Source organism: Dipteris shenzhenensis, chromosome 1, assembly GCF_047967505.1.
Source record: "Dipteris shenzhenensis isolate YYH24624 ecotype China chromosome 1, Dip_SZ_1.0, whole genome shotgun sequence".
NCBI classification, from domain to species: Eukaryota; Viridiplantae; Streptophyta; class Polypodiopsida; order Gleicheniales; family Dipteridaceae; genus Dipteris; species Dipteris shenzhenensis.
The window spans coordinates 14,622,348-14,766,526 of NC_141596.1; the positions used below are offsets into that span (position 1 = coordinate 14,622,348).

The 144,179-nt window shown below is 44.7% G+C and overlaps 1 protein-coding gene and 1 pseudogene across 2 annotated transcripts; both read right to left on the reverse strand.

The window, feature by feature from the left end:
* Window positions 1-5,357: 5,357 nt before the first annotated feature.
* On the reverse strand, window positions 5,358-118,775 carry UVH6 (RAD3-like DNA-binding helicase protein). 2 transcript variants are annotated; one of them, XM_087379927.1, is made up of 11 exons: window positions 117,967-118,775; window positions 107,499-107,581; window positions 96,875-97,278; window positions 78,477-78,670; window positions 37,768-37,948; window positions 25,074-25,198; window positions 9,903-9,992; window positions 8,057-8,135; window positions 7,799-7,875; window positions 6,039-6,147; window positions 5,358-5,866 (listed from the first exon to the last, which is right to left on the reverse strand). In XM_087379927.1, the coding sequence occupies exons 1-11, from the start codon at window positions 118,773-118,775 to the stop codon at window positions 5,753-5,755; spliced, it is 2,265 nt and encodes a 754-aa protein (XP_087236053.1). In that variant the 3' UTR covers window positions 5,358-5,752. The 2 variants fall into 2 exon arrangements, with proteins under 2 accessions (XP_087236053.1, XP_087236056.1); XM_087379930.1 differs by lacking the exon at window positions 78,477-78,670 and adding an exon at window positions 95,029-95,108.
* On the reverse strand, window positions 27,902-29,196 carry LOC147905434 (uncharacterized; annotated as a pseudogene).
* Window positions 118,776-144,179: the final 25,404 nt, after the last annotated feature.

Below are 144,179 nucleotides of genomic sequence, written 5' to 3' on the forward strand. Positions count from 1 at the left end.
TCATATTATGGTAGGAAGGAGTTCAGTAGAGACCACATTTCCTTAAAAGTACTTAGGTTTGGAGAATTGGGAATATTTTGAAAATTCGTTCCTTGCCTTCCCATATTTGATAATGTATTAGAGATTAATTTATGATCGATTATAATGGCCTCAAGTATGAGGTTTCCAATATCTTTTTCCTACTCATCCAAGGAATATGGTATGCATTGTTATATGAGAGCTTCAAATATGGGATTGCTAAAGATTAGGGAAACTCTTTTAAATTGATTTAATTACCATAATCCTCAAAAGAGAGTATGGTAGGGAGGTATTTATAGGAGTTTCTAAAGTGTTCACTATTTGTTCATATATAGATGATGTTCCCTAAAAGGAGGGTTATAATGAAAAATAAGTAAGTATGTGCTTCCATAAATGAGAAATTAAGAAAGAATTGTATATTCCTTTGAGAAATATACAAGCATGGTTGGTGTCAAAAATTATTGCTCGGACTTTTCTACTCGTAGGTTTTTGCTCGAAAAGTGTGCACATCCCACATTTATTCATCAAGCATATCTTTGTTCATCAGGGCTTGCCAAAGATTATAGTGTTTGATCAAGATTCGAAGTTTTGCAATAATTTTTTGTCTACATTATTTCATAATCTAGGCACTAAGTTAGATTTCTCATCAGCTTTTCATCAGAATTGAATGAACAAACTGAAGTCACAAATAGTACTATTTTGGACATGTTAAGAGCTTATGTGGGAAGTCAACCAAAGACGGGACGAATATCTTCACCTCTTACAGTTTGCTTATAATAATACTCCTCATTCTGCAACTGGAAGAGCACCCTTTGAGATCATCTATGGGAAGATTTTACCTATTCCTATCACACAATTGACCCATAGAGTGGAGGTAGCAGATGCATTTACCCATGACTATCAAAATTTTCTCAAAGAGGTTCAAGAAGCCATTGCAATCGCTCAAGAGAAGTGCACAAAAAAAGCTAATAAGAAATGGAAACACATTCTTTTTAAAGAAGGTGATTATGTACTTCTTTGGATTGAGAAAAGAAGATTGAAGAGCATTGAGAAATGGCCAGAGTAATCAAGATGTCCCCTTGTTTTTATGGACCTTTCAAGGTGATTCAGTAGGTCAATGATCTAGCTTATAGGCTTGAATTACCTAATAATTGGAAAATACATAATGCTTTTCATATTAGGCTCCTAAAGCCCTTCAAAGGACCTTTACCTATTCATCCTATTTATGAAGAGGCTCCATTGATTGTTGATGAAGAAGAAATACTAGAACCTGAATGCATTATTGATCATCAACGGACCTCAACCTGAAAAGGAAATGTCTATACTAAATATTTGCTCAAATTTAAGAATCATCCAAGAGATGATGCTCAGTGGATGCATGAGCGGTTCTTTCAAACTTTTCCAAACCTCATTAGTTCCTATAATCAAATTATTATTTTAGTCAAGTGTGACTATGGCAAAGTACTCCTTAGGAGCACACCAGATGCGGCGGGGGTCCTAGTGGATACTTTGTGTGGTTAGTTGGGGACGCTTGACTAGCTTGTGTTTTGCCATGCTAGATGGTTAGTATTGTGGGTGATTCCATGTTAACACTGATGTCGCTAGTGTTATTGGTGTGTGCTTGATTATTGTGCTTTGATCGCAGTTATGTTGGGATCGGTTGATTCAGTGATTCATTCAATCGATTGTTAATAACTAATATAATCGGTGGCTTGAGTACAAGTGATGAAATTCATAGTGAGGATTGGAGTTAGTGCAAGGGTACTGATTGAGGTGTCGCACAATGGATCATTTATGGCCATGGGCCAATTTTGTATTTCTTTATTATTGCAAGTTTGAGCAATATTTTTGGAGTGGACATAATTCAATTTTAGGTCCAAAAAGGCTATGTAAAGCAAATTCTTCATTTTGGAAGAGAGGGACAATTTTGGCTCTTGGTGCTTTTATGAAATATCATAAATACTCTAGATGAGGAAGGGTGAGCCACTCATCTAGAGGGGGGAGATTGTACCCAATCTGCTATCGTTTTTCGTGGTGTGGATTTGTGTTCTTCTTCTCCAATTGATTAAGTGGTGTATTTTGTGTGGAAGAGTCGATTTTTTGGTTTCACGCTAAGAGAGAGAGAGAGAGAGAGAGAGAATTTATGTGATTGTTTATTTGTTTTCATACCCTCCCTACATTTATAGCAAAAACTTTGTCTACTCAAACTTTGTGTGGCAACATTTCAAAATTGGCTATCTATATTCCTTAAATTTGAAGATTATGATCTAGGTTTATTTAATAAACCTTGCGAGACTTTAAAAAAGTTTCAAGAACTAGAAAATTTACAACATGAGGTAAGACATCCACAAAATATTCTATCATAGGAAAGAACTTTATGATACAACCATACAATGAGCTATGCAATGGCTCATAGCATGAGCTACTTGTATTCTTATTTTCTAATTCAAAGCACTGTGACATCTTATGTGCTATTTTCACATGCTTTAAGCTTTAAAGAACATTTATTGCTTATTAATGTGCTTTAAAGCATAGTCATGGACCTTTGCCCATAGAAGGTACTATTTTCATGTGCTTTTTCTCTATGCTTATGCTTTGATAAATTTTTGTGCTTTAAAGCATATTCGTGGACTTTGGCTCATAGCTATTTTTATTTGCTTGCATGTACTTCACGTGTCCTTTTTTGCTTATTAATGTGCTTTAAAGCACAATTATGGACTTGGCTCATAGCAATGTGCTATTTTCATGTGCTATTCTTTTGTGCTTGAAAACATTGTAATAACTTATGTGCTTTAATATTAAAACACAATCATGGGATGTGACTCATAGTCTAACATTATGTTTGGATGGATTATGCTTTGTAGGCTTGTGAAGTGTGTGATATCACTCATTAAAATGTGTTTTGAAGTATAGCAATGTGCTTTATATCATGCTATAAAGCATATTCATTTATTGTTGCAAGCTAAACCATTGCTTTTAAGTTTATACTATGCTATAAAGCACATTCATTTGCTATTGCTTTATATCATGCTACAAAGCACATTCATTTTCTTTAAAGATCAAGGCTTGTGCTTTGGAATATGATATAAATCAATTCATGTGCCTATAACATGTGTTGTGCATCACTTTTCATGTGCTTCAAAGTAGTGGAGTAGGCCTTATGGAATATTTTGCACCTTCAATCGGGAGTGAGAAGGCTCTTTGAATCACTAAACTATTGAGTATTTGACTCTGATTTACAATGATGGTGCCGTACTTGCCAACCTGTGCATTGCTAGAGTAATAACAATGAAGAAATTCCTTGCTCGACCAATGACTCACGACCAACGACTACTTTCTCACTGGCCTTGCTTTTTGTCATGCTATGTGGGCCTTTTTTATTCCATTATTTTTAGCTTCTTGTGTTTGATCTCTTTTGTTATTTTTATTTTTGTCCTTTTCTGCACTATACTAATTGGTTTCTTATGTCCATTCTCAACTCACTTTCCTTGTTGCAAGTTCTTTCACTTCTTCTTGCTCGAGTGTTTACTTTTAAGCATATGATATAGAGGCTTTTCCTCCTTCAATTTGTATACTTTTATTCTAATCAGCCCTTTGTCTTAGCGATTTGCTTAGCCTATCTTTATTCTTATCCTTGCACTTGCTTAGGGCCATTCGTTTCACTCGTCCTTATTCATTTGTTTTGCTAGGACCAAGGTCATGCATTCATCTTCGATGGCATCAAGCATGTGATATCTTGTTAAGTTATAATTTGATTCTCGCTTAATTATGTGTTAATCTATTGGCCACATACCTATCAAACACTTTACAAACATGCAAAGCATTATGCATCAACACACAAATGTTATAGTCTTGAGTCAAAGGCTAGGACTATGGTTTAAAACACATTAATAAGCAAATAAATATGCTTTAAAGCATAAAGCACAGTAAAAAGACACATAAATGCTTTGAATCACAAAAGAATATAATAGGTAGGTATATGAAAATAGCACTTGTCTATCTTATAAAACCCATGAATATGATCTATATTAGGTTCCAAAGTACAAAAATTGGCCTTTAAAGCTAAGGAATGTTCTTGATAGCATATAAAAAAGCACATTTTGAAGTGAGCAGTGTTTCTGAAGTTGTCGTGTATCCTTGGAAGGGATTACTTTGATGGTAATACTCTTCCCAACAGGGAAATTTTATGGACAATAATTTTCAGAATTCATGGGTCATTTCATTGGAGTTTATGCCTCAAATGCTTCAAGAAAGTTAATGATTGGTAGTTTGAAGTCTTGTATTCTTGCAATAAGGCATCTTTCTACTTGGGAATCCTAGGCTCCAGAGTCAATTCTACAAGCTAAGAAGATCAAACCTATGAGTCCATTGCGCAAGAGATGCCAAGACATATCCAATAATAAGATGTTGAGGCCAAGGAACTAAATTTGGAACAGATGCAACAAACAAGATGGAAGAAATCCAAATTTGGAAAAGGGCTACAAAAAGAATGATTCGAAGCAACTAAAATCGTAATGCCTACAATAAGCACGTTAAGGCATGACAACAAAGAATGATGAGTGCAAAAGGTATAATTGGGATAAACACCTTTACTACCCTTCTTTGAAAATCCTTGGGAATGAAGGGCTCAATGAGCCCTTCAATTGCAACGTATCGGTGCAACATTTGCAACATATTGGTGCAAAAATCTGAAGTTATTATATTTGTTTCTGATTAATGGTAGGTACGATTGGCCAACCTTGATAAGTATCACTTTCAACCTGAGTAGCTTAAGAGCAATGAAGGTATGACAACTAGGATCCCCTCCTTCCCCCTGTTGTTCTTCCAATTCGAGAGAGCAGCCAACTCAGCATAATCATCAGTTTTGTTTCCATCCTAGGGCTTGATCATCAAAGTGATTTGGACCATTGATTGTTGATCCATTCGGCCATGGTATGCATTGGTGCAATTTTTGTTCAGCTCTATTCTTAATGGGAAGCGAATGCGAAGCCAAAGATGACTAAAGAAATGTGTGCATATAGTAGGCCCAAAGGCACGTCCAAGAACCTTTATTTATGAAAGAGGTTAAGATAAAAGAGCAGTAGAACAAGAGAGATGTATCACAAACCAAACATCGAGCTGTGAGAAAGACAAAGCACAAATTTGTAGAATGCAAGTTCATGGGGACAAGAACTAGGCGGCTTATATCCGATGAATAATTATAAGTGGCACACAATGTTGTTAAGATGGCGCAGGAAACAAACATGCTTATTTCTCGCCTTTGTAGACAAATTTCTTCATATTCTTCCTGCCAAAGAAGAGAGGAAATTTCTTCATATTTAAAAAGTTCAGGGCTCTATGAAAACGATTTATTGACACTTAAAAGAGTTATCCATGGCAGTCCCTCATTGATTTGCACCGATGCAATGTTGCTGCAGTAGTAATATAACTTCAACAAAATATATTACGAGCTTTTCTGTGTAGACTTCTTAGCAAAAAGAATGATATCACTCGACGAAGCGATCGGTAGGGTGAAACATAGTCTGAACTGCCTTCACAATCCTGTCTTTCCAAAAGATACAAATTATCTTACAATCTTGGACCCATACAAGGGATTCAGTGAACGTTCAAAAACGTCAAAAACCACTTTATGTACACGTGTGAGGGCATGTCAAAATGCTCAAGTGACCTTATTTTACATTCCCGAAGATCTGCTAAACCATATTTCACTATGAAATTATTGCTGACATAACTTTTAGAAGCCAGCATTTGACTGAGCCTCCATACTTTCCAAATCAGCCTGTGATAGCAAAGTCTTTCTGTTTCCTGTACCTGCCTTATCGTATGGTTGGGCCATGCGTCTGAGAAACTGAAGCAAATAACAGCATAGATGCAAGTATAAATTATAATGAAACAGTTTCTGTAGAAAATTTATATATAAAAAGGTCTTGTATCTAAAATAGAACGCCATAAACATACATGCTTCTATCAATCTTCTTGGTTGTATCCACTTACAATAAGGTAAAAAATGTATCGCATACCTCACGTACTATATGAAGAGACATGTCGGTGCTCAAATTGAGGTGTGCATCTTTCAAATGTGCCAGTATCCAACCTGGCAGCTTTGAGCGCTTATCATGTCTATTATATCTGTAAGAAAATATCCCAGAGCCATAGTCCACAGTGAGCAATCCAGTCCCTCTTCAAACACAACTGTCGATACAATTTGGCTAACTTCAGTCTAGCCCTTAAAGAGCTTTAAGAACTTTTTAGTGGCGAATTTGAGACCACAAAGACAGAAAGCACAATATGAAGACTAGGTTTTGTTCAAACTAAGCATCTTATACTCCTAATTGAGTGGATTCAGGCCAAACCTCCTTAAATAAAGCGCTGTCACATGACTGTTCATGTCCATCTCACATCTACAAAATCTAGCTTAAAAGTTACTCTTGTAGAAGGCACACATATATGAAAGCCTCATCTGATATCTTAGTTCTTACAGGCAAATTTGCACTAATGAGGATAGATTGGAAACCTTCATTCAAGCAGTGTGGGCCATCACAACAACACATTTTCCCGGGACGCTTTTTGGCACAAAGAATGTCATTAATAATGGCACTGAGCTCCCTGCTAAACTTGCTCCTCCCTTCTCTCCACCCTCACCTTTGCCTTTGAGCCCGCCATCCTCCCTAACCTCCCTTGCCCTTTTCCAAGTTCCCCTTCTGCCTTATCCGCTCATCCTGCCCCTCTCCACCCTTTGATGGCGGAAAGGGGCTTCTGCCTACTTTGACATTTTGAGCAGAGGTCTTCTTTCCCGCTTTTTTCATAGGACCCTTTTCTTTTTTTCCACCCCCTATTTCCTCTCTGCTCTTCCTTTTTTCGCCTTCCTCTCCCTTTTCAAGGGCAGATTTAGAGTTCTTCAAACTCAAGGCATCGATTTCAGATGGTCACCTCCAAGCCTAACCAGAGGACCTCAAATGACAGCTTCCTTGACTCCCTTTGCCTAAGGATAAAAAGCTAGTCGAGCACACCGACCAAGTACTCATGGACAAGGCTATGGTAGGGCTTATTGTGGGTCTCACACCCACTCGATGACAAATTCGTGATTGATTACACGCAAGTCTTGCACAGGAGGGTGACCACATCTAGCCTGCAACTATGTTGAGCGTGGAATATTTTAAGGGTGCGGAGTATTCTTACCCCATCTTACCACCATAGGGACATCTCCCACCTTCCGGTAATTTAGTCCACCTCACCTTTCAAGATATTTTCAGCTCAAGAATAATGGCCCCCTCCCTTTCATCAGGCCGATCACCTCCAAGACCTTGGACAAGGTCTTGGGTCTGCATGTGGAGATAGAGACAGCTGTTCCTAGACAGGACAGTTCTCCTATATTGAAGTCCCTCTCATGACCAGTACTGATGGGGAGAGGATGGGACACTGCAGTATAAGCCATCATCTGTGCTCTTTATACAAGTGCCAGTGAGGCCCTCTAGCTAAGTACTTTTTCCTTTTCAGCTTCAGTAACACGCAAAGCATAGTGCCCTTTTCATGATGATCTGGTGCTGCAAGGCTTGTGCTTTTTGCTGGCATTTCCTTATTCTTGAATTGACTGACTCACACAAGCATGATTATTTAGATTTGTCTACCCTGTTGTTTGCCTAGGAACTAATGAAATGCACTGCCTGATGGATTTGGTCCTGTAAAGATCAAGAAAGCTTGCTGGCCTTCAATTAGTTGACAAGGATATTCCATTATAGAATGCCACTACTGTAGAATCTATTTAGCAGTTAGAGCCAACCTCTTATCAGCAAAGATCATCATTCCATAGTCTGCCTTGGATCGAATGACACGGCCAACACATTGAGCAGCCTGTCTCTACAACCACATGAATGAGCTGTCATAAAGCACTCCCAGCAGCAAACATTCAAGAATTTCCTGTACGTTGCTGTCAACCACTGTAAGATCTACTTCAAAATTTAAGACCAATCCAAGCTAAAAAGTTCTCAGAAAAGAAGAACTGAAAGCAGGAAACAGCAATAGTAAAATCTGCACATACCACTGCATCAAATGTAAGGAAATCACCCTCCTTAATTTGAAAAGTCTCCCTTAAATACTCCAATCGAGCTATAAGAATTCTGCATCCAATGTATGGGAATGATGTGAGTCTCACTTCTAACAGTGTCATATACAAGAAAGGAAACAGGTTAAACGAAATTCTGCATCCACATTATCAAAATGCATACCGTACAAGAACAGAATATAGGCTTAGATGGTAAGCAGCTCTACCTAGCAGAATAGAGATTGGAAGTTACAATTCCAAAGCATTTTGAAAGGAAGATCTGTGTTGTTAACTAGAAAACTGTGCAATTACAGCACAAAATGTCTGTTATCTGCGCCCTGGCCTTGCAAATCAAGCGGTCATTGTTCTTGCTTCCTTTTAAGTTTTATGTAGAGGAGAAATTGATTTTATACAGAGATGCATCTATTCACTTTGGTGGCATGGCACAAAGCCCCCTGATGTGAAGCATCAAGTTGCCTGAGCAAAATTCTGCTAGCTTTAGTTCGTCTATTGGCTTAAAAATGGGGGTCAATTTAACACCTTCTCATATCAATTTTTCCCCATGCCTCTACCACTGTCAGGATGCAAAGGCGAAGCAGGAGATCTTCTACCAATTGGGTAACACACCACTCCTACATGTTAGAGGTGTCAAATCCTTGAAGGAAGCTTGGGAAATGCTTGAAACGCTTTATCAAACCAAATCGATGGCAAACAAGACTTACCTGAGGCGCCAACTGCCCAATCTCAAGATGAACGAAGACGGCTCAATTACTGGACACATATTGCGGTTCAAGACCTTCACCGAACAATTGCTGTTAAATGGAACGACAATTGAGGAGGACCAGGAGTGCATTCTGTTTCTGAATTGATTGCCAGATCCTACGATCACTTGAATGTAATGCTGAGCGCCTTTACAGAAGAAATGAAGTTTAAAGAGCTGGCCATTATAATATTGCAAGAAGAGATTCGTCAGGAGCAGAATCATAGAGCAAAAAGCCAAGACACAGGCGCGATGACAGCTTTCTATGCAAGTTCGAGACAATTCAAGAAGAGAAGCAATCGCAAAGCAAATTCCAATTCTTGGAATGCAAGCAGCTCTTCCCAGGTCAATATGAGCAAGCGAGAGCGTTTCTACTGCGGCAAGCTGGGAAAAACTGCAGAAAGAAGATGGAGGACTTGAAGACCAGGAGGGCGGAAGCAAATGCAACGACAAGGGAGAAATATTGAGCTTTTAACTTCTTCTAAAGCTGGTTACTGAGCTGATTGAGAGATAGACTGTTAGATGGATAGTTTAATAGTTGGATGGTGATGATGCATGATTTACGGGAGGACGTTAGAACATTGGTAAATCAAGCATCGAAGAAGAGTGTTTGTAATCAGTGTAAGGTACTGGCCTCATTATCCCCGCCAGCCCTCCCTATACCAGCTATTTCCTCTCAGAGAGAAGAGTCTGCTATTGCTAACAGAACTGCAGTTTCTTCTCGAGCGGCCGTAAGACGGGCTATGGGTACCGGCAGATTGCGGCCAATCTCTCATTGTTAGCGACTAAATAAAAGCAATGTTAATAGAATTGGGTAATCTGCGTTGAGAGATGTGAATCATTGGGAAGGAAGCATGCAGTGTAAATGCATTACATGCAATCAGTTGTAACCAGTCAACCTGCCGAAGGGCTATTCGTGAGGACGATTTCCTGAATACAATGCACCGATTTGCACCATCTCCGGTCTCCTTCTTGGTTTAATCACAGTTGTAAGAGTTTGCTTGTATTTCAAACAGTTTAATCAGGCCAAGACATAATTTTGACAATTTTAAACGAATAAACATAAAACTTGAAAGTTTATACCTGCTCAGCGTGTACTGAAAAGGTACTCCATACATAATGACCAAGCGCCCATAGTGACGATCAAAATCAATACCTTCTGCAACTTTGCCCCTGCAATAAATGCCCAAGAACAGCTTTAACACCTCAGAAAATGGAGTTAGGGTTTGACCCATGAAATCCAAACATGCATACTGTGCTCTATGCACTTAGCATTGCTACTTACAACAGCAACCCAAACAGGCAGGGCCAGATCATCTGTTTACATATATTCCGAGGTTCACACACATCGATATGCTGAATTTTTATCACTTCTCCTTTTGAATATAAATGTCAGCATTGTTAAGAATGGTTATTTGAGTGCCTTCTTGCAAAACTGTAAAAGGTAAGATATGGGCACATTAGCTAGTCTGTTAGGAACTTGTGGGTTCTACATATGTTACCCTACATTTCATTGGACTCAATTTAAACCATTGTCGAATACACAACTCATCTCCCCATCACTCGTTTCCCTTCACATTATCACTTCCCACTACTCTCTCCTCACCCCCTTCCCACTCTTTCCATGAATCTTCCTCCTCTTCTTTTCCCTCTCCAAGTTGAAACTCTCCCCTTTATTCATTGTATCAGAGCCCCTTCTTGGCTACAACTTCAAAGATGAGCTCTCCCTCTCTTTCTGCTTCATTCCCTTCAGCTCAGATCTCCTTCACAATCGGACTATTAGATGTTCACGTCTTTCATGGGGAAAGCTTCTAGGTATGTCTTGAGTGAAACAATATTTCTACTCTTTAAGAAATTGTCTCCTCTCTTGCCCCGCAAAATGCCCGATAAGTGATTGAATACTTCAGTAGCACTTGTACCTTGGTCAATGAAAGCACCAAGCAACTGTAGCTAGATTGATACGCATTGCCTCAAAGATTGTGGAGGATACAAGAAAGTGGATAAGCAAGTAGGTAGTGACCAATGTAATAATGGGTTAGGGACACTTTTTGACTTTACGAGATTCTTCCCTCTAACCTCAATTAGAGGTCGAGTTAGTCACCACACATGTGACCCTAGTTAGGGTACATCCTAGGGTTTTGTCTTTATGACTAATTTAGTGTTCTCTTTCAGCTTCCATTTGGTATCAGAGTAGGCTTCCCGTGCTCCCCACAGCACCTCCCCTACACCTGTGGAGCATTTCTATCACAAAAACCTTGTGTTTCATCCTGAAGAAAGCCTGCAAAAGTTTTGTGTTTGATCAGCGGCCTTCATTTTTCATCTCTGGCGAGCTCCAAGAGCTGCTCCTAAGGTAGGCGACTGATTTTGGAGCAGTCTTGCATTTGCTGAAGCCATTCTCTCTGCTAGTCGGATGTCTTTTGCCTTTGTTTGAAACGGCTTTGTTGTCTAGAGCAAGCACCTTTAGGCGACTTGCTTCCCAGCCCTGTTCCAACCTTCTCCATAGTTGCTAGTCAAAACGGAAGAAATAGAAAAACCAGGGAAATTGAGTTTCTGGCCCCCGCCGAAACGGAAACGGAAGAAACGGCAATATGGCACAATTTATGTATAAAAAGTTAATTTTTATACATAATAAAATTATCAATAGAGTGCAAATTATACATAATACAATTATCTATACTTGAAGCATCATGCATGCTTCTATGATTCTAAATTCCTATGATGATTGATCTATCTATTATTGTCTATTATCCATAAATGATGCTTCAATCAACATGCATCATGAACTAAGTTCTAGCTTCTAACTTCTAACAAGTTTGAAGTTACAACAATTTGAAGTTTGAGAGGGAGGGTGGAGAGGTAGGAGTCGAAGGAGGATGCGAGGTAAGAGAGGAGAGGATGGAGGGATGGAGAGCTGAAAGCAGGCTGAAAATGGAGAGCAGCTACAAGCCTACAAGATGGAGAGGATGGAGAGCAGGCTGCGGGTGCCAGGGCTCAGGAATCAAAGATGGAGAGGCTGGAGAGCAGCAGCATGAGAGGCGGCGGAAATGACGACAAGAGGCGACGAATCAGCGAAAAATGGTTTAATCAAAAGAGGGCCATCCAAAAAAAAAAAAAAAAGATTGCGAAACGTATCTGTGTTTCCGTTTCCAGGCCAGAAACGGCTGTTTTTGGTAACTATGGCCCTCTCGAACAGATTTCTTGGCAAGCGACTGGTTTTTTGGCACTTTTTGAGCTCTCTGTCTATCTTGGACTGTTTCTCACCTCCTACAAGACTCCTACAACAGGGCAACTTTAACAAGAGCAATTTTGGTGCATTTCGAAGGAGTTTTTCAGAGAAAACAGCTGCTGATTGTCAGTTCCAGACTGTTTTGATACATTTGCTGCCAATTGCCTCTTTTTAAGAGCTTTTAGAGGTGCTACAGCATAAGGCAACCACTTTTCTTCTGTTTTTCTTGCTGCAGCACACATTTCTAAGGAAGCTGCGCCTGTTTTTCACATGCAACACGTTTTTTGAGGTGAAATTTGGGATTGTTTTCCGGTTTACCAGCTGGTCAACTCATTTGGAGACTGTTTTTGAGTTTCTAGAGCTGCCTACTAGCTGTTTTGAGCCTGGTTCAAGCAGTCTTGTGAAGGAACAGCTTGTTTTTTGCACCCCGAATGCATTAAGAGCCCACTGCCATTTGCTATTTTGGTCAAAACAGAGGTGATTTCAGTGGGATATATGCATTATTAATGCCAAGCATTGGCTAGTTTGGGCAAAGATTCAGAGTGTGCGATACACTTCCAAGTGTTGGAACATTGAAAGGAAAGAGTAGAGTGGACACAAAATCAGAATACTTGCTTATAGAATGAAGAAAAGAGAGGTCCTTAAGTAGGCACCTCATACAAGGTCACTGACATCACTGATGACCTCAAAGCTCCACAATCATCTCCTCAATCTGCTCCTAGATTCACTCAATCATCCTATGTGGCTTTTCCACCACCTAACTGTGCTTGTGGGCACCTAACTGTGCCTCTAGCACTCACACATAGAAACATAAGGTGTGCCTGAGGCATACACCTTGAGATATCCCAACAAACCCCCCCTCAAGGAAATGCCTCAGGCTATGTCAAGGATACATCTAGTCTCATAGTTTCTCATGCCATCTCATGGTGGTCAAGGATAAATCTATGGCTAGGTTCTCATGCTAGCAAGGGTTCCCTTGGGTGTAAGGTAAACAAAAAGGGATACAAAAAGACCTTCCAATGGTTATCTCCCCTGCATGTACATGCACACAATGTCTGCAGGAGGTACCATGGAACAAAACATAAACATGGCCTACATCATAAGGTGACCAGAGGTGTTTACAAAACACACAAAACACAATAGTTTATTTTCATTCATTTTGGAGGACTATCCAGGCTGAGTACCTTGACATAAAAAGAGAGATCTGGAGCATACATAGAGATGATTTAAAATGCATAATCTTCATGGGATGCCTCATCTTGTGGAGGCTCATTCACTGTAAGTAGATTTGCATTTTCTGTCTTTGCTTTGGCTCTGCAAAACTTCTCACTATGGTTGTTTTTGCCACAGTGCTTGCATGGATTAACTTTGACGCAGTCCTTTGAAAAGTGATTTGTCTTTCCACAGTGATTGCAAGGAGTATACTTGCCCTTCTGGAATTTCATAACATAAGCAGTGTCATTGCCTTTCCTTAGCTCCATATGCCTTTCTTCTTCTTGGAGAGCTGAGATAATACCTTCAAGGTTAGGATTGGGAAGATTTTTCAAAGTGCTAACAATGTGATCAAAACTTTCAGGCATACTCTTAAGTAACACTGCCATAGCATCATCAGGGGTGATAGGAGAGTTGATAGAAGCTAATTGAGTCATAAGACTCCGCATATAGTTGACATGAGCAGCTAAAGTAGTATCACTTGCCATCTTTAATTCAAAGAAAGAGATTTTAAGTGATAGTTTAGAGATGTGAGAGCTTGCACCAAAAATCATGTCTAGCTTCTGCCAAGCTTCCGAAGGAGACTCCAAGTCAGAGATATGATGTATGTAATCATCACCCAAAGCTAAAGCAATTATACCATATGCTTTTTCTTCTGCCGGTCGTGTCGGAGTTGAAGATTGTCCAGCATTTGAGGCCGTAGAAGAAGCGGTAGGAGTAGGTTTGACAAGTCCCCATAAGTTCTCCCGCATCAATGCAAATTTCACCTTCATTTGCCATGTATGGAAGCCCTTTCCATTGAACTTCTCAAGATTATATAAGGTAGCCATGAGAGGGTCTAACCCAGATATTGGGCAATGTCTATCTCTCTTACAAGGCAAAAATAACTGAAATACTTCCAAAGTATGAGCACTTGATGTAGCAAATAGTAGTGACTAGATTTCAAGCAGTGATGCTTCCTTTTACATGCTTCATAGAAGTGGATGAAATAAACACTTTCCAATCAAAACCAGGTCTAGCAAGTCAAAACAAAACTGAAGCAACACTTGTAGTGAAGTTATTGAAAACTTCAAAAGACCAGAAATGCTAGAGTAGCATTTTATGTAGCATCATTTTCAAAAGCATGTCAAAACTGTCAAAACTAGAGAGCTGAACTTGGAGGGCTCATAGCTCACTCTTCAAAGCAAAAGAAAGGGGGCTTTCTGAGGCAAAAGAAAGCTGGTATACCACAGTAGATCCTCTGGGAAGAAGAGGCGAAAATATGCGTCAGGTCGCCTTCTCCTTCTTCAACAAAGTCGACTGGTTTTTCTCTGTTTTCTCCTTCAATATGCAGCCATTGCTGCTCAGATTTCAGCACAAGGTAGCTCTAGGTATGGAGAAGCTTACCCTGAAAGGAATTAGACAAAGACGGAGCAGGCGCAGAGAAAACGCAGGAAGAAGAATCGACGACTTTCGTACATTGGCGACCGGTAGAGCGTGTAGTTCTTCAATTGCTTGCAGCCCGAAATTCGCCCCAACAAGAGGGATCTCCAATTGGAAGGGCGTGGGAAATGGGTGAGAATTGGAGGAGAACAAGCTCAAGCAAATTTTTGGAAGAAGAGGGAGAGATGGTGAAGAAGAAGAAGAGGAAGAACATGATGATGTGGCAGAAATGGGCTCAAGGGGGATCAAATGGCTCTGATACCATGTTGGAACACTGAAAGGAAAGAGTAGAGTGGACACAAAATCAGAATACTTGCTTATAGAATGAAGAAAAGAGAGGTCCTTAAGTAGGCACCTCATACAAGGTCACTGACATCACTGATGACCTCAAAGCTCCACAATCATCTCCTCAATCTGCTCCTAGATTCACTCAATCATCCTATGTGGCTTTTCCACCACCTAATTGTGCTTGTGGGCACCTAACTGTGCCTCTAGCACTCACACATAGAAACATAAGGTGTGCCTGAGGCATACACCTTGAGATATCCCAACACCGAGCAAGGGAGGCTTGTGGACAATCTTAAGGTGCAAGTGTTGGCTTTTGCCACAGCACGTGAACTTCGAGTTTGTTGCCTTCCTACAGGTACTTGGAATGCCTCAAAACAACCCCAATGATATTTTCGATATCCTTGCCTAGGAGGATAAGTTGGATGGCACCAACTATTCCCTTTAGAGTTTTATGTTAATCTTTTGGTTGCCAAAGGGCTTTGGGACTATCACATGCAATGAAGCCCATCCCGCTCCTGTTGCGCTAGGAACAACTCCGCAGCAAGGGAGGGTCGTGGCGGTGGTGCAAGGTATGGGCAACAAGGACAAGCGCAAGCAGCTGCAAGTAATACTACTAAGCAGAGGAGATGGAATACTCGTGATGCACAAGACTTATCCTTGATCTCACCTTAAGTGAAGAGGTCTCTTATTCCTCATATTCAGTCTTGCCGAACTTCAAAGCATGCTTAGGATATTTTGGAAGCTATGTATCAAGCTCATAATGAGGCTAGAGTCTCATTCTTGTGGCGGTGCACATGGATGAAGGGGATTCTATGGCAAACCATAGCACTAAAATTCAAGATATGCATAAGCAATTGTTGAATATAGATTAAGTCATTCCAGATTCGCAGCTTGTTTCTACTACATTGAACTCCTTATCAGAGTCTTATCTTTCCTTCCATGTGCCACTCAATTTATCTATGAGGTAAAATCAAAAGCCTCTCACTTTTCAAGAGGTGGTAGGAGACTCGAAGGAATATGTCAGCAAGTGCGCATAGTGGAAGCACACTTATGCTGCGAAAGATAATGGTCAAAGGAAGATATCAGCCCAGATATAATACAAGTCATAGTTCTAGACATACTTGTAGACATGTTTGTGGTAAGGATAAATAGAATGCCGGTATGTCTCATTAGAAAGCAAAAATGCCATTATTGCAAAAAGTTGGGTAATCACATCAGTGAGTGTCTGAAGAGGCTAGCAAAGGAGAAGAGAAAAGAGTCAAGAGTCAAGAGTCAAGTATGGCTATTTCAGGTTCAGCCACTAATGTAGAAAATGATGATGCTTCAGCTCATCTTGTGAAGCTTGTTCACTTGCAATTATGACCCCTCTTGGGAGTCACGCACTTTCAGCGTGAATGAAATGGTGGACACTTGGTATTTTGATAGTGGGGCCTCTTGACACATGATGTCTAGAAGAGACTTGTTTGACATCTTGTCACGTGCACCGTTCGCAAGAAAATCTCACGTGCCAACAATTCTTCTTATCTGGTTAAAGGGATTGGAGAGATTTTGCTCACAATCCTGGATGGCTCCAATCTCCACATCCAGGATGCCTTGTTTGTCCCTCATATTAAAAAGAATTTACTTTCCGTATCCTCTTTAACTTGAAGAAGTTTAAGTCATTTTTTAGGATGACCGATATGGTCCGTGACAGAGAGAGTGATTATTCTTTGGTTTTGACAAGCACACTTTGTCACAGTTTATTTCTGCTTGATGCCTGTGATAAGAGAGCACATTCAGCATATGAAGCTTCTACATCTACATCTCCCATGCGAGATGTAGAGTTATGGCATGCTCAATTTGGGCATGTGAACTCTGGCCGTCTTATGTTATTGCAGAAATTTAAAATGGTGGATGCCTTACCTCATTTGGAAGCCCCTCGTAAGCACGTATGTGAGGACTGTATTTTGGGCAAAATGCATATATTTTCATTTCCTAACAGTCTGCTAAAAAATTGCCACTTGTACAAGTGACATTTGCGGTCCGATGCGCATTGCGGACCCAATCCCTTGGGAGCCATTTCTATTTCGTTACTTTTATACATGACTTCATGAGATTTACTTGGGTCTAGCTCTCAAGCAAAAATAGAAGTATGCACTGTGTTTAAGCAGTTATTATTTTGGTAGAGAATCGTATGCACTGTGTTTAAGCAGTTGTTATTTTGGTAGAGAATCAATCTTGTTGTGTAGGGATGAAGACCACGTTGATCTCTCTTGCATGTAGGCGCTCTCAAACATAGCAACAATGTATCTCTACGGGTTTCGTTCGTGCATAAAACACAGGATTCCGCATCACAGCAATGGCACTTTGACTGTCCGTGAGAATTGGAGTAGACTCCTCCAATGATGCATGTAATAAGCCAGCCAACACCTCAACCAAACACAATCGATTGTGGTTCTAAAAGCTGCCACGTACTCAGCCTCATAGGATGAGGTAGCAACCATAGACCATTCCTTGGTCAACCAAGAAATGGATGAGTGTCCAAGAAAGAAACAATGATCATTGGTTGACTGCTTAGTATCAAGGTCACCAGCCCAATCAATTTTATGAAACATGAGATCTTGCTTTTGGTGATGGGTACCTCAGGTACATTTATGATATGGGACAACAGCAAGATGCAAAGACAAGAGGTGAAGATGAGGACTTTGGACGGATGTACATTTCAAAGACTCAGGATAGTATCTCAGTATTAGAGGACGTGGTGCATTGATCCAGATCCATACACAACAAAGGAGGAGGCTTGGAGGTTTTGGGTTTGAGATAGGAGACCCTTGCAAAAGCTTCAATGGGACCCATGAGAGTGAGTTTGGAGAGAGTCGAGACCCTTTCATTCAAGATGCCTTTTATCACTTATTCAATGAGATTATGCAACCAAATATTCCCCTTTTCAGCTATTCAGTTAGATTAGGCAGCAGGGATGGCCCGCTAATAGCAGAAATGTACCAGCACAGGCAGGGACTCTCTCAGCGGTCTCTTGAGGATGTTTGGTGCACACTCTAGAGGACAATTAATGGCCAAGGGCAATCTCCCACTTCCTTTGACTTTTGGCACATAGAACCCTCCCGTCGGTAGTCTCAAGGCACTTCATTTGGAATCGCCCATTGGCACAAAAGCTTCGGAGGAGAGCTTTGAGGATGGTCTTCACTGTGATTCACGATGAGATGCTGGTGGCCTAGGGCAGTGGCCTGGGTTACAAAAAGAGGACTTGTGGATATGAGGATATTCAGGGGATTTTGTCCTTCAAATTAGTGGGCATGAGTTGACCTTCATCCATACTCCCACCTCCACAAAGAAGGTGGACACTCGGACATAGATGGTAGTTGATAGCGAGCATCATTGCCGGGTACATATGGACAACTAGATGTAGGCATGCTATAGAGCAATAGACCACATCAGCCTCAGAGACAACACTAGCCAGCATTTGGCTACATATCATTCATACTCTCAGAGGTAAATAGGATAGATTCCAAGGAGACTCAGATCGGGATAGGCACTAATTGGAGCAGCTCCTTCTTGTGACTAGCCCGTGCTCAATTACTCAACTCGAGCTCCAAAGTCACACCCTTGACCAGCCCAAGAGCATGTACGTACAGCTTATGCTCCAACATATCAAACAGCTACAGCCCCTTGAATGCACGCATGAACCTGCCTTGCAGCTTCAGCCAGCCCGTGATCACATGTACAGACCAATCCCATCAGCAAGTTCGCCCCTTCATCTCGTGCATGCTCCTTTCTCCGAACCATAGATATGAGTGGTCTCAAGTGTGACTTGAAAAGGACAGCCACTCCCCAGAGAGTCGTACTCCGCTATCTCTCCTCAACTCCATCCTATGAGCTGACTCCCATGTGTATCTTGTTACTGTGGGCAGCCCTCTCTCTGGGCTCTCATGTGTCTCAGTGTAGAAGATCATATCTCTATTATTGTATGTCTTCGAGAGACCTCCCAAGTAGACCATAGTGTGCCATTACAATTCCATACTGCTATTTTCAGTCTGGTGGGTACACACATCCTATGAGCTCGACACTAATTCCCCCTCTTCCTTCTTTTCCTTTTCTTCCTTATCCTCCTTGTCTCCTCTTTCTCAGATGATCACCCTACCATCCCTATATACAGCCCATTTCCATACTTCTCTTGCTGCCATTACTCGTACCATACCTTCCCATCGGTGTTCTTGTTGTATAAGTGTGAGGTCATCATCCACGTAGATCATGGTTCCCTTCAAAGTCGCTCTCGTGCTCATAAGGGTCTTCCTATCCATGGCTGTCAAAAACTTGGCTTAGTCAGTGACTCAGGTTTACCCACCCTCCAAGCTGTCTCACAAGTGAGATTAACCCCCGTTTTTATGAACAGTATCTTGGTATCTCCCATTAGAGTGTCTCCCATTGGTAGACCCCTCACAAAGACATTTAGCGCTTTGTTGGTCCTCTTTTCCTCCTCAAGTGCCTCTGAGATGAATTCTTTCTTTGGGGCTGTTGTGCCCTTTTTTACCACATCTTTCAATTCCATCATCTTGGCTTCCCCGTTGCTGATTTGTTGTTTAAGCTCAGCATGTGTGCCTTGCATTGTTTCCTGCATGGTTGCAATCTCCTTCTTGATAGTGGCATTTTCTGTTTTTAGCTTTTCATTGCTTTGTAATTCCCTTCCGGAAACACTTTAATGTCCTTATTTGCTGCACTTCAATTTCAAGGGCATGCATCCTGTCCTGAGCTTGTTTTTTTCACATATCCATTCAGCCCTTTCTTTCTTCCATTCCTCCTTTTTGCCTCTTTTTTTTTTTCATTCCTCTTGCATTTCCCCCCCGTGTTTTTTCACTTCAGCAAGTGTCTTGTCTACATGTGCTTTCTCCGCAAGGAGGGCCATGTTTATAGATTCCAAAATGTCCATTTTTTCTATCAATGCAAGACATATCTTTTGAAGCCTTTTGAGACATTGGATGTAGTGTTTGGAGTTGTCCCTACTGTGTAGGCTGTCATGGCATTGTCAAGTGCTTGTTTCCCCCAAATATCCTCTACACATGCTCGTGTAGGCGTTGTGCAATTTCACTATTTTGCCACTGTTTTGCAGAGATGTAAAAGTGCAGAAATAAATGGATTCCTCACATATTTATTGTCCTGACTGATCTTCAGGTATGCTGATTGCTATTTCCTGTCCTTCCTGACCTTTTTTCAGGGCTGCATTGCGTGAGTTTGATGTTGAGGTCCTTCCTTCTGCACTCTTGAATCTGAAACTGTCTTTCTTCCTGCCTGTTTGCAGCTAGCGCATGTCCCGTGTGACTTGCGCGGCTATTTGTGAATGGCGCAGCAGAGAGCCCCTTTGCGGGGGCCTATGGAGGTGACCTAGCGGCCAGCAGCCCACGTGGGGGGCTGCGGGGGGGTGTACGGCGGCAGAGGATCCGGCATAGGGGCTAGAAGAGATCCACGTAAGGGCTAGAGGAGGCGCGCGAGCAGACCAGCCACAAGGGCCACGAAGGGCTGGTGGGGAGGGAGGGAGGGGCTAGAGGAGGGGTGGGAGCAAACCGACCACAAGGGCCACGAAGGGCTGGCAGGGAGGGAGGGAGGGGCTGAGATAGGATGAGAGAAAGAAAGAAAGAAAGAAAGATGTATTAACATCCGCAGGAGGCCTCACGAGCCTATGGGACAAAAGTGTGGAAACAAAGTAAACTCATACAAGCCATAGTGGCGAAGGGCTCGCTACGGCCCTCGCTAAGTATTAGAAAACACATAAACTGAAATACTAATGTAGTACATCATATCAAGTCAGGCCAGAAAAGCCAAATAGTATGTAACATGAGTGGGGCATGTCAGGCGCTCAGGGCTAATGCTCCAAGAACATGATCTGGCTCCATGTATCCAGGCTCCGTGATAGTTCTCTGGTGTGACACAAAGAGCTCACGTATCTGCATCTGTCGAGCTGTCTGGCACTGTGGTGGGGGGCGTGGTCGCCTCGAATCTCTGGATCCGATGGGCTATGTCAAGTGTAATGCCACGTCCGTGTTCGGAGTATCCTATCGCGGTGTCTGAGCATCTCATGAATGAAACCAGCCAAGCATCGCTGGTCTGGGTAGGAGAGGACGTGTGCCAAAATCCCGTAACTATCACACAGTATGCATATGTGCCTCTCCCTAGGTAACTGCTCTGCTCGGCCGCTCTCGGTACGAAGTCTGTGTGAAGAGACCCGGAACTGCCCAAGGGAGATCCTCAGCGAGTGGGGTGGGTGAATCTGCGTGTATCCTGGTGGATCAATGAAACCTTCCATTGTGATATGTAGGAAGTGATCTCTGTAGAAGCTCATCTTCACTGGAAGATCACTCGGGCCCAACCAAGTCCGGAATGTGTGTAGCTGTAGTAGATCCTCACGGATAACCTGGTTGACCTTGTCACAATACAAGTGTCTCCCTTCTTTTATGGAAGAGAGAGAGAGAGAGAGAGAGAGAGAGAGAGAGAGAGAGAGAGAGGACTACTGTTCACGATCCTTCCGCTACCCACACGACTAGGCGGCCCAAACCGCCTGCCAAAAGAAACGCCGGGTAAGAGAGTATATAGATAAAACTCCAGTCTAGGAAGAAAATCTATGGCATGTAGGCAGGTCCAAAGTAGATGTAGAATCGTCTCCCTGGGATGGGAACAAGTGTCAAGAAGGGCAAGCCAATGATGCTACACACTTCGCAGCCAAGAAAAAGCCCACCTGTAATGCGCCTATCAAACAACGCCATAAGAAAAGCCACTGTCGGAGAGGAATTTTACTGTTCCAAATGCGGCAAAGAGAGGTCTTCCACTAGGGTAGAGGTTTGTCAAGATGCCACATGTGAAGCCTGCTTCCAAATCCATGGTTGTGGGAGTGAGAGAAGATAAAATTATTGGCAGTAAGGTCTGCAAATGAAAAGGTAGAATAAACTGCAATGCCTCGATCAAACTTCCAATCCATCAAGGAAAGCATAGCAAACAGCCAGGGGACAGGCGGAAAAGATAGTAACCAATAGAGTCAAATAGGCCTATGATGCATTCCCAAGAAAAATTGTCTCCTAGCTTGAGGAAAAGACAACATGAAGCCTCGATCATCCACCACATCAGCCACAATAGAGATACCCAATCTATGCAGAAAATAAGCCTTTCTTGGCTGAAAACGAGCCAACAGAGGATCCAAAAACACGGCTTCAATGAATCATGCACTGTAGGCGGAGAGTATTGCCAAGATCTGGAGGACGGCTAGACCCATGTAGATGTTCTAGAAGAAGTTGCCAATCATAGAGCAATTTGGTAGAAAAGGGACAAACAGGTATGCGACCACGAAGATGCCCAAAGTCACATCAGATACGGAGACACATGCACACGTGCACACACTTTTTTATTTTGTGTGAAAATGTTGATACTTTATATTACAGTATGGCTATCCCAAAAAACGAGATATGCCAAATTACACTAACAGAAAATCTCACTATATGACAAGTATATATCATGTTCTATATAATGAATTTGCAAACAATCAAAGAGAGATTGCTGCAAAGAGTGCCTAAAAAAAGAGAAAGTGGAAAATGTAGGATCACCAAAGACTCCATGATTCCTATCCTTCCATAGAGTCCATAGTGCCCAATAACGAACCCAAGTTAAAAACAAATCAAACTCCTGTATGGGTGGATGAATCCCAAAAAGCCAGAAAAACTTCCCAAAGGTAGCATTAGGAAAGCGAATTCTCAAACGCTGCCCAAGGAAGCTCAAGAAATCACCAGTATGGGGGCAATGCCAAAGAAGATGAGGCACAAATTCCCACGGAACCAAAAATCTACGGCAAACAGCTGGAGCAATATTTCTACGTGCCAAAAGTTGCCTAGATGGAAGAACCCCAAGCAAAACTTGCCACAAAAAAACCTATTGTCGGAGGGGAATTTTTGAATTCCAAATCTGTTCAATCTCTTCCACCACCACTTTGCAAGACGAATCATTTGCCAAAACTGATTGGCCTTTTGAGAAACCCATGGCGGAGGTAGAAGTAATTTATATAAAGAAGAGATAGTAATGTGTGATAGCCTCAAAGGGTGGCAAGATGACCCTGGTGAAGAAAGAGTCAAATCCTGAAGATGGTCCTTAAGCTCTAATAGGGGAACCGGTTAAAAAGACTGGAGTGTACCAGTAATAGTTTGCCACATGGAACAGTAATGCATTCCAAGACCAAATTTTGCAGCAGCCAGAGGAAAAGAAAGGATAGTTCCATCATCATGAATAACATCCGCAACTAAATGGATTCCTTTCAAACTGAGGAAATATGACCGTCCGGCGTCTAGGCTCTTGCAATGCCAACGTAAGAGCAACAGCCTTTGACCAATGTATGCTCTTAACTCTTAGATAATTTCTTGCAATGAATCCCGACCATTCCATTTAAAATGAGAGAGGACATGCTTCCAATCCAATAACATATTTGAGACCAGAGGACAACCTTTGATCTTGCCATCAACACAACCCAAAAGAAAATCCCATTGTGTAGGCTGCCAGTTCCAAAAGCGTGCGTGTGCACGCACACGCACACACACACACACACACCCCTTTTTGGGGGTGAAAATTATCTTGCTTTTATTACAAAAATAAGTCTCAAAAAGGGGATATTCAGCTAAAACTTAAGAAAATCTCAATATATGACAAGAAAGCAGGATAATCAATATCCCAAGCCTACAGACAAGCAAAGAACGATTGCTGTAAGGAGGCCCGAAAAAAGAGTACTTCGCAAAGAGACGGATCACCAAAGGCCCTATAGTTTCCATCCTGTCATAGAGTCCATAGTGCCCAATAGCGAACCCAAGGGAAGAAAAGATCATATTCCTACCTAATAGGATGAACCCCAAACAACCAGAAGACCTTGCCAAAGCAAGCACTTAGAAATTGTACTTGTAAACGTTGCTGCAGAACTAACAAGAAATCACGAGTTTCTGGGCAATGCCAAAATAGGTGAGGCATAGTCTCCCATGGGGACAGACATCGTCATTGGTCAACAAAGAGCAAGCGCAACATGACGAAGTGCCAAGATCTGTCCAAAGGGAAGAACCCCAAGCAGAACTCGCCAAAGGAAAACGTGTTGCCAAACACACACATATTATATATATATATATGCTAGGATTACTTCAAGAGGAATTTTGAATTTGTCGATAACTCCCTTGTCCAAAGGCCATCTCCTTTGTCGTTTCCTTAATTGTGTTCAGCTCGCAGCCCACTATCATCCTATATAAAAGTCATTTGCATCCTTTCATTTTCCCATATAAAAGGTGCTACTCTTTCTCAACCTCTAAAATGAAATCGCAGGTCATCTAATTATTGTCCTAAGCCCCCTTGAACACGATTTCACTTTTTGGAGACACTGTTTCTCAATCTCTCTAAGCCATTGTGTTCCTCCTAGTGACACAACATACCGTGTAAACAAGGACTACCCCCTGTCAAGACGTGAAGTCGTGGTATATTTCTTGTGGCTCTAAATTTCATTTTTCAGTTGTGGGCTTTGGGAGTAAAAGCTGCTTTTCATAGCCACAACTCCCGTAGGTGCATAGATGTGCAGGTCTGGTACAAGAGTACTCTGCGTATATTTTTATAAGCCAGGTTTTGCTATATGAGGCATCAAATCCTACGTAAGAGGATTATGCCCTAATATCTCGCATTTCCTAAATAGCCCCACTATTTCATATCAAGCCCTCCCTAAAGGGATCTAGACCTCTTATAGTGCATCCACCTTGAGTTGTTGCCAATCCCATGTAGACTATGCTTGAATCCCTAGATCAATAGGATCCATGGACTCATTTGGCCTCAACCTTGAGCCTTGCACATTCGATGCCGCTCTTTCTTCCATAGGTTGGAAATAGGACTTTCAAATATATAATACAAACAAGAAAAAGCCCTGATCTTTAGTAGAAGACATAGGCCAACATGCTCAGACTCTTGTGCATAACTTTTCATATATCAAGCACAAATAGGGAATATCAGGAACATTAACAAGCAGCATTCAAATTCAAAAAAGGCATAGCACTACCACAGAAGAAATAGCAAATGAATTCCAAGTACATAAGGGAACCTGGCAACAGAGAAGGAACCTGGCAACAGAGAAAAATACTGCTCCACGCCCACAATCACAAGCCCTACGGTAATTATCAAGAGCCAAGGTTGTCTCAACTACATCCTGTGTCTCTATGAAAACAAGCTTGTGCTGCATGACTTCCTGTTGAAAACAGTTTTGACATTAGGATGATTGATATGCAACAAACAAATGATAAGAAGAATTTTATTAGACCACCCAACCAACTATGTCCACCAACAAGTAAGAGGCACCAAAAGTTGGCATATTGGTCTATATTTTAAAAAACAATCACCTATTTCAAGAACAAGACAGCTTTTTGAGAATAAGGGCCTCCAAATCGCTCCAAATCCACTCACATCTATTACAAACGACCTCACTAAGCCATGTTTTCTGATCTTATGGTTAGCATGCCACATTAATACACTCTTATGTTTAAATTTAATTCATGTAAAAAATGTGTACTTGTAAGAGCAATATCGACTATAATCCTAGCCTACAAGGCCATTGCATTGCAATGCTTCCAGTGAAGCTGAGTTTCTACAAAGATTACTGTCTTTGTATTTCAGAGGAGGGATTCATCACACCACCGGGGTACACTAAGCTTCATATGCCTCACTCACTACGGATCTCCATTGGACAGTTTTGGGTATCATCACACCGCCTCCGCATAGAGAGCGGCAGAGCAGAGGGGATTCCTAGGGAGCATCGTTTATGCATATTGTGCGACTGTCAGGAGGTTGAGTTGGAGGAGCATTTTATTTTTAGGTGCCCAGTGTACTACGAGATCCGAGGTCGCTACCACTGCCTCTTCAGAGATGGCTCCGGGCTCCTTTTCAGATTCCTTGCCTACCCAGATCAGAGATGCCTCGCGGCCTTCATTCACGAGGGAGTCCGACATAGAGAGTACTTACTCAGGCGACGGGGCTTGGCCACATCATCAGACACCTCTCAGAGCAAGATCACAGAGTTCTTCCCATCGAGTGACATTGATCGTCCAATCTCTAGCCACCGACGTGACAGAGACCCCGAGCCGACGATCGCAGCATGACACACGAGACATCGAGGGGACACACAGATCACTCTAGGGGACCTCCTGTCATTGTTTAGACCCGGGATACGTCCCACGGGAGTCACGGTGGCTCTGGTCTTGCGTCGAGCCTCGTCTAGGAGACCGAGATGCACGGCACCCCTTGATGGGCACCAGCGTCCCATCACCGGCTATGCACCAGCCAAGGGGACATGACATATGGAGGATTCCGCTCCGCTCCAGTCCTTTTCTTTTCATTGTTACATCCAGATGTATTTGATTATGTATGATCGGACTTAGGATTCAGCATGGGTGATGATGCTCGTTTCAGTAGCTCCACCCTTACTGTGATTTGTATCAGGTTTTCTTTCAGTCTCATAGACCCATCGGTCTTCCGAAGACTCTAATAAAATTTCTTTCTTTCTTTTCTCACCATCTTCAGTATGGTCATATACCACCTTTAGTATATGGATAGCTCTTCAGCTAGCCTTTGCTAACACCTAAGGTAGTGTTTAGCCAATCACTTGTAGTGACATGACGTTGGATGCTAATGCATGAGACGGACTTTACATGAGTAGAGTCTATTGACCATTGATTTACCGGATCACCCTCCACTTGATCATAGATTATCAACATGCCATACGAGAATGAGGCGCTTCGCACACCCATGCGGAATTTCAATACTTAGATTTTAACCACAAGATGGATGCGACAAGTATCCTACTTAATAGTGTAACACCTCCATCACTGAGTTTGAGATTAAACCGAGTTTCCTAGCTGAAGTTATGAGCTTAGCTCGCCTAGGTTAGTCTTGCTTTTCTCGGCCTAACATCTAATTAATTGTGTACAATAGTGGCAAAAGTTTAATAAGAAACCTTAATTTATAATTTATTTATGTATTATCATTTATTACTTTTTTTAAAGCCTTTCTTAAGCTGCCTTTGTCACCCGCTCCCCCTGCCTGCCAGGTAGTAGCTTTTTGTATTTCTAACCTCTTGTTCAATCTCTCTTTTCTCATTCAATATCATCCTTCTACATCTACAATTTGCTCTATAGGTCAACAAAGTTCCGCTTGCTCTTTTGGGATAGTGCAGAGGATGGCACGGCTACGGGGTAGGAAGTGGGACCCCTGCACACGACGTCTCCCTTCCAACACGTTGCATGTTTTGGCACTCTTTTCTACAATGGTGTCAAAGCTGGTTTTTCACAACTGACACGCGGCTTCGTTTGCAATGACCTGGCTTTGGACTTGTGCATTGCTCTAGAGACTTTGACCTGTACATCATGTGGCTCCTTTGAGTCTACCATGGTCCAGTTGATTCAGTCCTGCACTCTTGGATGATACGCATTTATTAACGAAGCCTACTTTGTAGCTAGCTCACAATCACCTTGTCTGATGTGGCTTGTTGCAAACAGCTCTGTTCTTCAGTTTTGCTCACGGGGGGTGTTGGGAATGAGCTCCCCTCATCTGCATGCTCCCATGTGTACAATTGGGAACTTAATACCCCATGGAAAGGTGCGTTTTGATATGCCTTGAATGTGTTCAAGGTTCAAGACCCTCCTCAATATCCCACTGGCTCTTTTGGGATAGTGGGTAGGATGCCGTAACTCTGGGGCGGTGAGTGGGGGCCCCTCACCTGGCATTTCCCATCGGACACATGGCGTGTTCTAGTTAGTATAATGATCATAAGGTTTATAGGATTCATGATACTGAAGCAAGAAACATTCAAGAAAAAATGTAAGACATGGTATACTTCACATGAGATGGATCGTTCTTAATTCTCACGTTGGTGAAGAACTTAAGTCCGATAATTTGCCTAGATGCTACTATGAAAAACTCTCAGGACAGCACACATAAAAGCTCTTGCCTTAGGGCTCTCTCCCTCATCCTACTGCATCCACTCATCTGAGTACACCGTGCGTACCAACTCCCTGCAAACTCGCAAGAGTCTCTCAAGCACAATAAACATATATGCAAATCTAGTGGTTGCAGGCTGCAGTAGCTCAAGATTGCTATAGGCCCGAAACATGCTCCAAACTTTTGGCCTCTTCTTCACAAATTTTACCATGCTTCGTGCAGTGCGAAAGATGGAATCAACCCATTGTATTTCACCTATGTTCTCGATCAATAAGTCAAGGCAATGTGATGCACAAGGGGTCCACACAATACCTGGAAACTCGTCCTCTAGCATAGAGCCCATAGACTTTCAATTGCTCCCATTTTCTGTTACTACCTACACAACATTCTCAGGCCCTATTTGCATGATTGCCTCCTGTATATGACCCCAAATAAATAAATAGGTAACTGTGAGACCTGGGAGGGAGGCATCAATGGCTTTCAAAAACATAGTGCCTTTGCAGCAAGACACTAAAATATTGTACATGTTTCGCCTACGTACATCTGACCATCCATCACACAATATAGTGCAGCCATACTTCTTCCATGTTTCCTTCAAGGGCTCTAGCTGCACTTCTATGCATGCTCTTTCCCGCTTGAGCTCATGTACTCGCAGAGCTTCAGATAAAGGGCCTTCCCACTCGCATCCAATGCGGCTGATGGCTCTCATGGTCTTCCTCCTTTGGTTCGTCTTGGCCACATGAAAGGGAATTGCACACCGTATGAGCAATCGGGTGAGCTCCCTAGTTGCCTCCTTTTGAAACCCAAATTGGGTGCTAGCTCTTTGTACATAATTTCTAGGTAGTGGAGTGGCTCGTGATACATCCTCTGGCAAAGGAGTCCTCTTTACATGCATAGCCAACATAGAGGAATGGCCACTCTGTGACTATGTATCTCTTCTCCTCTTTGCTACCCCAGTGCTTGACTTGAACTACCTTCCTCCTCGTTCGCTGGCTCCATAGAACTTGAATCTTTGGGAACACCCAAACGCTTTCGCCTCCATTCTTCAGGGCTCTCCTTAACATCCTGAGGAACATAGGGGCATGGCCCTACGTCTTTGCTTGGCACATGGGCAAGATGGTCCTTCACACGGGTGACACTCCCCGTTTTCTCCATTCCACAGAATTTGCATTTCCACTTCTTAGAACCACCAGACCCCTCATATCTCCCCAATTTCTCTACACGTTTCCAAAATGCATCTGGAGTCCGAGCCATGCTGAGGACTCAAGTTCGAGCCATGCTGAGGACTCAAGAGAGCAAGGAGAAGAGGGAAAGGGCTGAGGACAGCAAGGAGGAGAGGAGAGGCTGAAAGGGATGAGAGGAGAGGCTAAGAGGGTGAGAGGGCTGAGAGGGTGAGAACTTAGAAGGTGAGAGGGGGAGGAGACTGAGAGTCTGTTGGTTTTGATTAAACTCGTTAATGAGTGCTATTCCTTCAAGATAAACTGCCCATTTACCATCCTTCCTGGCAGCCTTAACCTTGGCTAATTATGTTCTCGTATCCTTAAGTTGAGCTCTTGTGCAATAGGATTCTTATTGGATGTACTTAAATGATTATTGTGTTTGCTTGTGGAGGTTGCTACTCTTGATTTAGCGGTCTCTATCTTTGAGCATTGTTACCATATTGACCATGAGTCTAATTTTAAGGCAACTAGTTTTGTGCTAGGCAACCTTTCTGTCATTGAGCATGTAACTACTAACTCGAAATTGAACTTAAATCCTAACATTTTATCAATTTTTTTAAAAAAAAACTAATGAGTAATAATACTGACATGAGACGCAACACAAGGTCTGTTAGGACCCGATCCTCCCTACAAATGTCAGGGGAAGTGTTTTATTACTGACTTGGTGATGTCCATATTTTGAAAGCTGAAGCTCAACAAATACATGAATAAGGTGATACAATAACTGATACTCGTTGTAGTCTATACAATATTGTCACATGGACTCACTGCATCCAATCAATCCTTACTGTACCATCAAAGCAATAGACACCAAACACCTTATGTCACTCATCAAAATTGGACTCCTTAAAATCATTATGCAAAAGGCCTATCCCAAATATCAATGCATGTTAGCATGGATTGCCATAGAGAATAAAGGAATACATCCAATTTGTAAAGAGACTAGATTGGCCAACAAAGCACTTTTCCCAATCCTAGTTGCTCAAATCTCGACCATGCAATAAAGTTTTACATGATTTCAAAAGCGTTTTCCCTTGACATAAACTAAAGAAGATATTTCCATGCTCTCTCTCCTTACCGAGAGGGTTAGCTTCACCATCATCATCAAGATCATCAAGATTGTCATCTGCGTCAGCTGTCCAGCCCATAGTAGGCATGGCGGCTTTGACATTTGCAAAGGTATTTTTGACTGAGTACTCTTCTTTATACCATCCATCTAGAAGCCCCCCAATTCTGGATTTCATAGCATTATCCTTTCTAGCTACATGTTCTTTAATCTCTTCCTCCGTATTAGCTTTGTTTCCCTTTGTATCAAACTCCATAATCACTTCTTACTTGGCTGTCTGCACTTCAGTTTGGACTAGATTCTTGACTTCAGAGTTGGGGGGCAGGGGGAGAAGCATTGCAAGTCTTTACAACCTCTTCAATGACTTCCTTCTTACCAGGTCCTTCCAAAACTTGGATTTGAGCTACGGCATCTACCAATTGTATTCGTACCTGTAGGGAGCAAATCTATTCGTGATCAAAGACCACTTCGTTCATATTGTGCGCATATGGGGAAAGTGTCTTGGCTATGACTGAGGCATATTGGGCTTTGCTCTTGCAGGTTGCTGGAGTGGAGGGGGTTTTTGACGAAGAGGGTAAGCTGGGCCATTCTTTGCTGGCCATATCTACTATACCCCCTGGCTAAGCTAACACCCTAGTTGAGATGGGGGTTTGGCTCGGCTAGGGATTCCTAAATTGCACGCCTGCCTACAACTCGAACTGTTAGATCTGCAACGAGTATTCCCGCGAACTGCTGAGGGACTGCTAACGAGATGCTGGCGGGTTGCTGATGGCCGCTGACGGACTGCTGACGCGATAGATGGAAGGTTGAGGTGACGAGCGACAGATGATCAGACACGCTACTGATAAGCACTGATAGACGATCAGACGAGCGACAGACGATGAGAGAGAGAGAGACAGAGCGACTAACGATCAGAGAGCGACGGACGATGAGAAAGAAAGAAAGAAATTTTATTAGAGTCCTCGGAAGACCGATGCGTCTATGAGACTGAAAGAAAACCTGATACAAATCACAGCAAGGGTGGAGCTACTAAACGAGCATCATCACCCGTGCTGAGTCCTAAGTCTGATCATACATAATCAAATACATCTGAGTGTGACAATGAAAAGAAAAAAGACTAGAGCAGGAGCGAAATCCTCCGTATGTCATGTCGCCCTGACTGGTGCATAGCTGGTGATGGGATGCTGGCGTCTGTCAAGGGGTGCCGTGCGTCTCGGTCTCCTGGAGGAGGCTCGACGCAAGACCAGAGCCACCATGACTCCCATGGGACGTGCCCTGGGTCTAAACAATGACGGGAGGTCCCCTAGATGATCTATGTCCCCTCGATGCCTCGTGTGTCGAGCTACGATCATCGGATCGGAATCTCTGTCACGTTTGCATCTAGAGACTGGATGATCAATATCACTCGATGGGAAGAACTCTGTGATCCTGCTCTGAGAAGTGTCTCGTGGTATGCCAAGTCCCGTCGCCTGAGTAAGTACTCTCTGTGTCAGACCCCCTCGTGAATGAAGGCCACTAGGCATCTCTGATCTAGGTAGGTGAGGAATATGGGAAGGAGCCCGAAGCCGTCTCTGAAGAGACAGTGGTAGCGACCTCGGATCTCGTAGTCCACTGGGCAACTGAAAATAAAATGCTCCTCCGACTCAACCTCCTGGCAGTCGCACAATGTACATATGCGATGCTCCCTAGGAATCCCCTCTGCTCTGCCACTCTCTATGCGGAGGTGGTGTGACGATACCCGAAACTATCCGATGGAGATCCGTAGTGAGTGAGGCATGTGAAGCTCAGTGTACCCCGGTGGTGTGATGAATCCCTTCTCCGAAATAGGAAGACAGTGATCTCTGTAGAAGCTCAGCTTCACTGGAAGCTCCCTCTGCTCCAACCAGGTCCTAAAGGTGTGTAGCTACAGGAGATCTTCTCGAATGACCTGGTTGGTGTGTGGCCCGATCGGGATGGTGGGTGGGAGTACCGGAGAGACATCCAAACTGTACTGGAAAGGAGGTATCCTATCGATGTGAAACCCCAGTCTCAGAAACCATCTGTGAGTCCGTGCATACCAGCCTGGCTCGTCTGCCTCTGCTGCCAACCTCATGGAGGAATCAAGAGCCAACCATGGCAACCTCTGTATCCCTGATGTGCAGTTCCCATATGATCTAACCTGGTGTAGATATGTGGTGATGGTCTGAAAGACTGCATCTAGCTGGAGTGGAGAAGCACCAAACTCGGCCTGAATGATATGATGTGGTACAGATGGTTTCCCCCAGTTCATGCGTGAGAGCATGAGGATCTGCAGGCGCTCCACCCGTGTCCACTCTATATCTGACATGTCAGGTCCGCAACAAGGGCTGCCATACATATCGGCTGGTCGGACCAAGGAGTCGAAGAGAAGAGCCTTGGTCCGAGGGCCCTAGAAGTGGGAGTGGCAGCACTGTCTCTCTAGCCGAGCCAGTGAGGCATATCCCCTGCTCAGTCTGGCTTGCATCACTGGTCTCATCGTGAAAATCGGGCCGGAGAAGATGACCCCCAAGTAAGTGTATGAGGATATGATCTCAACTGGTGATACACCGAAAGTGAACTGCTTTTGGTGCATGTTTGCTCGAGAGGTGTTAAAGATCATGACCTTGGTCTTGCCAAGGTTGCCCTCCAAATCATGGGATGATAAGAGGGCCACATCATCAGCATAAGGAAGAATCGTGATAATGATCCCGGCAAGTGAGCAACCGGTCCCTCCGGAAGCCCCCATGAAAGTCTCAAGCTCATCGATGTAGAGGCCAAACAGGGTTGATGATAAGGGACAACCCTTTTTGACCCCTATGGTGCTCAAGATCTCATCTATCCAACATGCGCCTGTCCAAACTCTGCCTGAGACTCTCATAAAGTGCCATGACTGCCCAAATGATCTCCTGGTCAAATCCCAGTGCCTGTAGGCGTGTGATGAGTCGAGTTCGAGGTACTGTGTCAAAGGCTTTGCGAAAATCCACAAAGCAGAAATATACCCTCTTGTTCTGTGATCTGGCCTCCTCTATGACACTCCTGAGTGTGAGTATGTGATCCATAGTCCCATGGTCTCGCCTGAAAACAGCCTGACCATCTGCTCTGAGCCCTCTCAACTCTGCGAACAGGTTGACGGATGCATCCAATACTGCTGCATAGATCTTGGACATCACATGTCCAATCATGATAGTCCTGTAGCTACTCGGGTCCATGGGATCCCCTTCCTTGTGCATGGGGGTGATGGTGATGGTGTTGAGTGTCCAAGTGCAAGGGAAGCCAAGGCAAACAACGTCATTGAATAGCTTTGCTAGAATCGGGGCTAACGTGTCGATCCCATATGCGATAAACTCAGTGCATAGCCCCTCGTGGTCCTTAGCTCGGCCATTGTGCAGTTTCAATGTCGCGTCCTTGACTCCCCCTCTGGTGAACAACGTGCAAGTGGTGGGGCGAGGTATGTATGAGATCTGGAGTAGGCTGGTGTGGGACATCATAAAGATGGCGTGCATACGTGTGCCAAACTCTCGTGTCGGTGAGGGGTGATGGAGACCTACGCTCAAGGAATCTCCGCCAAAATTCCTTAGAGTTGTTGCTGTACAAGATGTTCAGCAACTCCTCCTCATTTCGACGAAGAAATGCCTGCTTCTTCTACTTGCCATTTTCCATCGCCTCTTGAAGAACAATGTTGCCATCTTGCAGCCCAAAGAATTCTCTAACGTGTAATAGCAAAAAATCACAAACAAGAGAGTCGTATCTGATTTGCAACTCCTACACCCCATGTTTGATTATAAAGAAGGAAGCCATTAGTACCAGAGGAATTGAGGGACAAACACTTGGGAAGAAAATGCAAAAACAAAAGAGCAAAGCTAGGGTGAAATTGTGAGGACAATTGATCTTTGAACAGAGTCAAGGAGTCCAAAGAAGACAGAGGAATTCTGCTTACCAAAGCTTTGTATAGCAGCATGCTAGGGCATGCAATGACAGATTCTTGCACGTACGAGACGTCGGTACTTGCGTATCGTGTCTGGTGTATTCGGGAGGTGACACCTGGTGTTAAGTCGGAGTTGTCGGCGAAAAGCCTTGCACTCCACATCATACCAGTTGTTGCAGGATACAGAACCAAGAGGTGGTGGTCTAGTGGACCATGTGGTGTGGGGAAAGACTTGGAGGGCAGCCTCGTGGAGTGTGTGACTAATCAGGGCAGCACAGTCCTCTATGAGTGGTATGTGATCGATGTAGGTTAGGAGTCTATTTAGGCGTCCAGAGTAGGCAAGGGAGAGGCTGTGATCAAAGTGTGTCGTGGTAGGTGTCATGTGTCATATGTGGTGTGTGGTGTGGCTAAGCGGGAGGTGGCGATAGTGAAGAATACATATGTGTGATCAGCTCCTGGAGGGAGTGGTGCTACGGTGAAGTCGGTGATACGTGAGATGAAGGTAGGGGATCCCATGATGTAATCTAGTACACTAGTGTCCCCCCCATGTGGGAAACAAGTAAAACCACCTGAGGAGAGCCATAGATCAAGCCCGTTGTAGATGATGAGATCATGCATCTTGCACCCTTACATCAGGATATCGTGGACGCTCTGGGCTCTGGTGTGTCTCAATGTAAAAGACTATGTCTCGTCTTGTGTAACAGGCCCGTGTTGGTCCGATGAGATCCTGGTCATACCTGCTCCATCTAGGTCCATGTCTGGTAGCATGATAGAGTCGTCTCGGAAGTCCAGGAGTGGTGCCTAGCGCGTGCTCGTCCTGGCGTTGAAGTCCCCAACAAGGAGAACTTCCCCGCGAGCTAAAAGGTCCACGATATCCGGATGTAAGGGTGCATATGGCGATGTCTCACCCTCCTCTCGCGCAACTCTGGCTAAGTGGATGTGTCTGGCGGGAAGTAGCATATTGCTATGAAAAGGTCACGAGTGGCCGTGCGTCGGATCCGGATCCACATGAATTGGGAGCGTGCGTCCTTCCTCTCAACGGAGATGGCTCCAGCGAGGGAAGACCTGTACAATACTGCGACCCCACCTAATCCTCGAACTCCTCCTGTATCCCTCGTCTCATCCCTGAAGGCTGACTCCCATGTGTAGCCACTGACTATTGGTAGTGGACGCTTTGGGCTCTGGTGTGTCTCAGTGTAAAAGACTATGTCTCATCCTGTGTAAGATTCTGAGAAGTTCCCTGGGTCTGACCATAAGGTACCATTACAGTTCCAAATGGTGGAAGCTAGGGTCTCAGAAACCTGAGTCTAGAGGAAGGAGGTGGGGGGGGGGGGGAGAGAGAGAGAGAGAGAGAGAGAGAGAGAGAGAGAGAGAGAGAAAGAAAGATATATTAACGACTGCAGGAGGCCTTGCAGTCCTATGGGACAAAATACGGAATCAAGAAAACTCATACAGACCACTATGGGCTGGGGCAAAGGGCTCACTAAGCCCCTTGCTGAGTACTAAAATGCTATACTAGTACAAAATAGCAAAAAAGTAGCAAAATAGCATGAGGGTGGCATGAAAATATCAAGTGCTCAGAGCTAGAGTCCCAAGTGCATGAACCGGCTCCATGTATCCAAGCTCCATGGTGGCTCTCCAATGAGATGCAAAGAGCTCACGTATCTGCATCTGTCGGGATGTCTCCCGTGGTGGTGGACGGCATGGTCTCCTCGATCTATGGATTTGATGGGCTATGTCAAGGGTGACGCCTCGCCTCCGTTGATCTCCCCTAAGGAGAGATGAAATAGGTCGAACCTCGATTGTGTGTGCTCCAATCGCCTGTCGCGTCGTGTACGGTCTCTTTGTCTCTCACCTAGCAGTGCTGTGTCGGCTCTCTCCACCAATCCATCTCTCTCTCATGTTGGCTAGCTCCTCCTCCTCTATCCCAGAGTGCCCTACATGTCTATGCGCTTGGTCTACCTCAGTACCATCCTGTTGCTCTCTGATATGTCGTAGTAGTGTCTCCCTGTGTCATCGCATCTCCATCAGCTAGAGCCCAATACAGACCTGGTCCTAGAAGTGGATCAGTTGTGAGAGTGGGCCAAAGCCGTGCCCCTCCTGAAAAAGGCAGTGGTAGCGCCCTCAGATCTCATAGTAGGCTGGGCAAACACATAGAAAGTGCTCCTCTATCTCGACCGCCCCCATCGTGCACAACCTACAAATCCGTTGCTCTCTGGGTATGCGTGCAACTCTCGCTGCCTTGATCCTCAGCTGATGGGACAAGACTCGCATCTGTCCGATGGCAATCCTCAGTGCGTGTGAGACTCCTCTGTCCTCAAGATACTGAGGTTTGATGATGAGCCCATCCTCCGATACTCTCAAAAAGTGGTCATAGTAGAGCTGGGTCTTGGTGGGGAACTCCTGGTCCCCCCCCCAAAGTGTAAGATGTGTGGAGCTAGAGGAGATCTAACCGTATGATACAGCTCATCTCATCCCGTGGGATCAACTCGGGCAGTGCATCCATGCTATATCGAAACGGGGGAAGCCGATCCATCCGAATGCTGTGACTGGTAACCATGCGGTGATGCGTGCAAACCATGCTGTACCTACCCCCCTCTCTACTAGTCGTATGGAGGACTCTAGTGCCAGCCTTAGAAGTCTCTCGGGAGGTAGGTCCCAAACTCTGTGGAGAGAGAGAGAGAGAGAGAGAGAGAGAGAGAATCCACATACATCCACCATTATTGAAGGGGGTTGGTGCCATATGGTCCCATTTTATTGGTCAGCCCTAGGTGGCTTTCCGACATGTTATCCAAGCATGCTCTCACCACTCCACACACCTTTGGACAGTCAACCAAGTGAGCATATTTACCCTTGTATGTATGTTAAGTTTAGCATTCTCATTAGGCACAATGTGTTAGGGCCACATACGAGGGGGACTGAAGGCCTAGATTTTACGTGAAGCCACTCCGAGCCACAAAATGGTTTCTCCTTCACACCTCTTCATCTATGCAGCGATCTGTTGTTCGATTTCAATTTATACATTGTAGCTTGTGATCCACATTTCTTTTGCAGCCTGTGTGTGTAGCAATCCTACTTGTGCACTTGTGGGGGAAGACATCATAATCTAGGAGCCTCCCATTTTCTTTTAAAAAGTAATTCAAGTAGTTCAAGCTCATCGACCAAGCTAATAGAATACAAAGAAATGCCAAAAAGGAAAGAATTGCTCAAAAAAGAAAGACCACCATTGCTAACACAAAGTCCGCCCACTACACAAACCTAGGGACCATAGAATTCCCTCCATGATTGAGGAAAAAGGGGCATAAAGATCTCTTTGTTCAGCAAGAGCCGCTCTAGGAAAGCTTCAATAGGTGAGGTTGAGAACAGTCATAGAAGTAGGACTGACAACTGAAGGAGAATTAAGCATTACCATACCTTTTTGTATACAATGCAAACTTAGGTGCTGCTCTTTTTGTTGTTACATTAGATCAATTCTTTTATAATATATAAAATAACCGATGTTGGCAATATGCAAACCATCTACAACGTTATAAATAATCTTAACCTGCAACCTATTTGATTGAAAAAGAGCCAACCATTTCAAAAAGATGTCATTTAGAAGTAACAAAAAATCTTACCTGCAGAATCCCCATTTCATTCCAGCTATTTACAATGCCATCCATGTATGAGTAACTGACGAAAAAGCAAACCACTCCATCAGGCACAGCAGCTACCATCTCCAACAATAGCCGTCCGTAATTCCTCACAACACCAGGATCACTTCGCATATCGAATTTCGTGCTTACAGGAAGCTGGTCACTGCAATAATCAGCAAGTAGCCATGAGCAAAAAATGAAAGAAAGTGCCGATAGACTAATTTTTATAGACTTTGAAAACACAAGAAATTTGGAAACATTTTATGAAACGCCCGTTTGGGTTTTGTGTCATCAAATAGAATTTATACCAAACCTTAGATCAACCAAGAAATCAAATAACACTCCATAAGAATCATAGTATCACCAGCTGGTTCGGTCCTAAACTATCCGTCGAGTACACCACACCACTCGTGTACAATCTCTAGGGACAATTATTTGTCACCCTCTGAGCTTGCAACCATCCAGACCCTGAAAAATATCAAATATCCTAGGTCTGGTTCAATCCCCTATGCAACCCACATGATCCACAACACGCATCCAGAAACCCTGTAATTTCTCCAAGATGTCTACTACCACAAGCTCAAAATGACCTCCTCTTAGACTCAAGCCCTGAGCCCAAAAGGTTAATAAAACTCCTGTTTGTATGGCTTTTCGGTCTCTAACAAGTAGTTTTTGTCCTAGTCATCAAACCTCTCCAGCATATGGCTCTGGTCCTTCTCTGGTCCTTCCTGAGAAATCTTCACCGTCAGCAACACTCTTAAGTAAGAGCTCTGCAAAATTATTCATGCGAACCAGGCCACCAACCAACAAACATCACCGAGTGCCTCTGTCAAGAAAGCTCCTCTTGTGCCTGTTTGGAACGCCTCCATCTTAACAAGCATTGGCACCTCTATCTTCGTATTGTTGCTTGCTGTCCAAACAAGCCAAGTATCCCACTGAAGTACTCTCGCCAGCACAATTGTCAGTTCTGAAGCCAATACTCTAGTCAATGCCCGTCACCAACCCAATCCCATCTCAGAATGGCATTCATCTTCCTCAAACTCGCAACACATACACCCCTGTCCTCAGAGTGCTCTGAGCAATTTATGCTATGCTGTGTAAACTTGTGACACATACACTCCTGTCCTCAGCGTGCTCTGAGCAATTTATAGTGTGTGAGTGTGAGTGAGTGAGTGAGTGAGTGAGAGTGAGAGCGAGAGTGAGAGTGAGAGTGAGTCTGAGTCTGAGTCTCTGTGTGTGTGTGTGTGTGTGTGTATGTGTGACTTTTGAGTCTGAGTGTGTGTGTGACTTTTGAAAAACAAATTTGTGAGTCTTTGGCAGACTGGAGACCTATCACTCTTATGCCCGTAATTTACAAAGTCACTACCAAAATGATTGTTGATCGGCTAAAGGGGTTTTTACATGATGGGTTGCATCCTGCTCAATATGGCTTTGTCCCGTGTAGGCATATCACAGATAACATTGCTAATGCCTACATTGGAATTGAATATGCCAAATACACACAGCAGGATGTTTTGTTATTGCAAGTTGATATTGCCAAAGCCTTTGATACTGTTCAATATGGCTTTGTCCCGCGTAGGCATATCACAGATAACATTGCTAATGCCTACATTGGAATTGAATATGCCAAATACACACAGCAGGATGTTTTGTTATTGCAAGTTGATATTGCCAAAGCCTTTGATACTGTTCAGTGGGACTTTATTTCATCGACTATGCAAGCATTGGGTTTTGGCACAAAAATGCAGCAACTCATCAATTGGCTATATCAAGATAGTGAGGCTGCCTGCATACTTTCAGGAGATATTTCTCCATCCTGGACTCTTGCTTGTTCTGTTAGGCAAGGATGTCCCCTGAGTGCTTTACTGTTTGCCATAGCCACTCATCCACTGCTTCAATATCTGGATCACCTCTTGGACACTGACCAGTTGCACGGTTTGGAGATTCTTGGCAGTCGCAGCATGATTGCTCATGCATATGGTGATGATTCATTCTTTACTCCAAAAAATACTCGGGCTGATCTGTCCATGATTATGCATGCTCTTTCTACATATGGATTGGCTGCTGGCCTTCGGGTAAATTTTCAGAAATCAAAATTGCTGCCATTACATGCACAGGAATGGCACAACCTTCTGTGGCCTGGGGAAATTGTCCCCGCTTCTCAATTCATTCGACATCTTGGTTATCCTCTAGGCTGGGGACTCACCCGTTCACAACAAACTGATTGGGTGCTAGTAAAGTTAAGGGCAAAACTTGAATATTGGAAGCTTGCAACTTGGCCATTACATGTTCGTCTGCGAATCACACAATCCATTTTGATAGCATACATACAATTTTATCTGCCTCTCACTATGTTCACTAAGGCAGATCTGGTTTCATTTATGTCAGCTATCATGGAAATTTTCTGGCGTTCAAAACATGGCAAGAAAAGTCTCAGATTACTCTCTATGCATCGTCTCTGTTCTCCAAAGATGCACGGGGGTTTGAACATTCTCAATATTCAAATGCATTTACTTGCTCACAGAGGGAAAATGATGATACAGTTTATGCAAGGAGATCAGCCTTGGGCTTTCATGATCCGCTCTCTCTTATTACATCTTCATACATCTGCCTTTGGGAATTGGCAGCCTACTCAGTGGGACTTTTTATTTAGCTCTATCCAAGGCAAGATCAGAGGTTGCCCTTTTGTCTCCCATCTGCTTCTTGATTGGAAACACATTCTATCCCACTTGGAATGGCATGGCAGGGACTCTCTCTCGGGCAACTCTTTGAGAATAGAGAATATTTTTTTGTCTAAAGTATTCCACCCTCCTTTGGCCATACAAGAACCCCGACATTCTTATTTTCTCTCCTTCAAAGGCATTTCATCTGTGGCGGATGTACTTCAGGATGATGGCACAATTTTATCTTTTTCTATGGCTGCTCGCAAATATGGCTTGGGAGCTCATTATCGTCCTTTATGGCATAGAATTTCAGTGATGCTCCAATCGTACTTGCCGGTACCTCATTTGGAACTTCAGAATCGGCTTGAGGATTGGATTTTACGCTCTCCTTCCTTATACGCCCGTCCTTTGAAGCTCTCACATATCACAGTGTCATCACTGTATAAAGTGTTATTACCTCCACCTTGGATTTCCCACAAAGCAAATACTGTTTGGCATATGGATCGTCCAATGAAGTGGTGGAGAAAAAGGCTGCGTCTCCTTTGGCATTACAAAGTCCCTCTTCGACAACAGCTTTTCCTATGGCGAGTTCTCTTTGGCATTTTTCCATCCGGACAGTTACTCGCACACAGACATATTGCTTCAGCTGTTTGTCACAGATGCCAGCACTCTATTGAATCAGTGTTTCACATCTTTTGGTCCTGTCCAAATACTTCTGATCTCATTGCTCTCATCAGACAGAGGCTTCGACAGCGATTTCCTACTGTTACTTTTGGCAGATTTTTCTGGTTGTTTCACTTTCATCCACAGAGACAGGGTTTTGATTTATTTTTTGTATGGGTGCGCTATTGGACCCTATGGACTTTATGGGATAGAAATCATAGAGTCTTTGGTGATCCACTATTTTCATCCTTTCTTTTTTTCAAACGATCTCTGCAACAATCATTCTACGATTGCTTTCAGACTCGTTTGATTGATCAGGATGTGTATACAGCTTATACTGAGATCTTTAGTTGAGTAGTAGCTACTTCGTTTTTGAAGTAACTATGAATGTAATTATTCTACAGAAATAAAAGATTTCTTCCCACAAAAAAAAAGTGTGTGTGACTTTTGAGTCTGAGTGCAACAAATGTCGTGGGTGTCAAACAAAATTCAGGACAAATTGGAATATTGGAAGATCTCCACTTGGCCTCTGCATGTACGGCTTTGAATCGTCCAGTCTATTGTTCTAGCTTATGTCCAGTTCTACCTTCCTCTATTACATTGGTCATCTCGAGATCTCACTTCCTTTATGTCTCAAGCCATGGAGATTTTTTGGAAAACTAAGCTTCATAAAAAAGCTTTACGGCTGCTCAAAATGGACTTGCTTTGCTCACCAAGAATGCATGGTGGTTTAAATATAATAAACATCCAATTTCATGTGTTGGCAAGAAAGATCACTATGCTCAAGACATTTTTTCAACAAGAGCAGCCCTGGTCTATTATGTTGGCAATTTTGTATGGACAGATGAGCACACATGCTTATGGACATTGGCTAGTTGATCCATCGGAAGTAGTACTTGGCAAATTTCAAGGTAAAATCCCTGTTTGTCCATTTTCTAATTCCTTGATTCAGGACTGGAAGCAAGTACTCTCTCACATCAAATGGTCTCCCCATCCTGCTTCTATAGCTTCCTCACTAAGAATGGAAAGTATTCATTGGAGTGCTGTGTTTTTGCTTCTATAGCTTCCTCACTAAGAATGGAAAGTATTCATTGGAGTGCTGTGTTTTCCTCTCCCCTTGCTGTTCAACAACCCATCAGAGCTTACAATCTTATGAAAATGGGTATCCGGTTCATTGAAGACGTGGTAGATATGCAAGGAAATATTCTCACTTTTCCAGTAGCATGTCGACAATATAATCTGGGGATGCATCATAGACCTATTTGGAAAGCTATTGCTGATCTCTTACTCCCTCTGGTTCCGATTCCGACATTGAATGTCAAAGACAGGCTTCAAGATTGGCACCTTCAGTCTTCAAATATAAGCATATCCTCTAGGCCTTTGCATTTATTGACTTCTATACAGGCTTATCGATTGATATTACCTCCTCCCTGGATTGCCCATCATGCTAATTCTCTATGGCATTTGAACAAGTCATTAGCCTGGTGGAAAGGAAAATTGCAATTGATATGGAAGTTGAAAATGCCATTGAAGCAACGACTCTTTTTATGGAGATGTATTATTGGTATTCTTCCAGTAGGGGTGAAATTGGCTCAAAGACGGATAGCTTCACCTCTTTGTCCAAGATGTCACCTTACATCTGAGACTATTCCGCATTTACTGTGGTTTTGTTCATATTCCAGAGATCTTCTAGACAGAATCTCCTATTTCTTATCTCTCTGATTTCCAGCACATAGGTTCTACAGGTTTTTCTGGATGTATGGTAGACTATCAGCTTCTTTGTCACAGTATTCTCTTTTCTTCCACTGGATCAGATACTGGGCCTTATGGACCCTCTGGCTGCAGCGCAATCAAGCATATCTGAATTCTCCCCTTCAGCATCCATATGAGTTCTTCCGAGCCTCATTTATGATGCCTTACATGAGGACGATTTGGATGTTTCTTGTATTCATCTTTTCTTTTACTGCTTCTGATGGATAGGGCTTTGGCTCTCTTTTGAGCTCTGCCCAGATGTAAATAAATGTTTCATAATATAAGTATCTTGGTTTCACCAAAAAAAAAAAAAGTGTGTGACTTTTAAGTCTGAGTGTGTGTGTGTCTGAGTCTGAGTCTGAGTCTGTGTGTGTGTGTGTGTGTGTGTGTGTGTGTGTGTGTGTTGTTATGGATAAATTTGACCAAAGTAAAAAGGCATAAATATGAGTGTGTGCTTGTATGTGTGGCAATAGTATAATAAAATATGGTGTGCATAGGGCCCAGGGTTGAGGTAGCAGGGCATGACCATGTGCCACCCTTCCACGTAAGAGGACCCATAACGTGTGATGTACATAATCCATGGTAATAATATTATAAAATGTAAGGTGGCATGGTTCCTTCATGTGCCACCCCTCCACCTAGGCGGTCCCATGCCTGCATTTAGTGAGATATGGCCCAAAGTACATGGGAGAAGTAATATAAAATAGGTGGAGATGGATATTATATTGGGTTATTCCCTCCATATAGGATAGAGGATAAGGTGGTAAGATTCCTTGTGCCAACCCTCCACTTGTCCTCCTAGATGTTTAAACGTATTATAAAATTGGGAAGAGACCAAGGGAGTATCATAGACTTGGGATATGGGAGTTGATATATGTGGAAAAATATGGCCAAGCATTATCGCACACAATTGAGAGTGCATAACCGCCTAGCCCACATGGGAGACTCTTCCACACACACCATGCATGTGGGAGGATGCATTTATTGGGAAAGACCCTCTCTCTTAGCTATAAAAGGAGGAGGCTATTCCTTGATGGGACACGCTCATTCTTGTAAAGCCACCTAGCTAGTACTTTGATTTCCCCTTCCTTTCCTTTCAAATAAAGCATGGCCCTCTTCCCTTGATGTCTCCATCTTTACATTCCTCCTCCCATCATGTACATGCTTCTCTTTCCCCTCTCCCTCTCCCCTTGTGCCATAGTCTCCCACTTCTTTCCCTCCCCTCTTAATCCCTTTTTCCCACCCATGTTAACACTCCTCCCCTCACGTTCCTTATTCCTCTATGGCCCTCGAGCGTCACCAAACTTATCCTCTAGCCTCTTGTCTTTATTTCTTTTCCGGCTAATAGAAATGGTCTGGCTGTTGGGATCGAAATCTCCACGGCTGGTGGTGTAAAATCTGTTACTCCTACGATTGGGTGCCGCTCTGCGGCCTCTTCCGTGCGCAATTCTCTACTTTTGTACCTCCCCTGTCTCTACGGCTGCAAAACCTCCTTGCTTCTGCGCTTTCAGTCTGCCTGCTTTATGCTCACGGTTCCTACGTGTATTCTGGCTGGCGAATCTTCTGCTCTGTAGAACTGTAACATCCGTGCTCCCACTGAGTTCCTGTGTGCACATCGCGGACAAACGGCGACGGTTTTCTGGGCTCCTACGTTTTCTGATCGCGGATAGTTTTTCTGGGCTTTTGCAAAACTGTAACAGATCCCGCATCCCCCCTCTTTTCTTCTTCTTCTTCTCCTTCTCCTTCTCCTTCTCCTTCTCCTTCTCCTGCTCCTCTCCTCCTCCTCCTCCTCCTCCTCCTCTTGCTCTTTCTCTTTCTCTTTCTCCTCCTCCTTCTCTTTCTCTTTCTCCTCTCCTCTCTTTTTATTAAAGAGTGGGATTTGAACCCAAGACCTCCCCCTTCACAAAAGGGAGACTTATCATTGGGCCAGCAGATAAGAAGTGATGAAAATGTACTGATATTGCTTATATATTGAAATCCCATTAACTGTAACTCTCTAACCGTAGGGAGTTTTCACATGTTGTAAAAAGCAAAAGTACTTCACTTCATGTGCTCTACTCATATCTCCTACTAGATCGCAGATTCTGAACTTTTTCAAGTTCACTTCACGGACGCACACCACACGAGGAGAGTGGATATTTATGTCACTTCTCGACGAGTTTAATGATTTGGTGCCTGGTTCTCCGCGCCTTACGGCTACCAATGGGCGAGATCTCTTTCTTCATCTTCATGTCGATCTTCAACAACTGATTGTACAGTGCATTGCTCAAGGAGACGACGGGTGGGATGGTACACCGTGGATGATTCAAGGTGAAGAACTAGTGATACACTGGGAGGACTATGATTTCAATTCTACTCATTGTGTGGTGATCGAGCTACTTGCTGCTTCGGAGATAATTAAAAGGGTGTCCTTCGAAGGGTGGGATGCTCCCCAAGCTTGGGGGGAGATTTGGCGCATCTGCTTGTTAATTCCTGGCGATAAGCTCGTCTTGAATGGTTTATTCTCAATCTCACTACAAAGGTTTCTAGGGCTCGGCATGACAGACCCACCAACAGAGAAGACTAAAAGATCTCACATGAGTAAGCGGTCGCCCTCGGATTTTCCCATCGGCTCGGGGCAAGAGGACTATTCGATCGTTCAGGATCTTGCTCATCGGTCTTTCAGCATCACGCTCCCTCAACTAATAGCATTAAGCCCTAAGGTGAGACGTGAGCTGCAACAAGGGCTCTCAACAAGGAGAAGCAAGAAAAAGAGAAAGGTACGAGAGGTCTCTTTTAGCTCTGACAAAATTGATCGGCACCCACATACAGTAGATGTCATCATAGATAATTGTCGTGTCAAAAGTGTGTGTGTTGATGCGCGAGCTGCATGTAATATGATGGTGCCCCGAATCATGAAGAAATTGAATTTGAAATGCACAAGGCGTTCCTCCACTCGAATCAAGGTAGCAGATGGTCGACGACTCGCCACCATGGCAGTCATTGAGGATTTGCCCATCACTGTCAATGGGTTGACCACCACCGTCAATTTCTATGTAGTGGACATTGAAGATACAGGCAGGAGTTACCCAGCCATACTCAGGAGACCATGGTTGAGAAAGAGTGATGCAGTCAACTATTGGAAGACAGGACACATGTCTTTTAGTGCTTCTAAGGAGAAGATCCCGGTGCAACCAGGTGCCACGGAACCAGAAGAAGAAGAGGAGCAAGACAGTGATACTTTCTCATCCTCGGTGTCTGAATCAATGGAAGAAGCAGACGGGGGGGAGGAGTTCTCAGATGAGGAAGTTTACATGATGGGGGTGTCTCCAACCCCGCCACCTGCAGAAAAGGTAACAGCTAGTCCTCAACAGCTTGAATCTATGCTTTCCCTAGACCTCACTCCAAGTGAGAAAGATGAATTCCTAGAAATGTTCAAAGATTTCCCTGACCTTTTCGCAACTAGCTACCGTCGCCTTCGCCACGTGATTGCCATAGAGCACAAGATAGAGCTGAAGCTTAATGTGAAGCCTGTGGCTCAAAAGTATCAGAGATTAGGGCCCCTACAGACCGATGCTTTGCGCTCAGAGTTGCAGAAACTTGTAGAAGCTGGGTTTATTGTTCCGGTTCACAATACTCAATGGGTTTCACCAGTGGTAGTCACCCCAAAGACTATAAGAAACTCAATGCACCCACCAAGAGGGACCATCATCCTCTTCCCTTTCAAGACCTCATTTTTGAGAAGGTAAGTGGTCATGAGATGTATACTTTCTGTGATGGTTACTCCGGGTTTTATCAAATCAGAATTGCCGAAGAAGTGCTTAAAACCACATTTGCCACACCCTGGGGGACATTTGCATTCAAAGTAATGCCATTTGGCCTCACCAATGCTCCTGCTACCTTTCAAAGATTTATGCAGATGGTATTTGCTCCTTATTTGGGGGATTTCTTGGAGGTGTTTTTAGATGATTTCTGTATATTCTCGTCACGTAGTAAGGAGCACGCCATGAAGGTTAGGTTGGCCTTCCAAAGGGTCAATGATGCGAATGGCAGTCTCAACCCTGAGAAATGCATCATTGGAGCCACTCAAGGGAGGTTACTGGGACATTGTCTCATCCGAGGGCGTCAAGCCTAACCTCGAGAAGGTAGAAGCCATTTGTCAATCTAGCAAGATACTATCGCCGCTTCATTGATCAATATGCTGCTTTGACATTAAAAGATGGGGTTGATTTCTCTTGAGATGAGGATTGTGATCATGGGTTTGCACAAATCAAGAATGCTCTGGCTTCAGAACCCATTCTACGCAATCCTGATTGGTCAAATACTTTCTATGGCATAAAATCTGTCCCGATCTTGGGCACTTCTAATAGACTCCTTGGCAAACTACAACATTTCTTGCATGTCTTGCAAGAATGTCTTTGCAGCATCATTTTGGATTTTCCCTTTAACCCAACCATAACTGGTGACTTAGGTTGAAACCCGTACATAAGCATAAAAGCACTGTAACCGGTACTCGAATGCTTTGCACTGTTATAAGCAAATTCTATCATAGGTAGATAATCTTCTCATGAAGACTGTCTCTTTGAAACATATGCCCGAAGCATATCTTCAACCAATTGGTTGACCTTCTCTGTACTGCCATCAAATTGTGCATGATCTGAGGAACTCATACTTGGAGTAGTTTCCAACTTCTCAAAAACAAGTGTCCAAAAGTTACTTGTAAACTTTGAGTGCCTGTCGCTGACTATGTCAGAGGGCAAACCATACAACTTAAACAAGTGGTCCACAAACTCGTGAGCCAACTGAATAGCTGAAATAGTTGTTCTAGTAGGTAAGAATCTAGCCATTTTTGTCAGACGGTCCACTATGATCCAAATGGAGTCATGACCCTTGCGCATTCTTGGCAAACCGGTAATAAAATCCATGGAAATACTTTCCCATTTATTGCCCGGGATTTGCAATGGCTGTAATAAACCCGCACTTCTAAGGTGTTCTGCCTTAGTAACCTGATAAACCCGGCAACCTACGACATAGTTTTCTATAAATGCACGCATCTTAGGCCAATAAAAGGTATGCTTCACAAGAGACCGAGTCCAATGTATACCTAGATGTCCAGCACTAGGAGCATCATGACACTCCCAGAGAATCTTGGATCGAAGATCCAAAACATCTGGCACACATATCTTTCCATTCCGGAACAGGAAGCTGTTCCTAATCATCCACTGACCTCCCACCGCCTGTACCGTAGGTGGCACAATCCCTGAGTCCTGGTCAACCATGGAGCTCCCATCCTCGACTTTCTGCCAATAAGAACTGAAATGACTATTAGTTACGCAAAGCCCTCTCAAGGATTGAAATAGGTCTGAGGATATTTCCGTAAATGACATAGCATTTACATACTTGACTCGACTTAAGGCATCCGCCACACTATTCAACGAACTCTTGCCATAATGTATTTCAAAATCAAAATCTTGCATTAATTCTGCCCATCTAGCCTTCCATCCCCTCAATTCAGACCCATCACACACATACTTGATTGACTGTGATCAGTCAATACAAGAAACTTCGAACCATACAAGTAGTGTCTCTAAACTTTTAGAGCATACACAACTGCATAGAGTTCTTTTTCTAGTGTGGGCCAATGATATTGGGTGTCGGCTAGCTTCTTACTCTCAAAAGCTACAGGTCTGCCCTCTTGGAATAAAGCTGCCCCAATCGCAAAATCACTCGCATCGGCCTCTAAAACATAAGGCCGGGTAGGATCGGGTAAAGCAAGAACGGGTGCTTCCTTAATAGTTAACTTCAAGGTTTCAAAAGCCTTGTTCAATGCATCATTCCAAGAGATCGGCTGGGTAGACCTGCATCCACGACCTTTCAATATGTTTGTCAAGGGTGTCGTGATGTGTGAATAATCACGCACAGACTTTCGTAGGAATACCGTGAATCCTAGGAAAGAACGAAGTTGTTTCACAGTCTGAGGGATAGGCCATTCTAAAACCTTCTGGATACGATCCAGATCAATGCTAATACCTTCAAAAGAAATCTTGTGTCCTAAGTAAATGATCTCCTTCATAAAGAAGTTGCATTTACTCATCTTGGCATAGAGCTTATGCTGTCGTAGAATAACTAAGACAATCTGGAGGTGTCCAATGTGATCCTCTAGCGTTTAGCTATATACCAAGATGTCATCTAAGAACACGACAATGAATTTGCCCATAAAATCTCGGAACAAATCGTTCATCATTTGCTGGAAGGTGGCAGGAGCATTGGTCAAACCAAAAGGTAATACGAGAAACTCGTAGTGGCCATACCTAGTTCGGAATGCGAGTCTATCTATGTGTTTAGCATAGATACGGATTTGGTGATAACCCATACGCAAATTAATCTTAGTGAAATACTTCACTTCAGACAAACGGTCTATCAAATCATCGGAACGAGGAAGAGGGTATCGATTCTTAATTGTCACTTTATTCAATCATTTATAATCTATACACATTCTCCACGAATTATCTTTCTTCTTTCTTAAGAGGACAGGTGCTCCCTAAGGTGATTTACTTGGGTGGATATAGCCCATATTCAAATAATCTTGTAGCTATAAAGCTAACTCATCCTCCTCAAGCTGACTCATCCTATAAGGGGAAACACTAATAGGCTGAGCCCCATGTACTAAATCTATGCGATGATCTACTGCCCTCTTTGGAGGTAAACCTTCCGACAGTTGAGCAGGGAATACATCTATGAAATCATCCAATAACGTTCTCAATTCACGGTATTCAAATACACTTAAATCTTTTTTGTTATTAACAGAGACAACAAATGAAGAAAGTGGAATCAAAACACACTGAAACACATCATAATGAGAAGTGTTTATTATATTCCGAAGCTGCATCGCAGATACAATAGGTCCCTGAGAAGCGGGAATATTATCACACTGAATACAAAATTGGGTGTCCTTATCCAAAAAAGAAAGAGTATGTTCCTTCCATCCAATCCGAATATCGAGGGTTTTAAACCACTCTATTCCAATTAACAAGTCCACAAGCTCCAAGTGCATGACATAGCACGTAAGAGCAGCTGTGTAGTCTTGAATCCGAATAGAAAGTGCTTCAATCTTGTGATCCCAAAACTGCTTCCCAACTGAAAGCTACACCTCATAGGTGTGATCACTCAGTATCGTGGACAGCCCCATCTTCTGCACAAGTTTGTAATTAACAAAGTTGTGAGAGCTGCCTAGGTCAAAGAGAATGTGAACTCTTTGGTTTCTAACTTCTCCATAAACTCGGAAAAGATCATCAGAACCAAATAACGAATTATTAAAAATGCAGTTACAAGAAAGTGGGCAGGTAATGACATGTACAGAAATACCTGTCATCGAAACATGATTAGCTCCCTTAGCTTTGGTATCTAGACCCGCATGGAGCTTTGGTCCCGGCGCTTGCTTCTGGTTCTTGCGATTAGGACAATCATTCCTAGTGTGGTCCCGCACCTCGCATATGAAGCAACGTCCTTCCTTCTTTAGCTTCAAGGTACGAAGGAAACGGGCACGACCATTCTTCGCCTGAGTCAAATGTTTCTTGGAGGCGTTGTCTAAAGACTTCGACTCCCCGGTACCAGTGGTAGACTGGAAGAACTTCCTCTTGTTCTTCCCACCCGTGTCAGCAACTGTGGTTCCCTTTGTGCTGGCCATGGTATCATCATAGATGCGAGCGTAATTCATGGCCTCTTGCAAAGTGGTACACTTGTTGTTCTTGATCTGTAACTTATACGAGTCAGGCAAACCATCCACAAAGAAACCTAACAAGGTCACTGGATCCATCTTTGTAGCTCTGGTCTGCAAATCCCGAAACCTCTGAAAATAAACCTCAAAAGTCAGATTCAGCTTGGACATATCGAGGGCTTTGAGCTTGCCTACAATATTGTAATCTTTCTCCTTCAGAAACTCTTTTCTGAAGACCCCTTCGAATTCTATCCATGTTGCAGGCTTGGGTCGGAGTTCCTGCCACTACAATAAAGCCTTTCCTGACATAAACCCTACTGCAAGCTGTATTTTCTTGTCATCCAGGTAAGGGTGAAACTAGAAGTGTACTTGCCACTTCTGCAACCAAGTGTCAACAACCTCCTTGGTATGAGACTTCTGATCTCCGGGAAAAAGATCTAGAGTGATGTTCAGACCTAACACTGAAGCCATGGCATCCACATGCGTGAGCGCCTGAACAGTGCTAGTCAAAAGTGTGAGTGTAGTCTGAATCCCTTGGAGTTGCTGTGTCAACCCCGTTTGATTCGTGTTAACTTGCTCAAACTTTTCATCAAGAGCAGTGGTGAATTCACTGAAGGCTGTCTTTGTATTCAGATCATCGTAGAGACCCTGGTCATCCTCCGCATGGTAGTTCATATCCTGGTCTCCCATCACAAGCTCGGGGTCTACAGAATCAGCCATAACTGAATCGAATCTGATGAAGAAAATAGGCTGAGAGAAGAGAAGGAACAGGTTGTCTCGAAAGTAGGAGGCTGGAACAGAGAGAAAAGCTGATGAAACAGAGGGAGATGAGAGAAAGAGGCTGGCTGGACGAAAGGAGAAGGGGCTGGCGGAGGCTGTCAATCCAGGAGTCAAGCTCCTTGCTGGCCCGTATGGAGGTCTGCAGCAGGCGGAACCAGAGCGTCAAATCGGGAAGGGGATTTGGAGGGGGTAGAGGCTTGCGCACAAATCTGCCCGTAGGGGAGGAGCTGCTGCTGTGATAAGGTCTAGAGTGGGAAGCGATGCTTTTAGAGGGCTCAGCCTCTAAGAAAGCACCCCCTCCCTGACTTGGAGGGGTAGTGCTTTTTTTAGCATCCAGCCCCCCCCCCCCCCCCCCCCCCGAATTGACGCAGCCTGCCTGTGGCCTGCTCCAAGCTATGGCGCACCCCTTGACTCCCTCCTTGGCTGCGAACAGCCCTTGGCGCCCTCGTGGTCACTGCTCCAGCCTCCCGTACCTAGGTTCAACTGAAGCTCCGCCTCAGCGCATCGCTTACCAACAATCAGCCCATCGCTTCACTCCTACGAGCGCTTCTCTCCTGCAATCTCTCTCCCCTGCAATCGTTCTCTGTCCCTCCAAGCTACACCTACTCTCTCTCTCACCTAACACCTCAGTTCAACTTTGAATTCACTCACTCTCTGCATTCTCCTACCTTCTTTCCCTAATCTTAACCACTTCCCTTAACCGATGAACCAATCAAGCACTGGCAAAGTAATAAAAATGAATTTCAAAATTAGAGCATACCTCGAGAAAAAATCATCCAAAATTCTCGCAATAGAAGTTCCTACCTCAGGAGTTGACTCTGATACCAACTGACACGACCCCAGCACTCCTGAAACCCCTGACCTGCAAGCAAACACAAGAACACACCAAACGTGAAGAAACTGAGCAGGCTGCTCACCACCCAACCATGACATCTACGGGATGTGATCCTGAATCAAGAGATGTCCCCTCCGAGCCACGAGCTGAGCTATTGGCACGAACTCCCAACCAGATCCTAACCAGCCTGGTGTCCCATACCACCAGGTGGCGCTGTGAAGCCTGGGATGTGCTACTGGGCCTTGGCTACGCTATGATGCAAGCGCGCGTCCGCGACTCAATCCAGGATCAGGCCTAGCACCTGGGAACGAGACTTGCTCCCATCGGCTCTCTGAGAACTGAACCCCTGGGCCCCCTTATATAGACTCGGGCCCCAAGCGCCAAAAATAGCGAAGACCTCTAATTGGTTCGTACCCTTGCCACTCAACTCGAGAATCAAGCCTGCCTTGCCACTCAACTCGAGAATCAAGCCTGCCTAGCCCTAAGCCTCCCCAGGCTACCTGAGCTAGCCTTGTATACCCAGTACACGTCAAATACCAATCCGTGCACATGACAACGGTCATGTCAAGGCCTCATCTTGTGGGGATCCATGTGATCTGGCTAAAAGAACTCTGTGATAGAGCTCTGAGAGGGATCAACCAAGGAAAAAGTCTGCTCCTGTCTCGTGCTCGGAGTATCCTCTCACAGTGTCTGAGTACCTCCTCATGAATGAATCCTACAAACACCGCTGGTCTCGGTAGGAGAGGAATCGGGCCAAAATCCCATAGCTATCTCTGAAGAGGCAGTAGAAACGCCCTCAGATCTCATAGTAAACAAGACATCAGAAGATGAAGTGCTCCTCTATCTCAATCTCCTGCATGTCACACAATGAGCATATGCGCCTCTCCCTGGGTAGTCGCTCTGCTCTACTACTCTCAACGTGAAGAGACCCGGAACTGCCCAAGAGAGATCCTCAGTGAGTGGGGTAGGTAAATCTGTGTACCCTGGTGGGTCAATGAAACCCTCCCTTGTGATATGTAAGAAGTGATCTCTGTAGAAGCTAAGCTTCACTGGGCATTTGAACTACGGAAGACGGACCATAGGTCTGCTGTATCCAGTCGATGTTGGCTTGGAGGCTGTCGGGAGTACAGACCCATGGGGGCTAAGTTCGTCAAGCTTGGCTAGTTGCATCACTTCATCCTCCTGTGGATAATTCGTTGGCTCAGTGATTATGTTACACCACACCTAGAAGTTAAGGAGGATGGGGTGGGCAGCTAGGGTTTGAAGATTGGAGGGATAGAGGAGGGATAGACTGGGGCTGAAGGTCGAGGGAGAAGTAATACATGGTGAGGACGGGACGACAGTGTTCGGGGTTGCGGGCAGAGGATGGTCTGGAGGGTGTTAGGTGGGAGAGGGGCAGTGAGGTTTTGTGCACGGAGTGCATCAACGTGCATTTGAAGTGTTTGGGGGAGGATACATGGGGCAAGGGTGTAAGTGGCAAGTTGTGTAGAGACCTCCCTATACAACGAGAGCTTCCGTTGTTCTCCATCTTCCCCAATGTAGATGTTTTTTGAGAATACACAAGGTGGTTCAATGGATCGACAGGTATCTGCTAGGCGGGGAGGAACTACAGACACATAGGGTGCAGGAAAGGTTATGGGGAGCTGCTGGCAGCGAATGGGGAGGTAGACAGACCTTGAACAGAATCGAGGATCCAAGGATGGAGGAAGGGGGGGTTGGGAGGGTGGGCTGAGCCGAGGAGCTTGGGGCAGGTGGTGAGAGAAGAGGGCAGGTGGTGAGGGAGGAGGGCACAAAAGGAGGAAGGCTGGGTGCAGGGAGAGGGCAAGGAGTTCACTCGGTCCCAACCAGGTCCGAAATGTGTGTAGCTATAATAGATCCTCACGGATAACCTGATTGGCCTCATGTGATAGGAGGACGGAAAACGGAGCATCCATGCTGTACTGGAAGGGAGGTAGTCTATCCATGTGGAGTTTGAGTCGCTCAAACCATCTCTCTATGCATGCATACCAACACCTATGGTCCCCACCTACTGCAAGTGCCATAGAAGAGGACAGAGCTAGCCATGGTAGCCTGCTACGCTCAGAGGTGTAATCCCCATACTCCCTGACTCGGTACAGATACGTGATGACCTGAAATGCAACATCTAGCTGTAAAGGGGGTGACCCAAACTCAACCTGAATGATCTGGTGAGGAATGGATGGCTTACCATGAATCATCCGTGATAACATGAGAACTTGTAGCCGCTCCACATGGGCCCACTCTGTATCCGACAAGTCTGGCTCCCAATATGGTTGCCGTACATACCCGTTGGGCGGACCAAGGAGTCAAAAAGCAACCCCTTGGTCCGTGGATCTTAAAAGTGCGAGCAGAAGCACTGCCTCTCTAGTCTAGCCAATGAAGCATATCCTTTGCTCAAGCGTGCCTGCATCACATGTCTCACAGTGAAGATGGGTCTGGAAAAGACAACCCCAAGATAGGTGTATGAACTGCTCCTGGCGCATGATGGCTCAAGATATATTGAAGATCATGACCTTGGTTTTACCCAAGTTGACCTTCAAATCATGAGACTCACAAAAGGACTGTAGTGCGTCAAGGTGTCTCTGAAGCCCCTCTGCTAAGGAAGATAGGAGAGCCACGTCATCTGCGTAAAGCAATATCCGGATCAACGTGCCCGCAAGAGAGCAACCCACCCCCTGTGTCTGCATCACTGTCTCAAGCTCGTCAATGTATAGGCCAAACAAGGTAGGTGATAATGGACACCCTTGTTTGACTCCGATAGTGCTCGTGATCTCGTCTGTCCACCCAGATCCTGCCCGAACTCTGCCTGAAAACTCTCTCGTAAAGTGCCATGACAGCCCAAATGATCTCTTGGTCATAACCCAAGTCCTGTAGGCATCGTATGAGGTGGGCTCTCGGAACCGTGTCAAATGCCTTGCGAAAATCCACAAAGCAACAATAAACCCTCTGCTTCCGTGCCCTCGCCTCCTCGATGATACATCTGAGCTTGAGAATGTGGTCCATTGTTCCATGATCACGCCGGAATCCGGTCTGTCTTGTTGCTCTAATAAGTCCTCAATAGTCCGCAAATCTGCTGACCTCGGAATCAAGTACTGATGCATAAACCTTAGACATGACATGTCCAATCATAATGGTCATGTAGTTCTCCAAGCTCATGGGATCCCCTACCTTGTGGATGGGTGAGATAGTGTTAATGGTCCAGGTGCATGGAAACCCCAAAAAAACAGCTTCATTAAAGAGCTTTGCTAAGATCGTGGCTAGGAGGTTAATCCCATATGCAATGAACTCATGGCCCCTCATGATCCTTCGCTCGGCCATTATGAAGTTTCATTACGGCATCCTTCACCCCCCCCCCCCTAGTGAAGAGGGTGCAAGATGTGGGACGTGGCATATGTGAGAGGTTAGGGACTGGCTGATTTGGGATGTCATAAAGTGTGCATGCATAATCAAACCAGACCTAAGTGTCAATGAGTGGTGAGGGGAACCGTCTTTCTAAAAATCTCCGCCAAAAGTCCTTAGAGTTGTTACTAAACAAAATGTTTAGTGCCTCATCCTCGTTCCGACGAATGAAGTCTAGTTTCTTTCTGTGTACCAGCCTACGGTACTCGCGTAGCGTATCTAGTTCGCTCAGAAGGCTGTTTTTGGTTTCGAATCTAAGCTGACGGCGTAAAGCCTTACACTCATCATCGTACCAACTATTACAGGGTACGGTCCCAAGGGGTGGTGGGCGGGTGGAGCGGGTGGTGTGGGAAAAGTGTGAAGGGCGACCTCGTGTAGTGAGCGGGTGACCAGGGCAGCACGATCCTCTAAAAGAGGTATGAAGTCAATATAAGCGAGAAGTATGTACAGACGACCAGAGTAAGTAGATGAGTGATCGCAGTCAAAGCGTATATCATGGTAGGTGGAGTAAGAACTCGGTGGGGTGGAAGGTGCTATGCGATGTGGAGTGGAGATGCTAAAGTGATCAGCCCCTAGAGGGAGAGGTGCTACAATGAAGTCAGTGATGCGAGATGTGAAGGTGGAGTAAGAACTTGGTGGGGTGGAAGGTGCTATGCGACGTGGAGTGGAGATGCTAAAGAAAAGATAAGTGCGATCAGCCCCTGGAGGGAGATGCTACAGTGAAGTCAGTGATGCGAGATGTGAAGGCAGGGGATCCCATGATGTAATCAACAATGCTGGAGCCTCCCCCATGTGAAAATCACGTGAAACCACCAGAGGTGGGCCATTTGTCAAGACCATTATTGTCACGAGGACGTGGAAAGTGATGTAAAGTATCTTCGTAACTCAACCTACGCTTAACCCGGGATTAACCATGGTTAAGTGTTGTAATGGTTTGGCCGAGGGACTGGCTAGAGAAAGTGCACACTTCCTAGAAGTTCCTAGGGACAAAGTCTAGGTGCACCACTCGGTCCTAGGGGCAAGGCAAAGGCTTTAAAAGAGGGGCCTAAAAGTTGTGCCCAAGGACAACCAACATTGTCCTTGGTATGGGGGTTAGGACTTTAATGAAGGGACAAATGACAAGGAGGAGGTGCCATTTGTCATGCATGTGTATGCATGCCCTTGCCCCACCTTTTTTTATAAAAAAAAAATCCTCGCCATCTTAGCCTCTCCTCCTCCACCTCTTGGCTACCTCTCCACCCTCCCATTATGGATGGGGGAACCGGTGCTCCTGCTCCCGGCTGAACATTAACACTAAGATCTGCACCCGCATCCCAAGAGAATGGAGGACAAAGCCAAGAAAGACGAAAATAACAACAACAAAAAAAAGCAAACGACACAATTGAATTTGGAGGATGTGAACACACGTTACAACCGAAGTGGACTCGGGGTAAACAGCAAGGCAAAGGTAGGACCCGCCTCAGCTTCTTCAGCCTCTATCTCTACCTCAACCTCAACCTCAACCTTAACTCCCGCTACAGTGTCAGTTTTGTTTTCAGCTCCAACCTCAGCTCCCTCTATCTCTATCTCTACTTCGACTTCAGTCCCCACTTCAGGCCCAGCTCTAGTTCTAGTCTCAGCTCCATCTACATCTACGATCAGTGACATACTCATGCCCATGGCGCCGGTTGTTGTTCCCTTTCCCTCTTCTCCTGTTACAGCTCTCGCACAGCTTATGACCCCTACTTCGGAGGTGTCATACATTGTGCCGCATTACGCTTCACTATCCCCTCTCCCTCTCAGTCAGCCCACCCTCCCACACCCCGTTGGGATTGCCTCATCCATTCCACTGTGATCTCCGTTCCTCACTCAGCCACCGTCCAGTTTTCGGACTCAGTCCCACTCTTTCATGCCACAGTCACCACAATTTCAGCATGGACATAGGAGGACTGACACACCAGAGGCCCGTGAGACCCTACTCACGGAGATACATAGTTTTCGTGAGATGGTCCGCTTCAACCAGGAGCAGAGCCGCATCATACAGGATCCGGCTAGGGCCATTCGGGAGCAGGCGGGCATTATTCACGAACTCAGACAGGACATCATGGAGCTCTGACAGGAGGTCACAACCATACACACTGCCCCAGGGAGTACCCCGGTGGTCGAGGCACAGATTGCGAGCATGCAATTTGCTACTAAGGAGACTTTCAGATGGGTTGACGTGGCCAAACGGGAACCCGCAAGGGTCACCGTTTCGGCTACCCTCATGGAGCAGCAGCGGAGAGCCCATAACGCTCTCAACATCAGAGTACGCGGGATCCCACGCACTGAGGCTACACCAATGGTAGATGCGACTGCGTTCGTGACCGCTACCCTGGGTGTGGCTGAGCACAGGATAGAGAGGGCATGGTGGGTGGGGAGAGATCCCAATCGAGAGCAACCCCTGATCATACGATTTCATGACACTCAGGCACGACTTTCAGCTCTACAGGTTAGTCCTTCGAGATCAGCCAACGATCTCTATGGATGAGGACCTCACACCTCTACAGGTTGAGGAGAGGCGCTCTTTGCTGCAGCAGCGGGATCAGGCCCGAAAGGAGGGAAAGTGGGCAGTGGTACGAAAGGGACGACTTCTTACAGGCCCCCGTAGGACACCTGCCCCCTCCCCTACATAGGGAAGCGGGGCCTATGAGACTCAGATATCTAAGACCCTGTCCTGCACCATTTGGAACTGTAATGGTACCTTATGGTCAGAACCAGGGAACTTCTCGGAATCCTATACAGGCCACGACATAGTCTTCTATACAGAGACACATCAGAGTCCAGAGCGCCCTCTCCCAATAGTCAACGGATATACATGGGAGTCTGCCTACAGAGATGAGACGAGGGGTACAGGAGGAGTTCGAGGTTCAGGTGGAGTTGCAGTCCTTTTCAGATCCACACTTCGGGGGATCATTTCAGTAGAGCGGAGAGATACACATTCCGGATTTCTTTGGATCTGGATACGACACATGGACATCCAGGATCTGTTTGTCGCAGTTTGCTACTTCCCCCCGGAGACCTCCCACTTTGCCAGAGATATTCGAGGTGATGATGAGACATCATCATTTGCTGCCCTTTATCAGTCCACCGTTGACTTTTCTAGCCGCGGAGAAGTCCTTCTAGTGGGGGACTTCAATGCGAGGACAAGGGCCCGTCAAGTACCACTTCTTGATTTCAGAGATGATTCCACTCTACTGGCAGATGTTGACCTTGAGGAGGCAGGTATGCTACGGGTTTCGGCTGACAGGCGAGGTCCACTCTCATCCTGTGGGCAGGCCCTATTAGACCTAGGCAGAATACATGATCTCATTATCTATAATGGTCTTGACAGATGGCCCGCTTCATGTGGTTTCACATGCTTTCCACATGGGGGGGGCTCCAGTGTTGTTGATTACATCATGGGATCCCCTGTCTTCACATCTCGCATTACTGACTTCACTGTAGCACCTCTCCCCCCAGGGGCTGATCATACATACCTTTTCTTTCGCATCTCCATCTCCCTTCGCATAGCACCTTCCACCCCACTCAGTGCTTACTCCACCTACCACGATATACGCTTTGATCGAAATCACTCACCTTCTTACTCTGGCCGTCTGTACATACTTCTCGCTTATATTGACTTCATACCCATTTTAGAAGATCGTGCTGCCCCTGTCACCCGCTCACTACACGAGGCTGCCATTCACGCTTTTCCCCACACCACCCGCCCACCACCCCCTGGAACCGTACCCTGTAATAGTTGGTACGATGATGAGTATAACAGTCTTCCGAACGCACCAGATACGCTACGTGAATACCGTAGACTGGTACGGAGGAAGAAACTAGACTTCGTTCGTCGAAACGAGGAGCTACTGAACATTTTGTTTAGTAACAACTCTAAGGACTTCTGGCGGAGATTTCTAGAAGGACGGTCCCCTCCACCACTCACTGACACCCAGATCTGGTTTGAATATAAGCTTTTTAATGAAGCGGTTTGTTCAGGATTTCCACACACTTGGACCATTAACACTATCTCACCCATCCACAAGGCAGGGGATCCCATGAGCCCGGAGAACTACAGGACCATTATGATTGGACATGTCATGTCCAAAATTTATGCATCAGTACTTGACTCCGAGGTTAGCAGACTTGCAGAGTGTCGAGGACTCAGAGCAGCAGGACAGGTCGGATTCCGACGTGATCACGGAACCATGGACCACATTCTGACGCTCAGATGTATCATCAAGGAGGCGAGGTCACGGAAGCAGAGGGTTTATTGTTGCTTTGTGGATTTTCTCAAGGCATTTGACACGGTCCCGAGAGCCTACCTCATACGATGCCTATAGGACTTGGGTTATGACCAGGAGATCATTTGGGCTGTCATGGCACTTTACCAGAGAGTTTCTGGCAAAGTCCAAGTAGGATCCGGGTGGACAGACAAGATCATGAGTACCATCGGGGTCAAACAAGAGTGTCCTTTGTCACCTACGTTGTTTGGCCTCTACATTGACGAGCTTGAGACAGTGATGCAGACACGGGGGGTGTAGGTTGCTCTCTTGTGGGCACGCTGATCCAGATTTTGCTCTATGCAGATGACGTGGCTCTCTTGTCTTCCTCAGCAGAGGGGCTTCAGAGACACCTGGACGCACTATAGTCCTTTTGTGAGTCTCATGATTTGAAGGTCAACCTGGGTAAAACCAAGGTCATGATCTTCAATACATCTCGAGCCATCATGCGTCAAGAGCAGTTCACATTTGCGGGGTCATCTGTTGAGATAGTTTCATCATACACTTATCTTGCGGTTATCTTCTCTGGACCGAGCTGCACTATGAGACCTGCGATGCAGACACGCTTGAGTAGAGGGTATGTCTCATTGGCCAAGCTAGAGAGGCAGTGCTTCCGCTCACACTTTCAAAATCCACGCACCAAGGGGTTGCTTTTTGACTCCCTGGCTCGCCCAGCGGGGATGTACGGCAGTCCTTGTTGGGGGCGAGACTTGTCGGATACAGAGTGGGCCCGTGTGGAGCGGCTACAGGTTCTCATGCTATCACGGATGATTCGTGGTAAGTCATCCGTTCCTCAACAGATCATTCAGGCTGAGTTTGGGTCACCCCCTTTACAGCTAGATGCTGCATTTCAGGTCATCACATATCTGTACCGAGTTAGGGAATATGGGGATTATACCTCGGCGCGTAGCAGGCTACCATGGATAGCTCTATCCTCTTCTATGGCACTTGTAGCAGCAGGAGATCAGAGGTGCTGGTATGCACGTACAGAGATGGTTTGAGCGACTAGGGCTCCACATGGATAGACTACCTCCCTTCCAGTATAGCATGGATGCTCCGTTCTCTCCCCTCTTATCACACGAGGTCAACCAGGTTATCCGTGAGGATCTACTACAGCTACACACTTTTCGGACCTGGTTGGAACCGAGTGAACTCCCAGTGAAGCTTAGCTTCTACAAAGATCACTTCTTACATATCACAGCGGAGGGTTTCATTGACCCACCAGGATACACACAGATTCACCTACCTCACTCGATGAGGATCTCTCTTGGGCAGTTCCGGGTCTCTTCACACAGACTTCGCATCGAGAGCGGCAGAGCAGAGCGACTACCCAGGGAGCGGCGCATATGCACACTATGTGACATACAGGAGGTTGAGACAGAGGAGCATTTCATCTTCAACTGTCCTGTGTACTATGAGATCCGAGGACATTTCCACTGTCTCTTCAGATATAGTTATGGGATTTTAGCCCATTTCCTCTCCTACCCAGACCAGCGGTGTTTGGCAGGTTTCATTCATGAGGCACTTAGACACCGCGAGAGGATACTCCGAGCACGGAGACAGGAGCAAACTTCTTTCTCGATTGATCTCTCTCAAAGCTCTATCACGGAGTTCTTTCAGCTAGATCACATGGACCCCAACGAGACGAGGCCTCGACATGACCGTGACCCGACAGCTCTGACAGAGGGTCGACACACAGATCACACTTGGAGACATCCCCTCCTTGTTTAGAGTTGGAGCCTGACCGACGGGGGTCACAGTAGCCCTGGTTAGACGCAGAGCTACGACCACGAGACGTGCCAGGACCGCATCTTTGAGTGGCCGACAGCACTCTATTGCCGACTTCATGCCTCCACTGCCTCATCCATCCTGATATCTTGCTATTGCTGGGGATGATGATGATATTGATGATGATGCTGAGATTGATATATAGTCGACCATCAACATGACTATGTTGTACTTAGGACTTCGTACTACCATTCTGCATTTTTTGCATTTTGCATTTTGCATTGGTATGGACACTCGTTTAGTAGCTCCACTACCACAGCTCGTTGTATCAGGATTTTCACAGTCTCATAGACCCATCGATCTTCCGAAGACTTTAATAAACTTTCTTTCTTTCTTTCTTTCTCCCCTCACTCTCCCAGAGGTGCTGGACGTTTTCAGCTGTTCTTGTGCAGTTTTTGAGCTGTTTAAGCTGTTTCAAGCCTGTTTTCAGCCGTTTTAAGCATGTTTTGGCTATTCCAAGGCTAGTACGCACTTCTAGGAAGTGCAAGAAGTCATTTTCCAACTATGTGGAAATTTTTGTACGGATTGTACGGACGTGCTTACAGCTGTACAAATGTCCGTACGCATGCCTCCAAAAGGTGCCCGGGGTTGTCTTTTGTTGTGCTGGACCTTTCTGCACGTTTTTCTGGCTGCGTAGTGGCTTCTGCGGCTGTTTTGGACAGTGCAGGTTGCAGGAGGCACTTTCCTTGCTGCTTCTGGCATGTGCTCTTAGAAGGACTCAGGCGCAGATCCCGAGGCAGTCATCTCGGGGCAGATCTATGGACCATCTTTCCTGTACAGCTCTTTCTTGTTCACCCTCCGCTCTCTACCTTCATTTCTCTCCTCCTGGTTGCTCGAAGACACCTGCACCCTGCAGGGAGCCTGGACAAAGGATAGGTGCAAGGAAGGAGCTCACCCCTCTGCCACAGACAGCGGGAGTTGGTTCCAGGTTCTATTTTTTCTTGTTCTTTCTTGCTTTGCAACTTTTTGCAGTGTGTGCATGTTGTTTGCAGTCCTTTTAGGACTCCCACAGATTCTAGCAAGCACCCAAAGGCAAGGGTGATCCTGTGGAAGGCCTAGGGACAATGTGGATGCATGTGATAGCCTTGAGGCTGCCTTGAGCTCAGTTTTTCAAAGGTATGGATGCCTGAGTATGCCTTGCCAGTGGTGGGAATTCTAGTGGTGCCCTTGGATTAGATGCCTTGAAGACAAGTAGAGGATTTGCAGAGAGGAACAGTGCAAGGTTGAGCCCATGTTGTAAAGCATTTCCATTCAAAAGCATTAAATAAATACCGTAAGGGGCGCCAAGGCATTTGGGGCCAGTGGGTGCACTGTGTACTATTTTCGTTGAGCAGGAGCATTCTAGCCTCACCTTTGTTGTTGTTGAAGTTTGTTTCTAAGTGTGCTAAGTGACTGAAGTGACTGAAGCTTGCATTGTGGTCATTTATGAAGTTTATGACTGAGTAGAAGAAGATCACTGCCCTTTTGTTTATCGAAGGCCGGTTTCAGTGGTTCCATTGCCGGGATCGTCACCATCTTCCTACAGAGGTGAGCCCTGGTAGTGTTGGGTGAAGGACACCTTCAGTGCAATTGTTGCTATAGCCATCAATCTTAGCAAGCATGCCACACCGAGAGAGGTCATTGACCGTTTTAGAGCAGGAGGGGCAAGACAAAGACAGAGCATCAGAGAGCTTTGAAGAGGAGCACAGTATCAGCGGGGGTGATGACCAGCAGGACAGTGGGGCACATCCAGTTTCTCCTGAGCATGTCACGGAGGACTCACAAGATGAGGTAGATGAGGCAGAGGAGCTTGATCCCAATGCACTTTTTCAACTACGAATGCAAAGTGTAGCGGGAGCCCTCTTGCATTTGCAGCATGCCGTCACGGAGATTATGCAAGCTCCTCCCCTTATGGTTGCTTCCCCTGGAAGCAAAAAGTCATCTCAGAAGAAACATAAGTAGCATAAGAAGACTCCTAGGCATGTTTCTTTATATGTTGCCAATGGCAGAAGCAGATACAACACGGATGGTTTCTCCCTTCAATTTAGCTTCCAGAACGTGGGTCTTGCCATGGTGAGTGATTGTGATTGTTTTATTCTTTGTATCCAAAACAGCCCCAACACGAAAGTGCCAAGGTATCCCTAGTAACACATCACAACCATTCAATGGCATAATATAGAACTCTTCTGTGTCCACGTAGCTCTGAATATGCATCCGCAGCTTGCCTATCATCGGAGTAATTGACTGGCTGAGTCCCAGACAAGCCAAATCTGCATCACACAAAGGACCCATCTCTTCTACCCTTATTCCTAACTTTCCAGCCAGATCTGGAGAGATGAAATTGTCCTTGGCTCCTAGATCGAAAAACATTAGAGCTATTTGGTCTCTTATCTTGCCCCATGCCCGGCATAACTCTGTAGCAGCTGTATTTTGAACAGCCCCAATCAAGTCTGGCAAAAGACCAGCAGTGGGCTTGGGATTTTTATTCTTCTGATCAATCCTCTTTTCCTCCTTGTGCTCACCCTGCTCAGTTGGAGGGAACTTCCGCTTCTTATGTGGGCATTCAAAAGCCCTGTGGCCTTCCTCCTTGCAAATATAACACTTGTTGGCATCATAAAGAATTTGCTTTTCCTCATCAGACATGCGGGTCGGTACTCGCCTTTGTCCTCCAACAAACTTTGCCTTCATGGGCTGCGAAAACTTTCTGAACTTCTCAGGGGATTCCGTCTTGCTGCCCTATGACCTTGATGTCTCCTGTGAGCTTCCTTTGAACCCATAAACTTTCCCTTGCATTAGTGCATAAGCTGTAGTGGCATTCTCAACCAACTGAGACATATTGGAAACCCTTGTCTTCGTGCAGTAGTCCCGAAAACCCGCAACAATATCTTTCAATTTGCTCGGACAGCGGCACATGTCTGTAAGAATTCACTGGCAGTAGGGCTTCCCGAAACTTCTTATTGTAGTCCTCCAAATTTCTGCAATTTCCAGCATCCAACTTGTACCACGCGGTCATGATATCCACCTCAAAAGTGGTAGTGAGCCATGTTGCTTAGAAGACCTGCTTGAATTCGACCCAAGTGGTAGGTGCTCTACCTTGCAAGAGGAGGTTGGTCCACCATTGGAGTGCATTGCCCTTCAAAAAGGTGGCTGCCTTTCGGACTTTGGAGGATTCTGTGAAGTGTCCACCTGAGTAGGCAGCATCAAAGTGTTGCATGAATGTCGAAGCCTTCAATCTGTCTTGCATCCCATTGAAAGTCTCAAACTTGACAGTTGCCCCTCCATCCTTGTAATCTTTCAATTTGCCTTTAGGGGTGAGATTGTCATAAACGGGGGGCTGTAAAAACGACGTTGACATCACTGCTCCCGCATTCTGAGCCATTCCAACCGTACCCATGATGGGGTTTGGCATTCCAGGTCCCACTCCCTGCATCTGTGGCATATTCCAAGTATTGCCCATTGTCCTGGGCATTCCTGTCTGCATCCCAATGTTTGAGTACATCATATTGGCATTTTCAAGGGGCATTCCACCCATCACAGGTTGCTGGAAATTCTGCATCCCATAAAGCTACTTGGCATTTCGGATGCCTTTGCGGATGGTGCCACCGTTGCCTAAAAAACTGATCTCCCTCCGAAATATCCTGGATGCATCATGGGCTGATTAAGGGCTTGCTGTCCCTGATTGACTGAATGAAAGCTATTGGCATTACCCGCTACAAGGGTGATCGAGGGCATCTCTGACGGCTGTTCACTGGAGTGTTTGCATCTGAAAAGAAGTTAGTGGAAGAAGAGTCTCATTTTTCTAAGCTGGAAAAACAACGGACAGATTTTCTTTTTCAGTTTAGGAACTGTTTTTCTGACTCACATCCCCAGAGTTGCCCCCTGAAAGGCCAGAAGACCACACAATAGATATAATCCCTGGTAGCAGTCCTCCTAACCGACCTCCTTACAGGGTCAGTGCAGCCCAGCAAGAGGAAATTATGAAGCAGGTCAAGGACCTGCAGGAGAAGGGGCTGATTCATCAGCCCAGCTCTTCACCTTCCTGCTCACCCATGCTCTTGGTCCAGAAGAAGGATGGATCCTAGCGGATGTGCATTGACTACAGAGCCCTCAATAAGATTACCATTAAGAACAGATTCCCTATACCTCGGATAGATGATATTTTGGATAGGTTACAGGGGTCTATAATGTTCAGCCGCATTGATCTGAAGAGTGGTTATCACCAAATCAGAATTCAGCCAGAGGATGTTCACAAAACAGCATTTCATACCACATTTGGTTTGTACAAGTTTCTATCATGCCATTTTGGCTAACCAATGCACCTGCCACCTTCAACAGAATGATGGACAGGATTTTTAGAGAACACCGAGTCTTTGTTGGCACTTTCTTCGATGACATCATCATGTTCTCTTAGGACGAGGCTGAACATAGGAAGCACTTGGCAATTGTTCTCGAGGAGCTACGGAAGCATAAGCTGCTTGTCAATGCCAAGAAAAGTGAATTCTTCATGCATGAGATCCATTTTCTCGGGCACATTGTGTCCAAGGATGGCGTTAGGATGGGCCCCGCCAAGGTAGAGGCCATTTGGAATTGGCCACACCTGAAGAACATCCATGAAGTACGCAGCTTTCTGGGCTTGTGCTCATACTACGGGAGATTCATTCGGTATTTTGCAGAGATTGCATCTCCTTTACATGCCTTACAGAAAAAAGGGGTCACTTTCAGATGGGGTCCCAAAGAAACTGCAGCTTTTGACCTACTAAAGGAGAGACTCTGCTCAAATCCTATGATTATTTTACCAGATCTTCGCAAACCCTTCGCTGTCCAAGCAGATGCATGTGCGAACAGCGTAGGAGGGGTACTTATGCAGGATGGAAGAGTCGTGGCATACGAGAGTAGAGTGCTCCAAAATGCTGATATGAATTTTGGCATCTATGAGAAAGAGATGTTGGCTGGAAGCATTATCTTTTGGGTGCTGATTTTCATGTTCAGACCGATCATCAATCACTGCGGTACTTTCTCACTCTTAGAAAGTTGTCTAAGAAGCATATGAGCAAATTTTCTTTCTATGTTTTATTTTCAGATTGTGCATGTGCCTGGGAAGAAGAATGTTGTTGCAGATGCACTCTCATGCAAGCCCACTCCAAATGCAGTGTCTGTTAAGCCACAAGTTTCAGCAGTGTGACCATTGCATATCATGATGAGCTTGATGCCATGAAGGATCAATATGCCAATGATGCCACCATCAAAGCTGTGGAGCACTATTTCTTTTGGCCATCATTGAGAAAGGATGTCGAGGCATATGTCACGACATGCATCATTGGGGAAGGATGTCGAGGCATATGTCAAGACATTGGGTGCTACTGCGTTTTCAAAAAGCACGACTCAGGAAGATGAAAGGCAAGACGAAAGTGTACACAAAACTGAAGATGCGGTATTATGGTCCTTTTCAGGTTTTTGAACACATTAATGATGTAGCTTACACGCTGAAGCTACCTGCCACTTGGACCATACACAATGCCTTTCATGTGAGTTTATTGAAGCCTTTCCAGGGTGATGTGCCTGCTGACCTGCTTCATGAGAATCAGCCCGAGGTGGAAGAGTTGGATGAAATCTTGGTTCCGGAACAGCTTTTGGCACATATGGAAAGAAAAGTGAAAGGTAGAGTTTCCCGTCGCTACCTAGTGAAGTTCAGGAATTATCCTGCACTAGATGCGAGGTGGATGGAGGGTGACCTGGCAGAGTCACCTCAGTTTTTACAGCTCTACCTTGACGCGTTTCAGCTTGCGCCCACTGCAGTACAAGCTCCTATAGGTTCAGCAGAGCTGACATCTGGAGCATTGCCTAGTGCTCAAGAGGAGGGTAGCACCTCCCCTTCCTTGATTCAGACTGCTCATGTATCTGGAGATCACTTGGTGGCACCGACTGTCTCACCCGAGATGCTGCTTACTAACAGTATTTTTGCCCTGAGGTCTCCATGATGGGTGTTCGCGACACTCGACACAGAGGATGCATTGATGTATGGATGGACTCTCGAGCTCTCCTAGCCCATATTATCATTGCAGGTTGAATCTTACAGATGATGTATATTTTGGTATGGGCTATTTCTACCTACTTGTACTTTTTCAGCAGCAACCTAGGTATTTAGCTGTTTGAAGAGGAGGGTATGTCACGAGGACGTGGAAAGTGATGTAAAGTATCTTCGTAACTCAACCTACGCTTAACCCGAGGTTAACCATGGTTAAGCGTTATAATGGTTTGGCCATGAGGGACTGGCTAGAGGAAGTGCACACTTCCTAGAAGTTCCTAGGAGCAAAGTCTAGGTGCACCACTAGGTCCTAGGGGCAAGGCAAAGGCTTTAAAAGAGGGGTCTAAAAGTTGGGCCCAAGGACAACCAACGTTGTCCCTGGTATGGGGGTTAGGACTTTAATGAAGGGGCAAATGGCAAGGAGGAGGTGCCATTTGTCATGCATGTGTATGCATGCCCTTCCCCCACCTTCCATCTCTCTCCCCTCACTCTCCCAGAGGTGTTGGATGTTCTCAGTTGTTCTTGTGCAGTTTTTGAGCTGTTTGAGCTGTTTCAAACCTATTGTCAGCCATTTTAAGCTTGTTGTGGTTGTTCCAAGGCTAGTACGCACTTCTAGGAAGTGCCAAAAGTCATTTTCCAACTTTCTAGAAATTTTTGTACAGACGTCTGTACGGCTATGGACGTCCATACGGCTATACGAAATCGGTATGGACCTGTACACCTGCCTCCAACAGGTGCCCGGGCTTGTCTTTTGTTGTGTTGGACCTTTCTGCACGTTTTTCTAGCTGCGTGGTGGCTTTTGGAGCTGTTTTAGACCAGTGTAGGTTGCAGGAGGAACTTTCCTTGCTGCTTCTTGCATAAGCTCTTAGGAGGACTCAGGCACAGATCCCAAGGAAATCATTTTGGGGTAGATCTCTGGACCATCTTTCTTCTACAGCTCTTTCTTGTTCACCCTCCGCTCTCTACCTTCATTTCTCTCTTCTCCTAATTGTTGGAAGACACCTAAACCCTGCGGGGAGCCTGGACAAAGAATAGGTGCGAGGAAGGAGCTCGTCCCTCTGCCACAGACAGCGGGAGTTGGTTCCAGGTTCTGTTTTTCCTTGTTCTTTCTTGCATTGCATGCGTGTTGTTTGCATTCCTTTCAGGACTCCTACAGGTTCTAGCAAGCACCCAAAGGCAAGGGTGATCATGTGGAAGGCCTAGGGATAGTGTGGATGCATGTGATAGCCTTGAGGCTGCCTTGAGCTCAGTTTGTCAAAGGTATGGATGCCTGAGTATGCCTTGCCAGTGGGAATTCTAGTGGTGCACTTGGATTAGATGCCTTGAAGACAAGTAGAGGATTTGCAGAGAGGAACGATGCAAGGTTGAACCCTTGTTGTAAAGCATTTCCATTCAGAAGCATTAAATAAATACCGTAAGGGGCGCCAAGGCATTTGGGACCAATGGGTGCACTGTGTACTATTTTCATTGAGCAGGGGCATTCTAGCCTCACCTTTGTTGTTGTTGAAGTTTGTTTCTAAGTGTGCTAAGTGATTGAAGTGACTGAAGCTTGCATTGTGGTCATTTATGAAGTTTATCACTGAGTAGAAGAAGATCACTACCCTTTTGTTTATCGAAGGCCGGTTTCAATTATAGATAATGAGATCATGCATCCTGCCGAGGTCTAATATGGCCTGCCCATAGGATGTGAATGGACCACGTCTATTGGCCGAAACCCGTAGCATACCTGCCTCCTCAAGGTCAATGTTTGGCAGTAGAGTGGAATCATCCTTGAAGTCGAGGAGTGGTACCTGACGGGCGCCTGTCCTCACGTTGAAGTCCCCCACTAAGAGGACTTCTCCGCGGCTAGAGAAGTCAACAATGGACTGATAAAGAGCAGCAAATGGAGATGTCTCATCCTCACCTCAGATATCTTTGGCAAAGTGGGAGGTCTCAGGGGAGAAGTAGCAAACTGCAACAAACAGATCCCGGCTGTCCGTGTGCCGAATCCGGATCCAAAGAAACCTGGAATGTGCATCTCTCTGCTCTACTAAAAAGTATGAATTTGAAAAGGACTGCAACTCCACCTGACCCTCGAACCCCCCTTGTATCCCGCGTCTCTGTATAAAAGACTATGTCGTGACCTGTATAGGATTCTGAGAAGTTCCCTGGTTCTGACCATAATGTACCATTACAGTTCCAAATGGTGCAAGATAGGGTCTTGGATATCTGAGTCTCATAGACCCCGCTTCCCTATGTAGGGCTGCCCTACGGGGGCCTGTCAAAAGTCGTCCGTCTCGTACATCTGCTCACTTTCCCTCCTTTCGGGCTTGATCCCGCTGTTGTAGCAAAGCGCGTCCCTCCTCAATCTGTAGAGGGGGAGGTCCTCATCCATGGAGATCGCTGGCAAATCTCGGAGGACTGACCTGCGTCACATAGCTGAAAGTCATGCCTGAGTGTCATGGAAACGTATGATCAAGGGTTGCTCTCGGTTAGGGTCTCTCCCCACCCGCCATGCCCTCTCTATCCTGTGCTCAGCCACACCTAGAGTAGCAACCACGAAAGCAGTCGCATCTGCCATCAATGTAGTCTTAGTGCGTGGGATCCTGCGTACTCTGATGTTGAGAGCCTTACTAGCTCTCTGCTTCTGCTCCATGAGGGTAGCCGAAAGGGTTACCCTAGCAGGTTCCCGTTTGGCCACGTCAACCCATCTTGATGTCTCCTCAATAGCAAATTGCATGCTCGCAATCTGTACCTCGACAACCGGGCTACTCCCTGGGACTGTGTGTAGGGTTGTGACCTCCTTCCTGCCAGAGCTGCAAGATATCCTATCCGAGTCCCCGAATGAGACCAGCCTGCTCCCGAATGGCCCGAGCCTGCTCATGTATGATGCGGCTTTGCTCTTGGTTGAAGCAGACCTACTCCTGTCCGAAGCGTGTCAGCTCCATCTCGCGCTCACGGACACTATGTACCTCCATGAGCAAGGCTTCCCAGGCCCCTCGTGTATCAGCCCACCCGTGTCCTAGCTGAAACTGTGATGGTGGTGACATGAAAGTGTGGGGATGAGTCCGAAAGCTAGGTGGTGACTAGGTGAACTGGGTGAGGTACAGAGATGACAGTGGAATGGATGAGGCAATCCCAATGGGATGTGGAAGCATGGGCGAACTAAGAGGGAGAGGGGAGAGTGAAGCATAATGCGGAGCAGTGTATGACACCTTCGAAGTAGGTGTCATGAGTGGTGTGAAAGCTGTAATAGGAGAGGAAGGGACGGAAACAACCGGCGCCACGAGCATGGGACTGATAGTGGTTGTAGCTGTAGCTGGGGATGTAGAGGCTGTAGCTGAAACTAGTGCTGAAGTGGAGGCTGAAGTCGAAAGTGAGAATGTAGAGGGAGCTGAGACTGGAACTGGAACTGAGACTGAAGCGGGAGCTGAGGTCGAAGTAGAGATAGAGGGAGCTGAGGTTGGAACTGAAAATGAAGCAGGGGCTGAAGTCAGAGTAGGAGTAGAGGCTGAAGCTTAGGCTGAGGTTGGCCCCGCCTTTGCTTTGCTGTCAATCCCAAGTCCACTTTAGTTGACGCGCGTGTTCACATCCTCAAGTTTCAGTTGAGAAAGAAAGAAAGAAAGAAATTTTATTAAAGGTCCATGGAAGGCCATACATGGCCTATGGGACACAAAATCATCCGAAAGGAAAATACATCATCAACGATGCGCCAACTAGGTGGCCTCATCGTAATACCGCTAAGATGCCAAAAATGGCTACAAAAATCCTAGATACAAAATGAAATGAAATAGAGTACCAAAAATGCCTAGATACAAAATGTAAAATATGAAATATGAGGAACAACGTCTTCCCTAAGGGGTCTGTGATCCAAAGAAATGATGGAAGTCATGGCCATCGACCATGCCTCCTGCCATGAGTGTGAAGATCTGGGCAAGTGTCAAATGGGCTGCTGGCGGTGCCAAGTCTCCATGGAGCAATCTCCTCCGAAAATCTGCCATCATCCTCCGTCGTCTAGAAATAAAGCCTCTGTGTAAGATCATCCTGCGGTGCTGCCGGATCATGTCATATGTACATCCTCGGGGTGGAACCATCGGTGCTCTCTGGCAAGATGGGCTATCTCTGTGCTCATGGTCCTGCGCCTCGTCCTGCTCCTCATGAATAACCAGGTCTCTGACAGGGATGCGACGGTGCTCTCTGAGGAATCTCTCTCTGTATCTGGTGATCTCCCTGATGAACAACGCTAAGCAATACTGATCCTCATACTCCATAATCCGAGAGAGAGGTCCAAATCCGTGCCCAAATAAACAGTGAAATCTGCCACGGATCTCATAATATAAAGGGCATCTGCAAACAAAGTGCTCCTCAGTCTCCACCTCCCCCATAGTGCAACAAGGGCATATCCTAGTCTCTCGCCTGGGTCTATGTCCGGTAGCTGTACGACGCATCCTGCCGGCCTCAACGTCTAATCTGTGGGAAGATACCCTGAGCTGCTGGCCCAAGGCAATCCTGAGTGAGTGCGACATATGAACACCGATATATCCTGGGGATATGATGAAGCCATCCTCTGAAATCCTGAGAAAATGGTCACGATATGTGGCCATCTTCGTAGGAAGCTCCGTGGGATGAACCCAAGTGCGAAACGTCTGTAGCTGCAACAAATCTGCCCTGATAACCTGGCTGAGCTCATGTCGAGTGAGAGGGAGGCGAGGGGCATCTATGCTGTATCGAAATGGTGGCAGCCTATCCATATCCAAGCCCAGCGAGGTGAGCCATGTGGAGAGTGTGTGGTACCAACAAAAAGTATGACCTCTCTCCGCTAACATCTGCGAGGATGTCAGTGCTAGCCACGGTAATCGTGCTCTGCCTACTGCTGAGTCTCCGAGCGCCCTGATCCTGTAACTGACTGAAATGCTGCATCTAGCGCTAGGGGTGTAGCTCCGAACTCTGCGAACGTAATCTGATGCGGTACCGTGGGCTTCGCTCTGATCAATCTGGAGAACATGATGATCTGTAACCTCTCTACTCGTCTCCAATCTGCAACATTGAGATCTCCTGCCCAAAAGGGGCTAGCATACATGACTGCAGGTCTCACCAGCGTATCGAAAAGTAAGGACTTCGTGTCGGGATGCTGAAAATGTGACTGTGCACACTGCCTCTCGAGAAGAGCCAAGGCGGCATACCCTCTACTGATCCTATCTCGTGCTCCATGCGTCATGGTGAAGACTGGACCTCTAAATGTGGCACCCAAATATGTATACTCCCTGACTAGCTCCACCTCCTGCCCATCAAATGTGAAAGAGAACTCGCCTCTCCTATAAACCTGGTATGACGTGTTAAGGACCATGACTTTAGTCTTCCCAAGGTTTACAGACAACCCTCTGTCCTGACAAAAGCTGTGGAGTGCATGGAGATGTGCCTGTAAACCCTGCTGGGAGGAAGAAATAAGAACCACGTCATCTGCATAGAGGAGAATCGGTATCGTGGATCCTGCCAGTAAAGAACCAGTACCACCCATCCTCTGTATGTACATCTCTAACTCATCGATATAGAGACCAAAGAGTGTCGAAGACAAAGGACACCCCTGCTTCACCCCTATCGTACTGCGTACTTCCGCCGACAGCCCCGCCCGTGTCCTGACTCTACCTGTGACTCTCTCATACAAGGCCATGATCGCCCATTGAATCTCCCCATTGAATCCCAAGTCACGAAGTCGCTGGAAGAGTCTGAAACGCGGCACAGTGTCAAATGCCTTTCTGAAGTCCACGAAGCAACAATAGAGCCGTTGCTTACGTGACTTCGCCTCCTCAATCAAAGCCCTGAGTGTGAAGATATGATCTAGAGTCGAGTGCTCTGCACGAAATCCTGCCTGCCCTCTAGCTCTCATGCCTGTCGCCTCGGCATGGTCATTTATATGTCCTTCTAGAATGGTCGCATAAATCTTGGCCATGACATGGCCAATCATAATGGTCCTGTAGTTCGACGCCTCCAAAGGATCCCCCGACTTGTGTATGGGTACTATAGTATTTTCTAGCCAACTAGGTGGAAGACCTGTACAAATGGACTCGTTAAAAAGACGGGAGAGGACTGTAGCTAAGGCATCAATCCCATGGATTACATACTCCGCTTGCAATCCATCATGGTCCTTAGCTCTCCCAGTCTTCAAACGATGAGCTGCTGCTCGGACACTATTGGATGAGAATAAGGCAGAGGAGGTGGGTCTAGGCACATGGGATAAGTCGATCTGTGGCTGGTCTGGAATATCATATAAAGTGGAAGTATAGGCAAGCCAAACCTGCGGGTCTGTAAGAGGAGTTTGAGATTTCAAGCGAAGGAATTTCTTCCAGAATTCCTTGGAATCACAGCTGAAAAGTAAACTTCTCAGCTCCTCCTCATTCCGGGCTAGAAATTGGCACTTTTTGCGTCACACCAAACGCTTGTAACTCTTTTTGGTCTCAATGAGGAGGGGAGACTTATCCTGTGTCTCAAGGCGAAGCTTCCTGCGGAGTTCTTTACACTCCTCATCATACCATCCATTACAAGGCACAAGACCGACTGGTGGAGGACGGGATGTGTGGCAAGTGACGGGGAAGGACTTGTGGGCTGCCGAGATGATGGAGGTATGTACAAGGTCCCACCGATCCTGTGTGGAGGGTAGGGCATCGAGAAGGTGCGGACGGAGAAGACCACTCAGGTGCTGGCTATAAATATCATCAAACTGGTGGTCAAAATGAACCTCATAGTATGGCTGACGCTCATGATGTCTAGAAGGGGGGGCATGAGGAATCTGGGTAAGAATAAAGTGCAGACGTGCATGATCGGCTGAAGGCATAAAAGGGTCGACTGTGAGGTTATGTACAAAAGGGATTAAAGTCGGGGGACCCAAGACGTAATCAATGACGCTCGTACCACCACCCGCGAAGGGAAAACATGTGGCTGTGGATGAATGCGGCCACTGTCGAAGTCCATTATAAATGACCATGCCGTGCGATGAGAGAAGCTCCAATAGGCGATGTCCCTGATCTGTCACCTCTACCCCTCTATCTGAAGATAAGCGTGGAAAACTCTCATCTGGGGCAGCTGGAACTAAGACTGGATCCTCAGCAAAGTCCAAAATCTCTGCCTGTCTGCCTGATGTCCTCGCGTTGAAGTCTCCTAAAAGGATGACCTCTCTGCGGCGTGAGTACTCCAATACATCGGCTGACAAATCCTCAAAAGGTGACTGTCCTGGTCCATCTGAGGCATAACGAGACTGTCTCGGGGGAAAGTAGCATACTGCAATAAACAAGTCTCTCAGGGGGGGTCTCCTGATCCGTACCCAAAGATATCTGGCCCGATGGTCTCTCCTCATGACTGTGAGTATCGATCTGAGATGCTCTCTATAAAGAACTGCCACACCGCCAGATCCTCTGACTCCTCCTGATCATCTAGTCTGCTGTCGAAAGACAGACTCCCAGGCATACCCTGTCACCTGCGGCAAGCCTCTCTCTGGGCTCTCATGGGTCTCTGTAAAGAAGACGATGTCCTGATCAAAAAAGGCCTCTCGTAAGTTGCCAGGCTGAGCTGTGAGGGAACCATTACAGTTCCAAACTGCGAAACTCAAGCTATCTGGCAGACTACGTGTCCCATAGGCCTCGTGTCGTCAACTATGGGCTCCAGCCGGTCTAGATCGCATAGCTCCTATCAAAAGTCTGCCCTCTCTTATCACGGCCCACTTGCCCTCACGACGGGCAACATCCCTCTGTGCAATGAGACGTCTATGCTCCTCCCACTGAAGAGTTGTAAGGTCCTCATCCATGTGAATCTGTGGATGGTCCCTCAATCTGGATCTCCTTCGTAATACTGTGAGACGGGCCTCAGCATCTCTGAATCTGATGATAAGTGGCTGGTGCCGTGCTGGATCCCGGCCCACTCGATATGCAGCTACTATGCCATGATCCTGAACTCCGAGTGTCCCAGATATGAAATCTGTCGCCTGATCCATGGCTGATCTCGTATCTGATCGCTCAACTCCGCGGATGCGGATGTTGAGGGCCTTCTGAGCTCGCCGCTGACTCTCGGCAATAGTCTCAGAGACTGTGGTCTGCTGGGCCTGTGGGGCTCTACGCACAACGTCCACCCACTCTGAGGTCTTCTGTACCTCTGTCTGCAGTGTGGCCAACCTCTCCTCAACTGCTGCACTAGCTGGAGGAGCTACATGCAGCTGCTGGAGGCGATCATCGCATGCCACAACATGCTCCTGAATGCGTGCCTCCAGCTGCACTATGCGCTCAGCATGTGTCCGTAACTGGATGTCCCGATCAATATCTCTGGTATGAAGCTGGCGAATATGGGAGTCCTGATCACATCTATGACTCTCAACTGTCGATAGCTGATCAGTCAGTGTGTGTATCTGTGCTGTGAGAGACTGAATCGCAGCGCCCTGAAGTCTGCAAGTCTCCATGCACTGCATAACTAAATCTCTCAATCGCAGAGAGAGAGAGAGAGAGAGAGAGAGAGAGAGAGAGAGAGAGGCTTGATGATTGGATTCTTGGTTCCCCAGGTTTGTCAGCCTATCCCTTGAAGCCGTCTCACATTACGATATCTTCTTTGTATAAAGTTTTGCTGCCCCCAACTTGGGCTTCAGATAAGGCAAATCAACTCTAGCGCATGAATCGCCGAGCAAAGTGGTGGCAGAAGAGATTGCGGTAGCTTTGGACTTCCAAAGTTCCTCTTCGGCAGCAAGTTTTCTTGTGGCGGGTGAGGCTAGGGGTTTTTCCATCTAGACAGCTCTTGGCAAGAAGACATTGCTCTAGTTGCTTGTCACAGATGTATGGCTCCATGGGAATCTGTGCCTCATCTCCTTTGGCATTGTCCACACACCTGTGATTTCTTGGGTCTTCTTCGACAGCGCTTGAGAGCTAGATTTCCTACTACTACCTTTGGGAAGCATTTGTGGCTTTTTGGGATTCACCCATGCAGACCAAGGTTTGAGTTGTTCTTCACTTGGGTTCGTTACTGGGCCCTCTGGACTCTATGAAAGAATAGAAATCATGGAGTCTTTGGTGATCCACTTTTTCTATTTTCCCTTTTTTCAGGCGCTCTCTGCAACAATCTTTTTTTTAATTGTCTGTAAACCAAATACATAGACTACGATGTATATTTGTCATATAGTGAAATCTTCAGCTGATGTACTTTTGCGCTCGCCATTCTACAATTTCCACCCAAAAAAAAAAGTGTGTTTCAATCACATTATTTTCGTTCAAGCTCTAACTTTTCGTGAAGACCATACAATTTCATTTTAGTCTCTCCCAAGCGAATCTAAGAACAAAAAAGAAACTTAGACAATCTAGATGATAGGCTGACGCACCACTTAAGATATCCTCTTCATCTACTGAGGATCCTTTGCCAACCTAGCAGACTGTTGACGAGTAAATATGCCGACCTTCCACTGACCAACTGACCCACATCTAGGGCCAGCCTGTGCATAGTCTGCCGCAACTGCAACCTGCTCCAGGCCCTGCAAAACCTCCATATCTTCTGCTATTGCTGACATACTATTGGAGATTCTCTTTGGCTGCCATGTGAATGTCCTCCACCCAGCTAGATGCTTAGGAGACACGTGCACTTGCTAATATTAAAACCGATTTTGCTCATGTATTTCCTTCCAAGTTACTGCTTGGTCTACCACCCCTTGGGACAGCAAGTAATCAAACAGAATTAGTTCCAAGAGCTCAGCCTGTAAGCATGGCACCTTATAGGATGAGTCAAATGGAAGAGGATGTGATATCTCAACAATTCTCGGACGATTGGGGCGAATTAGAAAAAGTAAATCTCTCGGGGGTGTTACGATGCTATTAAAGCACAAAAAGGATGGAAGCTGGAGGATGTGCGTAAATTACAAAAAAGTTGAATAAAATTCCAATCAAGAATCAATATTCCCTTCCTAGGGTGTAGAGGGATGACTTGATTAATAGGCTGCAAGGAGCTACCTATATTACGAAGATTGACCTTCGTACTAGCTACCACTAGATACACATAACTGAGGAAGACGTCTATAAGACGGGATTTCAGACTAGGTGTGGCCATAATGAGTTCTTAGTACTCTCTTTTGGACTCATTAATGCTCCTGCGACCTTCCAGCATATGATGAAAGATGGTTTTTGTGAATATCTGGGAAAATTTTTAGTGAATTATATTTTGGTAAACAGTCATTCAATTGATGAGTATGTTGAACATCTCTGCATTGTGTTAGCAACACTAAAGCATGAGAAGTTGTATGCAAGGAGTCTTAAGAGCGAGTTCTTTCTAAAGAACTCATGTAGATTGGACATAAAATTTCCCAAGACGGCATGAGCATTGACATGGTTAAAAACTTGGCGGCATTATCTATATGGAGCCAAGTCTGTTGTATTGATGAACCATGAGTCTATCAAATACATATGAAATGTGGTGAAATGCCAGCACTGTCAAATAATAGCACCTTAGGGCTAGAGGATTGTTGCATTTTCTATACATCCCTAGAAATAAATGGAAAAGTATTTCCATGGACTTCATTGTTACCAGGCACCTAGCAGGGCCATGGTGCTCTTTGTGTTGTGGTAGATAGATTGACGAAGGTGGCTATTTTACCACAAAGATAGCTGCAAAGGCTGGCTCATCAGTTTCAGTTGTCCAAGCTATATGGGTTGGGAATAAGTAACGACTCAATTTACAGGTGTATGCTATACATATCTGCTTTTACCATTTTCAAATACTAAGGAAAGTTGATGAGATCTAAGGAACTGAGCATCTACTGACCAAATGAAGCAACCTATACATAAACCATTCGATTTTAACACAAGCTCACCTGCCACGAGTAAGAACCATTGGACACAGACAATCTCTTGTCAAGGACATTGTGAAACTTTGCAAGATCACAGGATTGAAATTCAAAAGCTTTGGGTACAAGTCTATTGGGCTCAAGGTCCCTGAGGTTATAATGACAGATTGAAATCGCTCAAAGACAGGCTTGATTGCAAGAGATGCATCAAGGCAACTAAGCTGCACATTGCACACAAAGAACAAAAAAACTGCATCAGTTCTGGAGTCATAACAATCACCTGAACTGAATGTGGAGCTTCTGCAGTAACAGGAATGCAAAATTATAAACTAGAAGCTTACAAAGCCTCATACGACAGAATCTTCCAAAATTCCCAAATTAATCTTTCTTAGATAATAAAAGAAATTAGAAACCATGAAAACTCTCACAGTGTGCATTACAAGTACAAAGCCTACAGCACAATTGAAAACGTGAAGTAGAGAGTGTTGTGAGAAGATGGACACCGTTTTGAGATTCCTGCTGGTTTCTTTTTCTTTTCAGACATCACAGTATTATCACAGTTACAAAGATTTACTACTTTCTAAATCGATGGCACCTAATGGACATTGTTCACCCTAAATATACCTTGACATTGAATCTTCCCAGACTTACCATGAGAATAAAAAGTGCAGTTTCCAACTAAACACATTTACCCACATGCTCTGCAATTCAGGATAAATCATATATGGACATGTCCTGGAAAAAACATGCAGATTTGATCATCCTCGTATGACAAAGTGCTAGACAAACACATTCCTCATGTGGATAGCAAGTGTTGTCAGCCCGTAATGATGCTGGGGTCTCTTTCCTGAAAAGAGAGTTGACTCATACTCATATGGTCTGTGTCTGGGCACCTCACTAAACTTCAGGATTTGAGAGAGCAATTGTTGAACATTGATGAGATCATTTTTCCCTTCAAGAAGGATGGTGCAGTACGAGCTGTTGCCAAGGTTGAGAATGAAACAAGCCTCCTACGCACAGATAGAGGGGGGGAGTATATGTCTCATGAATTTGAGGCTTATTTGAAAGAGAAAGGCATCACACATCAGCTTACAGTGAGGCTTACCCCTCAGCAAAATGGCAAAGCTGAGCGAAAGAATAGACTTCTTATGGAGATGGATAGATGCATGCTCACAAGCGAAAAATTGCCTCACACGGCTTGGTTTGAGGGTCTCTCGTATGCAAACTATATTTTGAAGCGGGCTCCCACTAAGGCTTTGAAAACAAAGACTCCTTATGAAGTTTGGCATGGGAGAAAACCTTCAGTGGAACATTTTCGTGCCTTTGGATGTGTTCAATACGCCCATGTGCCTATTGAGTTTTGACAGAAGCTGTCCGACAAGGCCACTAAGTGCATATTTGTTGGCTATAGTGCACAGAGCAAAGGTTACCGTCTCTACAATCCTACTTCACGCAACGTTTTTGTCAGCAGAGATGTAATCTCTTCAGAAAATTCAGCACATACACAAGCTGAATTTAATGTGCCTGCTTCTTCTACATCAAGTGATGTTTTTGAGGGATTAATACCCATTGCTTTGGGTTCCGCTTCTGACATCCTTGCTGAAAATCAGAATTTGCAGCAAGCTCCTCAAGTTCCACATGCCCAAATTCAACCACTGGCTGATTTAGTTCCTCCACAGGCAGTAGAAGATGCTGTCAGGCAAGAGATTACAGAAATACACGCAGTCAAATCGGTTCCCAATTGGCTGCTCCAAACTCTCAGGGAGAATAAGCTTGATGCTCCTTTGCCTAGCAGAACTCATAGTGCAGCAAGGGAAGAAGGGGGGGCTCTTTCTATTGAATCGGCTTATGCAGGTACTCTTCTTCATGAGGAAGAGCTTGATACTTTTGAAGAAGCTAAGGACAATGTGCATTGAATGAATGCCATGCAAGATGAGTTGCAGTCCATTGAGAAAATTCAGACCTGGAATCTTGTGGATTTGCCACCGTGCAAGAATGCCATAGGTATCAAATGGGTTTTCAAAGTTAAAAGAAAATCAGATGGATCCATTGACAGGTACAAGGCATGGCTGGTTGCAAAAGGCTATGCTCAAAAAAAGGGTATTGATTATGAGGAGACATTTGCTCCTACTTCTAGGATGACCACTATCAGATCAGTTATTGCTATGGCTGCCCATTTTGATTGGAATGTTCATCAATTGGATATAAAAACAACTTTTCTTAATGGAGACTTGTTGGAAGAGGTCTATGTCAAACAACTTCTTGGCTTTGAAATTTCGGGTAATGCACATAAAATTTGCAAGCTAAATAAAGCTTTGTATGGGCTGAAACAAGCCCACTCCAAGATTGATGCCTTTCTGTCCAGCAAGGGGCTTCATAACAGTCCAACTGAAAGTACCCTCTACATCAAGAAGGATGGGGGGGGATATTTTGGTCATCATTCTTTATGTAAATAACATGTTGTTCACAGGGTCACATGAAGAAAAAATTGCAGATTTCAAAGCTGAATTGAAAGCTATATTTGACATGTCAGATTTGGGCATGTTATACTTTTATTTGGGGATCTAGTTTATTGTCTCAATCCAAGTATGTGTAAAAGCTCTTGGATCGGTTCAACATGCACGATTGCAAGCTTATAGCCACTCCCATGGACCTAGGGCTGAAGCTTACTATGTATGATGCAGGTGAATCAATAGATGCCACACTCTACAGCCAGGCTATTGGATGCCTCATTTACTTGTGCAAACATGGCCCGATATTCAGTTTGCAGTATCTCACGTGAGCAAGTATATGCAAAGCCCAAAGACAGCACATTGGCAAGCTGTAAAACGCAAGGCACAAAGTCCTATGGCTTGATGTTTCCAGGGGGGGTGACTTGCAAATGCATGCTTAAAACGATTCAGATTGGGCTGGAGATTATGACACGAAGCAGTCCACAAGTGGTAATTGTTTCTTTTTGTTGTGGCTACTTCCTCATGTGAAGCTGAGTATAGGACAGCTTTCACAGCAATAGTTGAAAGTGTATGGCTACGCCGCTTATTTGCTGATCTTCACCTATCATTGGAGGGTACTTCTCCAATTCTCACTGATAGTCAGAGTGCTATAGTATTCAGGCCTTTGTTGGTCCTGAGCCTGCTTGAATCTCTCCTAGCATTCCCGGACTAACCGTTATGTCTTTGCCAGGTGTTTCTTTTCAATGGTTGGGTCGGCGTATTCATTTTGGCCAACTGGCTTATGTCTCATCTACGGTGCTGTGTTTCACCTACCCTAACCTTATCCTCAAGCCATGGCATGGTGGGGTTTATGATAGACCATGTAGGACCTAATGAGGCTAAGGTGGAGACCGTTGCAGTCTCTTCATCCAAACCACTCTAGATGACAACCCGCCGATCTAAACTTTTTCCTACCTTAACTGTACTAGCTACGCCTTTGCCCTCAGATTGGGAGGCAATTGCCTTCCTCATGGGGAAATCCTTATACAGATGATCCGCCCCACAACCAGAACACAAAGGAGTACTTCAATTGGGTGCGGTAGGCTCAGGCACAAGTTGATCATCCTTGTATGGGTAGTCTTTAAGGAAGTGAGGTCCTTGACATTTATCACACGCTATAGCCTGGTTGGCAGTTGCTTTGTATGGACGCTCACTAGCGTGGTGCGAACGTTGTCCAGTATAACATTGAATTTTCGATCTGCGATTCACGATGTTCATGTCTCTCACTCGCTGCATTGTAGGAGCCGTTTGATACAACCAATGTGAGTTTGTTGCCCCTGTGCCCAACCAATGTGAGTCCGTTGCCCGAGCATACGTCCCTCTTGATCTCTGACCTCTAGGTGCCACATAAGGGACTGGCGCTCAAACTGGTCTCTGCATCTCAGCAAAGCACGAATGAGACCCCCTGCTAGTCTCTGCCAAACCCTGTGAAGACTCCTCATTAGGGGGGAGTCCTTCCCCGTAAGGGGGGCCTCTAAGAAGATCCATCTATGTGAAGGCTGCCACTGTCCCCCGGTGCGTGGGGTGTTCCTCAGAAGCCCTCATTGTAAGAGGAGCTTCCAAGGCTCTACACCTGGGGTGAGGCCACGAACCACCAACTTGCCCAGAAGGGCCCTACTCTGCATCTCCGAATCAATGATACCCAAGCCTCCCAATGCCTGCGGCATGATCACCGTCTGCCAAGCTACTCGAGCCCTAGTGTTTCTCGTGCCGTCTGAACTGTTGAGAATAGGCATCTCCAGGAGTGGCTGGCCGACCAGCTCCCACGCAGCAAGGGGGGCCAGAGGGGGTAGGCTGGCCGACCAGCCAGGCTTTGGCCGACCAGCTGGTCGGCCCAGTTGGCTGACCGACCAGGCTGGTCGGTCTAGGCAATCTGGCCGACTCCCCCATGGCCTGCCCTATAAAAGGGACTCCTTCCCTTCACTTCCTTTACCACTCCTTGCAGCTCCTCAAGGCTCCAGCACACAGCCTGCTCCTGACCATCCCCTCAGAGCCCCCTCTCAGCTGCTCAGTTGGCTGCCCACACTCCCGCAGCAGATCTTGCCTCTTCAGGGCTCTTGCCTCCTCGCTCCAGGCCTCTACAGTTCCCTTGTTCCAAGGTTCCTGCCTCTTCACCCAGGCTCCTTCAGCCTCCTCTTCTCTAGGCTCTTGCCTCCTCAGTTCAGGCTCCTCTAGCCTCTTCACTCCAGGCCCCTGCCTCTTCGTTTCAGGCTTCTCCTGCCTCCGTGCTCTCAGGCTTCAGCTTTCTTGTGCCCCCCCTTTCCTTTGCTTCAGTTCAGCCTCTCCTGCAGCTCCTGTTTTCTTATCTTATTCAAGATATCTTGTATTTCAGTTGCTGCCCTGGTTTAAGGGCTGATTTACAGCAGATCAATTGTGGCACATTTTGTTATCTCTAGTGTTCTCTGTATGGCTCTATAATTTCAGTTTGTTTGCATCTTCCGCTGCCATTTTTAATATGGTATCAGAGCACCAGAATACTCTCTGATCTGGGAACTTCTATATTGATGAAGTTGAAGAAGTTTGTCCTCGTCAGCAACTCTCCTTCCCACTGACTACAGAGCTCTCTTCTCCCCTCCCTATATATATTTTTTTTTGCTGCCTGTCGGCAGCCCTGTTCTAGACCTTGATCTTTTCACCAGCCCCGTTCTCTTCAGCCCCTTGTTGCTGTCCACTCCCTGGTTTCAGTTATGGCTGATGAAACAAAGGATTCTACTCCGGATCGTCGCGTATCCCCTATGTCCAGTTTCTTTCAAGAGTCTGACAAGCCTGTACGTATTCCCACTCTTCCTACATTTCCAGATGCTCGGCAGTTAGATGGGACCAACTATTCTCTTTGGAAAATTCAGATGGCGTCTGTATTGGAATCTTATGATCTTGCTGAGTTTGTTGATCCCGGGATCCCTCGTCCGTCACCTAAGGAGGAGCCACATGCTTCTCTTATCTGGGATAAATTGAATGCTCGTGTACGCTCGTTCATCTTTCTCAATTGTCAACCAGGGGTTCTCAATCATATCAAGCATCTTACTTCTGCACGTGCTATTTGGGAATTTCTTGATGGCATGTATCTTCGCGTCACACCCATGAAACGTATTTCCTTGGAAGTTCAGCTTCGTCGCCTCGATCCGACTACTTCCCCTTCCATACGGGACCACATCAACAAAATGCAGAGCATGCATCAGGACATCCTCCATGCAGGCAAGGCTATCTCCTCCGAAGATATGGCTATTACTCTCTTATCTCATGTTATTACTGACAGTCGATATGCAGCATTCTATTCTTCTCTTATTACCTCTGGCCGCCTCAGCACCATCACTTGGGAGGAACTTGTCCCCATGATGATGGATCAGGAGGAACAGTTCACTAAAACCTCTGATGGTTCTTCTGAGGCTCTTGTGGCTCACCGTCCCAAATCACGATCCAAGAATGCCCCGTCCTCTGCCAATAACTCATCTCCTTCAGATCCCTCCAGTGACCGTCCTGCTCCCAAAGGTAATTGCAATCACTGTGGCACTCCTGGCCATTATTGGCGCAATTGTCCCTACCGCAAACACAAACGAGCTGACGCACCCCTGGCCGCTGCGGCTGATGCTTCCCTTACCCCTACTCCTGCATTTGTTCACCTTGAGCTCTTGAATTCGGTACCCCTTCCTGCAGCAGAGTCATTGGCTCTCCATGGCTCTGATGCTCGTGAATGGATTGTTGATAGTGGGGCCTCTCGGCATATGACCCCCTCCTCCTCACTGCTCAAGGATCTCACTCCTCATCCTGGTCGTGTCTGCATCGGTGATAAGCACTCTATTCCTGTTCATTCAGAGGGCTCTCTTGATATTATTCCTGATGGCAAAGGGGGTAAACACTCTTCTCGTGTTCTTTATGTTCCGTCTCTCGGCTTTCATCTCCTTTCGGTTCATCAGATTTGTCAAAACAATATGAAAGTTGAGTTTGAAGCGGCCTCTGTCACCATCCGCGATTGTGCCACCGGACAGCCGGTTTGGACCGACCATTCTACTAATGGTATCTACAAGCTTGTCGCCCTTCCCTCCCTTACAGGAACCTCTCTTGGCGACCTTTGGCATTATCGGTTTGGTCATCTACACATTGATGCTCTCCATCGTGCTTTCCGTGATCAGCTTGTCCTCGGCCTCCCTAACGTCGGCACTCGCCAAGGTCTCTGTCCCTCTTGCATATTGGGCAAACAACATCGCGAGCCGTTCGTCCATCATGCCTCTCGCCGTGCCACTGTTCCGCTTGGTCTTGTTCACCTCGACTTATGTAGCCCTATGCAGATTATGTCACTTGGGGGAGCCTCGTACTACATGCTCCTTGTTGATGATTTCAGTCGCTATTCTTGGATCTATTTTCTTTCCCACAAGGATCTGGCTTTCAGTCGTTTCCAGACCTGGCTAGCCATGGTGGAAAAAGAATCCAATCACTCCCTCAAAATTCTTCGTGCTGATAAAGGTGGTGAATTCACCTCTCTCGAGTTTGATCGGTTCTTGAGTAGTCATGGTGTCAAACGGGAATTTGCCAACACAGGTACCCCTTCTGATAATGGCGTGGTTGAACGTAAACATCGTACCGGTGTTGAAATGGCTCGGACCATGCTCACTCACAGTCAACTCCCTCAGTCTCTCTGGGCCGAGGCCATGATGACCGCCATCCATACTCTTAACCGCTCTCCGACATCAGCAGTCCCAGGCATGACCCCTTATCAGGCTTACTATGGATCTAAGCCCGATGTTTCCCATTTTCGGGTATTTGGCTGTGATGCTTATGTTCATATTCCTAAATCTGATCGTGGAAAGCTTGATCCTAAGTCCCACAAGCTCTTGTTCGTAGGCTACAACTCCGTCTCCACTGGCTATCGCCTCTATGATCCTCGCCGCCGCATTATCTCCGTGAGCAGGGATGTCCTTTTCGACGAGCAGGTCCTTCCGCCATCCTCCGACTCTCCTCCTATTCTTGGAGATCCGTCCGATGCCCCGGAGCCCTCTCTCCCTCCACCTGCCTCGTCCCCCGTTACATCACCTCCTATTCTCTCTCCTCCGCCTCCTTCTCCAGCTCCACCCTCGTCTGCTCCTCCTTTGGAACCCCGCTCGGTACGTGTTCCGCGATGGCTCATTGATACTCTCCGCTCCTCCGGTCTTGAGGATCCCTACTCCGAACCACACCCTGATGATGGGCCTCGTCGCTCTCGTCGCCATCTCCCACCGTCCTCTTCTGATCCCCTTCATGTCAATTACGCCCTTATGTCTCGCATCCTCGCCACTCGTGAGCCCACTACCGTTCCTCAGGCTCTGGCCCAGCCTCATTGGAAACAGGCTATGGAAGCGGAAATGCATGCTCTTCTTCGGAACCACACCTGGGACCTTGTCCCTCGTCCCTCACATCGTTCCGTCATTGGTGTCCGGTGGATTTTCAAAACAAAATACACCTCTGATGGTTCTGTCGACAAGGTTAAAGCTCGGCTGGTGGCTAAAGGCTATGCCCAACGACCCGGCATCGACTATGGGGAGACCTTTGCACCTACCGCCCGGATGAGCACCATCCGAACGATCCTCGCTCTTGCAGCCCACCATCAGTGGCCCATCTTTCAAATGGACGTCAAATCTGCATTTTTGAATGGTGATCTTCATGAAGAGGTATATGTGGATCAGCCACCTGGCTTCATTAATTCTCGTTCTCCTTTCATGGTCTGTCGCCTTCGCAAGGCCCTCTACGGTCTCAAGCAAGCTCCTCGGGCCTGGAATCAGCGTATTGATACCCTCTTCTGCCGCCAAGGACTTCTTCGCTCTCTGGCTGATCCCAATCTTTATCTTTTTCATGAAGGACAGCTTCATACCTTCATCATTCTTTATGTGGATGATTTAATCCTCACCGGGAGTCATACCAATCATATCCTTGCCATTAAAGTTGCTCTTCAAACTGAATTTGAGATGACAGACATGGGCCTTCTCCATTTTTTCTTGGGTCTTGAGATTTGGCGGACTAAGAGGGGGTATTTTGTCTCTCAGCAACGCTATGTTCACGAGCTCCTCGAAACTTTCCACATGGCTGACTGTCGGCCCATCACTTCTCCCATGGATCCCAACTCTAAACTCTCTGCTTCTGGGTCCACTGCTTATCCTGATGCCTCCCTCTACCGCCAGCTTGTTGGATCTCTTCTCTGGCTACTTAACACTCGACTGGATCTCGGCTTCTCTGTCGGCACCCTCAGTACCTTCATGCAAACCCCTTCACTTTCTCATTGGCAAGCTGCTCGACGTCTCCTCCGCTATCTTCAGGGGACCTCTACTTTCGGGCTCTTATATGCTGCCGGTGGATCCTCTCCTTCCCCACTCACTCTCCGAGGTTGGAGTGACTCCGATTGGGCTGGCGACCCCGATTCTCGCCGCTCTACCACGGGCTATGTTTTCTCCTTTGGCTCTGCGGCTATCTCCTGGTCCAGTAAACGCCAACCCACGGTCGCCCTATCTTCCACCGAGGCTGAGTATCGGGCTATGTGTAGTGCCACCTGTGAGGCTGTGTGGCTTCGGCGCCTTCTTCTCGATTGTGGTTTTCAGCAACCCACTTCTACCACACTTTTTTGTGACAATCAAAGCTGTATTGCCCTTGCTCGCAATCCGGTTTTCCATGCTCGGACAAAACACATTGAAATTCAGTACCACTACACGCGAGAGAAGGTTCTTGACGGTACCATTGTGCTCCTATTCAGCACCACTTCCGACAACGTCGCCGACATATTTACCAAACCTGTTTCTCCTCCCCTTCTCCAACGTCATACCAGCTCTCTGGGTCTTGTGCCACACCCTAGAGCTGAGAGGGGGTGTTGAGAATAGGCATCTCCAGGAGTGGCTGGCCGACCAGCTCCCACGCAGCAAGGGGGGCCAGAGGGGGTAGGCTGGCCGACCAGCCAGGCTTTGGCCGACCAACTGGTCGGCCCAGTTGGCTGACCGACCAGGCTGGTCGGTCTAGGCAATCTGGCCGACTCCCCCCTGGCCTGCCCTATAAAAGGGACTCCTTCCCTTCACTTCCTTTACCACTCCTTGCAGCTCCTCAAGGCTCCAGCACACAGCCTGCTCCTGACCATCCCCTCAGAGCCCCCTCTCAGCTGCTCAGTTGGCTGCCCACACTCCCGCAGCAGATCTTGCCTCTTCAGGGCTCTTGCCTCCTCGCTCCAGGCCTCTACAGTTCCCTTGTTCCAAGGTTCCTGCCTCTTCACCCAGGCTCCTTCAGCCTCCTCTTCTCTAGGCTCTTGCCTCCTCAGTTCAGGCTCCTCTAGCCTCTTCACTCCAGGCCCCTGCCTCTTCGTTTCAGGCTTCTCCTGCCTCCGTGCTCTCAGGCTTCAGCTTTCTTGTGCCCCCCCTTTCCTCTCCTTCAGTTCAGCCTCTCTTGCAGCTCCTGTTTTCTTATCTTATTCAAGATATCTTGTATTTCAGTTGCTGCCCTGGTTTAAGGGCTGATTTACAGCAGATCAATTGTGGCACATTTTGTTATCTCTAGTGTTCTCTGTATGGCTCTATAATTTCAGTTTGTTTGCATCTTCCGCTGCCATTTTTAATATGAACCTGCCCAGAGGAGGTTGCGTACCAACTATCGGAGCTGCCCAATGCATCCTTTGTGAAAGCACCAGCAGGAGGCTATATACCAGGCCGTGGCAAGAGGGACTTAGTTTGCCACTAAGGCGCGACCTGTGAGGGAGAGTTTGGCCGAGCTCCAATAGAGAAGCTTGCGCCAAAAACCCTCAAGGACCGGGGCAATCTACTGCTCTGCTGTGATGTCAACACCCACGTGGCATCTGAGGTATCTCGCTGTCTGGCCACGTGGTATCCATCTGAAACCAAAGTCACTCCCCCACTCACAGATCTCCTCTGTCTCCTCAAAGCCCATGAAGAAGCCTATGGATTTCGTCCAGTTGATCCGTGCCCCCGAGGCCTCACAATAGATAGCCACGGTGCCTCTGACTCTCTCTAGACTCGCTGTGGTGCCCTCAACATACAAGGCTGTGTCATCTGCAAACTCCAAGTCAAGGAGCTCCTCCTCCTGTCTGATTGTGAGCCTCAACCCTGTGAGACCTGCCACCTGTGATCTCAAATGGTAGTTCAGAGCCTTCGCTACAAATAAGAAGAGAAAGGGAGCTAGTGGACATCCCTGGCGGCCGAGTGAGAGAGAGAAAAGGCCTCGCCTGCGTGTCCTCTGATAAGCATCTGACTACAGCTCCCTGCGTATAGCGCTGAAACTCCTCTGACCCATCTGTCTGAGAAACCCAATCTCCTCATAGTGCCCTCTAGGAAAGACCAATCCACCCTGTCATAGGCCTTCTCAAAGTCCAAGAGAAGGACGGCGGCCAACGACTGTGCCTCCTCCCTAGACCAATCCACTGCCTCCCAGAACGTGAAGATGTTGTCCAAGATGCTACGCTCATGGACAAACCCAGTCTGTGTGTCGTGGATAATGTCGGTAAGATGAGGCCGTAACCGCAAACTCAAGACCTTGGCGAGGACCTTGTATGCAGTATCAAGCAGAGTGATCGACCTCCACTGTCGGATATCTGACCTATCTCCCCCTTTCGTGATCAAACAGATCCACCCCCTGCTCAAGGACTAAGGGAGAAGGCCTATGTCAAAAATCTCCTAGCAAGCTAAACGGAAAGGGGTGGAGATAATCTCCCAGAACTTCCGGAAGAAGGCCGGAGTCAAGTCATCATCCCCCGGGCACTTCTGGGTCGGGAGCCTTAAGGGCTTCCCAGAGCTCCTCATCTTTGAAAGGCTCTTCAAGTCTGCTACATAAGTCCTGCGAGACTACTATCAGAACGTGATCCCAAACTAGCTCTCAGGCCACAAGACCAGCTGGGGTCATTCTCTCTGTCTGAAAAAGCTGGTTGTAAAAGCCGGTGGTCATGTCAAGAATCTCCTGCGGGTCAATGTGCATGATACCCTGCGAGTCCCGGAGACGCTGTAGCTGTGTGCCTGTCGATCGGGGCCCAGTGGTCTGAAAGAACTCCTTCGTAATCCTGCCCCCCTGCTGTACCCATCGGGCCTGGGAGGAGTGGTAGGAGAACACAGCCTGTCACAGCTCCGTGTCCTGAAGCTCGAGACGAGCGCTCTCAAATCCATCACTAAGCCACTGAGAAGCTGGGTCCTGCTCCTAAGCCTCTCAATGGAGGCAAGGTCTCTCCTCAAAGCCCATTCGCGCTCCTGAAGGGTCCTCCTCCTAAGGGCGTGAGCCTGCAGCTCCACACTGCTCCATTGGATCGCATCGATCACCCACGCAGCCCAACCCTCACTCGGTGCCATCTCTGATTGCTCCCAGATCTCTACCATAACCTGTTGCATCTCCTCGTCCTGCAAGAGGTCCTCTGGAATGCGGACCCCTTTCTGGGAGAGACCTTGACAGGGCTGATCCAAGTGAAGTACCACTGGAGAGTGGTCGAACATCGTGGTACCTGCCATAATCCCGGTAGATCCGCCTCTGTGTAATGCCTAGTCCCCAACATAGAAGCAGTCTAATCTCTCGAGCAATCCGTCGTGTCTCCTCTATCCAAAGGAGAAGAGAAGGCAACCAGGAGTCCTCCTGAACTCTGGCTCTCTCCACGGGTCTCTACCACTGATCATGAAAATGAAATGCTCCCACGTACTACGCTCTGCTGCTGGCATCTCAGAGAACGAGGCGCCGCCCTGCTTGTCTTCCCCAAACTCCAGGTTGTTGAAGTCCCCTTCAACAATCCAGGAGTCAACATCCGGAAGACACTCTGACAGCCTTCTCCAAAAGGTCGGGCGGTGATGTCTACACGCTGGGGCATACATGTTTAGGATCCCAAATAAAAATACATGTTACACCATATATAATAATATTTTAATGTCTACTAATCATGGATTAATGATTTCTCTTCTCGTGACACTCCCTCCTGCTTGAACGGGCAGAAGTACATATGTACACCTATAGCAGTGCATAAACGGAGGGCTTTAGCCTCACTTCGCACCCGATCACACCAGCTGCAAATAGAAACAGGGGGATGGAAAAAGATGCCAAGGGAGAGTAGAATATGCCAACTATGTGATCAAGGTATGGTTGAAACAGAAGAACACATGGTAATGATATGCCCTCACTATGCACACATTAGGGAAGAGTTCAATCACCTCCTTGAGGGACATAACAAACTGGCTGATTTGCTGCATAAAGGGTCACCTTCAGCTTTAGGAACATTTGTGTATAAGCTCTTCAAGCATAGGAATCCACCTGAATCCTAGAAGGTGGTTTCTCTTTCCACCCTCCCATCTTCGGGAGGAGCTTTCATGTACTTGTGATATTGTATTGCCCAGGTCCCATAGGCCGGTTTTGGTCTTCAGAGGACGATAATATATTCTTCTTCTTCTTCTTCTTCTTGTCCCTTTCGCTTACGTACGCTTTTCTCTTTTACTTCTGCATTTGCATCTCCTCTTCACAATCTACAAATAATCTTCTATTGGTAGTATGCGATCTTTTCATAATCAAAACTTAAATCTCATCTTCAAGTTCTGGTTTCTCTTGATGCTGAATATTCAAAATGCAAAAGTACCACTGCACTGCCTCTTCACTATCTCTTCATGCTCAAATCCTCTTCAGAATACCAAGCTGCTGAAATCTCTTTATAGTAACTTGCTCAATAAGATGAAACATATTCTCAACAAACTGGTCAGTATTAAAACGATTCTCTCACCCAAATATTTCATTAAACTAGGTGGACCTTGACTATAGATGATTTTGCGACGAAGAGCTTCTTAATCTATAGAAACTATAGATCATCAATCTCTTTTTCCAACTCTTCTATTTCAGCCCTATTCATCCTATAAGATGCTCTACATGGAGGAGAAAGAAAGAAAGAAAGAAAGAAAGCCTATTAACGTCCACGAGAGACCAAGAGGTCTATGGGACAACATGAAAGCCGTCTAGTACATCAGCTTAGGGAGGGCGCAGGGCAACTCCCAAGGAGTGCAAAAGCAGCTCCTTTATTGTCTGTCCATACTCTACAATGAGTATGCCTACTCTCTATTCAGTTCACACATCCATACACCAGTGTTGGCTGAATGGATAGCATTTACTCTTGGTTCTATTTTCATTGTAGAAGCCTCACCCTCCTGCTTGGATGCTTTGCCTTTTCCTTTTTTTGGCAATTTTGGTTAATAGAGTAGGACATTTAGGCCATGGATGCCCTGGCTTATGCTTCTTACATCCGAAACATTTACCCTCCTTCATTAGCTTTTTCTTCTCATCGTCAATCATGGAAGGATATGGTATCCATCCAGAACGTGTTTGGCTATTAACAATTTGTATAATAGCTTTCTCCTTTCCTTTGTTGAAGGGTTTACGAGGATTTAATTTCCTCTAGCAATCTCGGCCAATTTAGTGAGGCCTTTCCGTGTGGTTGGGTTGAACATTTTAATCTCATGCCTCACATTCGGACTTAGGGCTGCTAAATACTTCTTCCTTCTATCATCCTCACTCTTCTAGAACCTAGCTATAAATTCAACATGAGACCCAACACGCAGAGAGTAGACCGATCCCCCCTCCACCGCAATACTGCAAAGAGCAAATCCAACTATCCAACACCTCCCGTGTGATAGTGGCTTCTCAGTCAGCTTGCACCCGGCAAGGGCAAACCATCACTCGTCATCCCTCCTTACTTTGAACTGGGTGGTCAATACCATCAACCAAAGTAAAAGACAATACAATCATTTTTTGGGAGACAACCCAAGGCAAAGTACCTCTTATTGACTCCAAATACATTCAATTTAGAGGGACAACTCGAGACTCAAAACCTTTATTTGACTCAACATAAACACACATAGCATAGGGGCCTAGAAAGCCCAACCCTGGTCAAATGGATCCTCGTCATCAAGAGAGAGGCCATGAACCTCTGCTGTAGCTGCATGTATCTCCTCTAGGGGCTCTTCAGGTTCAGCTTCGTCTTCAACCAAAAGATTGGCATGATGCTTCTCTTATTCATGTGCTTTCTTCTTGAAGCAATGGGCTTCAATGTGTCCTTTTCTCTTGCAAAACCTGCAAATAATGTTCTTGTTGCGTGCTTAAGCCCGGTGGTGGGTGAGTGGTGGCTAGTAAACTGCTAGCCCGGTGGAATCGTAGCCACAACAGACGTGGCTGTAATCATTCATTACCATGCACTCTAGTACTCTACTGAGCATGTGAGCCTGGTGATTGGTAATTTTTACTGCACTCGTAGTGATCATACATGCTTAAGCCCAGTGGTGGGTGAGCGGTTGCTGGTAATTTTAACTGCCATCCCGATGGAATTGTAGCCACGACAGACGTGGCTGATGAGAGCCACCACCACCGGGCAGTAATTCCCACAAAAGTAAATCATGAAGCCTAATCACCTCTAATCCCTCATTACCATGCACTCTGAGCATGCAAGCTCGGTGACTGGTAATTTACTGCACTCGTAGTAATCATGCATGCAAGCCCAATGGTGGTAACTGAGAGCACAAACTGCATATACAGCTTCTACATCTAACTTTGTCATGCAGGATGAAAAGTGCCAGGTTTGGGCACGTGAACTTTGGAAGTCTTATGCTATTGCAGAAATTTCAGATGGTGGATGCCTTGCCTCATTTAGAAGCCCCTCCTAAGCACACATGTGAGGACTGTATTCTAGGTAAAATGTATAGGTTCTCATTCCCTACGAATAGTGCAGTCCAAGCTGCAAAGAAATTGCAGCTCGTTCACAGTGATGTTTGCAGTTCTATGTGCACACAATCTCTTGAGAGTCACTTCTGTTTTGTCACTTTTCATAGATGATGTCACACGTTTTCCTTGGGTGTTTACAAAAATCAGGAGTGAACATTGTGTTGAAGCCCTGGTGGAGAATCAGTCTAGATGCAGAATACAGACTCTACATTCGATGAGAGCAGGGGAGTACATGTCCAAGGAGTTAGCAAACTTCTTGGCTGAGAAAGGCATCGAACATAAATGCACACTCCACTATACTCCTCAACATAATGGAGTAGGTGAGCGGAAGAACAAATCATTCATGGAGATGGGGAGGTGCATGATCAAGGCCAAAGTACTGCTACTGCTTGTCGAATTACCCTCAGGCCAAAGGATTTGGTCGAGCTCTCTCAAGATTGTCACCAAGGATCCATCGATGAGCTCACCAGCCTTCCTCATCGGTTCACTTGTTGAGATATCCTTCAGGCCCCCCCTCCAACTCAGTAGCACCAGGACAACGGTTGACAGACAATTTCCAGCATCACAGCCTGGGATATCCAGGTGGCTCAGTCTTGTGATGGGGGGGGGCAGCAGACTCGATGTGCAACCACCCTCGTCAGTATCTAGCATGATATCATATATACTCTGCAAGCTATCTAGAAGCAGGGTACGGAAGATTCCAAAAAGACCAATGAAAGGCATGATCCCCTCTGCAAGGCTTGCATCTTCTATGTTGTCGCAATCGAGGTATCCATTGATTGTATACCCCACCCCCCCCCCCTGTTGTGTTTGTCCCCTTCTGGGGTACTCTAGCAATGAGCTGAGAACCTGAGAAGCAGGCCGCAGGACAGCCAGCACTTGTTTTTTCAGTCCCTTGCAGATTGCTGAATTTGTATTTTTTCAAAGGAAACAAAAAACAAAAAAGCAAGCTGCTTATGGGTCCAAACTTAAGGGAAGAGGCAACATATTCTTAGGTATGTTGACCTGGCTATAAAATGTTTTCAGTGCTCTCCCAGTTCTCCATAGCCATCTCAGTCCAATTTAAGGAACATTTCTATATACATTTCTATATAGTTACTCTATACATTTCTATATAGTTACTCTCTTTACCAAATGCTCAAACGGCAAGCTCAAATGATAATCAGCAAAGCCTGCCTCTGTAACTGTTCCGCAAAAGCATTCACATGGTTAGAGAGTCCAGACTGTCAAATGACCCAATTCTCCTTCCTAAATATGCACAATAACATCAAAATACTATTTTCTGCCTCTACACGCACTGGACATGGATCTCCTCTCAGCTAGGGGAAAATGTTGTTCCAAAGAGGACCCAGTCTGCACATCTCCAAATGGGGCATTGACAAACTCAAGTTCAATGGTCTTACTTGGTCAGGATCACCCGGGTCAGCTCCACATTTTTACACAATTGTCTGTGTATTATGTCTGGATAATTCAAAGATATTCCCTGCAAGCAAAGGAGCTATGTCTTATTTGAAGTAGGAAAAGTGGAATCAGAAACACACTTCCCTTACTAGGTTTGATTTAATTTAAATCAGTGCTCCGCTTTATTTCCACTTTGCAATGTTCTTGAAAACCCCCGTCCACATTAATGAGATCCTTCTATATTCAGATCAGCCAACATCATGTGCCCTTCTTGTCGTAAACATGCATATATGGGGAACTCTTCACTCATGAAAAATATTGGAATTTAAAGTATAATGCACAACAGAAGCTTACACAGGCCCTCATTCACATTGCCGAGTCCTAACTTCCTCTTGCGGACGGTGGACCCCTCAAAAGGAGGGAAGAGCTTACAATAGCCTCTCTATGATGATGATGAGCACTTAAACTTTTGACCATTGCACCTCTGCTGCTCTTCATCATGCTTTCATTTGTCATCTAGAGATACTTACTTTGTTCTTGTCTGCAATCCAAACTAGACATATTTTGTATTCCTTTAGTTGACACTCCAAAAATTTTGTAAATATTATTGATCTTTTCGTTCTTTTGCTCCTCTTCTTGTGTGCATGTACAAATGTTACATCTAGTTATTCTTTGCCACTTACCTACACTTAGATCTACTCATATCTATTATTTCTATATTCCTGTTTCTTCCACCATTGTGGAATTCCCAGGCAACACCTGGAGACAAAATCTTTGATTGCGGCCAAAGGTGCTTCACAGCATGGAGTCAGTTCAACATTGCAATTGGGGTTGCAGAGAAACCCATAGGATCTGGCAGGGCATTGCACACCTGATTGGCAAATGAGCACAGGTACTTGCTACAGCACCTAGGGATCCGTCGCCTAGGCTAACACAACCAGGACCTCTGGACTTTTACAAGGGCGTATGGCTTTCTTCACCAGGGAGGACGTCCCTCAGATTATCACACTAGATGCAGTGGCAGTTACTGTGTCTAGGCCTGATTCTCCATCTTAGATTCAGCCTGGGAGATAATTGCTAGTTTCACTCCTGGCAAATGTGGTGTTTCATATATACGAAGGCTATCGATGGGATTCAAAGTATTACCTTGCAGGATATCATTCACACCCGTCGTCACCATTTGGGGCAGGATTTAAAATTCCTCACAGGCTGCTGTGGTGAGGAGAGCGTCCTCTAAGAGGGAGTGGAACCACTATTTTATTTCCACATACACTGCCACAGGGCCTTCATGGTATTTGCACTTTCCGGATTGGTTGCAACAGCCTCGTATCTTGTCTACATGATTTTGTATGAGGTTCTCACAGGAGTTATCATGGTCATACTTAATAGAAGTTTCTATATTTTGGTCATACTTAAAAGACTTTCTCCTTTGAAGAGACAGGGAGGGGGCATGCAGGTTTTTTGGGGGCGAAGGGGGGAGACCATCCTTCCAGTACTACAATCAAAACTCCTTGTATAATATTGGCCCACATATATCTTTGGTAGGCCCTTCAAGTCCTTGTGAACACTGAGGCGTTCCTCTTTCTTTCGTTTTTTGCATATGTAAATGAACATATTTTCACGCACGTGCACACACATTAAACGCATCCATCCAAACACAAACACACAAAAGAGATCTCTGCTATGTAAATCAACAGCAGAGAAACATTCTATGGTTTCACAGACTTTCAGCTCTCGCATACTGATACACTTAAGTTCTCTCTTTAAAGAAAGCAAGTTGGCATTGAGTGACAACATGCTCAAAGGGATGGGATGGGGGGAGGGGGGCCGAGAGAGAGAGAGAGAGACCTGCAGGACAGGATCAGGAATATGTGGCATCCGCTCATCAAATGGCTCAATAATGATAGAAAAACCACGGGTATAGGTGCCGATCAGTGTAGCAAAGTTGCAGACAGTTTGTATATGCAAAAACTCATCAGTGTCTGTGATCTCAAGCGTGAGCAGAAGAGAATGCAGTCTATCATAACAAAACTTCAGTGTCTTTTGATCAATTCCTGCCTGCGAGTTCAATGACATAACAAAAGAGACAGGCCCCTCACTCTCAACTTTATCTGTTTGGAGCCTGTTCTTGAGATATTGCAATAGTCTTTTCAGAAAAGAAACAAAATGCTCAGCCCGCCTGATATTTCCAGGTACAGCTTCTTTTAATATGTCATCAGGCAAAGCAGGGTTGGCAAGCCAGACGTTGGAGCCTGCAAATAGAAGCGTAAGATGTGAGTATCAGGGCAATTAAAGCAGAAAAAACTTGAAACCAACTAAAATCATACCACCTTAGCGAGGCCATTAAACTAGCACATTCCATGCCATTCTACATTAGCAAATGCGTGTAACAGCATGACCAGCCAAGCATGTTCAAGTTCCAAGAAGCAAGCTGGCATTTCAATAATGCACCATCCAAATACATGCCCATGAAGCACTGGCCTAAAGATCAATATCTGTTAATCCTCCTCATTAAGTGAATAAATATTGAAGGAATGCAATGAGAGCAAGGTGAGCAAGGTAAGCAAGATTATGCAAGAAAGGAGAGCACACACAGTTGTATTGGAATAAGATAAGAAAACAATACAAGATTGGGGGTTTTGTCTATGTGACAAAACCTAACCAACCCACTAATTATAGTTAGGGGGAAAAACCTCTAATGAGGGAAAGTGCCCCTAACCCACTTATTAGTCATACATTGTGTTGAAATGTGAGATTCAAAGGGAGCAGGAAGCAAGAGTGAGAGCAAGAGCAAAACGTAGTGTGCAATAGAAGAAGATAAGATCAGTACAAGTGTGAGGATAGTTTTGTCGAAGTGACAAAACTATACTAACCCACTAACTGTGATTAGGGGAAAAAACCTCCTAGTGAGGGAAAAGTGTCCCTAACTCACTTATTAATTACATTGGCCACTGCCTAGAATATGCCAATAATTCTAACACCCCCTTGCAGTGCCAATGTGATGTACAAGGAAGTGATCAATCACCAAAAGGAGTTAAGTTCAAGGCACTGCGAAATGCCTCAAACTTCTCACGTGAAAGTGCTTTGGTGAAGATGTCTGCAACATTGTCATGTGTTGACACATAGATCATACTGATCTCTCCTGCATGCAACTTCTCTCTGACATAATGATAATGAACCTCGATGTGCTTCGTGCGAGCATAAAACACAGGATTCTTTGCCACTGCTATAGCACTCTGACTATCAGTGAGAATTGGAGAAGGGCCCTCCAATAAAAAATGAAGATCAGCAAACAAACGACGCAACCAAACACATTCAACTGTCGCTGTGAAAGCTGCCCTGTACTCAGCTTCACATGAGGAAGTAGCCACAGTAGATTGTTTCTTGCTCAGCCAAGAAATGCAAGCTTTGCCCAAAAAGAAACAATTACCACTAGTGGACTACCTAGTGTCATAATCTCCAACCCAATCTGAGTTACTATAAGCCTGCATCTGCAAGTCAATCCCCCTGGGAAACATCAAGCCATAGGACTTTGTGCCTTGCAAATAATGAAAGATGTGTTTTACAGCCTGCCAATGTGTTGTTTTTGAGCTGTGCATATACCTGCTCACCTGAGATACTGCATACTAAATATCGCGCCGTGTATTGCACAAATAAATGAGGCATCCAACATCCTGGCTGTAAAGTGTGACATCCATTGATTCACCAGCATCATACATAGTAAGCTTCAGCCCCAGCTCCATGGAGTGGCTATAGGCTTACAATCTTGCATGTTGAACCTATCCAAGAGCTTTTGCACATACTGGGATTGAGACATAACAATGCCACACTTGTCTTGTATGAACTGGACCCCCAAATAGAAATTTGACATGCCCAAATCTGTCATGTCGAAAATTCAGCCTTGAAATCTGCAATTATTTCCTCATTTGACCCTGTGAGCAGCATGTCATCTACATAAAGAATGATGACCAAAATATCCCCTCCATCCTTCTTGACGTAGAGGGTGCTTGCCGTGGGACTATTGTGTAACCCCTTACTTGCCAGGAAGGCATCAATCTTGGCATACTATGCACATGGGGCTTGTTTCAGCCCATATAAAGCTTTATTCAGCTTGCAAACTTGAAGTGCGTTGCCTGAAAGTTCAAATCCAGGAGGTTGTTTGACATAAACCTCTTCCTGCAAGTCTCCATTAATGAAAGCTGTTTTTATGTCCAACTGATGGACATTCCATACAAAATTTACAACCATGGCAATAACTCACCTTATGGTGGTCATCCGAGAAGTAGGAGCAAAAGTCTCCTCATAATTTATGCCCTTTTTCTTTTGAGGATAGCCTTTGGCAACCAGCCGTGCCTTGTACCTATGAATGGACCCATCTGGCTTCCTTTTCACTTTGAAAACACATTTGGTACCAATGGCATGTTCCCCTAGTGGCAAATCCACAACATCCCAAGTTTGATTTTTCTCAATGGACTGCAATTCATTGTGCATGGCATGCATCCAATGCACATTATCCTTGGCTTCTTCAAAAGAGTCACGTTCTTCTTCATCAAGAAGAGTACCAGCATAAGCTGTCTCAACAAAAAGAGCCCCCCCTGCGTGCCTTACTGCACTATGAGTCCTGCAAAGGTGCCTCAAGCCTACTCTCCCTGAAGTAGCAACTGTACTTTGCTTCTTGCTGAACCAAGAAATGCATGAAATACCAAGCATGAAACAGTGGCCACTATGTGACACACAGGTGTCCGAACAACCAACCCAATCACGATCAGTGAATCCGTGCATAGAATCAGCCTCATAAAGAAGGCCCAAATGCTGAGTGCCTTTGAGATACCTCAAGATACGCTTCACGGCATGCCAATGGTGCGTAGAGGGGCTGTGCATATATCTGCTTAAATGTGAGACAGCATACTGAAGATCAGGTCTCGTACGGCATAAATAAATCAAACAACCAATTGCCTGCTCAGTACTGATAGAGAGTGACATCACATGCAATGCTGCCATCCTCAAAAGAGAAGTGAAAACCAGGCTCTAATGGTGTGGATATTGGCTTGCAATCCTCAAACTGAAACACTACAAAAGCTGTCCAATATACTTCGATTGTGACATCAAAATGCCCCCTCACTGCTAGCAGACTAAATGCCCAGATAGTAATGAAAAAGACCAAGATCAGACATAGCAAATGTCTTCTGCAAGTCAAAGCTTAAAAGCTTCAATTTGCTCAGCATGTGTCCCAATCACAAGCATGTCATCCACATAGAGCACTAAAATCAGCAAATCTGTCCCACTCTTGCGGATGTAAAGGGTAGCCTTTGTAGGGCTGTTCTGAAAGCCAAGTGTGAGTAAATGGGCATAAATCCTGGAATACCAAGCCTGAGGTGCCTGCTTCAATTCATAGAGGGCTTTCTTTAAGCGGCATACCTTGCTTTCAGAACCTTCAACCTCAAAGCTTGGAGGTTGGGAAACATATACGTCTTCTTGCAAAGGCCCATGCACGAAAGGTGTCTTGATATCAAGCTAATGTACCTCCCAATGAAAGTGGGCAGCAAAGGCAATAACAATATGGATAGTAGTGATCTGGGAAGCAAGGGCAAAAGTATCCTCAAAGTCAATGCCCTGCTCATTAGCAACAAGACGGGCTTTGTAACGGTCCACTGAACCATCAGCTTTCCGTTTAATCTCATAAACCAACTTAGTTCGAATGGCATTCTCGCCAGGAGGCAAGTCACACAACTCCCAAGTGTTATTCTGATAAATAGAATCCAATTCAGCTTGCATAGCCTTCAACCAACAATCATTCTGAAAGGCATCCTTATGGCATAATGGTTCTTTATTGCATGATGTAGCAACCAATGCGCAAGTGTCAAGCAACCAAATTAGCATGCTCTTTCCAGACAGCTGCTCTAGTATGGGCTGGCAGAGGACTATCCTATTTGCTGTCTTTTAATGTGTTAAGGAGCCAACGGGGGACCTTCCTGGGCTCTTGGATTTTCACCTCTTTCCTGGTCAAGAGCCCTGTGCATAATGTCCTAATCAAGCTGAGGCACCGCAGGCTGTAAATGAGGCTGAATATCATGCTGCATATATGGCTGCAAATGACCAACAGATGAAGGAGGAGAAACCTCAAATGTGACATCATCATGAGCATCTGACGGAAACAAAAGCATTAAGCTGTCAAAGAGATATGGGGCATCAACAACGGGCTTTTTTGACAGTCCAGGAAAGGCATAGTGGAGGATTCATCAAATACAACATCCCTACTCACAAAACACTTGCCCATGCGGGGCTGGTAGAGCTTGTAGCCCTTGCTCTCTGAGCTATACCCAATAAAAATGCATTTGACAGCTTTATCGTCCAACTTGGTGCGTGTCTGAGAAGGCACATGGGCATATGCGAAGCATCCAAAAGTCCTCTTCTGAGAAATCTGAGGCTTATGAACTGTCCAAGCCTCATAAGGTGTGATGGTCTTCAATGCCTTTGTAGGACATCTGTTCAAAATGTAATTAGCACACATAATGGCATCCAATCGCAACTTGTTAGGCAAGTGCTTGCCTTTCAACCTACACCTAGCCATCTCCATCACTGATCTATTCTTCCGCTCAGACACGGGATTCTATTGCGGAGTGTGAGGCCGTGCACTGATGATGAATGCCACGTAAGGCAAAAAAAACAGCAAATTCCTTTGACATATATTCACCCCCAAGCCAATAAAATGCCGGAAGCATGTAGAAACTTCAAATTTGGATTTCAAAGCAAAAATCCAAGTAAACGTGGTGAAGTCATCAAGAGCTGCAACCCGCATGGGTCCACAAACATCACTATGAACCAAATAAAGCTTGCGTGAGATACCAACTCTCCCATCCTTGGGAAATGCAGAATGGCGCATCTTATGAAGCAAGCACGGTTCACATGAACCATGCTTTGGAGGCATATGCATTTTGGGAAGATCAACAGCCATACCATCCTTATATAGCTTCACCAAAGCCCCAAAGTTGAGGTGTCCAAACCTCTCATGCCACAAATGGGTATCTACTATGGTAGAGGAATCAACAGCAAAGGCATGCGCATCTGCAAGTGCAGCATCATCCAAACATCTGTCATAAGCATCAAGTCTATACAGACCTCTAGTCAATGTGCCAGTCAAGACATTGGTAAAGGCATGTGTAGTATCATACACTGCGCACCGAATACCATAAAAAAGAACCTGATAGCCACATGTAGCTATGGCTGAAATAGAATGAGGTTCTTGCAAATGCCTGGAACATAAAGGACATTCTCTTAAGAGCAAGTTGCCCAACACCTTTCACTGTATATGATGCATTATTGGCACATGTTACATTGCTCCCCTTAGATGTATGCTCAAGTGAGCTGAATAACTTCCTGCAGGAAGTAATGTGCTTGCTAGCACCACTATCAAAGAACCAGGCATCAGATACATTAGAAATTGTCATGCAGGCATCATAAACATCAGGATTATACTGACCAGGAAAGCCCAATGCTGGTCTTGTGCAAAATTAGCTAACTCATGTCGATATGCTGGAGGAGGACAGTCAAAAACCGCAAGACCAAACTCTTTCTTCTTCTTTTCAGATGCAATTCTCTTCTTGCATTCAGAGATATCATGCCGAGGTTTCTTGCAATAGTTACATCTCTTCTTCTTCTTGTTATCCCTTGAAGAAGAGGCACCATGAGAGTGACCAGCATGTGAATGAGGGGGTTTACCATCTGAAACCTTGCCTTTGCCTTTGTTTTTATGTTGGGCAGCAAAGGCTTAATCACTGGCCATAGAAGCATTGCCATTTGCACAACTTTGTTCCTCCTGAAGTAGAAGAGCAACCAGCTGGTCTAAAGAATAATGGTTGGCAGTAGCAAAGCCTTGATAAGAGTCAGGCAACCCATCAAGGGTATTAGAACATCACCTCATCAATATTAGCCAATTGCTCTTTCAAATCCTTCACATTAGTAAGATAAGCATCCATATTACCACCCTCTTCAAGCTTCAAGTCCTTCAATTGCTTGCGGAGATAGGCAACCCTCGCCTCATTCCACACCTGATATAAGGATGCAAGCTAATCCCACGCAATGCAAACGGAATATGAGGGATAATGACCCTTTTCACTGAAAGATCAATCAAGGCATGGGCTATGGCATCACAACCATCCCACTGAATTTGCTCCTGTGTAGGAGGCAAAGTATCTGTACTAGAAAATGTAGCTGCTCTAGAAGTAGCATTAGACCCATCACTTGAAGTAGTACCAGAGGCAGGAGGTGGAGCACTAGAAGCTGCATTACGTGTAGGCCTGGTCTCAGAGCCAGAAACAATGTGCCACAAATTCTTGGCAACCAATACATGCCCCATCATGTATGATCACATGGGGTAGTTTGTGCCATCAAGCTTGTCATCAGCCCCAAGCATCCCAAACAAATCATTTTTATTGCTAGCCATTGTGCCAAAAATGCAAGGCAAAAGCACCAATCTAACAATGCAAATGAGAGGAAAGCAACCTCGCAAAATCAAGTGGCAAAATTCTGCTCAAGCTTCAAAGCTTATCACTGCAAAAGATTCTCTTGTCCCAAGGTGTACCTGCTGCAAAAATTTCCTAAAAGGCAACACGAGACCTTCCAAGGCAACACAGGGCCTTTCCAAATGCGAATGAAGTAGAAATTGGAAAGAACGAATGCAACAAAGGCTTACCCAATGATGTAGCCCGTAAATACAGCAGGAAAAGGCTCTGAATGTGAGTAGAAGAATTCACCCTTGAAGGAGAGGTGAAAATGAGAGCAAATGGCAATGAGAAATGCCAAGAGAGGGCTGGAAATGAGAATTACAGCAACAGAAAGTGCTCCTAGGAGGAGGAGAGCACTTGGAAATGAGAGAAGAATGATCCAATGGAGGGGTACTCATAGCCCGAGGCATGATAAGCCAAAAGAGAAGGAATGGCCTCAAGAAGAGGCCTCCGGATTGATTCAACAACCTCCAAATGTCTTCAACAACCGGCACGCAGCACTAGACAGGTCCAAAATGCTGAAAAAAGCTTCACATTGGTTGGCACGAACCCCGAGACAGACCGTATAGCATTAAGTGCACCGAAACAGGTCCATACTGCAGTAAACGCGCTGCACAATGGCTTTAAATGCACCATACACCACCCAAAACAGTCCATACAGGTCAAGACAGCAGCAAACAGGCCTGCCCAGCGCTGTCCGTACTGCAATTAATGCCATCTCCTAACCGTACAGGCTGTACGAAATCCATAGTCACATGTGTGAGGCGGTACAGGCCGTATAGCAGCTGCAGCAGCAATAAATGCACCAATTTTTGTAGTAGGTGCTCCAAAATGCAGATTTCCTGCGCAAAAATGCAGACTTCCCGCGACGGAAATGCTTGGAGTAGCTTCGTGTGTTCACACACGTGAAGAAAACCTTGAGAAATGAGCAAACCAGCAGTAGAATAGGCTGTCAAACAGCTCCCAACAGTTCCAAGAGCACTCAAGGTGGTTGGAAATGGCTAGAGGGTAAACCTAAACTATAAGATGGAAACACTTAGCCTACTGTTCTCCAGTGGGTACTAGTGAACAAGAACTGACTACTGACTTGACCTAAGGCTGAGAGACTGACCTACGTAGCTTGTGCCTGACTGTCCCTGGACAAGGGCTCACAAAGGGGTCACAGCATATGACAAAATCTCCTATCTGGGAACTATAATGCACTTGTCGATGTAGCCAGCGTGTCACCTTGCACCCAAGTGGAGGGGTGCATGTGACATGATCTATATAAGACTGCTGCTCCTCCTGATCCCCGTACTCCACCTGTCTCCCTCATCTCCTCCCTATAGGTTGACTCCCAAGTGTGTCCCCCTCAACTCCCTCAACTCCTTCAACATCCATCAAAACTCAGTACTCTATAGTTGCAGTTATCTGCAGCAGGCAATGACAGAGCTACGATTGGAACTGGCAGAAGTAAAGGCTCGACTTCACATTCTGGAAGGGCCTCGTAAGCAGGCAGTAATTGATGAGGCTGTAAAATCTTGTAAGGATTCCCCCCTTACCCTGCAGCTAGTCTCTACAGTCAAAGATCTTGTTCACATTGAAGTACAAACTGCTAAGAAGGAAATGATTGTGGAAGTGGACACCAAAGCATGTAAGTCTGATATTCAAGCAGAGATTAAAGAACACGAAGCTAGATGTGATAATGCGCTGAAGATTAGAATAGGGGGACTCCCAGAAGATTGATACAAAGAGGAGGATACATATAGTGAGATATTGACAAAGATCAAAGCAAGCTTGCCCAACATTGAATGGGTGGATGATGATGAGCAAGATGATGACGACTCTAGGCCAGCTTCTATTTTGCACTATAAAGGTCATGCAATCCTTACACTGAAGTCAAAAGATATGCAAATCAAGCTTCTTCGACAATCTTACAAGTTGAAGGGCACCAAAGTATGGATAGCAGAGGAGCTTACACAAGCTCAACTTAAGATTAAGGCAACTGAATTAGCTAAAGTCAGGGCTGCCAGAAAGGATGGAAAATGGACAGTTTACCGTGAAGGCGTAGCACTAATCAGAGAGTTCAAATCAAAACCAAAAGACTCTCAATCTTAAACTGATGTATGGCTGTTTACTCTTCCATACTATCATGTAGGTACTCTAAATAATGTGGGTTGCTTTTTGCACTCCTTGGAAGCTGCCATGTGCCCTCCCTAAAGCAAATGTACTAGAGGGTTCCTTGCTGTCCCATAGACCTTTTGGTCTCCAGTGGATGTTAATAGACTCTCTCTCTCTCTCTCTCTCTCTCTCTCTCTCTCTCACCCGCGAGGTCTCCCAAAGACGTTAATCTCTCTCTCTCTCTCTCTCTCTCTCTCTCTCTCTCTCTCTCTCTCTCTCTCTCTCAGCCTCTCCTCTCCACCACGCTAGCATCTGCTCAGCCGCTCAACCTCCAGTTAGCCCATCCAGTTAGCCTCCGCTCAGCCTCGCCAAACTACACTTTGCCCCTCCGTTCGCCTCGCTCAGCCTCTATCCGTTAGCCGCTCATCCACCTCTTCGTTCAGCCTGCTTAGCCCCCGCATTTAGCCCGTTCAAGTCGTTGTCGTCAAGCAAGCCGCAGGAGAGTAAACCCCAAGTAACCCCGGGCTGGGCTGAACCCTTTGGCCCAGCTTGGGGGTTAGTCTTAGGAAAGGGGCTCCCTACACAGGCCACCAAATCAAGTTCCCTAAAACCAAACTATTTGCTACAACCCCAGCCAACAAGAAGCCCTTCTACGCTTCCATAACTTCAACACCATCCCCTATGCCTTGACCTACCATAGATTCCAGGGTAAATTTGATCCACGTGAGCAGATCTATTTTCTACAGCAAGAACTCAGCGATGCAAGACTTCGCATTGCCTCTGGAGAAGATAGTTGCAGAAATGAAAAACAAGGGCGCCATTGCGATAGTAGGAGAAGTTGGTGATGGCTCCCATGTTGGTGAGAAGAGAATGTTCAACTCCTCAATAGGTTTTGGTGACTGGGGCAGAGTCATTTCTTGTTCCTGTAGCTCTTTATTGATGATTACAGCCAATACATTGGCCTGATGAACCATCAAGTTTTTTTGTGAAGAAGATGAAGTGCTGGATCTAGTCTTGCTTTAGCTTCCTACTTAGTAAAACAAATGTGCGGAGTGGAAGGGAACAATTCTTGTAATTCAAGAAGTTCTACGGCAATGCAATACAGCAGCCCCCGCACCAGAGCTTGTGACCAAGGTACAAGAATTGGTTACGACTCAGCTCAAGTCTATTAAAGAGGAATTTACAGCAACTATGAATACCAAGATGAACAAGTGTGATGTCTATGAGGAGGTGAAAGAGCAAGAAACCAAAGCTCGAAATAACCGGATTATACGCATAGGGGTCTAACCGAGACTACACTCTAGAATGTGGAAGTATGAAAATAAAGACTGAATATCTCAAGAAAACAATTCCCCGGATTGAAAGGGATCCAGAAGAGATAGATTTTGCCCACCAAAAGGGGGAACAAGCAAGAGTAATCTTTCAAGACAAGACACCAAGGAACAAAGTCCTCAGACAAACCAACAAGCTGAGAGGTACTAGAATATGGGATTCAGAGGAGCTCACGCCGACTCAAAATCGACAAAAGTAAAAGAAGCTCTGTTTCTTGAGATGGTATAGCACTAATGAAAGACTTCAATCCTAGACCCAAAGATTCTCAGTCTTAAAATGATGTAATGACGGCCACTTTACAATAGTATTAGACTTTAGTAGTTTGCTACATAATTCGAGCTGAGATGCCTTACGCACTCTTCAACTCTCTCTAGCACTCAGAGATGTAAGTATTTCCCTTTTTGGAATGTGTAATTTGTCTCATAGTCCCATGAGAAATTCTGCCGACGTTAGTATATCTTTCTTTCTTTCTTTCTTTCTTTCTTTCTCTCTCTCTCTCTATTAAAGCAGGCATGCAAATAGAACAATGTACATACCAGGTAAATTCCCTTGTTGTGCCAATCCCTCCACAAGCCTATTATATTCTTGACGCAATCGATTGGCGTCTGTGGCCTTGAACCTTCGCAATCATCCATGCAAGACATAATTTGCTTCAATAAGCCGCACAAACAGCAACATGACATTTTTCACATCAGCTTTCTCAAACAAAAGACACTAATTGTTCTTTATTTCCAGCACACCATCTTTTTCCCTTCCATTATTTAAATTTAAACTACTATACATCTCTACATTATGTGCAATCTTCCATATTCAGAATTATAGTGAGTGAAAAGACCAAGAGAGGGTTGGGGATGGAAAGAGAGAAAGATCTTCATAATAACACAATTTCAAGACAAGAAAATACTAAGCAAGCAAGCTAATCCTTCTTGTCATTGGTAAACCCAAGTACAGCCTGTAGTAAGGTTTCAAAAAAATAAAAACCTTTTGGGCAAAACAAGTAAGAAAGTTGCAAACGAGTGCGCCCGTGTGTGTGTGTGTGTGTGTGTGTGGTTCATATATATATATATATATATATAAATCCTTCAACTAAGGGTAGTTTTTTTTCCTTCTATTAAGGAAATGATTCCTACAAGTGAGGAAACACTTACTTGTTATTGAAACCTTCAAATAGCTCTTGGTATACTTCCACATGAGAAAATTCCAACTATTGAGAGAGTTTCCACCTTGAAATAGGCAAGAATAGCAAGGAGGGTCAGCACCTCCAAAATAACAATATAAGTATAGAGGGAAATGGATTTCTCATGACTCCCAACCCCTCCTTCATAATCCCCTACAATTTATAGCTCTCCCTTTCTGGGATAGCTTTTTTTGTAATATAATGAGTCAAAGATTCCACAAAAAATGTGTGTGTGTGTGTGTGAGAGAGAAAGAAATAAAGGAAGAGGTATTAACGTCTTTCGGAGGCCTCACGCACAATCACAAAAGTAACCCATACAAGCCAGTGTCCATAGTTGCACGAAACGCCGTTTCTTGCGGCCAAAAACGCCAACCGTTTCTGAAAATGGCGAAACAGCATTTCTAGCTGCCTTTTTTTTTGAAATATTTTACATTTTTTTTTTTAATATACTTTTTCTAGGGCTTTTGTAAAACACCCTCCAACCTCTCCATTCTCCTCTACCCTCTCCTACTCTAGCCTCTCCACTCCCCTACCCTCTCCATTCTCTTACTCTAGCCTCTCCACTCTCTTACGCTCTCCTACTCTAGCCTCTCCACTCTCCTACCCTAGCCTCTCCATCCTCGTGCTCCTCTCCTCATTCTCTTGCTCTCCCTCCTCTTTCTCCCCATACTCTCCCTCATCCTCCCAAGTCCCCATAGTCTCCCCCCCTCCTCTGCATACACTTCGTCCTCCACCTCCTCCTCCTGTCCATCCTCCTCCTTGAGTCCTCCTCCTACTACTCCTCATACTCTCCCTCCCCCTTCTCCTCATAAATTTATTTTCACATAACTATACCGTATTGTCGTTTCTCATTTCGCCGTTTTGGATCGGCTCGAAACTTCGTTTTTGGCGTTTCTGCCACTTTCGTTTCGGCATGCTACTATGCCACTGTCGGCTGAAGCAAAGGGCTTGCTAAGACCTTCGTTGAGTACTGAGCTAAAACAAATACAACAAAAACTAGTACGCAAACTCAAGGTCAAAATACAAAGCCCGGTTCTACGGTGGCTCTCCTATGAGCTGCAAAAATATATCATCTCTGTATCTGTTGGGTCGTCTCTCTAGGCGTTGGGGGACGTGGTCTCCGTGATCTCTATATTCGACGGCCCATGTCGATATTGGTCCCTTTGATCGGGTGATCCCCTCCGAATATGGCTGTGATGGGCTGACCCTCCATCGTGCGTGCCCTAGTCCGTCTTTGCATCTCTGGCTACGTCTCTCCACAACGTCGTCTCATCCTGCCCCACTCAGCCCTTATGTCATCTATCTCCTCCTCCTCAACTCCGCTCTGTCCAAGGGTAGACTCGAAAGTGTTCAAAATCTGTAGCATTTCCTTGGGCTCAATCTAGCTCGGTCCCACATGCCACTGTCTCCTCCTGCTCTCTAATGCGGCTCATCAAGGCCTATCTATGTCGTTGCATCTCCATCAAATAGAGACTAATGCAAACCTCATGCTGGAAGTGAATCAGCCATGAGAGAGGCCCAAACCATGTCCCTCCTAAAATAAGCAATAGTATCGTCCTCATATCTCATCGTAGACAGGGCAAGTACATAGGAAGTGCTCACCTCCTCCAAGGTGCATTGCCTACAGATCCATTGCTCTCTGGGTGTACCTGTGGCTCTCCCTACCTCAATCCTCAATCGATGGGACAAGACCCACATCTGTCCGATGGCGATCCTCAATGCGTGAGACTCGTCTATCCTTCAAGTACCGAGGTGTCTGATACCCACTCCATCCATCGATACTCTAAGGAATGATCACGGTAGAATCGGATCTTGGTGGGGAACTCCTGCCCTCCCCAAAGTCCGCGACGTGTGGATCTGAAGTAGGTCCAACCGTATGACACAGTTGATCTCATCCCGTGGAATCAGGTGGTCAAGAGCATCTAAGCTGTACTGAAAGGGGGAAGACTGTCCACCCGGATGTCCTAGCTGCGAAACCATTTGGATTTGCATGCGTACCAAGCCATGCTCATTCCCTCTCAGCTAGGCATATAGACGACTCTAGTGCCAATCTCAACAATCTCCTGTCGGAAGTGCAACGGATCTTGACAGAAATGGGGGGGGGGAGAGAGAGAGAGAGAGAGAGAGAGAGAGAGATGTAGATGTATTAACGTCTGCAAGAGGCCTCGCGGGCCTATAAGACAAAGTGCAAAACTAAAAGGTAGCTTATACAAGCCACTGAGGACTGAAGTAAAGGGTTCACTAAGACCCTTACTGAAAACTGAAAGCTAAAGTGCTAAACTAGTGGACAAAATACTTAGCAAAATAACATAAGAGTGTCAGGTGCTCACGGCTAGCATTTCTAGTACATGCTCAAGTTCCACATATCCAGGTACCCTAGTGGCTCTCTGATGAGATGTGAGAAGCTCTCGTACTGTGTATGTCGAGTTGTCTTGCGACGTGGGGAAGGGCGTGGTCTCCTCGATCTCTCGATCCGGTGGGCTACATCAAGGGTGATGCCTCGTCTTCGGCGGTCGCCTCTGAGAAGGGCTGAGATCTCGATCGTGCGTGCTCCAGGCTCTCTCCATGTCGCACGTGGAGCGTGTCCCTCGTCTGGCAGCATCATTGGACACTCCTACTGCTAATTATGATGCTCTCATCTCATCAAGCTCCTCTCCCTCAGCCACACCAACAGCTGACTCAGATGGATAGAAGTCTGTAACAAAAGTATGTGATCTGTCAACGATGACCTGTGGCATCAGTCCATGCTGCTCTCTGGTCTGTTGCATCAATGTGTCTCTCTGTTGACGCATCTCAATCAAGTAGAGCCCAACATAGACCTGATCGTGAAAATGTATCAGCCGTGTATGAGTGGACCAAAGCAATGCCCCTCCTGAGAGTGAGAGAGAGAGAGAGAGAGAGAGAACCTCACGCGCACACAAAACTGGAAAGCAAAGAAAGAGATGAGAGAACTGCAAGTGATCTCAAGACAAAACCCCCGTCCAGTGGGGAAAACCTTGCTGAATAGATAGGCAACCGTGCTCCACAATGAGATGCCAAACAATGAGGGAAGGGGGCCTATATATAGCCTGACCCCCCCCCCCTCCCTAGTCGACAATAGCAATAGGCCGCCCCCTAGCCCTAGGTGGCCGACTCCTGCCCTTAGGTGGGCCGACTTGGCCTGCTCCATGAAGGGGCTGCTGCACAGCCCTATAAAAGGGTTGTAGCCCCTGCCTCTTGGCCCGACTATCCCCCTACAAGGGCCGACCCCTACAACCCTACCATGGGCCGACCAACAAGCCTACCTCAGGCTATAAAACGATGTTGGTGCCTAGCAAAACAGCCCTAAAGGTGGCCCCTCCTGGCATCCATAGTGTGCAGCAAGGGAGCTGCCTATGCAGCACATAAGTAGGCCCACCAGGGCGCCGAGCTGCAAGGGATCTGTGCCATACTAACTGGCACAGATCTTGGCGAAGCCTCCAAGTAGGCTGATCAACCCAGGCACATGCCTGACTCCACTACCAGAACATGGCCCAGGTATGCATCCATCCCCCCTCCTACTCTACCCTCTTAGGGGGCGGGCACACCCACAACAAAGGCCCTCACTCAACCTAGCCTGCCTCTTACTGGGCGGGCACACCCACAAGCAAGGCCCTCTCTCTCTACAGTAACATCAGGAGATGTTGAACTCCAACACCCCCTCTCAGCGCCTAGATGGAACACGGGCAACAGGGAGCTGGGTGTGCCGCTGGAACAACTGGAGGAATCCATTGTGTGATGCTCCATCGCTGAAGACTATCACAAGTACTACCAAAGAAGCCCCCTCTTGGCATGAACCGCCTGAGAACGATCACTGGAAACCTAGTATTGTTGCTCCTAGGCCATAGGTGCTAGATAGTCAACTGGTACAACAATCCAATTGATACTACCATCGGTGCAAGGTATGCTTCCCTGCATGGGCACCTGTATCTCAGAGCTATACAGCCCCTTCTGAAGCCCTCTCTCAGGTCCAAACTAATAGAGGCTAGAGTTAGAGAATGGAGACAATAGGTGAGTGGAGAGGCTAGAGTAGGAGAGTGCAAAGGGTGGAGAAGAATGGAGAGGCTGGAGAGTGTTTTATAAAAGTCCCAAAAAAAGTATTTAAAAATAAAAAATTAAAAATAAGCAGGCAACCAGAGACACCGTTTCGGTAACGGCTGGCATTTCTGTTTTCGGCCGCAAGAAACGGCATTTGTGCAACTATGGTATATATCTAGATGAATCCAGGAACATGCCCAAACTCATCCCCTTCTGAAGCCCTCTCTTAGGTTCAAACTAATGGAGGCTAGAGTAAGAGAATGGAGACGGTAGGGGAGTGGAGAGGCTAGAGTAGGAGAGTGAAGAGGGTAGAGGAGAATGGAGAGGCTGGAGGGTGTTTTAGAAAAGTCCAAATTTTATTTTATTTTTTAATATTCAACATTTTTAAACAAAACAGGCAGCCAGAAATGCTGTTCCAAAACGGCTGGCATCTCCATTTCCGTTTTGGCTGCAAGAAACGGCGTTTCGTGCTGAATCCAGGAACATGCCCAAACTCATCCTCTAAATACACAAAATAGTGCAGTTTCAATCTCATGATAGTCACTCATAAGGTTGAAACCATAAACTCCATCATGCATAGTAGGGACTAGCTGCTATGACATCCCCACTGACGTCATCAGCACCCAGCAGGTCTATATGTAGTGGATCTTGTCTGACTCAGTTTGAGGCGCAGTCCCATAATAGGCATTGTGCTGAAATTGAGCTGATGCACTGCTGTTTCAACTTTTCCTGCCTGGCACATTACTTGAGGCACCAAAATCTACATGAAATGTCTTATTTTTATCCAACTTTATACAAATCAGAAGAATATCTGCAATTTCAAGACTGATTCAACACGTGAAATTAGTTTCGATTTTCTAAGCAAATTTCTACGAGTTCAAACTCACATATGTGAATTTACGCCTACAATTAGGGTTCTGACTAGACTGTACGAAGATCGTATGTAATGCTCGAGAAAGCTAATTTTACCTATATAGGGTATTTGTCTTGAACATCTACATTTCACATCAGCTTTGCAATTGTGCAAAAAAATGATGAGGAATTTGCAAAAACAAAGAGAAAAGTGCAAAGTATTGAACAACTTTTGTAAGAGCAGAGCTTGGGCGTCCAAGAATCCATGTATACTCCTGTTGGATCCTCCACTCCTAGATCAAATATGAATTGCAAATCTGAGATTGTTTCTCAGCTACAATTCCACATCTCCCCACAATTGCTTTGATACCATATTAAGAGAAAGGAAAAATCAGCCCAGATTTCATCAAATTCCTCACATTTCAGAGAGGGACTGCATGTACAAATGTGTGAAAGAAACACACAGGACTAGGCTTATGTAGTACAAATTATGGTTTCTGATGTGGCAATGTCATGTGGCATGCCACAATCTTATTAACCCATTCTGTTCATAATGATGTCAAAATTTAAGACAACCACTAATTCGTCCAACCTTGACACCAAACAGGTCATTAAATGTGAGTATTCACTCTTATCACTTTTAAAGCCGTCTCTGGCCCTTTCCAGGAATACTTGCTGACCTTGGGAGCTCAAGGCTAGCAACCATATAGGACTATTCGTCATCATGGTAGTATATAGATATTATGTCATCTCCAAATTCCACATGTGGGTTAAGTGCCTTCACACTGCTACCACTCTTTTCTCCATATAAGCATTTTGATTACAAGTACAATGAGTGAGTTCCAGCTCCCTCCCCTCAAAAGTGAAGTGAGCATGTTTTTTGTGTGTTCCACTAACCGCACGGATATTTTTTGGCAATGCTCCATTCTATGCTCAAAAATTTACAAAAATCCCCCAATACAATGCAAGTATCCCCGTGGGTCACTCTCATCCTTGGGAAAAACACTATGTCATCTACCTATAGCAATAGGAGAAGAATATGACCAACGATTTGGATCTTCATGCCACTGTGTGATTACATCCACTCACCTTGTTCGACTGCAATGACAGTACTCATTGACCCAATCATAACCAATATGCAGAAGTCTTCCAAATTTCACCTTCATATAGCCTATAAGTAGCTTCTACTTGTTCTTCAAAAACCTTTAGCTTTGTCAATATTTCCTATAGCCTCTCTTTACGCACAATGCCATCCTGAAGCCCACAAGCAACAAGGCATGCTTGCGTTGAGGGCCTGTTTGTGATGGCAATCTAGCTCCATTATCTTCTAACCATTGATTGTTTTGTTCCTCTGTCATAGTTGGCAATTAAACTGCTCATCATGTTTGTGAGTAATATTTGTATTTCTTACCCCCCTCCTTCAAAAATTGAGGCTATTTCTTTTTTTGTAATTTTCAAATCCTTCTTATGCCTCCTTCGAAACTTAGGCTATTTAATCAGTTTGCATTCTTCTCATAAGCTTTCTTCTATTGCTATCTTAGGCTTTAATTCTGAAGGATGCCACAAAGGATGTGATCCTCCCAAGTATGAGTTACTTGGGTCAGCAAGAGATGTTTCAAATGAAACTGTTCAATAATTAAATTATGAACTATACAAAGCAGTCATTTCCAAGCAACGGCAAGTATCTAGTGACTCTAATAATCCATGTGTTCATGGGATCATTGAAGGATAGTGACTACCTGTCATGCATACCTTGATTAGAACATCGTTGCATTCGCTTTGTAGAAGAATAGCACTGCATTTAGAGTGCATTTTCTCATGATTTCAAATGAATCAAGTACCTTTGACTTAACAGCGGGGTAGACTTTCATAAAACCTCTATTTGGTATGCATATCATATTAGAGGTTTCAGAGCCACAAATGCCTGGTGTCAGCATGTTAGCCATATCGAATTGAGGCTTCACTTCAGCTCATTATAAAAGCCTGAAAATAACCTAATTTTGTCCTCCTAACATTTGGATTTTCAGACATTTATCCGTTCCAAACTTCTTGTGATTTTCAGAAAGTCTGAGTGATCCCAACCTAGCAGTGGTATCCGAGCGAGCTACTCACACCTGTAACCTTAAGTGGGCTGTCGTCTTGCAACAAGAGCAAGGGCAAAGAATCCCAACTCAGCATTCCTGTGAGGCAAGGGCATACCCTGCCCGCCACCATTTCTCAGCTCTTTGAGCAGTTTCGTTGCAAGAAATCACTTAAGCCCCACGACACGCACTACAAGGAAAAGAGCTGCAGCAAATTACATCAAATTTGAGGTACATCAAATATGAGGTGTTTGTGTGGCTGTAGGCTGCAAAAGACAAACGAATAGCAAAAGTAGGTCAGTCTCTCAAGCCTTAGATCAGTCCTTGGTCACTGGTACCCACTGGAGAACTCAGTAGGTTAGTGTTTCCATCTTAGGGTTTAGCTAGGTCTAGGTATCAGCCTAGGGTAGAAGGGCCCCCAAGAGCTGGACCAAGAGAAGAGGAACAGGAGCAGCCAAGATAGGAGGCCCAAAGGGCCCCCTGAGGCAGCTCCACATCAAGGGAAAAGGGCTGGGGGAAGGCACCTTTTATAGGCTGCCTTCTGCCCCTCCCTAGGCAGCCTGAAGGGCTGGTTTTGAGGGCCAACCAGCCAATTGGCTGGTCGGCTATTTAGGCTGGTGGGCCAGCCAACCAACCCCCTCCAGCCCCCTATTTAAAGGGGGGCTGGCAGCCTCATTTCTCAACCAGCTCCCCTCCCTCTCTAGCCCCGGAGCAGCCTCTAGCCCCTCCAAAGTTCCCTGCAGGACAGCAGCATACTCAGCAGTCCCTTTGGTGATTCCAGGAGGGTCTCTAGGCAGCACCATAGCCAGGGCTCAGAGTAGAGGTTTGGGGTTCTGTTTCAGCAGCTTTCCTTTTCCCATTTTCAGCTCTTTCTTAGCTCTTTCTCAGCTCTCTTTAGCTCCACATCTCTCAGCTTCCACAGTTTTCTCAAGCTCCATACTCTCAGATTCTGTCCTCCCTTCGCGCCTCACTCACGCAACTCTGCTACATGCCCGGGGACAGCACAAACCTCTCTGATAGCCTTGCATAGTGGCCTACATTTACCGTGTGGGCAGCATCAGGCCTTGGTCAAGATTGGGTTGTTTTCTCAGGCATTCGTGGGTCAACTCTCAATGTCGGAGGGTCATTCTTGGAGTTGCATTCCATGCTCTCTTAAAGAGTGTCGGTTGTATTTCACGTATAAAGCAAATTCTCCCCTATTTGGGGAAGAAGGCCCTGCCTGAGCACTGGATACAGGGACCCAATCTGGTGTAGTCTACATTTCTCTAACCCTAAAACTCTCTCTCTCTTCCTCTCTGTGGTGCATACGCATACGCCTCACAATAAGGTTTAAAGAAGGTCTTGCTGCAATTACACGATCATTAATTGTTGCATGTTACATAAGCATAAACCTGCTGCACGAAAATGAGAACTGCAAGTGATCTCTGGAGAAAACCCGGCTACAACTGGGGAAAACCTCGGAAACAACGGGCTGCTCAAGAGCTCAGAACACACAGCTCAGCAACCAGAAGAACGGGAGCACGAGGGAGTGGATGAACTGCTCCACTACCCTGCTCCTCAAGTGATGCTGTGGGCTGGCTTTGCGCCTCTGCCAGGCTCCACATGGACTGAACTGTCCCACAAGAGATGCACAACAGGGCTCGCTCTGCTCCTCTGCCAGGCCCTCCAATGTGTGATGAAATGAGGGCTGAGGGTGGGCCTATAAATAGGCCCCACCCCCTCCCTAGTCGGCTGCTAGACTAGGGCCAACCCCTGCTGGTAGGTGGGCCGACTGCAGCACCTAGGGCTGGGCACACAGCCCTATATGAAGGGCACACCCCTCTATGACTAGGGGGCCTACTCAGCAGGCCCTACCTACCAGGCTGCTACTCCCCTATATAAGGGGCCCACTCCCTCCAGCATACAAAGGGGCTGCCTCTGGCCGACATGGCCTGGAGATAGGCCGACCCAGCACCCTATAAGAGGGACTGCTGGGGCCTAGTCTCCTGTCCAAAACACCTGCCAGCCTACGTAGATCTATCCTCACGGGGGCAGGCACACCCATAACAAAAGCCCTCTGCCTACCCTAACCTCACACTGGGCGGGCACACCCACAAACAGTGGCCCTCTCTCACTAAAGTGACATCAGGAGATGTTCAACTCCAACAGATCAAGCTCCCAAACCACTGCATTTTTATTCACTTTCCAAAAACAAGGTGAGTTTTATTGAAAAAAAGGTTAGGTTTATCGAAGTCGAGCTCATCTTGTGATGTGAATGATCTCTCGGTTCTTGGTCACTAGGGCTACAACAGCCGTTGAGCTTGTTGAGTTTTTTGATGACACCTAGTCATGCTACATGGCTTTGGCATGTGAGGGAAAGGAAATCGGGGGGAGGTAGTCCAACTTTTATAGCCACTAAAAACTTTTCTAAGGAAGAGAGACTATGTAGCCACTAATGTTAGCTAAGGTTGCAAAGTAGTGAAGGAACTTGTGAGTGCACAAGGCCCACTTTTCTATAATTTGAGAAATTTTACTACTATTCTGAGTAGCCCCATCCAAAGCCATCTCAGCAGAGAGGCAGCAGACTTTATCTTCTTCAGCATCAGGCCTAACGCTTTCAAAAAACAAGGTTAGGTACTATCGAAGTCGAGCTCCTTTTGTGGCGTGTATGATTTCAAAACTGGTTTCCGATCCTTCCTTCAGCAAAGCTACATGGCTTTGGCAAGCGAGGAAAAGGAAATCAAGAGTAGCTAGTCCAAATTTTATAGGCACTAAAATTTTTATAAGAAAGAGATACTATGTAACTACTTATGTTAGCTAAGGTTGCAGGAAAGTAATGAAGGAGCTTGTGAGACTTACTTCTGTATAGTTTGAGTAATTTTGCTTAGATTCCGACTAGCCCCGTCCAAAGTTTGCTGCCGAAGATTAACACTCAAAGCTTCGATGCAAACATTATCGATATTGTGTGCTTCGTCAAAGACAACAATGCACTCCTTTTGCATCTCTCGTGAAATGATACCCGAAACCTTGGGATCCAGGAGGTATTGATAATTGTAAACAACCACATTGGCGAACTGTATCATATGCCTCGCAAGAAAGTAAGGACACCAACTCTTCTCTTTACCATAGTTCCTAAGGTCTTGCAGCGTGTACACCCCAGAGGGGAGGAGAGCATCAGCACCCTTCTTTTCATAAGCTTCGAAGAATGGACACAACTCTATATCCGGATTATCAACTGCCGCTGCTCTCACCCATGAAGCGGTGAGTTTTCGGCACCCAGCATCAACACTCTCCCTGGAACCTTCCGCACTGACTTTAGGATGAATGCACAGATTTTTACGAGAGCTCAAGCCAAGGGCGAGGATTTTGGCACCTTTACCAAGTTCCTTTTCTTGGTAAGCCTGAAGGGTCCGAAGCTCATCAAGCACCTTCTCCATCTCGTGCACGGTGCGAGTGCAGTAGATCAATTTGCCGGTTGGGTTAGCGAGCTGGTAGCTTGTGATGAGGGAGAGCAAGGTGATGGTCTTACCAGTGCCAGTGGGCATCTCCAGGAGGCAGTGACCTTTGGCATCGAGGGCACGCTTGAGCTCCAGCATGTACTGATGCTGTTCTGGGTATATGAACTCGTAAGGGAAGTAAACTGTAAGACCTTCGATCTTGAACTTCATGGTGACCCAAACACAAGAATGCCAAACTCTAACTTGCACCAATTTATAGGGGGGGGGGAGAGAGAGACAGAGAGAGGATGATGATGATGATGACGACGATGATGATGATGACGATGACTAACGATGATGATGATAAGGGGGGGGGGGAAGAGAGAGAGAGAGAGAGAGAGAGAGAGATGATGATGATGATGATGATGATGATGATGACGATGACGATGACTACAACGACGACAATGATGATGATAAGGGGGGGGGGAGAGAGAGAGAGAGAGATGATGATGACGACAATGACGACCATGATGATGATGATTTTTGGCATGGAAAAGACAAATGCCTTAAGAGTTTGTTTTGCCTTTCTCTAGAGATCTATGGGGATTCTCCAAGAGCTTTAAATCAATGCTATCATGATGTTAATGCCTTTCTCTAGATATCTATAGGGATTCTCTAAGGGCCTTAAATCAATGCTATCATGGAAGGATAACATCAGAGACGATTTAAAGGTTGTCCTTAAATGAATGCTATCATGGAAGGATAACGGGGGACAGGATTTAAAGGTTGTCCTAATCTAAGGCTGACCTTGTCCCATCTCCTTTGGCACACCTAGTGAAATTTTCACCTTGTTTTAATTTATTGTTTATTACCCACCCGTGGTCCTATTGAGTCGCACCCACCCTGCACCAGTCGGCATAGGGTCCACAGCTATGGCAAACTCACACACACACCCCTAACCACATCCACTACACTAGACTACAACCTTCGGAGATTTTAACCTATGACCTGAGATTGGAAGGCCAATGCCTAAACTACTAGGCCAAAGCCTTGGAGGCAATGAGTACTATCATTACATGACCAAGATTGGGAATTCTCAAAGGACAATAAGCCAGTGTCAAGCATGTGTCATCATGCTAATGGTTGAAATAAAACCGCATAGAAAGTTGATTAAAGCACGGAAGCAAATAGAAAGGTATAGAAAATGGCCGCTTTAATTAGAACATGGCTCTATAAAAATATATAGTATCTAGACTACCTCACAACAGTATCCAAGAGCATCGTCAATTCCATCAATCGCCAAGTAGTTTCTAAGTTGCTTCAGGATGTAGGTACTACAGATCACATTGGTGCAAGATTACCAAAGGGACTTAGTCATCATAAGACTCTTAGACACTTTGGAGGTACTTGATCTTGCCGCCAACTAGTGCAACTTTACCATCTTGCAAAGGGATTTAAGTAGCTTGTTGAGGTTTTATCGAGATTGTAGCTAAAGGTACGTGGCAGAATGTAATTGCTAGTAGTCACAAAGCTCTTTGCCACGAAGGCCTTATAATGCCATAATGTTCGCATTGCAAGCTCGGGATATATACAGTATCGACCAAGGCTGTAGCATCCATCATCTCACAACACTTGACAGATAGCCCATTCGACTTGATGGGCACTGCCAAACCATAGAATTCATACTCTGTCTTGGAGAATATGATAGTTGCAACCACACAAATGCAATACCAAAAAGGAAACACGCACGAGATAGCCATAGTGTTCTTGAGAGTGATTGGCCATCAATCAGCCTCTGACATTCTACACAAGCGGGCGTCCGTCAATAAACTCTACTTGTGTCGACTTGTCAATAAAGATTGCATTGTTTCCATTCCTATTTCTATTTGGACATGGCCCATATGATAGGTGCATCTTGTTCACCGACTACCTGAAGATGCGGACATGGTGCATCTTGTTCGTTGACTACCTAAAGATGTGCATCAGGACATTATTCTTTGTATACACATTGTATAAGCCATATAGGCTACTCATGTACCAACTAAAGCAAGCTGTGCATATCAAAAATAGCACCAAGATGGTCTACTTACGAAGAGAGATCAATAGCTTCAAGAAGACCAACCATAATGCTACCGAGCAAGACGTGTAAATAAATATTCTCAAGTACAGGTTACCTGTGACGTTGCCTAGATTGCCATCATGTCCCATCAAAATCTAAAGGACATGATCATGATGATGGTTGATAGGTGGGGCTTGCCAAACCTATTTCTCACTCTTATAGCAGCCGGCAAAGTCATGATGACACACTAGCTCGAGATCAACAACATTGAGGTGTTGTCGCATCTATAAACCCAAACTCGACTTGGAGGGATTGCTCGGTTGAGTATGTGGTCCTCTTCTACTATCGGTTAAATATGTTCATGCAACATCACACCTCAAAGCATCATCTCACCCGATACAAGATCAAGAACCACGGGTTGCTACACGTATGCATCATGATGTGGGTATACACAGATGACATTGATAGGATTGCCACAAGATAGTGACTCACATACCAAGGAACAATGCTAGAAATCCATGCCGCTCATATCTATTGCAAGCTCTCCCACATGACCTAGTGATGATGAGATAGAACCACGTCTATCGAAAATCATGCATCAAGGAGCCAACTAGCCAAAAATGCAAGTACGGGTTCCACTTCAACACATAGCCAAACCATTTTGCAACAATCAACAAAAAGACATAGCGATGGCCATACCAATGGCTAGGATATGATCATCAAAATGTCGTCCCATATTACTTCAACATGTTACTGCTCTAGGGCATGCATATGAATGTCCAATTCATCCACAAACTGTGGTATCTCGAACTACCTTCAGAAGTATGCCATGAAGATGGAGCTAATGGGCCTAATCAAACTCAATATTGATAATGCAAGTCACCTGGGCCTAAATAACCTAGGGTTCTAGACCCAATCAAGCCAAATATTGTCTCTGCCTTCATGTTGACTAAGCCAACATTCCCTACTGAGGCGACACTAAACTACTAGTAAATCTTTCTCATTGAGCGGAGCGAAGTAGTCCACTACATAAACTCATCGCCGCCTGTACTTTGGCAAAAGATTATGACAATGCATGGACACATTGTTATGCATCCAATAAACTTGTATTGTGCACAGCCGAATGAGATGATTACTAAGTGCCCATTTCTACGATCTGACATTATGACGTCACTTGAGGTCAACGAGATGAATGATGTAGACCCGTTGCATGATTGTTGGGGCTACTTCATGAGTTCAAATTGATGGAACATGCCAACTTGATGCCAAAGCAATGATGCATATACAATGAGATCATCTCAAAAGGCAGTGAACTCCACATCATTTGTGGGATGCTAGGTACAAGGAGAACATTCTTGACCAAGTACATGCAACATCACCTATCATCTTGTCAAGTATGATAAGTCCGCAATATTACTATGACCATTGGTGGAGTAGCAACACCCTCAGTTGCATTGCCATGACTATTCATCATTAGTTCAAGATCACAAAGTACTCGTAGCTATAACCCCTCCTTCATTCTTGAGATGGATGAGCGACACTATGTGCTCATGCAAGCTGATGTCATCATCATCTATGAGATATCCATGATATTGAGAGTGACATTCGATCTTGTCAGCCGATAGTTGTGTGAGTCACATCGCAGTCCATCCATAGCCTGTTTGAAAAGGAGCTCGTGCCACTATTTAGAGACCTCGCACAACCATTTGCAATATATAAACACTAGGTGGACTTTTGCCAAATGTGCCATATCAAAAACTTGCCACATAGGTAGCCTAACACAATATACAACATGAAACACTACATCCGTCACATGATTGACAATGACTTCCTCCAATTCTTGAACATCATACAAACGTGAAAGCCAACAACCGATGTGATACAGTGCTACCTTGGTGGGGATCATCATTAACAAAGAGCAAGTAGAACAATACTTGGATAAAAACACAACAATCATTTGCTTGCATAGCCTCAATGCCAAGGAATACAATTGGAAGATGCTAGACATGGTCTTTTCACCAAACAAAATACAATCAGTCGAGTTAATCACAAAATGCGAGAGATGAAATAACATTACAAGAATGGCTGGAAGATGAGATATTTCATGAGCTCAATGAGATTGCAAAAGGAGATAGGATAATGATCATTAAAAAACTCAACCTGACTATAGGAGCAGCCAATGACACTGCAATTGTGCCACAATCATTAGCATCTAGCACTCGTCTCTAAGCAACAATCACATCATGGCTATCCATGTAGTCATCAAACATAATGTCATAGCCAATTGTCCTGCACAAAAGTAGACATATGAGAAAACCCATCAACGGCCAATGGTACCACAAGAAAACATTTTCTATCACAATTGCCTATGTTGTCACAAGCCACAAGGCACAAGGGTGCACAATCTCAACCAAAGCCATGGTGGTAATTCAAGAAGCATTCACACCCATTTAGCATATGTTATGCTATCCAGATTCACAATATGACACAACCTTTGTATTGTGGGACAATTAACACTAGACACCATCCAATTGTAAAATCTCATATTAGAAGAAGTAACAATATTTTCCACAAATTCCTTACTTTGATTCTACACGTACAAATCAGCCGTCTTGTTTTGACACGTGCTATTAACTACATCATCAACCATGGACCCAAACCAAGTAATAGATAGAAACCACCATTTTTATCTCGTTCAATTCAATGAAATTATGATCAAACACTCCAGATAAACAAAAAATGTCTACTTATCAACAACCCAGATGAAGCTGGCAAATAATGCAAGTAGAGAGCCCATTGCATACATCCGAGGGTTCCCTTCATATGGAAATTGAATGAGTTCATGAAAGCAACAACTAGCCAAAAAGGACAATTCTGACCGATTTGCAAATGGTAATGTCAGTAACTATCATGATGAATCGACTATAACTATTGCAAAAATAGAGTTTTACTAACAATTGTCTAATGAATTGATTTGCAAGCCTTGTGAAATGGGTGAATTGGTGGATGTGATACTCAGACAGTAACGGAAGTGCCGAACATTGAAGACTACCCAACCAAAGGTGACAAAGAGGAACAAAAGAAAGCACAAGGAAGCTATACATAAATATCATCAAGCCTAATCTATACATGTTGCAAGGAAAAGCACAAGAGGTATTCAATAGTAAAGCAAATGAGATCTCTTACTACTGCTTCGAGTTGTTGCACTACGGGTTCAATGTCATGGTTGATCCTTGCTGCCAATGTCATGGTTGATCCTTGGCAGGTAGCATTAGATCGGAAGACAAGTGCTGATATTTTGAACAATTTTATGGATGAGTTTGGATACAAGTACTCAAATGACAAAACTATATTGACAATAGAAAAGGTAACCAAATTAATAGCACTTGATCTAGCAGACGAGCTATATGGCGAACCAAAGATAGACCTGCCGTTCACCCAAAAAAATAAAGGTATGCAAGTAATGCTACCTTGGTGCATAATTCTACCAAGAAAATAATTGTCCATTGTTATTTTTAAAACAAAAACCATGAAATAAATAGTCCTTGGTTGTTGCCTTGCTAGTCTAGAGAGCAAAGCCACCCATGATCATGGATATGACACACACCCGACAAAGTAGCTTGTAATAGCAAAAGCAACCATGTGGTCTACTGCATAACTTGCAAGCATATTAAAAAAATACATCGACCACACCATCAATCTGGCAACATGCATTCAAACCCACAAACATCGACCACTAGCTAGGATGAGATCAAATGTAGAAGAATATACCTTTTGATGAAAGCTTTAGTGTAGACATTCTAGCAAACATAGAAAATGTAGATAATGCAATCACCTTAGAACAAAAATACATAGTTGAGTTTGATACGAATGGCAATAGAGGATACAACAATCTCAAAGGATACCCTCCTTGTGAGAAAAAATATTACTACTTAAAACACTGCCACATTAAATAGACCATCCATGGGATTTTTTAAAGAGCATTTTTCTTAAGTATTTCTTGTGACTATTGTGAGTAATCACTATAACATGTAGCTATACTTTTGCTCATGATGTTTTTATTACACTACATATCCATCAGTTTTATCGTTTTTAATAATCAATAGAAATTGAACTTTGAAATTAGATAAAACTAAGCATGACTCAACAATTGTAAGCTAAGACTCTTCGTCATGCTGAATCGCAAAACAAGGACATCAATGTGTAACCACAGATTTTAATTTATAATCTCACATCGATCTTTTACTTAGGCATGCTTCGATATACAATTTTGAAAAATAATTTTGCTTAAGTACTTGTTATGTCGATTCCAAAGGTATGTTGTAAGCTGTAGTTCTACTTTTGTAAAATAATCTCTTGTGCAATATTTTTGTTATTTTTAATAACCAATAAAATGCAATTTCAAAAGCAGATTGCGGGAAGGGTTGGTCATATGCTGCTAGTTATTATTACTATTTAATGGAAGAGAGAGAGAGAGAGAGAGAGAGAGAGAGAGAGAGAGAGAGAGAGAGAGAGAGAGATTATTAAAGTCTTCGAAAGACTATTGGGCCTATGAGATTGTAACAAGCTTGATACAACAAAAGCTGAAAGGGTGGAAATTATAAGTTAGCATGACACCCATGATACATAGTATAGGCTACTAAGACTACTATGATCATTGATGATGACGATGATGATGGGAATGCTTGCCCCAAAAGGCACACCGGGATTATTTTCCAACATAGGAACACTACTAAGACTACTATGATCATTGATGATGATGATGAGAATCTTTTCCACGAAAGGCACATTGGGATTATTTTCCAACATAGGAACGTTGATTTGAGGCTCAATCTTGCAAATCCATGTTTACAAAGAGATGCAAAGTAAAACAAGAGTGCACAAGCAAGTGTGGCACTACCTCCTACTGTAGTGGTAAAGCAAGCACTTTTGTATGCACAAGAGAAAGAAAACAATTTTTAAAAGGGAGTTTGGCTATTAAGAGGCAAATTTTGTAAGAAAATATCCATGAATTCTAATTTCAAACACACCGCTTAATTAAACTTACAAATGGAATTCACAAAGGAGTTAGACAAAAGTGTTTGATTCTTCCACTAGTCTTATAATGCATTTGGATTGATGGTTTGATGCTTGATATAGGCACATCAACCTTCTTGGTTTGAGGAGAGTTGGATGTTCCCTCACTTGACTTCGACATCACAAGTTGTTTTTTAAGCTTGAGATACATCCACAAGTTGTCTAGTCTTCATACATATCTCTCACATTTGTTCAACTATGTCATTTGACTATTCTAATGAAGGCACATCATTCTTTTTGGTTTGAGGAGAGTTGGATGTTCCCTTACTATTGTAATGTCATGGGTGATTAAAGTCTATTCCTCATATATACCCTCCACAAGATCTCCAATTTGCTCAACTAAATAATCCAACTTTTCTAACTCCTTGTCTAGAGTATCATTCAAATGCCCTCATCACTATAAATTGTGTTTTCCTTTTGCATTTATTCAAAGATAACTTTCAAATTGAAAAACATATCTTATTGGTTGTCAAATTGTACAACTTGCATGCCTTTCATCCTAATGAACATACAGTTCTTACTTCATGATCCAAAATTTTCCCTTTCATCTATATTTATATGGGCATATACTAGTAAACCAAATATTTAAAGATGTGTCACCATTGGTTTCCCTTCTATCAATGCCTATTCTAGTGTTATATTGTTGACTGCCACAACGATTAACAATTCATGTACCATGATGAGAAAACAAAAATGTAGCAAGGAGTAGAAAATGACAATTCCCTTGGGGCCCAAGTGGTTGTAAAACAAGAGAAGAGAGGTACATGAGAGTACAAGGGTTAGCCCTCCCTTCAAAACGTGGATATGTATATAAGGCCAAAAGTTCAATTTTGGTCTTCATTGTGTACTTACAAGATTGGAATAGAAGCTCTCTTCTTCTCCTCATTCTCTCACATTGAGTTTTTTGCTCTTTCTTGTTAAGTTGCCTTGTGATGCCACTCTCCCCCTCCCCCGATCTTTTCTCCCTGCTGCTCTGACTCCCATCACCCTCCTTCCTCCCCTCTCTTCTCTTCCTTCGTGGAATTACTTGCACATGATCTGGTAGATGCTTAGGTGATAAAAGTGGATGGTTTGTGCATATAGAGCTCTCACAAGGAGTTGTTTGAGAGTAGGGGCCTCAACGACATTCCCCGAAGATGCCACAACACGTGAGTCATCGTCGGACTTCACATTTTTGGCACCATTCCAGGGAGTTCAAGGTATGCTTATGTATTGCACAAGCTTTCTATCATTACCCCTCCATTATCCACCCATTGCACAATGCTTCTATCTTATCTAGAGGTGTTGTTAGTGGAGTATAGGCTGGTTTTGAAGGAGGACAATGTGAGTCTTGAGTAGGAAAAGTAGAAACTTCCACTTCCATCACAGGGTGCTTTTTGCACATTTGAGCTTGTTTTTTTTGTTGTCACATTGTGGGAGTAGCTAGTAGGGATGATTGCTAAGGTGTGTGTGGTGTCGCATTTCACTTGCAAACACTAAAAAATGAGTTTGAATTAGTTCAAGTTGACACATGAGTGTGTTCTCATCACCCACCTTTAAAAATCCCCCATTTGATGCTTTTAATTGGTTGTTTTTTGTGCTTTTTTAATTTGAGTAGGTAGAGTAGGTAGTATAGCACCCATTTGTGGTCACAGACTTTGAACTAACACTCTAGAATTCTCATTGAGCACCAAAAACCAATCGGCGACTAAGCTAGACTAGGAGTCATTGATGCTATAAAATTAACGTAGCGACTCAACCAGTCTCGTTGCTATATAATGCAGCAACGGCTGACTCGTGGATTGCCAGTTGGCCACCCACCCCCAACCACCTCACCTAACCTCATGTGGTAGGTAATGAACTCACAACTGTCACTTCAGAGGTCAACCCCCACTTTAAGGCTAACGCAACGACTTGTGACCCATTGCTTTATCCAGTCGTCATCACTGCTATAATGAGTCATTGCTATATTTACCCTATACACATCGTTGCTGACATGTTGCTTGTGTTGCTGAGCCATTGCTTTATGTAGTTAAAACTATAGTCAGCTATGCCAGTCGTCGTTGCTTTATTAAAGCCAAAATTTCTGTGCTCACCCATTGCTTTAATAGGTCCCTATATAAACAACCTGCCTCATTCTCCAGGATCTCACTTGTTTTCTCACCAAAACTTTGATAGGTTTTTTTCGAATTCCCACAGCCTCCACATGCTCGCGCAATCACTTCTTCCCCTCCCTAGTCTACATGTCCACCATCTCTTCGCACTCCCTAAGTGCTCATGACCTCTTCTCCATCGAGGAACCCATTGGTGAGATTTCATCGGCCCTTCCTCATTCAGGCACACCTTCCTCATCCTGTATGATCTTCATGCCACTACTTGGCCAAATGGAGCAAGAGCAGTTTGAGGAATCCTCAGCTCAACACTCCACTACATGCTCACTCTACAAACACTGCATTTAGGACACTACAAAAGCACAAAACTTTTCCAAGCATGTAGTGCAAGCTATGAGGTTTTCACCTCTTGGCCAAGAGTAGCTTGAATAGCTCTAGGGTGTCAACTACACTCACAGTTCAAGTGCAATGCCAAGGACTATAGACTCTATTATCACAATGCGGTAGTGTACGAGGCATTCCAGGACCTCGATGTGGTGCCATACATCCAATCCATGGGATTGCAATCGGTTGCAGATAGGTTCCCATGCCACCTCAACCTCTACCATGCGGTGGAGTTTATCAATCATTACAATAAGGGGACACACACCACAAGTTGGCTACATGCCGATGGTGAGTATCATTACTACCAATTTACGGTAGTAACTGTCTAGTGCACATTCAACCTCCCAAAAATCTCCCAACCTTTTGCAATGCTGTAGGAAATAGAAAAGTGGTTAGCAACAGTGGTCCCCTATAACTCAAAGATACATCGAGGAGGGTACCCATTAGTCTTATTGAGAATCGGTCACTGGCTAAGGCAGCTCGGGTAATCACACTGCTCACCCAGATTCAACTAACAGAACACCATAGTGTTGTGATCCCCAACTTCATAGCATGACTCATCAAGCCTGAGAAAACAAACTGGGCTAGTTATTTCTATGAGGATATACTCAACATGTCCAAGTCATGATGATCAACAACAGCATGTCCAAGTCATGGAGGAGAAAAGAGCGCTTGAACTTCAAGGGCAATAATAGGCCGTGTTGGTCGAGCAGCTACATATAGCCGCACAACAATGGGAACAAGTATTGGCACTCCAAGTGGACCTGCAAGTGGCCAGATCTTCATCCCCTCCAGAACAAGCACAATATCTTCTCCATGAGAGGTTGCAGGATGCATCATCCCATATGCCTCCACACTTTATTTCACCTAATGCACCGTTCATGACACCTACACTTACTTCTTGCACACACTAGCCACCGCCCTTCTTCCACACAATATCCTTTTTGAAAACACTGTTACACTGCACGACCTCAATGAGGCCTTGCACTACACAACCGTCCAAGCCCATCCACTCATAGTAATGGCGTATTTTCATGAAAGATATAGTTTTGGAAGTCGACATGTATATCTAGGCCCGCTATTACTCCTCCATTACCACCCCATTATATATAATTTCATGGCATGGACTAGAGTGCTTCAAGAATCCATCAACTTCTTAATGACTATGCCTCTTCTCGTTGTCAAGCCCTCTCCCTTAGAAGACCTACCCTACACTCCCAAAATTCTCTAGTGCAGTCTCAAATGGATGCAAGGGTAGCTCATTTTCCATCGCATATTTAGGGTAGCAAGTGAGAAATATCCCCCTACTGGCATCATTGTACTATATAGTAATATAGTCCAAGTCCTATAGAACATGATTCCAATTGGCATAAGCCAGTTTGATGATTCACATGTGGCCTACCCTACCGAAGTCCAACCTCATGATATGGATCTGGCTTGGAATATTATTTATGACACCCCACAACCACCCCCATCCAACTTAGCACCTGGCAATAGAGGCCCAAGCTCCATAATCATAGGCACACACATGAGCACAGGCCCAACCACACAACCTTCCACCTCACAGCACGTCACCACGGACACGCATCAATAACCTATCAAAGGAGAGGGACAAGAAGTCATGGGCACCAAGCAATGGTACTACATCCTTAAACCCAATGTGCTCTTCTCTAACCTAGAGGGGGGCTGGCTGTATCCACCCTATGCTCGCTGATCATGCTCGTCACCATTTACAAAAGCTACATTGTATGAGGCCATTTGAGAGATCTCACCTCCATTATGTCCTTACAGGTGAGATGAAATATCTGTAGCTTTCCTTTCCATCTATTTACATCCACCACATCCTTGATTGTTATGAATGAAGTGATCGCTTTGTATGCTTGAGAGTGGATTCCTGCGGGGCGGCGGCTACTAATCTTCTTCATCTAGTAGGTGATGGGCTACTTCTTCTTCAGGTTCCTCTTCATAAGGTAACTACAACAAAGTACCCCCGAGCTGATGGTGATGTTGGTCTTTAACCTCAGTGTGGTAGGTTACATTTTTGATACACATAGCATTTGGAGAACCTACTGCTATGTGGGGATCGAACGGCAGCTTGACCCCATATACATGCCATTGCACTAACGTTGGACTTGGCTAGATTTTGAAAAGATGAGGGAAGTAGACCCAAATATCGCATATAACTTCCCTTAGTTTTGACTTCTTGGAAGTTGGCACTTCCTTAGCTTTGGCCACCCAGATGAAGGAGTTCAACACTGCATTCGCATTAGTCCAAGATCTAGTAGTTGTGGCCACTATGCATTTCTTTTGACTACTCATCATTTTGCTTCGAGACCTCCCCAATCTCAATCTACCAGTAGAAGAACATTACCGGTGACGGTTGCACACCGAAATTGTATTTGATTTAAACGAGGTCTCTTTATTCCCTCAAGTGATGCACTTGTATGTGCGTGTCTAAAATCTTCATGGTCATCACATCCAAACCTTCGAGGACATGTTTGAGAAACATTTTAGAAGCCGCTACATCCATTTTGTTGGATCTCCCATAGAACATTCGAGCACTACATAATCATGAACAAGGTCCTCAAATCAAACATCATGCACCTAGGACACATGGATAGATTGTGAATAGGAAGGGGGGCATGTTAACCACTGCCATAATGGTTAACAGTTCATGTACCATGATGAGAAAGCGAAAATGTAGGAGAGAGAGCGAGGAGTAGTAGATGATAATTCTCTTGGAGTTGAATGGCCCCAAGTGGTTGTAAAACAAGAGGAGTCAGCATCAACATCAGCATCATCATCATCCTCAGTAACATCAGAATCAGCAAAGACATGATCCTTGATATATTGACAGCAGTGCATCATCTCACATAACAAATCATCAAGAATGGTTCATAGAAATGAAACCATTAGAAGGACAGAAGAATGCCATCTACACACTAGGCAATACATCAAATCTAGTTCAAGCGATAGGTGTTATCCCTATGAACAATTTCATTGGTACGAAAGGATTGGTGAAAGATGTGCTCTATGTTCCGAAGCTCAGCAAAGAACCTCTTGTCAGTAGGTCAAATGATGGAACACAACTATAGAGTCATCTTCGATGGTGATAAATGCACTATCAGAGATAAATCCAAAAGATGCCAACTAGTAGCAAAAGGTGTCAAGGAAGGACGCTTATATAGAATGCTAGCTATAGTACCAGATAAGCATGCCATGTTAGTTCAATTGCAACAGATGCCACTATCTACAAAATGGCACAAGAGATATGGTCATGTCAACTTCAAGTACTTGTTAGATCTCAGGAATCAGAATATGGCAATTGGGATTCCGAAGCTACAGTTTCTTGGAAAAGTTTGTGAAGCATGCTGCTTCAGCAAACAAAAGCGAACCAACTTTGGCAGAAGTACCTCTCGTGCACTAGGTATTCTTGATTTGATTCATATAGATGTATGGGGTTATGCCTAGACCCGCAGCATCAATGGTTCACTTTACTACTTGACTTTCATTGATGACTACAACAGATATTGTTGGGTCTACTTTTTGAAAGAGAAATCTGAAGTGTTTTCCAGATTTCAAGAATTCAAAGCCATGGTAGAAAACCAGATAGGCAAAAAGATCAAGGTCATGAGATCAAATAGAGGAGCTGAATACATGTCTTCAGCATTCATGAACTTTTGCAAAAATCACAGCATTCGAAGACAATTCACATGTGCGAATACTCCTCAGTAGAATGCAAGAGCCGAAAGGAAGAATGGGACTTTAGTGGGACAGTGCTAGAGTAATGCTTAGTGAGAAGCATCTTCCGAATCAGTATTGGGCAGAAGCAATAGCTGCTGCAAACTATTTGCTTGATCGGCTTCCTACTGAACTGATACAGGGTATGACTCCTTATGAAGCATTCACTGGACATAATCCACACATTGGGCATCTCCGCATATTTGGTTGCATAGCGTATGCCCACATACATGAATGATCATTGTAGAAAATTGGATGTGAAGTCATGCAAATGCATCATGGTTGGCTACAATGAAGAAAACAAAGCATACAAATTGTATGATCCCATCAACCACAAGGTCATTATCTCTAGAGATCTAATCTTTGATGAGGAATCTGAATGGAAAACCTCACCTACATAGGAGATAGAAGCATCGACTTCACAGTCATCTACAAAACAGGTTGATGAAGAAGAGCAAGAATTTCCAGCAACACCCCAAGTAGAGCGATAGCGGCTCAGATGGTCTACTAGGGAAAGCAGACCTCTAACAAGATTAACATATGCTTAGAAAGGCAAAGCAATTCAGGTGGAAACCACCAACTATGCTCTTATGACTACCATCATGGCTATAGAAGAGCCAGTGTACTTCGAAGATGCAGTAGACAAACCAGAATGGCAAATTGCTATGAATGAAGAAATGGATGATTTGTATAAGAATAATACTTGGAAATTATGTGACCTTTCACCAGGAAAGAAGGCCATAGCAAACAAATGGGTATACAAAGTGAAGTACAATCCAGATGGTAGCATTCAAAGATACAAAGCCAGACTAGTTGTGCAAAAGGATTTGCACAACAATATGGTCAGGACTATGATGAGACTTATGCTCCAGTAGTAAAGATGAATTTCATATGGTTCTTGATATCACTAGCGACACTCACCAGATGGAATGTGTATCAGCTCGACAAGAATGCATTTCTCAATGGTTATCTAGATGAGGAAGTCTACATACAACAACCAGTAGGTTATGGTGAGCCAGGAAATGAGAATAAGGTTTGCCATCTCAAGAAAAGTCTCTACGGCTTAAAGCAAGCACCCAGAAGTTGGTACAACAGAATTAACAAGTATTTTGCTAATCTGGGATACATGAAATCCAATGCAAATCATACTTTCTACTACAAAGTTCAAGGGAAAGACATTACTATTGCACTATTATACGTAGATGATCTGATTGTGACATGAAGCAAGGTAGCTTCATCAAAAAACTAAAACAAGATTTATCTGTAGAGTTTGACATGAAAGATCCTAGACTTATGTACTATTGTCTTGGAATTGAGTTCTGGAGAGATTCAGATAGCACATTCATGAGTCAACTCAAGTATCTTGACAGTCTCCTGAAGAAGTTTCATATGGTAGACTGCAAGATTGCAGCCACTCCCATGGAATAGAGTTTGAAACTTACTAAAGATTTAGAAAAGCCTACAGTGAATGACAGGTACTACATGCAGATCATCGGATCTCTTATATATCTGACTATCACTCAGCCAGATATTTGTTATGCAATAAGCTCACTAGCATAGTTTATGGTAAATCCAAAATAGTCTCACTAGAATGCAGCCAAAAAAGTCTTGAGATACATCAGAGGTACAAGATAGTTTGTGATAGAATACAGAGGAAGTCATCCACGATTGCATGGGATACTATGACAGTGACTATGTTGGAGATCATGAGACTAGGAGATCGACATAGGGATATGCATTTTTTCTTGATCAAGGTGCTATATCATGGTTGTCAAACAAATAGCCAATTGTTTCTTTGTCTTTGACTGAAGCAGAATATAGAGCACTCACTACAAGTGCATGTGAGGCTATATGGCTCAGAAGACTATTGTAAAAAATAGATTACTTTGATGAGTCAAAGCCAACAACAATATACTGTGATAATCAATCAGCTCAAGCATTGGCCAAGAATCCAGTATATCACTTCAGGACAAAGCACATTGACATCAGAGAGCACTTCATTAGAGAAAGAGTGTTATTTGGTGACATCACACTGTAGCATTGTGATAGCAAAGAGAATGTTGCAGACATCTTTAGCAAACCACTCAGTAAAGAGCTATTCGAGAAACATCGACTAGGTTTGTCTCACAGGAAGGACATTCCCATTAAAGGGGTGTGACGGAATGTAATGTTCAGTCCTTCTTCGATTCCCCAGAATCATCATCTTGAGGGAAGGCCTACTTCATGATGTTGATCTTGAGGAAGGTGTTGAGAGTTCATGCTCAACATCATGTGATCACGTGAGCACCATCATCTGATCATATGTGCATAGCACTATAATACAAGCTCAGGGAGTTTTTGAGCCCCAAATATCCCAGGAACAAAGATTGCAAGCAAGGGCACAAGTTGTAGGTTCCAGCTCATAGGTTGTAGGTTCCAACTGCAAGCTGCAGTTAAGTGTCTCGTAGGAGTTAAGCCTCACTACTCCAAGTTTTGAGCCTCATATAGGGGGTTTGAACCCCAAATAGTTCAACCTAAATTCCTAGATGTTAGCACATGCTAGGACTACTCTAATCACCACATCCCACCTCCAAAACATAGATCAATAACATGAGCATTTGATCTCCTTCATACCAATTTAATCTCTCCACGAAATCCCTCAATTTGAAAGAGTTTCTTATTAAATCTATAAGCACATTAGAGGACCTTCCCACCTAACCCGGTAAGGAAAAATACTATACAATTGACAAATGATCCAAAAGATGTGGTAGAAATAGCCAAGGCCCACCCATTGGGCACACATCAACCAAGCCTCATCTAAAACATAGAATTGATCCAGCCTACTTGCTCTAAACCCCTCTCCCTTATTTCTATTAAAGGAAACCCCCAAGCCTTTCGAATCGAATTCTACACAATCAATGAGACTGTTCTCCAAACAAAATTCCTCCCAATCATTCGATCCCTCATCCAAAATCCCCCTATTGGATTGCAATCTATTCTCATAATGCTCAACAATATTTCTACCCCCTCCCAACACCCATCGACTACCTGACACTATCATTAAGATCCTTCCAAACACTCCCCATGTTCCTCCAACCCATTTGGAGCATAAACATTCACTAAATTGAACTTAGAAATTAAGGTTGCAATGAATAGACCATCATCCTCCTGAAACAACTTAGTAACAATTCATAAATGCTTCACCAAATTAGCAACCCCCTCTTTTACCAATAAATTGACAAAAGAATTGTAACCAGTCTAGCCAAATGCCATTTACAAACCATCATCAGAGCCACACTGAAGCTCTTACAATAGTACAATGTCAATATTAGAATTGCAGATGTCATTATTTATTGGGTTATTAATTTATTTTTTTAATCTGGATCATCAGGATTTATTATATCTTATCAATAAAACTATCATTCAAGGTAGATTGGTAAGGCGGATAATTTTGTTGCAAGAGCTCAGTTTCAAAATTAGCCACAAGATTGGTAAATTGCATGCTATAGCTAATTATTGATCCTATCTTCCATAATAAAAATCCAAACTACTAAGCTTCTTGATGCCAATTTATTTGCTATTGGTTTTAATGAAGTTGAGTATGCCGACTTACTGCAATATTTGTCTTTTCTGAACACATGCCTAGAATAAGTGCATGTAGATAGCTATTAAGGCTTGGATATACACCTTGATTGTTGGTCAATTGTATCACCAATGTGCTGATGGTATATTACGCAAATGGGTATTACCCCTTGAGCAAGTTATAATTCTCATTGAGGCTCATAGACATGTTTCCAAAGGTCATTTTGCAAGTGACCTCACTGCTTGAAAAGTTTTGCAGGAAGAATTATGGTGGAGTATATTATTTCAGGATGTACATGCCTTTACAATATAGTGTGATGCACCGAAAGGATGTTGCCACTAGATCATATGCCTTTTCAACCAAGTGAACCCTAGGAAGCCTTTCAAAATTTAAAAAAACATGTTATTGTTGCAATAGATTATGCTACTAAGTGGGCTAAAGCAAAGGCTCTTAGAGATAGCTTAGCTTGCACTACTACTAAGTTTCTATTTGAGAACATTATTTCTAGATATGGTTGTCCTATTGAGTTTGTCAGTGATTAAGGCACTCATTTCATGAATGAAGTCTTCAATATTCTCATAAAAGAATTCCTGATCATTCACCAAGTTGCTACTACATACTACCCCAAGTGTAATGGACAAGATGAGTCTACCAACAAATAAGACTTTGAAAGTAGTCCTTACAAGAGAGATAATTCTAATCGCATTGATTGGGATACCATATTACATGCTACCTTCTAGGCTTATAGAACAACTTACAAGGTCACCACCAAAATTACTCCATTTTTCATGGCTTTTGGAGTGAAGGCTATTGTCCCTATAGAATTTGTGGTCCCAAGTTTATGCAGTGCCATAGAACATGAATTGTGTGAATCTCAAAGCAATGCGCCAAAGATTAGATCTATTTGCTAAGCTTGAGGAACTATGCTTATGATTTGCATGGACACAGTAGGTAATTCAAAGGAGGAAGAAGGTTTGGCATGACAGGTATATTTGACCCAAAAATTTGAAGAAAGGTATGCTTGTGTTGTTATACCATATACATGATGACAAGATGAAACCCAATTTAAAATTTAGTTGGATGGTCCCTATAAATTGGTGGAAGTTCATGATGAAGGCAAGGTGATTTCTGAGTGGAGTTAAGCCATACCACAATGTTACAATAGCAAGTTTGGTGACAGTGGATAGTGGACAAAGGCTTTATTCGATGCCATGTGGGACCGAGTCTCTTAAACTCACCACTACAGGCACTGAGAATGAGGATTATAGCTAGTGGATTTTGACCAAGGAGTCACAAGGGACACTTAAATTAGCTATGAGTTGTCAATAGCAAGTTGTTGGGTACTACATGACATTACCTTATGTGACCCTTGTCCCTCTCATTTCGTAGCCTTGCCTTCATAGTTTTCTATATAGCCGCACTAGCAAACTCAATCTTTTGATGAGCTTCATCTTCCTTGTCTTCATCACTTTTGACATTACTATAGACTTAACTGCATCTATTAGAGGCGACTAGGGCTCACAATAAAAATGCTGAAGTGGAACCAAATCTTGGACATGGAAAATTTGCCATGGATAGACATGCGGAGTCCCGATCTCACACTCAACTCATATGGGGTGGATACTCATAGCATATGCATAACGGGGGGAAGAATTCACCTTAATAGGTGGTTCTATTTAGAGGTATTTAGGTTAGCTCCCATGCCCATAGGACATTCAAAGGAGCAACAGGTATCCATAGCAATGCACTGTGATAGATATTTTGAGGAACACACCTTCCATCACTCACATGGATATTTAATCAACAAAGCTGTGGATGCTAATTCTTAGCATTTTTACCAAATCCTCACAGAGTATGTAAGCATCAAGAAGAGTCCAGGGTATCTGCCTTGCAAATTTGTAGCTAAAGCCCTGGCAACTTGTGAATATAAGGTCCAAATTGACTGGTTAGACATATTTATCGATACATTTAACAAACATCTGAAGGGGGTGTGCATGGCACACACACACCAAGCACACTGCAAATTAGGACCTCACCTGTGCATGATTTGGAAAAGGTTGGAATCAGGTATAGTTGGATGGCCAAGGATCCCAAGGTTGTAAGGACCATCCCCACAACTCATGATCACTAGAGCACCAAGTGGGCTAGCAACCAGAGCTGTAAAAGAGATTAGCTCAACAGAAGTGGGCGGCTCAAGCAAGATAGTAGAGACAAGCTCAGCAAGTAGAGGAGTTTCAAAAGTGATTAGGATAGGGTCTCAAGTAGGTAAAGGACCAGCACCTACCCTGACCCCAAGCTTTTTAAGAAAAACTTGATCTACTACAACCCATCTTCATTGTGGTAGACTTTGAAACCCATTTTGAAGGACCTTGTAGTGACAACTATTGCCTCCTCCTTAGAAGATGAGCTTGAAGAGCAAGTCTTGACATCCCACACATCTCCAAGAAATCCCAAGATGCCATCTTCTCCACCATCTATGTCAAAACAAGAGAAATCTATGACCAAGGAGATAGATAAGGATGCATTGGCTGAGTCAATGGGCTAAAAGAACCCTAGATCAAGATTTGGAAGTCCCAACCAAGCTAAGGGAGATGAGCAAGTTAATGAAATAAAGGCCAAGGCATCGGATCTTGAGCCCAACATGGCCACAAAGGAGTTGGAGTAGTTGGAATAGATAGACAAAGAGCCAAAGACTAAGCCTACGAAGGAAGAAAAATCTAAACCAACAATTGTGCCAGTGGCTCCTACCACTGTAGAGGAGGCCGCAATAGAGGTTTGTCAGATTGATAAGAAAGAAACCATAGAGGTATAGGGTATTCTTTCCAACACAAATAAAGCTAGTTCCAATACCTCAGTCTTGGTGGCACCCTTAGGCATAGCGACGATGGTGGCACAAGTAGCTCATGGGGCCACTAAACTTGAGCCTACAATTATGCCTCAAGGTGTAGGAATGACAATTGTAGATACCTAAAAGGCACTTGCTAGTGGAGTAGAGCAGTCCAAGCCTAGCAAAGGGAAGGAGGTGTAGGTGATGAAAGATGATGAAGAAGAGTAGGATCAACTTCCACCTCACAGGTTCCCCGGATTGTTATCTGCCTAGCCAACTCAATGAGTACCTTGGCTTTTCTCTCCAAGAACATCCTACTAGGTGAGGGTATCAAGCCCCCTCTAATTTTTTCAAAGGATGTATTGAATGCACAAGCGGTAGCCACAAATTGGTAGCAATTATGAGAGTCAAGTATAGAAGCTATACAGATGGTCCATTACATGGCTCACAACTGGGTACACCCTCAAGCAGTGTTCTTTGAACAAAAAGAGCATGTGCAAGAGCTGAAGGGTTGATATGAGGTGGTGGAATGCATGTCAAAGTGGGAGCATAGCACAAATGAAATAATTAGTTGACTCCAGAGCTCTCACTAATAGCTCAAAGTTGCTCTGATCTGACCAAAATTAGATGCTTGAGAGATAGAATAAAGCAACAAGCACACTTAAGGAAGCATAAGATACTCTTGCCTCCCAAAAGAAACTACTGGTCTAGAAACAAGAGTGGATTGCTGTGCTATAGAGAGCAGAGGCCAAGCTACAACAAACTTGGGAGGAGAACTTGAATCTAAGATCAAAAGTGGCTACCCTTAGCCCACAAATCGAGGCATTACTTCAAAAACTAGATCAACCCATGGAGCACCCTAGAGTCCCACCATAGAGATAGGAGCCCTTAGATGAAAGTGATAAAGCAGGGGAGCACTCCATCTACAACTATACCAACAACAATTCTGGAAGGCACAATAGGAGGTAGTGGCAGTGCAGCCACCAGTAATAGTGACAATGAGTTCAATAAAAGGTGCCCCATACTCTAGAGAATTTTATCTGGATATTGAAGAACAATGCATGGCCTAGACTCTCTTACTAATCGATCTTGAGCCACATGCTAGAGATGCTCTAAGTTTTGTGGACGTTGGTACCTAGATGTCCCCTCCTCACTTCATGGAGCAGGACATAGTGCCTGCTTCAAATTTTGATTATAGGCAAGGGGACAATTTTAAGTAGGTTCACTATGAAGAGTACAACCAAGTACTCTTCAAGTGGAACAGAGCCATTTTGGAGATCACTCATCCTCTTCCCTTATTCCCTACATAGCAAAGAATAGATGGATATGCTAGCCGATAGCATTTGGTTCTTGTTTGCATTTTTCAATGCAAACTATGACCTAATTAAAGAGGTCTCACATTACCAATGGTCCAATAGTGCATTCGATGATGCAGTTTTGACTTTGACAACCAAAAATAGGGCATTTTTATGGCTCAAAAGGGAAATATCGCCCACCACCTCATCAATAATTCACCCCCAAGCATGTCCCAGTTGCCTTTTTATTTTGCCCAATTTTTGTGTCTTGTAGAACTGCTACTTGAAAATGCCTTGATAGAGGCCAAAACCTACTTTTTGCATATTAAGAACTTGTGCCAGCCATCCTACCTTAAGTGTCTTCATCTAGATAGGGAATACTGCCAATACAACACTATGTTTGCCAATCAAGATTGGTTGCAACTTGACCTGGGAGAGTTGGTTCAAATATGGATTGATGCATGGGAGCATGCCCTAGCAGTCTCTCCAATGGGACATAGCCATGATCTATCCTTGGCCACGAGTCTCCAACATACCAGACCAAGTGCGAGTGCCATATCCTTGGTATCTCCCCATGGATGAGCCCACCTTGACAGTCACCTCTAAAGGGGCCACTTGAGTAGCCAACAAAAGGATAAGAAATCCTAGCATCCAATGTAGAGCTACTCTATAAGAGATCCCCTCCACCATAATGAGCTATCCTCGCCGTCTGAAGGAGAAGAACCCCTCATCTAAGATTGAAAGATGGTACCGAGCTCCCACAAAGTGACATAGGCATTCATACGGCCAGAAGTGTATGGTTGATGGCACTCTATCCTTTGAGTAGAGGTTGTAGTGAACAAACAAAGATGAGCTATGAGGACACATCTCAAAGAATAGTCGAGGTGAGTGCTAACCTTTGGTTAATAGGATACGGCATTGCCCTTGAAACCTCAGGGCAAGGGGACAAGGCCAAGCTCAGCAAAAGTATGGGAGGAGAAAGAATTGCTGGGTGAACCTGCTCTATGATAGCAAAGGGGAAGAGGCGAGTAGAGGAGGGGGGGTTGGCGACAAGGGTGATAATAGCAGGGGGCAGGTGGAGTAGAGGAGGAGAGAAAGGAAAGGGGGGAGGAAGGATCTAAAGGGGGTGGAGAGTGAGGGGAAGGGATGCGAGTTGATGGAAAAGAGTAGGCTCATTGCTACCCAGATGTCGGAGAACTTTAGGCCTCCTCTACAATCATGGTTAGGTGGGCAGGAGAGAAAGGAGGGGGGGGAGGAAGGATCCAAAGCGGGTGGAGACTGAGGGGAAGCTATGCCAGTTGATGGCAAGGAGTGGGATCATTGCTGCCTAGCCTCCTCTACAATCATGGTTAGGCAGGCAGGAGGAGCAGCAACCACCAAAGGCTCAAGAGTTCTTGTAACCTACTGTTGCTCTTGTAACCTACTACTGCTCTATGGGGGTACTTAGGTGTTTGGAACCCCTAATCCAGGGGTAGAGAAATAAGGGGCACACCCTATGGAGGTAGTGGGTCCCTTGACTAATCCTCTTGGGAGGGAAAGGCTGCCTTCGCTCCCTTCTTGTGATTAGCATGCTGTCTACGTTCTTCAAGGACCACTTTCTTGGTTTCTTTTTCTCCACCTTAGTCCACTTTGCCTCAAAGGGCTCCACCCAAGGGGCTTGGGATTCATACTTCCTATGGGGTCACTTGGTCTTATTCCCACTCTGCTATCTCAGTCTATCTTGTGAGGGGAGGGGGAGGTGTCCATACATGCACATTCCATGTATTGTGGCTATTAAGGTCATCACTTATGTGGTGCCGAAGGAGGAAAAAGGAGCACAAAGAAATAGAACATTAAAAGTTAAAAGGTTAAAGACTATAATATCTTTACAAAATTGCATTGCATATGGAACTTAAAAAAGAGTAAATATATTTCAAGATCATCTTCACAAAATTGCATTCCAGAATCTAGATACACATGTTCACAATGGAATGTCTCATACAATAGGTTTGTGTGAAAATCATCTCAATTGAAAAATGTTCTAGGGTCCACATTAGAAGTACCATGAGTGCTAAGACCTGCACCCTGGCTGTCCAGATTGGTCAAGTCCACAATATCAAATTTATCAACATCATCTTCTACATCTAAGTCCCCAAAATTGGTTCTATATCATTGGAGCTTCATCTCTAGGGTGTGGACACATGCTCGCAAGTCCTCAATCTCTGTGGCTTGTCTTGCAATCTCATCTTGTAAGTCCTCAGTGGTAGCACCCTATTGATGGAGAGGTATGGCCAGCATAGCTAGGTCAATAAGGTCATTGTGTGCCTGTGGAGTCAATATGCGAGGCCTCTTAGATGGTGGCTCTCTGTTCTCAGCCCTTGTTCGCTTGCACTTGGTAGGATGTCCCTTTCTTGTGCTCGACAAGTGGTGTCTATCGGTCCACTCTACACATCGATGCAAGACATCATGCACATACACTTGCTGGATGAAGTACATGGGAATTTATTAATTGTTTGAAATGTTCCCTTCAACTTCTATGAATCACTGGAGTAGAATGTGAGCAAGAGCCTTGTGTCATAGATCTGATAACTTGGGCTATGAGTACTTATTTTTAGCATGCCCACTTCAAAGAAACAATGTATTTCTTATGAACTCACTCCTGACCACTTTTTGGAGAGATAGTGGCTTGCCTTGCATGGTCTCATCATCCACCAAACCCATGGTGAACACACCTAATCCCTCCCTTCCAAGAATCTCTCGCTGCTCATTCAAAATTGCTTGACCCTCAATGTGATTTTGTTGCTCATCCAAATTGGCCTCTTGAGACCCTACATCATCTAGAGGTGTGTCCATAGATACCTTAGGATGCTCTTGATTGGGTATGATCATTCCCTATGTGCTCATTTCAATCCTAAAATTAACCCTAAAAAATCACACAATTAACGCATTAAGAACGTGCAAACATGTATAAAATAATGATAATTGCATTAAAGCATATCAAAGAATAGCAACATAACACTTATCATAGTAGCATGACACTTATTTAAATAAATTACTTAATTTAAATTATTTGTTTCTTTAAAATTGTAGCAACATGACACTTTTTAGATTGTAGCAACATTACTTAATTTTAATTTACTTATTTTTTTAAATCAGACCAACATGACACTTACTTAAACATATTACTTAATTTCAAATTATACAAACAATATTTTAGTACTAAGGACTCAAGAATATACAAAAAATGTTCATGTTATGAGCCATGATGTCACAAAATGTATAAGGTTGTATTAGACATTTGCTAGTCTAAGTCCTTGGTTGGGACTAAGTTGCAAACCATAGCTTGCTACAATATTAAAAACACTACAAAACTTTGATGTTAGTAGACAGTTGTATGGGTCTGTGTGGTTTCCTTGGACTAAAGTCATTACAGTTGTGCAATCAAAGCTTGTGCACAACTAGTATAAGTCAGTGGTACACAAATGTCTATCATCTTAAGAATATGGTGGGACATTGCGTACACAGCTTGTGTAGTACTAAAAGGCAGGGAATTAGTGGAAAGGCACTCCATAGTTATGTGGCAAAATCTTTGAGCAAAAGACATAGCAGTCGTGGGACTATTACTCTTTAATGTTGAATAGTGCTTGTTACTTCTTGTTGGTGTCATCATTCCCCAATCACAAATGCCTAGATACACTTCTTCGGATGACTTTGAGAAATAAAACATAATATTTTGCACATGCAAATCATTATGTAGGACGTTACATTGGTGCATGTAATGAATAGTGTGTACAAGTGCACTTGGAAGATAAAAAACATGCTGATGGACATGTGGAACTCTAACGGGCATTTTTGCATCATCTCTATGTCCCACTGTAGAGTGCCTCTTTCCATCATGTCCAAGAGAGGTCATCCATCGATCCAAATGATTTCCATTACAAAATGGGAATATTATCAGCTTATTAGAGAAAGGGAGGGACATTAAAGTGCTGCTCTTATGACAAAGTGTGTCATCGAAAACCCTTCTAGAGTGATCAACTCTGTCCAACTGAGCTTTTCTGCAAAAATGACCTATCTGACTGTTTGACCAGGTGAAAGACATGTCAAGACACTTGGGTTCTTCAGCACAGATCACCTCTGTCATCAAAGCATAGTTGACCAAGTGTTCTTGCGCCCTTCTTTGCTCCTCTAATCTCTTGTATTGGTGGTGTTCGGATGGTTCTTCCTCAATGGCTGAAGGTTCTTTGCCATCCAAAAGCTGCTTTACCCACTTCGAGAATGGCCGTTGTCGTTGTGGTTCTGCAGGTTCTTCTTCCTCTTCTTTATCTTGAATCCTCCCAAGCACTGTTGGGGGAGTTCGGTCTACTGTTGGTGGTTGTACTGGATGGATATCCTAGTCCTGGTTGTCTAGGAAGGAAGCATCCTCCTCTAATTGATGTGGCTATTCTGAGAAGACCACACCATGACTTACTATTACCTTCTTGGTAACAGGGTTATAGAGACGGTAACCCTTCGCTTCACTTTAGCCCAAAAAAATACTCTTTCGGCTCTTCGGTTCCCATTTGGTCCTGTTAGCATCAGGGACATGCACAAAATAGTCACATCCAAAAACTCTAAAATGT

What these genes read in the sequence shown, in the direction of transcription:
- UVH6 (XM_087379927.1), bottom strand. Translation starts at nt 118,775, where the DNA reads ATGAAGTTCAAGATCGAAGGTCTTACAGTTTACTTCCCTTACGAGTTC. An exon ending in ATGGTTCTTACTCGTGGCAG is followed by an intron (nt 37,949 to 78,476) that starts GTGAGCTTGTGT and finishes TGATTATTGCAG; the next exon opens with TGACCAGCTTCCTGTAAGCA. An exon ending in GTATTTTTCTCTGTTGCCAG is followed by an intron (nt 9,993 to 25,073) that starts GTTCCTTCTCTG and finishes CATTTATTGCAG; the next exon opens with GGGCAAAGTTGCAGAAGGTA.